Source organism: Pogona vitticeps, chromosome 4, assembly GCF_051106095.1.
Source record: "Pogona vitticeps strain Pit_001003342236 chromosome 4, PviZW2.1, whole genome shotgun sequence".
NCBI classification, from domain to species: Eukaryota; Metazoa; Chordata; class Lepidosauria; order Squamata; family Agamidae; genus Pogona; species Pogona vitticeps.
The window spans coordinates 204,309,035-204,453,213 of record NC_135786.1 but is presented as its reverse complement, the minus strand read 5'-3'; the positions used below and the strand labels follow the sequence as shown (position 1 = coordinate 204,453,213).

The 144,179-nt window shown below is 40.6% G+C and overlaps 1 protein-coding gene and 1 long non-coding RNA gene across 5 annotated transcripts; one reads left to right on the top strand and one right to left on the bottom strand.

Annotated features, from left to right (window-relative positions):
• Positions 1-7,057: 7,057 nt before the first annotated feature.
• On the top strand, positions 7,058-15,155 carry LOC140706956 (uncharacterized). Its single transcript, XR_012086928.2, has 3 exons — positions 7,058-7,474; positions 13,994-14,297; positions 14,810-15,155. It is a non-coding gene; the product is annotated as an uncharacterized LOC140706956 (long non-coding RNA).
• Positions 15,156-34,717: 19,562 nt separating this feature from the next.
• On the bottom strand, positions 34,718-133,548 carry HNF4G (hepatocyte nuclear factor 4 gamma). 4 transcript variants are annotated; one of them, XM_072999050.2, is made up of 11 exons: positions 133,346-133,548; positions 132,593-132,807; positions 73,912-74,083; positions 70,112-70,206; positions 66,116-66,222; positions 65,141-65,299; positions 63,717-63,804; positions 62,912-63,064; positions 61,206-61,442; positions 56,422-56,541; positions 34,718-54,576 (listed from the first exon to the last, which is right to left on the bottom strand). In XM_072999050.2, the coding sequence occupies exons 3-11, from the start codon at positions 74,055-74,057 to the stop codon at positions 54,458-54,460; spliced, it is 1,224 nt and encodes a 407-aa protein (XP_072855151.1). In that variant the 5' UTR covers positions 74,058-74,083; positions 132,593-132,807; positions 133,346-133,548; the 3' UTR covers positions 34,718-54,457. The 4 variants fall into 4 exon arrangements, with proteins under 4 accessions (XP_072855151.1, XP_072855150.1, XP_020643161.2 ...); XM_072999049.2 differs by lacking the exon at positions 132,593-132,807 and having other exon boundaries at positions 133,346-133,531; XM_020787502.3 differs by lacking the exons at positions 132,593-132,807; positions 133,346-133,548 and adding an exon at positions 77,887-84,949.
• Between the last annotated feature and the right edge of the window lie 10,631 nt (positions 133,549-144,179).

The window sequence follows — 144,179 nt, the reverse complement described above, 5'->3', positions numbered from 1 at the left end:
GAGGAGGGGAGTTCTCCATCATCTCTTTCAATGCCACAGCCCACCAAATACGACACAGGATTGTCACCTTAGATAGCAGCACCCACAGCTCTATTTCCATGTGACATAACCATCCAAATGTGCTACAGAATTGGATAATCAGGAGTGCTCGGAATCATGCAACAAAACAGAACAAAACAAAACAAAAACACACACCTGTTGCCCTACTGCTGGGACTACTCTAAAAAGGAGCAGGATTGATTGATTTTAGTTAAAACATGTGTAGACATCATAATTTGATTCAAACCAAATAACACAATGGGAAAGAAATGTAAATTTGGATTCTTCATTGCCACAAGTAGTTGCACTGACATAGCACACTATCAAAGTTCAGGCTGACTGCCAGGAATTGATGAGAAATTTCATTGTTTAAAATAAATGAACAGCAAATACAACACTGATAATAGTATTTGTATTAATATGCTAATATTTGTTTATTTAATATGTTGGGAGGAAATAGGGAAATGATAGCATTAACTGAGGAAAAATTAGAGAAGCAGAATTTAAAAACAGTTTTGAGAAACTGAAGCCTTTAGTAATTAATTGTAAAAGAATTACAGGGACAGATGGATATACTGGGCAGAAATGAGCCAGTGATCTTATATAGAAATCACTTTGTACAAATATGAGACTCTAGCATAGTGTTGGATGGCCTTTTATGCTTGCCAATTCCAGTTCCAATTTCAGAAAGCTTCTCTGAGTTTGGTTTAAAAACATAGGATGGGACCAAGGCAGAGCACTGAGTAGGTGGAACCAAGGCAACCAGGCGAGATGTAGCTGTCAAAAGTGTGAATATTTCCCCACCAAACCTATAACACAATTCAATGCATGCCTTCTCAGAATTAAGCCTCAGTGTAACAGCTTTCCTATCTGCAAACCACAGCCCAATTCTATGAAGAATATTCAAGATAATCTCTTATTTCTGACCCCTTAGGACCAGACTTTAGGGGGCACATCCCGCTCCCAGAGTGGAGTTTTTCCAGCCTCTTCTAATTAGTCTGGTGTGATATTGCAGTATTCCAATACTATGCAGCAATGATATTCCAATTTTATTGCAGTTATCAGTTTCAAAAAAGACAGAGATAGCACTTTGTCCACAAGGCACACATTATTGTTAACATTGCTGCACCACATCTTTGAAGTATCATGTAAGAATAACAATGCCATGAGCATCTAAAGCAGGTGTGGGCATTCTATCTCTTGGCCTCTTTTCAAAAGCCTCATGCAAGCAATCAGCTCAGATCTGGGTTTCTATCCAGGCAGCATAATGGGCAACAGGAAGAGGACAAGAAAAGGGGAGAAGAAAAGAGTAGATGTTCTCATTTTTAGCTCTGCCTTTGCCCACTGATGGCATCGAGCCTTCAGAAGTCCTACAGATTACCCCACATACACATACAAGAGAATATGGTCCTCTGAGAACTCTCCTTATTGAGGGAGTTAGAAACACTTAGCCTGGAGAAAAGAAGACTGAGGGGTAACAGGGTAGCTTTCTTGCCATACTTGATGGGTTGTCCCATGTACAGGTTGTCCCATGGAAGATAGATCGGGTTTATTTTCTTCCAGTCCAGAGGATTAGATCCAAAACAATAAAATCAAATTACAGAAAAGAAAAGAGATTTCAAATAAACTTTAGAAATTCTGACTTCTTGAAGTCAGAACTGTTAGACTAGGAGATGACCATCTCAGAAGTTGATAAAATCTCCTTTATTAGAGCTTTTAAATAAAGATTGGGTGGCCATCTGTCTCCACAGTTTTGGATTTCCTATGCTGGCAAAGGTTAGACTTTGGATATATTTTAATTCTACAATTTTATGATGAGCATTTGGGATAGATTCCTAGGATGACTTCCAAAACCATGCAGGACAAGACACTTGGAAGAAGTAAATGGGCAGCAATGCTACATAACTGAAATACAGAATAGTTAAAGGCACATGGAACTCTCACAGTGAAAATTCAAATGTAAACCCTCCTTCATGTAGCAGGACAAGTTCACATCAGTCTTAGAATTTGTTTAAGGAAACTTCCATCTTCTAGATGCTGTTGAGCAGGTAATGTCCACCATCCCTAAATATTAGCTATACTGATTGGTGCTAGTAGAAGTGGGAGGGCAACTGCAATGAAGCTCACATATTCCCATTGCCTGATTTAAAATAACAAGCAAACTGACATATACATTGGAGGCTGATGTGGCTGTTACTTGGTTAAGAGAGAGCCACCGGTATTGTCAATTATTCATTTTTAGTCAGGAACGTCTTCTTATCAGGTGGTGGTGAGCACTCCAATACTGGAGGCATTCAAGAGAAAATTCTACAACCATCTGTCAGAATTGCTTTGCTTTGGATCCCTGCATTGAGCAGGGGGTTGGACCTAATGGGCTTATACGCCCCTTCCAACTCAATTATTTTATGAGTCTATTATTTTAAACTGTTTTGTTCTCCTAGGGATTGTTAGCCATCATTAATAGCTATTATCCCAAATAAGTGTGCAAGATAAATAAAGGTGCTATACTCAATATGCCAGCAAGTTTGGAAAACTCAGCAGTGACCAGAGGATTGGAAAAGATCGATCTACATCCCAGTCCCAAAGAATGGCAGTGCCAAAGAATGCTCCAACTACGATATGGAGGCAGTGACAGATTTTACTTTCTTGAGCTCCATGATCACTGCAGATGGTGACAGCAGCCCCGAAATTAAAAGACGCCTGCTTCTTGGGAGGAAAAGTGATGACAAACCTTGACAGCATCTTAAAAAGCAGAGACATCACCTTGCTGACAAAGGTCCGCATAGTCAAAGTTATGGTTTTTCCAGTAGCAATGTATGGAAGTGAGAGCTGGACCATAAAGAAGGCTGAACATCAAAGAATTGATGCTTTTGAATTGTGGTGCTGGAGGAGACTCTTGAGAGGCCCCTGGACTGCAAAGAGAACAAACCTATCCATTTTGAAGGAAATCAACCCTGAATGCTCACAGGAAGGACAGATCCTGAAGCTGAGGCTCCAATACTTTGGCTATCTCAAGAGAAGAGAAGACTCCCTGTAAAAGACCCTGATGTTGGGAAAGTGTGAAGGCAAGAGGAGAAGGGGACGACAGAGGGTGAGATGTTTGGACAGTGTCATCAAAGCGACCAACATGACCAACATCAAAGTGACCAAACTCTGGGAGGTAGTGGAAGACAGGAGGGCCTGGCGTGCTCTGGTCTATGGGGTCATGAAGGGTCGGACACCAAATAATCATACATATAGTTGCAAACACCCAAGAACTTCTGCTCCTTAAATTTCAGCCTTGAGATATTTATTATTGTTTTTGTTAAAGTAATCTGGCTTAACAAAAAAAGAGAGGAAGCACTGTGTGATCCAGATAGGAAAAACATGACTTCCTAACCTTCTGCAAAATCAAGCTAAAATTTGTTCCTTCCTAATTGTGAACTGTAATCCAACCTGTAGCTTCATTCTTCTTAAATTTTAAAACAATGTGTACAGTCAAAGGTTGTGGTCTTACCCACAGATAAGCTAATGAGATTTCTGCAGAGTACCTCGGAGCCAGTATCAAGATTTTCCAGATTTCATTGCACCATTGGAGAGGATATTTTCTAGAATGATCACATTTTCCAATATCCCTCTGTTGAAAATTAACGCCAAACCATTACATCACACACCACCATTTCCTCTAAAATATTAAAATGTGCCCATTAAAAAGTACCAGCAAAAATCAGTTCATAGAGATAGAATTTTAAATTACTGATTAATTCAAATCTGTTTGATAAAGTTTAAGGACACTAATTGATATCAGACAACATCTCTAAGGCTACTCTGCTACAAGCAGCACTGAATATATAATCCCACAGTTACTATGAAATGCTATTAACTGAACATAGTCTTAAATGTTCAACATACATTTCAGGCTAAGGCAGACAAATGAGATATTTTTGGAAATTTCCAAATTCAAAATAAAAAATATATATGTGCCTATTTTAAATGCATGGAGTACTTCATTGTATGCTATAATTAACATTTTAAATACATATTGTACATAGCATTTACTTATTAATCCAGTATAGCCATATGATGCATATGTTCTGTTATATGTACAAATATATGTTCTGATTGGTATCATGATTTTAAAATCATTCCCCATACAGGTATGCAAAATAATATTACAAATTCACAAGACGATAGAGGAAGGATGCAGTACTTTTCTTCCTTTTTTAATATTACCTTTCAGATGAGTTTCACTAGGTCAGCATCCGATAAATGAATGGAGTGTATTTGGTTCAGATATACTTTTTTCATTTTTTTTGTCCCAGGGATTACAGTGTTCGAACCACTAACATGCTAAACAATGATGTGGGTAAGTACAACATCCTTACAGTACTGATAAAATATCATGGTTTGAGACGCACTGAATATATAAAAGTTTACTGTATATACTGTACTTTTTTTTACAACCTAAGCTCTTGGTTGGAGATGCAGAAAGTCTACAGGACTGGTGATTTGCCAGTCCCAGCTCTATCCAATTTTTCATGCCATGAGTATTTATGGAAGTGTTAATTCCTTCCCTATGTATTCCATGCACAGAAAGTATGAAGAGCATGAATATTTTCTCTTGATGTAATGTTTACTCAAGTCCAGTTATAAGCATTACGCTGGGTTTCTATATGCATAGGGAATTGCCACTTTATATTGTGATCAGATGCTACCTCCCCCCCCCTTTCAAATGATTTTTGCTAGCATTCTTTCTCTAGCACAATCTTAATAAGGGCAATGTTTCTTAGGTCTTATTTGCTATAATCCATACAGCACAGGATTTTGCAGTGTTTCACAACCCTGCTTAAAAGTTCATCAGTATATTAAACAAGAAATATTAAAAGTACATATAGAGACGCCCTGTTTGTTTAAAAGAAGACCAAATAAAATGTGCTTGCCAGCATGTGTACATGCACACATACATGGGAGGGAGAATGACACACAGAGAGAGAACTGTATGTGTAACAGAAAGTTTTATGTGTTGCTCTTGCACAGTCACAGCAAAAACACTTGCTAAGAGTACTGCTATAATAAAGTAAAAGAGTACAAAGAGAGTGTATTGCCCAAGATTATAACAAAAAGCGATTACTCTCAGCAAAAAGAACAAAAATAATAGACAGAAGGAAGACAACAAGAAGAACAAGAAGAGGAAGGAAAGAACAGTTTGATTTTTAAAATATAATTGTATATTGCAAACCCTGCGCAATACCATTGAAGTTGTTTCATCAGGGCCCATAAAAGAAGTCAGCCTGTTATTTCTGCATATTACCATCTGCCAGATAATAATTTAAAAGAAGTCGACCAATTCATTTATGTAAAAGGGTTTTGGGTGAAGTGGAAGTTAAGGGGGTGCTTGAAGCCTAGTGCTACTTCGCCTTCTAGCTGGCATGCATTTCCAGTCACTCTCTGCATGCAGGTAGGACACATATAAATGATCTTTATGGGCAAAGAAAAGCCATTTCTGGAGATGAAAGCGAACTGTTGTCTTGAGTATACAGCTGAGTAAAATGTGAAATGTGATAGAGAACCCCAAAGCTTAACATACATTTGTCAATCCATAATCCATAGCATGGGAACACTGGGATTTCAGAGCAATGAGCCTGCAGTCTTATTCATACTTACATGTGAGTAGGCTCACTGGACACAATAGTTGAATAAACTGGTATTAGATTTCACTGCATGACTACAGCCGTATCTACATTTTCTTAGATGTATGCCACGTTGAACTGCAAGGGAAATCATACTAAGTAAACTTGTTTCAGCTGTTTGCCCCATTTCTGAATTACTTCAGCAACCATCATTTTATTTAAAAAATCCATTAACTTTTGATGGATATTTCTTCACATTCTGCTTCATATACAAGTATCTCATGTATTTGTATTTATTTCAAACTTTTAAAAAAAATTTCACTTGTAATAATGGTTCTTGGAGGTGGATTCTAGCCCTGATGAGACTTACCTAGAAGTCCCAATAAAATAACAAAAACTCAACCCAGTAAGAACCAATAGGGAAAAAAGAGAATAAACAGCATCTGACCTCAAATATATGATTTTGCCATTTAATAGATAACTGTAATACATGTAATTAAATTTAAGCTGAAAATTAAATGTGTAAAATGTAATCATCTGCATTGTAAAGGCAGCATTGCCTGCAATTTGATTACTTTTTCAACCATCAGTATATTTTTAATTTGCAAATAAAATTCTTTTGTACTGCTCTTCTGACTGACTAGAATAGATGTCATCCTGTGATTTATAGATGTCTTTGTTAATGTTCCCCCAGTGCCACCCACACCCTCTCCTCTATCCCTACCCTGTTCCTTTATTTCTGCTTGTCACTCTCCTTGTTTTAATGTATGTGGCTAATAAAATCAGTTTTATTAGTCACATATTCTACATCCATTCCATCCTATGAAGTAGAGCAGGACTGGGGGTGGGGGGGGTTGAGATAGTCAGCATTGCCACAAAGATACAGTCTTTTTTTCTAAACCAATATAAGGTAAATTTGCCCATACTATTATGAGACCTTCATTTGTAATCAAAAATTAGATAAGGGTTGCATTTACAGAATCAAACTAGGGACCTGTCAAATAATGGGAGTGAGAACAGAAAGGCAAGGAATGTGACAAGGTTTAGAAACTTCTTCTCCTTCATATCATGTATTAGAACTGTTTTGGTAATAAGGCAGGGTTTTCACTTCATTTAAAACTCTCTCACACACATATAGCCACCACACTGTTGATTTTGTTGCAATATTCATTATGCACAGAGGCTGAACATTATTTCTTATTAACAACCAAATCCATAGCAGTTTCCCATTCTGGAAAAATGCTGCTTTTCAGTTTGATAGATACATGTGTACATATACAGATATTCCAGTCTTGCTAACCAAGTTTTTGCCAGCCTATTGCTAAATCCAATATCCGGAAGCTGTAGAGCCATCGCAAGCCGAATCCACGAGAAAGGTTACCATAAAATTTACATTTTCCATAAAATACAAGTAGCCACCATTTTCTATAACCCCACAGCAGCAACGAAATGGTGGCACAGAAGAAAACAACCCTATCAGACACGTTTCATCATTGCTTCTATCCATCGCTATCCTCTTTTCGCCAGCTTTATTATCCTATATCTTTTCTTTACCCCCTGAAGCCCCCTCCCACAACACACTAGCAATATGCTGATTTTAGATGAAAAATAAACTGGTTATCGAGCCCCCCAAAAAACATTTAGTGCCAGTTAGGCCACTTAGGTATTTCCCAGCAAGTGTTTTCTGTTTTAAAGAAAAGGCTACGAAAAGTACAGCATAGTGTTTCTGGCAAACACTGATGAATGTTATGTCTTGGAGAAGGCACAAAAGAAAAGCTGCCTCCCAGAAGTAGAGGACATAAACATGGAGCCGGGATGCAGTATTGGTCAGTATGATTTTTTATACTATGATCGCTGTGTATGGATGCAGATTCATGTCATCAAACCCATTTAAGTTAACAACGATCATTTTCCATTCGTACTGCGTGCATCAGTATTGTTACCTCTTTTTTTAACACTTCAGGCAAATATGGGTATTGGCATATTGGATTTATGTACACATCTCTCTTATAAATAATGCCATTTTATATTTTGATTTTTCAGTATTATTTTCTTGAAGATATTGCATAAGAAAAACAAGATTTGGCATGAAAATATGGAGAAAATATAGACACAAATATACCTTTAGGTATATGAAGTCAGCAGTGTAAAGGTTCATCACTTAAGATTGATAGCAACGGTTACTTAATACACCTGGATGTTAAACTGATTCTGCATTTAACAACTGCAAATCTCCTGGTCATTATTAACAAAAACAATTATATATTGTAGCTACTGCTTTCTCTTGACTGTGCATTACACTGAAAAAGATGAAATTTTAAACAGGATTGACAGGTAGCAGGTATCTACAGGTAGCAATTCATTATTTCTAGGATCAACTAAACAATAAGTCACACTCATTAAGACTGCAAGGTTTTAATTAATCATATTTAATATGGGAAAAGAGGTTACTAGAAGCTGGTTGTTTAAAATAAAAAGATAATGTAACAGAAAAAAAGTTTTCTAATATATCTTGAACCAGATTACATTTGCTTATATTTGCTATTATACATGTGTAAAAAAAACAATGACAAGTCCTTTTTAAACCCTTACATCCTTTTTTTTCCTAATGCCAAGAAAAGTGTATTTAGGTAATGCTGCCACCTATTGTTTAAATGTGATAGCTACACTTGCAGTTCATGTAACTCCTCTTCAGATTCCTGAAATGTCTTTCATCTTTCCTTTAAAAAGTAGGGATGACACTAGCAGGGGAAAAAACATTCTTTACAGTTTTATACCCTTCATAGATTTTTGTTATGAAAACTAAGCTGTACATATTAGTAACAAGAAGTGTAATCTGATGGGTCTAAGTTTCAAGTGTGAAGTGGTAACGTTCAGTCTGAAGGCAAGATGTAAAGTAACAGGTATCAAAAGTGAATATTCCAACACTTAAAGTGTAAACCAACAAAACATACCAAAGATGGAGCAAACAAGGAAAAATTATTCTTGTTGGTAGGTAAGGATAAATAAGACACAAATGTAAATTGTGAACTAACCAACATAATGATAAATTATGAATTACAATAAACTGAACACTCTGAATCTTGAGCGTGGAGAAGAAAACAGTTAAATGAATAAATATTTATGATAATAAATGGGCACAAATTGCAAATTAAAAAGGTGCAGAATACAACATTGGTTATTTACAAGGAAGTCAAACACATGTGTACATTCCTTTCTTCTGCTAGAGCAGGGAACGGAAGATCTTCCAAAGTATTTATGAACCTGCATACAGCAACGTTTCATCTATAACCGCAATATAAGTTTTATCTGGAACCTACTTATTTTTTCTAGAAGCTGACTTGCAGTGAAATATTTTGCTCAATAGTTTTTTTCTATCTCCTTCATAATTAAGGAGGTATAAGAATGTCACTTTGTTCACATTCTTTAACATCTGTTATTGACATGTTCCAATTTCAGAAGAACTGAAAACCTGCAGTACGCAGATCAAAGAGGAGTGTGTGTTAAATTATATTGATTCATAATCTGTTTGGACTTAAAAGCATACAGGTTTCAAATATTATAGAACAAAGTATTGAAAAATTGTATATAAAGTTCTAGCTGTATGAGCATACTATGTTTTCAAGGTTGATCCATGAGTTTAAATAAATAACACTAACTGGTAAAACAGCAGTATTACTTGATTTTAAATCAGCTTGTTTTTGTAGGATACCCCATTAAGTTTTCAGAAACATCACAATAACTTTTTTCCCTGCACATTCGAGGGCACTTTTTAACAAAATTGCTGTTCCTGAAACTTACCTATCAAGCCATTCTTTCAGGGCAATCACACTGCCAGACAGCTACTCTACAGTTCTGATACAAAAATACTAGTTATTGATGAAGTTCAAACTTGTTGGCATTACAAAAGCAATTGATATATTGATGCATTGTCTTTGCCCCTCAATATGGGATCGTTTTCTCTGTTCCGTAATTCCTGTGTTTATGTTTTGATATTGAAATTGATGAGGAAGCAGAAGTTGAAATGGAAGTCTAGAAATGCACAAGCACATATACTTTTATCCTTATGACAGTTAAGCTATAACAGGTTAGCAAGCTATTGTGCTAACATGTCACTTGCAAATCTCCAAACTGTTCAAAACAGATTCTTTTTCATTTTTTGTGCACCACATATGGAAGTAGGTTTGTTCAGATGCAGAGAAAATGTTGACTAAGGTGGGATTTTGTTTTATGTTAGGCAAAATGGGGCTGTGGGATTGTAGGACCCTAGTATTTTTCAGATCGTATTATGTCTTTATATATTTTAAATGTTTGTAGTTTGCCGTTAGTATATGTAACAAATACGTTATTGTAGTACAGACTGATTTGTTTTTTTAAAACCTGATTGGTAGATAATTAGATTGCAACTAATTCAGACAAAGGTCTTAGAATCCCAAAAGATTTATAATAGGAAAAGAAGATATACCTAGTAAAGGCTCCAATGATGTCCAACACTTGTTGGTTTTCAAAAAGCATCAGAGAAATCTCACTTGCTAGGATCATCAACAAACTTCTTTCATCACTGAAGTTATAATTTAGCTTTCAGTTATCCTTGTAACTAAAACTACAGAAGACGCAGCTGAAACAGACATTTAAACCCATTTGTAAGACATAGGCATTCAATTGCTATATTAATTTTGAAAATACAAACATAACCTAAGAAGCCAACAAAACAGACAGCATACTTAAAAATTATAAATTGAAATACAGAGAGCACTAAAGTTGCCATTGAAGGCAAAGCATGGGAGAAATACTCCATTACAGCATATGAGCAATTTCATAATTTTCTAAATTTATCATGCACATGATTCAAATTTGAAAGGCAGAGGACATTATGATTTTAGTAGCTAATCTTCTAATTAGTGCATTTCAATGTAACTCAAGAGGCTTCAAGATAAAGAAATATATGCTCATGTGCAGTAAAAGAACACACTCGTTAACAGAGCCTGTACATTAGCAAAAGTACTGTACATAAACCAAAGAAAGGTATCATTTTAAAAAAATAGAACAGAGGTGAAAAATAATGCCTTTTCCTGCAAGATGCGATATTTTTGAGTACACATACTACATCTGAATGCATTTTGAAATGCAAAGGAAATACGGTTATATAGCTAACATCATCATTACTTTACTACATCATTGCTTTAAATGAGCATCACAAAGCCAATGGAGCCTTTGTCTCCACATTATATTTTCCTGATAATCATTTTCCATTTTTCTCTCCCTTCCATGTCATCATTTTAATGTAAATCTTTTTCTTTTCAATAAAATGAAATGATTAAGTAATCCAGCTTTTTGCATGATTAAAGATGACAGATAAGCTTGGGTGGATAGAAATCAAGTCTCCTTGCAGAATCTCTGCAGCTCCCTTGTCAGAATCCTTCCCGCTTGCTTAGTGCTAATGACGGGGAGGGGCAGAAATTAGCATGTCCACGAAGTGAAGAGGAAGAATAACAGGCTACCAAGGACCCACCTTGCATTATCTACTACCACAGTGCTTCAGTTAAATAGTTCATTTAAATCATTTCTGTAATTACCACCAACTAATTGTTTTGATAGAACAATAACAGATCAGTAGCTATTGCTCTGCAGTGCTGTATCATCCTATACAATGCACTGAAAGAAGCAGTGTGAAAGGATTATTCAGAAGAGGTTTTAAAAATCACCACCGTCTCTTCTATCTAGATGTGATTCAGTTTTAAAAGCAAGCATGTGGTGATGTGAGGAGATCTAACAATATTTACCAATTTTTCTTTCTTTCCAACAGTCCTAAGCAATGTGTGTTCATCCTTTTTTATTTTGACTCAGACAAGTAAAGCAGAAACGAGATGTAACTGTACAGCACATACATATTGCTATAGCCTCTAGACATATGACCCAAAATGATGCTAAGAAGTCTCTCTTTGACCTCCTGCTAACCAGCCTCTTGTGATTAATTCAGCATGTCCTTGGAACTATCTGCTAGAGATTCTTTCTTTCTTTCTTTCTTTCTTTCTTTCTTTCTTTCTTTCTTTCTTTCTTTCTTTCTTTCTTTCTTTCTTTCTTTCTTTCTTTCTCTACAACTTCCTGAAAACCACCTACAGTTTCACTAAGGGATTTTTACCTTTTTTATCAGGGAAAACATTAATTTGCAACCCCCATCCATATTTGTCAAAAAGCACCACCTGTCTATGCCTTTGCCAAATAGGAGCATAAATACCACAACATCCCTTGACCTAAGTTTTGTAGACATCTGTATCATAGTAGCATTGCATTTCCCTTCTTTGACAGATGAAATTACAGTTCTTTGATTTCCTCTCCTTCCCTCCCCCCCTCTTCCCCTTCTTTTCCCCCTTTTCTGATTATGTTCTGGATGGCAAAATTTGGGCCACAAAATGCTAATTTCTAACCTAACACCATGACAGCAATCACAGCCATCACAAGGATGGAATAAAGAGAGCAATCTAACATCCAGGGATATGAATTTCTGATCAGTAGCTGGCAGACTGCCGTGAAAGCTTACAGTAATCCCATTGGACAGCTCGAGTTGATGAAGCCTGGGAACAGGCAGCCTCAATGTAGGTAGTTCACAATTGCAAGCATTTGTCCATAATTTAAAGCTATACGAGAAGTGGAGAGTATTCATCTGAACAACAAGCTGTAATTTAACTAGAGTAACATTTACATAGTTTTTAACCCATTATGTCCTTGTCTCATACGGAAACTTCTTTCTTCTAAGTGTGTGTGCACATGTATATATGCATGTATCTGTGTGTCTGTGTCCTACATATGAATATAACAGATAAACATTTTGAAAGCTCAGTTATCATTCAGAGATATTAAATTTCAGTGTGCAATTTCAAAAGAAACAATATTGTGTTTTAAAGCATAAAGGGCCTTAATCATGAAATATCATGTTTGCATTAGTACTGCATTGGCATCAGTGGGATGTTCTCCTACATAAGCAAATATACAAGCAAATAGGACTTAATTCTAACACCTGTACTTATAAGGAATTGCATTCATTATTGGTTGTGCAGAAGTCAAGTACTCAGATAAATTAAATCCAGAGCTTTTGCAGTTCTGGTGAATATTATAGCAGGATGCATTGCTACTAATTCATTTGGACTGATACAAAGAGGTGGACGGTATAAGCAGTAGCATCAGTCGTTGACTTCTATGGTGAATGCCTCTGAATTTCATCTGATGTAAGCAGCTGACTATTTGAGGGTTGAGCTATAAATGTATGAATCTGTCTTATTCCAAGTCAAACTATTGATGTACGCACTCCATAACGGCCTGCTTACTAATTGGCACTGAGTCTCCAAAATGTCATACTGAGCCATTTTCCATTCCTGCTATAAGGAAGCATTCTGGGAGCTGGAGTTACAAAAGGAACTTTTACACGTTGTGATGGAATCCTTGTAATCAGAAGAAGCATTTCTCTGGGTTGCCTGTATTGGAGGCAAAACAGTGGGTGATGTGGACAATGTCTGTTTCTACAAGTCATTTGCTATGCTGCCAAATTCTGTGACCCAGTCTCAATTCCTATGGCAGCAAAATAACAAAGAGTTTTACAATACTTTTAAGACCAACAGGCTTATTTCAACGTATACCATCATGAACATACACACGTAGTAGATATACATTACATATGATCAGTTGGGCCAGAGTACTGAATGTGGAGTGAGAGCCAATACAAATGCAAAATTATTAGGATTGATAATTACATAAAATTGTCTTTTTTCATTGTGACTATTTCAGTTGTGCCATCCTTCAGTTATTCATTTAGATTTTTGATGTATTTGCTCAATTTTCAAATTAAAAAGTGGTTTTCTGTTTTTAATCAAAAATTGTTCCCTCTTATTGTTTAATTGCATCACTTAATGCAAATATGTGTTTTAAACAAAAATGTATCTTTAACTCAATTTTAATTGCTGTCATTATTTGTGGTTGATATGATCATATGGTTCAAACAACAATAAAGTCAAGTAAACCAGCAACATGTTCTCTCTATAGAACTTCTAATAGGAATAGGATAATATGGTGGGTAGAGATCTTCATTTTTAAGTGAACTGATCTAAATCTCACTTCCCAGATAATAAGCAGCACTACAATACTTGTATCCTTCAGACTGCATACTTCACCAAATATTGTGAAGCAGTGTTGGCTCAAAATGTGTGAATATTTTCTCCAGAATTATGTATATTAGATAAATGTTCTGTACAACCATGCATGTACTGAGGACTACTGTGTACAAAATGTACATGTTATGGAAACCATGTACAGAATTTTCACATAATGTTCTCATTTTAAATTCCATATAGAAGCAGAAATTGGATGAAGAAGACCTGTGTTTGAATTCATGTGAAACTGATGCAGATTGGAAATGAGCTGGTTCATCAACCTCTACATCAAGGAGGGGAACAAAAAGTTGGAAAACATACTAAATGCAATTGGCTATTATGCAGAGGCCAGGATCAAAATAAGTGGAGTAAGAATTTATCATTCTGGGGTCATTCGTGTTGCCACCGACTGACCAACACAGTCAGCTCCAAGTTGGAGTTCCACAAAAGAGTTTTCTGGACTCATTTTGTTTTGAAACCTCTTCATCTAGAGATGTGTGCTGCTGTATCCTTCAGTAGGGGAAGTTGCTAATGGTAGGTCGTTTTCAAGGCCGGTACTTCCTAGAGTCACTATGAGTCAGAAGTGAATTAAGGGCACCTAACAACAACCAAGGAGGTTGTATCATTGAAGTTTCATTTGTTGTTGAGTAAAGCATTTCAGGCAAGAGCAGACCCATGGATTCTATATCAGTTCTAAACAAACATAGATATTGTGGCATCTTTAAGAATGACAGGTTTTATTTGACATACATTTTGCAGAGTTGAGTTTCAGTTATTTTTACTGTTTTATCTTGGAGGATGTTTACTATTCTGGGAAGAAATAAAAGCTGGATCTGCATGGCTTTTCTGTGACTTATTGATGCCCCTTCTATCCTTCTTGAGATATTTTCTATGTAAGGTCTATAATAAGTAGGATAATAGGGATTATACAAATATCTGACTGTTTTTTTTTTTTTGCTTTCTGCTGCATTCAAATTATTTGAACTTTAACCTTCTTCCATCCTGAATATTAAAAAGTTTGCAGATTTGAATAAGTCTTCAGAAACGAATTTAATTTTTTCCCAAACTACACTAATCAAACAGTTACAACTATACCCAACATATAAAGATACATGGTATACTCCTCTGTATACATTAGGTATTGAGAGTAGAACCTATTAAAGAGATAGAGAGATGTGGTGTCGTGGATAGAGTATTGAACTAGAACAGTAGATTCAAATTCTTCCTCAGTCATGAACACCCACTGAAGTGTACACCACACCTTGAATATCTTACGGGCCTTGCAAACCCTCCCAAGGTCACCACAAGTGACTTGACAACACATAAGAAAGAAAGAAAGAAAGAAAGAAAGAAAGAAAGAAAGAAAGAAAGAGAGAAAGAAAGAAAGAAAGAAAGAAAGAAAGAAAGAAAGAAAGAAAGAAAGAAAGAAAGAAAGAAAGAAAGAAAGAAAGAAAGAAAGAAAGAAAGAAAGAAAGAAAGAAAAAGAAAAGGAGATAAAAACTCCACTGCGGCACTGTCATGAATTAATGCAAAGGGATTTAAACCCAGACTTTTAAAACTTAAAATACCAAAGCCCTTATCCTGGACAGATGACTTGTAAGTTTTGTTTGTTTGTTTTTTGTTTCATTTGTGTGTCTTCTTTTTCCCCCCATTCTCTTTTCCCTCATCCTCTTAAAAGCTTGGGTTCTTTCATCCTGAATTTAACACAACTGTAAATTCGGGCAAGATTTTGCTGATCATAATTTTTCTTATCAAAGGCAAAGTGAAACAAAATGCTGCTTCATCCCCAAAGTTTTCACATGTCCAGATCTTGTCATTGGCACTTTAAAGGCGCTTCTATATTGACACAATCTCTACATTGAAATGGTATCCATCTTAAAGAAGAAAGACGAAAAGAAGCCTTTAGTCACAAGGTATGCTTTGGAAAGGAAGGAAGCCTTGCTTCACATATCAGCTATATGTATTTAAAAATTTAAACAGTTTTTAAAAGAATGCTTATTATTCACTCATTATTCAGGCATGTTTTAGATAACCTGGTAGAATTGCAGAATACAAACTTTTCTTTTTTGCAAGACCCCTGAGAAGTCTCTAAACAGACATACCATGAATTTGTCATTTTATCTTACATTCCTGAGGTCTCAGGCAGTTCCTATTAAGGGCAAAGTAAACTGCGCATTACTTATGTAATGACTTGTCCTGTTCTATGTTTTTGTTAGCAATGTTTTATTGAAAGATTAAGTGTTATTTTCCATTACAGTCTTCAAAATCCCTCTGCCTTTCCCCTTGTATTTCTCCAACATTCCTGTCATGAAAACAAGAGCATCCAAGAGCAGGATGAACTCAGACTTTTAAAAAGGGGGGGGGGGTGAGGGAGAGATACAAACAGAAAGAGAGATAAAGCGGATGAAAAAGTGCAGGAAAATGGCAACATTTTAAACAGGAGATACAATTTACTGTTTGCATAATTAAAGATAGGGAAATGTGACTAGTGTGCAGCTTATATAGTCTGAAGAATTTCAGTAGTAATGCTTCTCCTGGATGGTAATACTTCCACACTTATAATACTTCCACACCTGCCTACTGTTCCATTTTTTGGGCCAGTGAAATGCACCTTGAGTTTTGCCGGTTTTTATTTCAAAATTCCTAAGCTTGCTTGCTTTTGAAAGAGGAAAGTTTTATTTCATGTAGAAATGATTTTCCTTTTACCTTTGTACAAATATAGCTATGAGGCAAAACTTGGGACCACATTACTGCCCAGTTGTTTTGCAAGATAAATCCGGTCAATATTTAACTTTTTTCTTTTCTTTTCTTTTCCTTTTCTTTCTTATTTGTTTTATTATTGGATGTGTTACCACTGTTTGTAATATTCTTATGTTCTGTTTTAAATTTTTATTGGAAGCCGCCCAGAGTGGTCGACCAGACCAGATGGGCGGGATATAAATCAAATAAATAAATAAATAAATAAATAAATAAATAAATAAATAAATAAATAAATCTGCTACAACATTCCAGTGTGATTAGTCAATGAGTGAAGCCACTGACAGCTTGATTAACTAACTCATATATTTGTAATACAAAGTGGCCTATCCTTTTCCATTTTCTGAGTAAATGTTGCAACTTTGAGAGAGCCTAGCTTGTTTGCTGATATCTAATGCCTGCTGATTCACAGAGCTGCTTGCTAAGAGTGCATAGAACGCAGTGAAGTCATAAGAATGAATACAGGGAGATGCAACAACAACAAACGGTAGAGAATTACTGTGTAACTTGGATTTCTGAAAAGAATATAGTGATAAATAAATGATTATGACCTTTTGGAACAACTGCCTCCACATTTAATTTTCTTGTGAGTATGTTGTATGGCATTATCCAGAGATATATTCTAGTAAGTAAGTGGGTTTTACTTCCACATAAATGTGCAGAGGAGATTTGTACACCTGTATTTGTTAGACAAGCTGACTGGATAGCTTAGTGGTTTAGGTATCTGGTTGTGGAGCCAGAAGTGGGGAGTTTGATTCTCCACTGTGTCTCCTAGGAGATGAGCCAGCCCAGTTCCAAGGCTCCCAGAGAAGATGGGAATGATAAACCATTTCTAAGTATTCTCTACCTGGAAAACTCAGAAAAGGGTCATCATAAGTCAGAATTGGCTTAACGGTACACAGTGATGATGATTTATTAGAAAGCCATTCCTCACTGCAGTGTAGCCCATACCAGTGAAACCAAAGAGCAACTACTCTGCATAGGGATGCAGAAAATATGTTGAGAAGAACTAGGAACAGGTAGAAGTAAGCAAAAGTGAAATGGAAGTGTGTGATGATAAGCAGGCAAAACGTTCTGCCACATTGGATTGTCACTTGTGAAATATACTTTTTTTCCCCCTAACACAAGAGAATATCCGCCAAAATTGTGGGTAGAAAGAGCGGCATGCTAATCTGGTGCAGCAAAAATCGAAGCAATGTGAAGAGTTCTGTAGCATACGTATTAGAGAGGAGCTTTCATAGACTGCAGCCTCAAATTGCTGGTTTGAGTGTTATGGAAAAAATGTGTGTGTGTGTTTTAGTTGGAAATAATATGCTCACTTTCTGGGGAATAAATCCCTTTGGATGTAGTGAAATTTCTGAGTAGATGTAAACAGAGCCACACTGTGAGTCTGTTTCCGGAGTAGTCATGAATTTTACTTGGCTCTACATGTGTTCCGCATGTGAAACCCGCAAGGTGAAATTCAATAGAGAAACCTCTATACAAAAATGATAGGATTATTCTGGAAAGATTTTGGATAGATTCCTTATTATTTTTCTTTTGTTTAGTATATGACAGAATGAAGTTAACAGGAAACACAAGCTCATCATGAATATCAACAATCCAATAATGCCAACGAATATCACTAGATATTATTCTGCCAGTTTGACATTGTTGCTTAATTAGGGTTTTTTAAATAAAGTACAATGGTGCAGATGTGTTTCCTCAAATGGGACATATAACACTTTGTGGTGTGATCATGTAAGGCATTTTACATTCCCAGAAAGTGCTGTACAAATTTTAAGTGTGTCATTCTTTTCTCAGGCTTTCCTTAATGAAATACACAAAGATTCAAAGATCCTTACACTCAAAATTCTGCAGTTTAATATGTTATTCATTACCAGTTATTTTTTCATCTAACCAGATCTTTGGCCACATTATTTTGACAACATCATTATGTAGCTCAGCTAGGATTGTCTGCAGACAAACACTAGCTCTATGGGTTGGAAACAGAGATGAGCACAGCCGCCTAGAGTCGGACACGACTGGACAAATTGTCAAAGGGAACCTTTATCTTTTTTACCTATACCCCCTTTTAATTCACATCTGTCCCTATTTTCATCTGTGAAATGTCGGAGAGAAGAACAACATGTGCGCCTTCCCCAAATTCCTTCACATCAGAAGATTATGAGTGTGGTGTGGTGTTTCTCATTCATGACAGTGAAGCATTTTGAAAAAGGAGGATCCACCAACTGCTGGGAAATGATTTTATCCTGTTGTCCCTAAAGTTTAAGGAGTAATGGAGCTACTGATGATATTTAGCCTCAGGACCACTTCACACATATATTATTTCCTTTTGTCAGAAGACGGCAAAGTGGAGAAATAAAAGAGAGGCACAAATAGTGTGTATGGATTGTTATTATTGTACAGTTATTTCTTTCTACAACCCTAGGTGCTTTGCCAAAACATTAATAATATGTATATCATAAAGGTATTATAAGATGCAAAAGAGAAATTAATATCCCAGTCTCTCACAAGTGATATTCTCAAACTTATGCATTTCACCATGTATCCCTGTAATAGAAGCTGTGGGCCATGATGCCCTTAGGGTGGGGACTTTGGGGCAGTGCCCCACTCCACAGAATGAACAAGAAGACCCAAACACAGTCAATTCTGGCTGGACCCCATTTTAAAGCAAATAATAGAACCATGAAGTTTGGAAGGGAGATTATATGTATTGCTATGTAAAGAATGCTACAGATAAAATCCTTACCCTCTGGACAACTGTTAGTGAGTAGCACTACTTGGTCAGCTGCACCAAGTATTGGGTGCTGTGAAAGTAACCTGACAACAGCATTGGGCAGAGGAGCTTGACCAAGAAGGCCTTGAAGGACCACAAAAATAATTATGTTCCATCAAATAAATTCTGACTTATGGTGACCCTTTTCAAGATTTTCCATGTAGAGAGTACTCAGACATTCCCTTCTTCTGGCGGTAACCTGGGAGCTGGCTCAAGGCCACACGGGCTGGCTGTTCTGGGACACACAGTGTTGAATTGAACTTCCAGCCTCTGGTTCCGTAAACAGATACTTAACTCATCGAGCTATCCAGCAGCTGAATACAGTCAGCATGAGTCAGAACTGACTTATGAAGTTAAACTTCAGCTATCACTACTGAGCTAAAGCCAAAGGCAAAATGAGGTTGACCAGACTTCAGTATAGAAAATTGCAGCCAGGGTCGCAGCCATAGCAATCAGCCATAGCATGGGATTGTAGGCAGCAATGAGGGGGTATAAAACCCACTTTATATCTTTCAAACACATTTCTCATGACTAGACAGAAAATTTAAAAGGTCCTTAGGCGCCAACAGGCTTAGATGGTCAGAAGGCGTTAAGAACTTCCAGGATGAAAGTTAGATTAAGGACACAGCATTTTTGAGTCATTAAAAATCCAAACCAAAAGAAATGAAAAGGATAAATATTCAGGTTTTCAGAATAAGTAAAGTTCATTGATCAGGATCCAGCCAAGTACAGATAGAGACTGGGCACATTATGTTTTATTTCAGCATTAATGACTCAAAAAGCACTGTTATGGAGCTGCAGTCATGGCAACAAAAGACATAGATGTAGTCATTATAAACTTGATTCCACACTCAGACCAGGTAATGTTTATTCGACTAAAGAAACATCCCACAGATATCAATATCATAAAAATATATGTCCCAACTGCTGATTAAGAGGAAGAAAGCATGAAAAAAACTATGAAGAATTCAACCTGTTATAAATCATCCCAAGAAGAAGAAGAAGAGGAAGAGGAGGAGGAGGAAGAAGAATCTACATTTCATAATGAGGGATGAAAAAGGAATGATACAATTTTATGGAGAAGAAGAATTTGCACCAACACTACACTCCAGGTACCCCAAGGAGATTTTATACATGGAAATCCCCATGAGATTTACAATAAAATAAAGAACAAAATAATTAGGTGAATGATGTGAAGAACAAAATAGGTAACATCCTTGTTAGAGCCATTTGTCGTTAATAGAAGACCTAGGAGAGCTGGGTTCCTGTTCAGTCATGAAAGCTTATTGGCGATGACAGTGGTAAATCACTCTTTGAACATCTCGTGCACCTGAAAAACTCTATTAGGGGTTCCACAGGTCAGAAGTGATTTCATGGCATGTACCAAGAAAAATCAAGGGATCAAAAAGAGTGTCAAATCAGTGATGACCTATCATATATCTAATAAAAAACTGATCATAATCCTGTGATTGTAGTAGTGTGCCTCAAATGAAAGAACGTGTTAAAAAATAAATAAAAAAGAAGCAGCATAGAAATTAAACAACTAAATGCTGCAAGAGTGCACTGTGTTGTTAAGGAAGGGAATCAAAATTATGGTTTACTCAGAAAACGCCCACATAAATACTACTCTCAAAGTGACAGTAGTATTGACAGACGTGACCGAAAACAATGTCAAAAGCGGAGATGTAAATGAAAAAAAGAAAAAAGAAAGAAATTGATGACAGAGGAAATTATTTGAAAATATTCAGAATAAAATCGGGAAGAAGAAAAAAGGTGACCCAAACCTTGGTTCCTTCAGCAGATGAAGAACTTACTGGCTGAAGAATTTGGGAGACCAATTTGGATTCAAGATGTCATCAATCAGAGATGCTGCATCCAAATTTAGGATAGCAATAATGACATCAAAGAGGCAAGAAAAAAAATCATTGTCTCTTCCCTTCATGCATTTATGTAGCATTCACTATTACTAGGAAGCAGCGACCAAAGCCCCAGATAAATATATATGTAAACCAAGTGTGAAGAAAGAAATGCGAATGATTTAGAAAAGGGCTCACTTTAACACAAAATAGCCTGTCAGAACTTAGTGTACCACAGACAATAAGATGCTAGAACTGGTAATGAGATAAGCCCAGTGTTTGATTGAGTGTCATGATGACATGCCCATTTATGTAGTCCATCAGGTGCACCTGGCTTACCATTACAGAAGGTTTGGAGAAGTTAACTTCCTGGGATTTGGGATCTTGCTATCTGAAGGTTCCTGAGAGCTGTAGTCCAAGAGAGGCAACTCTTCAAGCTCTGAAAAAGCTATTTCTGTGAGAGACCCTCTGATATCTTTTGTCTGAGACTTGGGAAGAGCCAAAACATGTGGTGGTAAGCTTGATTAACTTGATCAGTGACAGCTTGTGCACAGGCTGGAACTTGAAGGAGACATAGTGTGCAGTGTTTGACAAGCTAGAAGATATTGCTTCATTTCTACCAACAACTTTCACACTTCATTTATTATTCAAATAGGAAAAAAATTACAAACATTTTGAAAGATGGATTATATCCTTATTATCCAAGAACAAAGCATGAGGCAAGCTGAAAACTGGTGCTAAGATATGCAGAGAACTTGAGTCAGAGGTGCAAAATCCTCTGAATGTTTCCTCCTTCTTCAATACAGTGGTGCCCCGCATGACAATGATAATCCATCCTGTGAAAATCGCTGTTTAGCGAAATCATCGTCATGTGAAAACCCTTTCCCCATTGGAATGCATTGAAACCCAGTTTAATGTGTTCCAATGGGGAAAATACCTCATAGTCCTGCGAAGATCGCCCATCGGGAAGCCATTTTGCAAGAGCCAATCAGCTGTTAAAATGAGTGCCCTGCGAAGCATGGGTCCAGAAAACACAGGGCAGCCATTTTGCAAAACCGAAAAAAATCATTGTCTTGCAAACAAATGGTTCGCGAAGCACGGACCTAATCGACGTCCAGTGAAAATACCCCATTGGAATGACTGTTTTGTAAATCACTATAGCAATCGCAAAAAAATCATCATAATACGGATTTGTCGTTCAGCGGGCTCATTGTTTAGCGAGGGACCACTGTATAAAGATATTTGCTAACTCACAATAGCTAAAATCCTGCTGCCTTGGGCTATCACATTAAGTCCAATCATGGAAGCGACATTAGCTCTTCAATAAGATGGCCATCAGACTTCCCTGCATCCACTCTGGGAATAAACCATTGTGCATGTGGTCATATGCACACCCACATGATGAAGAGAAAACCAGAAGGGGAAGCTGCTTGCATTATTTCACTCTCACACACTGTTTCCTCCAAACAGAAATTTGCTCATTATTTCCAGCACCTACAGTGACACAAATAGGAATATGAATTGGTTGAAAGTGTTAACAGCCAGTTGGCTGGTTCATAGAGAAAATGAAGGACGCATAGCAACTGATGCATAGTTGCTGGGTGCAATGCATTTAGGAGGCCTAACAGACGGTTAGGTGACAGCATTACCAGGAGCTAGGGATCTTCTGCCATTGGGAATTCTTCCCCTGGTTAGATGGATTGTCAAGAGATACCTGCACAGAACAGAGAGCTAATACATAGACAGGGCAAAATCCATCTGAAGGTAAGCCCCATGCACAGGGACAATCATATGAAGAGTATCCTTGATTTGCAGGCTTCTGATCATACAGCTGGTTATGCCACAACTGTTTGTGCAACCATAGAAAGAGCTGGCACACAGTAGACAGCCAGGGAAGCTGCTCGGACCATTTTCACATTTACATTTACATACTCATGTAAGCAAACAGGATTTGATTGCAGCAACGGATCAGGCAACACATAGTTTAAGGAATTCATAGCCAGAGCCTGAAAATGTTTCTTGGACTGCAACTCCAGGTAGCATGGCCAAAGTACAGTTTTTCTTCGCCATGGTAAAGCCTTCTAAAAGTTAGTGCCTTTGGCCTGTTTTGTGTCAGAGCTGTATTTCAAACTCTTGGGTGCCTCTGGACACGTCACCAAGTAGTAGAGTGGTGAGTGGTGAGTTTCTGGATGTCAGCACCAGCTAAGAGAGCTCCTGTCTCTTTGAGAGGTTCAAACAACTTTTCAACACTTGGCTGGTACAACGTAGCAGCCCATTTTGGCAGTGAGCCACAGAAAGTACTCTGCTGCATTGTCAAAGTAGATTCAAAATACTCTGAAGCTCACATAGCTAAAGCAATCGCCCTGTGCTATAAATGCGTATCAGCCATGCTGTGCAAAGGATTCTGCAGTAAAACAGTGTCCTCCTACTCTACACTAAGCAGAGAAAACCCATCTATCTGCAGTTCCATTGAAATAAGAGCAAGCACATTTTGGAAAAAAAACAACAGTTTTCTAATATTGTCAGATGTGATTGTATATTCTTTTAAACAAAATACAAGCAGGTCATGGATTAAATTCCTATCAATTACAAACTTTTTTTTTCCTGGGTGCCCATTTTCTCCAGATTTCTTGGTTGGGGGTAGGTGGGTCCCGATAAGGAGAGATTTTCCTTTAAAGAAAAATGGTTTATACAGTTCACTTCCTGCCATAATCAAGGCCTTTCTAACTTGATGTCTGAAGGTTCTGCTTCAGTGAATAATTCAGTAGGTTAGTGAAACTGTAGCAGCAAAGAAAGTGCTAATCTTAGATGGAAGCTGTGAGGGATATTAAGAAACAATTGCAAAAAGTGACATATTTAATAGAGAAAGATTACTCTGTGCTACATCCATTTAATTTGAAATGAATAAATTTTGCCAGTATTTTATGAGATGCAGTCTGCAAATTATGTGAAACTTCATAGTGTCACTGAAGTCTACGGAAAAGAATCAAAGGTGTCCTCCCCCTTTTCCACTCTTTTCTACCATTTTACCAGCATTGTGATTTTGGAGGACTTTTCTGCCTTTTGAAGGAAAAAAAATTTCTATGGAAGAGAAGGGCCATTTACTGCAGGACTTTATTAATTTGAATTAAGAGGAAGAAGGGGTAGGAAAAAGTGAGAGCACAAAAAAAGATAAATAACAAGCCACAATGAAGGAATCTTATTTCATGAGACTTTTTGAAATGACTGAATTCCTCCTGGACTTTGACTGAGTGAGGCTGGAGAGATTCTCAATCTTTTGAGGGAAATTTAGCTGATCTTGCCAAGGCAAGTCTGGAAGTGTGAGAGAACAACACAAGTGTGAAAAATGATAAAGGACACGTTTGGGTTCTAATCAATAACAAGATTCTTTAAAAACAGTCTAGTCCTGATGGAAATCATTTGTTTTACTGTTCATGAATAAGCACAAGTGAAACAAATGGCACTAGGACAAAGGAGGCCAATCTTGGAAAATTATTTAGTGACAGAATTAGGAATAATTTTATTTTCTTCTGATGAGGCACTGAACCTTATAAAACCAAACAAATGCTTCCTTTTTCATAAATCTCATTTTCTCCCTGCCCCCACTGTATGTGTATACATACATGCCTGTGTGTGGCAAAGTGGTTTAAAGCTGTGGTTTTCAACCTTTGGCCTTCCAGAGGTTTTGGACCAACTCTGAAAAGCCCTAGCCAGCATAGCGAATGGTGAGGAATTTGGAGATTTAAAGATCAAAACATGTGGAGGGTCAAACGATGAGAAGCACAAGTACTGAACACTCACACCAGGTATATTCTTCTCTTCTCATGATGCAGCCAAAGTATATTTTGTCTTTTTTTTTTCCCTTCGGGAGAGGATTCAGATTTGATTTAATCTAGGATTCATTCATTAGTCTTTCTAATGGTCCATAGTAACTGTAAAGCCCCTCTTTTCCAACATCTCATTTTCAATGGGCCCCCTTTTCCCCCCTGTCAGTTTTCTTCACTGTCTAGCTCTCACACTCATACACCGTAATCAGGAATAGCACAGTATCAGGGAGCTTAGCATCGGCCTCTAGTGACATATATTTGCTCTTGTGGATCATTTCTAGCATGTACAAACTTAATGCAAACATACGCTCTTTCATCTAATGATCTGTGTCCCCCTTTGGTTGATCCTTGATCTCTGTGTCCTCCTTTTTCTGATGAATTTATTATTATTATTATTATTATTATTATTATTATTATTATTATTATTATTATTATTATTATTATTATTATTATTATTATTATTATTATTATTATTATTATTTATTCAGTCTGCAGCCTGCTCTCATTAGTAAAACAGGAAAATAAAAGCACTAGAAGCAATTGCAAGTAACCATTATCAGCGGCCATCCTAGTCAAGGCTTCCAAATTCTAGTTCTTCGGCATACAAATTGTGTATTTGTACAGATATGCTGTGCCACCATTTTCTGTATATACTGTACCTCCTGTTGCAGTGACCACCATGGTATTCATTCTGAACATAGCTCTTTATTTTGGTTGCGCCACCCAGTACTATATCTTATTGTTCACTTTCCCACTTCTATTATGTTTTTACATTCAGATGCACATGCACTTAAATCTCTCTAAAGCTAATAGTAAAAATCTATGTGCACCTTGGGATGAATATATTATGTATAGAGTACCCATGACAATCACATTTTAAGCTGCTTGTATGGCCTACACCAGGCTTATTGGTAAGGCAGTTAGTTACAGCGTGTGATACTCAGGTTCACAAACAGATTGCTTCCCCCTCCCCTGGCTTGTCATTCTTTATGGGACTTAGGTGAGCCTTGTGAGATTTTACACCTATTTCAAATGCACTTTCTGCTTTGAGTATGTCAGCAACAGCTTCCAAGCCTTTGTGCCTTCTTTAAGTGTAAATGAAGCTGAACCTCCAGTAAAAAGAAACAAAATTGAGCAAGTATGTTCCAAAACAGAAGACACTTATTCCACATCGGAAACTTGCCTGAGAAGTCATTGTCACATTGGGCATGATGCCCTGAAGGAAACATGCCAATTTTAGGATCCACCAAGCCAATCGCAAACTATAGGCCATGCAAGATATTGCCAGCCACCTACCCAGGATTCAAGGAAACCTCATGTTCTCTTTTGCCCCTTCCTTGGGGATAGCGATAGAGAAAACATTTTCCCAGTGCTTGGCAGTGCACCAAATATGACTGGTACACAATCATTTGCTAGTGGGGGCAGGACAGCAGCAAGGGTGAAGGACTAACTGAACCAGGTCAGAAATCCGGCAGTTCTGGTGAATAACTAATACAGTATTGGGGATGTGAGGATTACCTGCAGAAATATCAGAAGAAAAATGTGAGTTTGTTTCGGGGTCATGAAGCCATCTTTTCACATCCAGCTCAGACAAATGAAATGTGATTTTTCACCATTGATAGAGCTTTAAGTATTTCCATAAATGGGTCTACATCTCCCATCTATATCTCTGTGATGCTTGGTAATTCTGGTCTCTCTCTCTCTCTCTCCCTTTCATTTGTTGTGTATGTTTCTTTTGTTGTGTATGTTTCTAACACTTTTGGTGTTAAGTACATCACTAATATTTCCTGTGTCTGCAACTGTCATGCCATTATTATTGTTGCTGTTGTTGCTGTTGCTGCTGCTGCTGTTTTACTCCGTAGTGCTACATAAGAGTTTATAATACAATATACAAGGGAACTTCGTCCCTCAGCAAGTTGGGTACTCTTTTTCCTGACCTCGGATAGATAGGCTGAGTCCACCTTGAACCGATTACCTGAACCTGTCAGTATTGAACTCAGGTCATGAACAAAGGCTTGATTGCTAAGCCTCTCAAAAAATGTATCTCATCTGCCAAATCCTCTAAAGCAGACCTCGGAGATTTGAACTCTGACTCCCAGAATCCCTGGTCAAGCTCTGCTCTAAATGTACTTCTATGTGCATGTCTTTTCTGGTTGACCCTTCTCATTTCTCATTGCTTCTTCATTTGTCCTTGACCTTGCCATTCATATTGACCATGGAAAAAACTGATTGAGAGGTTGGTGGCTGACCAGCTGCAGGTGTTCTTGGATGATACCAATAGTCTGAATCTATTTCAATCAGGGTTCAGGTCACATCATGGGACTGAGACAGTTCTGGATATCCTGCTAGATTACCTGTTATGGGAGGTTGACCGGGGAAGTGTGATCCTGTTGGTTCTCCTGGATCTCTCAGCTGCCTTTGATACCATCTACCATGGTATCCTCCTGGACTGATTGTTGGGAGTGGGAAATGGAGGTCTAACATTATGCTGGCTTTGTTCCTTCCTGGATGGCCAGTGCCAGAGACTCCAGTTTGGGGAAGCTGTTTCATCGCAGTGGATACTACAATGTGCTATTTAACATCCATGTGAGGTTTCTGGGGAGGTCATTCAGTGATTTGGAGTTTGTTGTCATCAGTACACTGAGGACACACTACTCTCTCTCTCTCTCCTTTTCCTCTAGAGCACTGGTTCTTAACCTTGGGTTACTCAGGAGTTTTGGACCGCAACTCCCAGAAGCCTTCACCACCAACTGTGCTGGCTGGGGTTTCTGGGAGTTGCAGTTCAAAAACATCCGAGTAACAAAGGTTAAGAACCACTGCTCTAGAGCATTGTCTGGCTGTGATTATGAACTGGATGAAAGCAAGTAGGCTGAAATTGAATCCTGACAAGATGGAGATCCTGCTGCTGGGAGGGGATCCTGATCAGTTAGGGTGTTGGTTGCCTGATCTTGATGGGGTCACACTTGCCCTGAAGGTTCAGGCCCATAATCTGGGTGTACTTTTGGACCCAGCCCTCTCAATGGAGAAACAAATCTTGGCCATAGCCAAATATGAGGCAGACTGTGTATCTGTGCTTCCTTCTTGACAGGAAGTCCCTAATAACACTGCGTTATGAGTTTGTAATCTCAAAGATTGACTATTGCAATACTCTATGTGAAGCTGCACTTGAAGGTGGTTCAGAAGCTGCAGCAAGTGCAAAATAGGGCAGGCAGGTTGGTCACTGATACATCAAAATTTGACCATATTTCATCCATCCTAGCCCACCTGCACTGGCTGCCAATATGCTTCCAGGCCAAATTTAAGGTACTGATGATAACTTATAAAGCCCTTTCTGGTTTAGGACCTCGCTACCTGTCAGAGTGTCTCGTCCTCATATCATCCTCCTGTCCCATCTGCACTTCTCAATCCTTGATAGTGGCAACTCCAAGAGAGGCCTGGAAGTCATCAACCAAAGGCCAGGCCTTCTTGGTAGTGGCTGCCCCACCCTGGAATTCCCTCCCTGTGGAAGTGCAGTTGGCCCTCACCTTCCTGAGCTTCTGAAAGCAAGTGAAAACCTGGCTTTTTACTCAGGCGCAAACCTCATTAATTTTCTAATATTAAATTGATTGATTGATTGATTGATTGATTGATTGATTGATTGATTGATTGATTGATTGATTGATTTGATTTGATTTGATTTGATTTGATTTGATTTGATTTGATTTGATTTGATTTTTATCCCACCCATCTAGACCAAGGGTCTACTCTGGGCAGTTTAAACATTTAAAGACAGTAAAAAACAAAAAACAAAAAGTCCAAGATGGCGAAGTTTAAATAATTAAAATATGGCAGTTAAGATACGGCAGGAGGGAAAGCCTGCCCAAATAGCCAGGTTTTAAGTTTATCTCTGAAGATACCCAGAGAGGGAGCCAGGCAGATATCCACTGGCAAGTTGTTCCAAAGGCGAGGGGTCACTGCCGAGAAGGCCCGGTTCCTCGTTCTTTCCTTCCAGACCTCCCTTGGCGTTAGGCCCCTCAGTCGCCTGGCCTGGCTGGAATGAGTGACTCTGGCAGAACTGGATGGGAGAAGGCACTCGGCCAGATATCAAGGTCCTAAACCATTTAGGGCTTTATATGTCATTGTAAGAACTTTGAAGTCAACACGGAAATGGATGGGCAGCCAATGCAAGGCAGACAACATGGGGGAAATATGTTGGTACCTTTTCACCCCTATCAGAAGTCTGCTTCAGTCTCAAAGGCAGCCCCACGTAGAATGCATTACAGTAGTCTAATCTTGAGACTACGAGCACATGGATCAATGTAGTGAGTGCCCCCACATCAAGATAGGAATGCAGCTGGGCAATCCACCAAATTTTTAAAAATTGTGGTGTAGTATTTTTTGTTATTTCCTGGAAGCTGCCCAGATTACTGGCATGTCCACTAAATAGGCGGAGTACAAGTTTAAATAAACAAATAAAGAAATAAAAATAACTTCAACTATGTTACAAAGGAAGATTTACACAATACAACAAAGATTGAGCAGTGGCAATGATTGCAGTTTGTCTGTTGGTTTTTTGTCATTTGTTTTTATCCCACTGCTCCTCTAAAGAGGACAAGGTGGATTAAGATGATTCCACCACTGCTTACCACTCTGCAAAATAGGTTAGGGTTGTTTCATCTACTAATCCTGCAGGGTAGATTAAATTTAGTGGCATGTGGAAAGGTCCCAGTGATCTGGATGGTTGAGCAGGTATTGTACCTGTTTTTCTTGGATTGTAATCCAGCATTTTGTCCATTGTCCCGTTTTGTCAAAACCTTCTCAAAAGTATCAACTCAGTCCAGGATATTCTGTGGCATTTTACACCCAACAGGACTCTTATTTACAGTCAACCCACATCCTCTGACTTGGGTAGTCCCAAGGTTCTCCCTCTTCAGATGAGGAGAGGGAGTCGATATATTTCAAAATGATTACACACAGATAGAAAAAGCAGGAAATGACCTCACGATTCATCCCACCCATGTTGGGGACTCACTGGTTATTTACCTCTAACAAAACATTCCATTTTCAGGGATGAATCACTATTGGTACTGTCTCTACAGATACAAAGCAGGGGGCAGGGGGACTTCATACAGACTAGCACTACTTGGATACAGCCCAGAACCCACTGCCAACTGGAACTGTGGAAGAAAGAAGAAAAATGCCACCATGACAGAAAATCCTGCTGTTTGAAATTATCTGATGACTGAAGGGTCACTATTAATGTTTGTCGCTCAGTCACAGGCATATAGAAAGTCAAGGACGGCTTGGAAGGGACTGATCACATGTATAGGAAACTGGAGTGTGTATGTGTTTGAGTGAGAGAGAAACAAAGAGAAAACATCAAGCCTTTTAAGTCATTTTAATAGGGACCTTTTCTTTTGCTAGCACAGTTCTTTTGAATAACCTCAGCTGCCTCCAGCCAAACTATGGCTACATTAGAGTTAGCAGTTAGTCAATGCACTCTTCAATTAATACTCTCTGCCCACTCAATTGTTATTAAATAAATATCCACATACAGAATATTGGGCTCTATTCTGCTGAAAGATATGCAGCGCTGATGACAGTGCAGCCCCCCAGCCAAATGTATAAATGTATGTAGTGTTTTGGCATAGGTATATAGGGGATTTGATCAGAAAGCTTCCAGGCACATGTCTATATCTTTAGATTGCTGTCAAATTTCAGGCATAAAGACAAAGCACTTTTCATTGAAAGAGAAGCTTCATAGTCAAAAGATCTAAGCTATTAGAAAGATTTATAAATGAAATCAAAAGACTTCATTTGAACCAAAAAACAAATTGGAAACAAATGCTTTGTCCAATCACTGGTATAAAAGTCTTTTGCCAATACACAGATGTGAACAGTAAACTCATGCAGTGCAAATGGGTTCTGAGTAGGCTTTAATGTTACCCAAGAATCACATGCTGATCAATTCATTCAAAGAAGCCCAATATTGGTCCATAGGAAGCTGCAATTCATATCATTTCTCTCTCACACCCAATACAGTGGTGCCTCGCTTGATGACATTAATTCGTTCCAGCAAAATTGCTGTAGAGTGAAAATGTCGTCCAGCGAAATAAAAAAAGCCCATTGAAATGCATCGAAAACCGTTTAATGCGTTCCAATGGGCTGAATACCTGCTTATCTGGCGAAGATCCTCCATATGGTGGCCATTTTCGGGCTCCTGTTAAATTCCTCCTAAAACCATCGGGGAGCCATTTTGAGCAGCCGGCAACCATTTTGAAAACCCGACGATCAGCTGTTTTGATCGTTGTAATGTGAAGAATCGGTTCCCGAAGCAGGGAACCGATCGTCGCAAAGCGAAAAAACCCCACTAAAACATCATTTTGCAATCACAATTGCAATCACAAAAACATCGTTGTGAAGCAGATTCGTCGTTATACGGGGTAATCGTTAAGCGGGGCACAACTGTACTTTCTGCTCCATCTGGCTTTATTTCTCCAGAATCTCTTTCCCCATCCACTCGTCTAAGATGCCAAGAATTGAAGCCTGGGCTCTACCAGTGAGTTATGGTCCCTCCTCTTAAGGATATTGGGATTTGTGACTGGAAAATTGAACACAATGCAGAAAGAAAGATACTACCCGTACACCTATGGGTGAGACAGAGTCTGTCCACATGGCAATCATCCTGCTGTTCTGTTTGGTTCACTAATGGGTTAGGTTGGTCCGCTTTTTCCCCAGTGTCCATACATAGACATCTCTAGAATGGGTCATTTTGCCCCAACCCACACTTTTTTGAACGCCTGTCAGGCATTTCTACTATTTGAGTATGGGTTGAAGGGCTTCAGTTTAGTGCATTCACAGCAAGTGTAGTCACTTGGAATGGAATAAACTAGTATTCCATGAGGTACTGGCAAATAATGAACAAAGTAAGGTAATACAGCACCAGTCCCATTCACTTCATGAACACCAATCCCCAAAAATCTGATAATTACTGAAAAGTTTTCTGCAAACATTTCAAGTGATAAATATAAAATGAGAAGAGGCTAGGCTAACCTCATGGAGAGCAAAAACAACATACCTTTTCATATGAATGAATGCTGAAGAATGTCTCCTACCAGGACAAGACTCTGACTTAACATCTGGAAGTCATTTAACAGATTTCAAAGCAAAGAAGGAAAATCAAAAAATCATCAAGTAAAATGGAGCTACCTGGATATAGAACACATTTTCTGTGACTATGGAGAAATTCAATCAATGCTTCATTTATGTCTATACAATTTATGCCCCAAGAGATGTTTTTAAAAAAAGATATAGTAAACAGCCATGATAATGCTATTGAAGTAGCCTGGTTCTGGCCGAGTATACTTCAATTACCTTAACATTTTAAAAGTGTTTGCATTCCATTTGTATGTTATATATGTCCATAATTTTTAGTTCTGCAACTCTCAGACACCAATAAAGAAGAAAGAAGGGCCAGTCTAAAAAGAGATTCAACTGTCTAATCTCTGAAACTGCAGAAAACAAGCTTCCACCATCTTCCATGTGATACCAATTCCAATATTTGAAGACGTCAATAATAAAACTTTTCAGTCATTGTTTTCTTCAAGCTAACGTTGTGCGAATTTTGTTACATTCTTATAAAAACCAAACTGAAATGAAATTACTAATCATCTCTAAATTTTCCTGCCATTTTGGAACAAAGAAGCTTAGGATCACAAGCAAGGAAGGTTGTGCCAGATCTAGTCATTGATCTGGCCAAATAGGCCATTACAGCACTAGGCTTAGCTATCGCTAGTAATTTTGGAAGCTGGGACTCTGCTGTCCATTGAGCTTGGGACATGTGAGATTGGTGTATGTAGGGAAAGGGTGGAGGAACGAGGAGAAACATCTGGGTCTTCACATGCGATGTGTGTGTGTGTGTTTAGTCGTTTAGTCGTGTCCGACTCTTCGTGACCCCATGGACCAGAGCACGCCAGGCCCTCCTGTCTTCTACTGCCTCCCGGAGTTGTGTCAGGTTCATGTTGGTTGCTTCGCAGACACTGTCCAGCCATCTCATCCTCGGTCGTCCCCTTCTCCTCTTGCCGTCACACCTTCCTAACATCAGGGTTTTTTCCAAGGACTTCCAAGGACTGCTATCACATGCGATAGCAATACTGATTCTGTGATGAGCACCACCACCACCCAATTTATGTTTCATTCTTCCCAAAGAGAACCAGCGGAGGGCAGAATATATTCCCACAGCATGTACTGACAGGTGCATTTGTGACCCACCAGCACCAAATATCTAGGCCCTATTGAATTTGGCCTAAAGTTTAATAGGGTCTAAATATTTGAAGCTGGTAGATGACAAACCACCTCACCATAAGTCAGAATTGACTTGATGGCACTTTTCTTTCTTTCTTTCTTTCTTTCTTTCTTTCTTTCTTTCTTTCTTTCTTTCTTTCTTTCTTTCTTTCTGCAGGCAGGCAGGCAGGCAGGCAGGCAGGCAGGCAGGCAGGCAGGCAGGCAGGCAGGCAGGCAGGCAGGCAGGCAGGCAGGCAGGCAGGCAGGCAGGCAGGCAGGCAGGCAGGCACCCTGGTACAAACCCAGTCACTCTACCCTGGTTATACCTGAGTAGGTTATTAGCTGCCTTTGGGGCTCTATAGAAAGATGGCAACAATGCAGCCGCTTTGATTATGAAACATTCCTACCTTTAATTTAGTGCTTATCCCCTTGAACTGGGAAATGAGGGAAAGCAATCTTCTGGTGGCTCCTTTTATGGCTGAGCAGCGGTGGGAGTCTAGGCCAACAGAGCAGCCCCTGGAGAGAAGAGAAATATTCTCAAAGGAAACAAAATATGTTACGCAGAAAGCCATGTCTGCCTCCTGTCTCTCTTTTTGGATACCCAATTGCTTACCTGCTGTGTTTTTGCACACAGGAGGAGAACCACATTTTCCATTTGGGCATATTTCTCAACAATGTACTGTGGCTTTCTGAGATTGTATGTATGTCTCCTATCCTAGATTTTGGTCATGTCCCCATCCACACAAAAGCATGACATTAAAATTCACATTTCATGTGTATGAGGAAATATCTATGTGCATACACAAATGCATGCAGCCTATACAAATACCATGTGATCACCCTTTCAAAACACACACACACACACACACACACACACACACACACACACACACACACACAAATGTACAATCAAATGGCAGATTTGGAAGCAAATTTAAAACTCTGGTTAACAAGACATTCACTGAAGCCTGCTGAACCTTTATAAAACACAAATTAACAGGAGTGCATCTGAATTGTTAAAATGAATATTGCCTTTCAAATTGCTTCCTGGCCATTTCCTTATTATCATAAATACAAGAAACCTATTGTTACAGCTCCACCTAGTGGACAGACAAATAGATTGCAAGAGGAAAAAGAAAGGAGTTGTAACATCAAGGAAGCAAGACCTAAGCATGGAGGTGGGGTGGGAGCACCAGAACAGGAACAAAACAAAAAGACCTGCCCTTCATCTCCAAGTGCTGGGGGTTAAAAAACACCCTCTAATCTCTCCCTATTGTAGGGTATCTGAATTATACTCTCCAGTTTTCCCCTCTGTACAAACCATGTGTTGGTCTTTTTTGAACCATATGTCAATGGTACCTTTAAGAGCTGTGTATACTTACGTGGGGTGTGAGACTGCAATAATCAATACACTCTGACGCATTTCCAAAATTAAGCAAGCTATAGTACAAGGGAGGTGGATAAGGGACTAATACACAATTCAGAACAACAAGAAGCTAAGGCACAGTCTGCACGTCTATTGAAAAACCACAATCCTATATGCACTTAAATCCTATATGCACTAAAATTTATGGTGTACAATAAGACTTGCTGGAGATTAAACATTCACTACACATTACACAGCAAAATGAGGTTCATAATGTGCTCTTAATCTAAAGTACAGTTCACAAGGCACCTCAAAGGAGCTCGGATAAAAAAGGTTTCAAATATATTTATTCCTTTTTCTGCTTCACTTTGTCATTTCCCTCCTATCTTTAATGCTGTTATTTTTTCAAAGGGCAATCATGTGGTTCTTTTGTTGCAGAAACAACAGATACCTGATTTACCTTAAAGTCTAAAAATTATGTAGCATGTAGGTATTGTACACTGAAGTCTAGCGTGTTAGACTCAAACACTTTAAAATAAGAATCAAACCAGCATGGACAACTTGTTATCCTCCAAATGTTGCTAAATACAACTCCCAGTAGCTTCAGCAAGTCAATGGTGAGGTATGATGGGAACTAGAAACATTTGGAAAGTAACATATGGCTCACCTCTGTATTTAGCAAGAAATACTTTCTTCTAGTTGTTGTTGTTGTTGCTGTTGCTGTTATTGGAGCCCACTTCTTTATTCATCACCAATATCTTTTAAATTTGAACTTGGAATACAAAAAAATCAACATTTAACAATCTGGGAGATGATGATTGGTAAAATAGAGGCCTTTGCTTGAATTTTAATGGCAGCCATAAACACTCCAGTATCATGAGAACACTGCATGGTACAACCATGCATTACATTTGATAGATTATTCTACTTTAGCACTGTCCTCACTGATTAAGGGCAAACACTCAAGTTCACCTTTAGATGTTGATTAAGACAGGGTTATGCACCGTTCCTATTCACGTTGGCCACTACGGACAAACGCTAGCTCTACGGCTTGGAAAACGCCGGACATAATTGGATTAAATGTCAAGGCGAACCTTTACCTTATGCACTGTTCACTGTTCAGTAACATTGAGTTCCCTCCCTCCCCCCCTCAAATGAAAGAGGACACAGATTTACATTACATTTCATATGCTACTTTATATGTACAGATGTAACATTATAAACAGTTGTTATAATTTAAAAAGAGTTGCAAAGTGCATCTCACTCACGTCCAATGCACAGTAATGTCAGGGCTGGTTAGGAGCTTTTTATACCTTACCCCACAACCCTGAATTCCTTGGGAAAGGCCCCACCCCACCCCACTTCCAGTTTGGCAGAAGTAGGGTGGCCACCTAAGGAGGAAAGAAACCACCAAAGCAGAAGGCAAAAGAAGATATATTTGTATAAAAGTGCATATGCTAATTTTTATAGAGAGGCACAAAATCAGAAATGATTTTTTTAATCATCTAAACAGAATTACAATGGATGCCACTCATACAAGGAAAACTTGAAGAAGTCATGAGCGCCTCTTGCCAAATCTGTCCAGGTGGTCCGAACTGCACACGGGCAATTTCAAATCCACTCACCCCTCCTTTTATCTTTAAATCAGACTTGGAGTGGACAGAGCCCACCAAATGGAGGGTAGCCTTCAAAAAGATATTGGTCTCTTTAAAACAGTGGCTTTGAAACCTTGAGGCCCCAGATATTCTTGGATTACAACTCCCAAAAATCCTGGCCAGCACAGCTAGTAGTGAAAGCTTCTGGGTGTTTTACTCCAAGAACATCTGGGCACCCAAAGTTCGGAATCAGTGCTTTAAAAGGAAGACTGTCCTCCTTTAAAAATGAGATGTGGCACTGGCCAACTAGCTCAGTTTAATTTGTGCTTACTCTATGGCCCACCACTGAAACAGCTTCATGAGCAAAACTCAATTCTGTTTCCACTTACGGGGGTATAGAAGCAGCTTGCTATATTGAAGCTGCAAAATATTAGTTTTCAGTATCTAAAGTTAGCTGGCAGCGGAGATGCCTGACTAAAGAAAGAGAGAGAACTGCATGACAGGAAGATGGAACTTCAGAAGGAAAGTTGGCCCATTAAGGAGCCTGGAAGGATAGCAGCGATTACTGTTTACTCAGTAAGAAATATAAACTTCCAGGATTTCTAGCTTCCCACCATTTATATGTTAGGGCTACACTGATACTTTCATGTAAGCAAGAGATTGGACTAATTGCAGAGACCCAGATTCAAAGATTTGGACATGTGACATTCATTGGATGATCTTTGGACGTCACAGTTTCATTGTAAAGAAAAAAAGAAAAAATGGCAGAAAACTATTTTTATGTAGCCAGGATTCCTTGAAGAAAAGACTAGATACCAACATGATAGATAATGCGTAAGACTCAAATCTGGAAAAGAAAAACAACAGCAACCATTTTTCATTCCTGTCCATCTCTACGTGAATACTTTAACCATGTGTTTAACAATCCCATAGGGATTAATGGGTCTTAAAACCGCTTCATTTGCACCCGGATCGTGCCTATAAAATACAAACTACTAACGTAATAGCATCCCATAAAAATATGCACACTCTGATAATTCAGTTCCATTGCTATTGATACAGAGCAATAAATTACACTGTGTTCATGCACAGACACACAATAGATCTGTCAAAAATATTTCTAGAAATCAGCAAATCTGTAGTTTTCAGTTTGAAAACTGCCACTTTTCCTTTGCCTGTCTCATCTCTCTTGGAAGGGGAAAAAACATCCTAAATATAAATAGAGCGTTTGCCGTTGTCTTTCTACTAAAGCTTTTAAATTTAAGAAATAATAGATGCTTGTCTAGACAACCTTAAAATTGTTTTAGTTACTGATGTATGGATGACTGATAAATGTCATCTTTTTCTGCCTGCAGTGCATTTTGCATCTAGTCTACTGACATTTGTCTATAGCTGACCTGATTCTGCATTTTTTTGTTTGCATGAAGCATTTACATTTTTACCACTGAGAAGCTCCGGGATTCTGTGTGCAGAAATAAATGTTTTACAGCTCTTTTCCTTTTCTTCCTTTCCTCCTTGTGTAGTCATGCTAACAGGAAAGTCTGCAAATAATTAACGCTCTCGGTTTGCATTTCAGGTGAAATCACAATTAATTCCCTTGCTTTAGGTTCGCTTGTCCTTTGACAGATAAAATGAGATGGAAAAGCATGAAAATAATGAGCCAATTTCACCAAACTATACTTGCTTGTGCAAGGAATGCAGATGTGTTTATTGTTTACCACTGATTACTGTAAAAGTGTGCTCTAGTGTACAAGCAGTACAAGAACCTATATTTCTACAAAGAGGCTTAGAAAGCAGCGAAGGAACAAGATTAGGAGTGCTGATCTCGAAATAACCCTAGCAGCGCTTGGGACTCTTGTTGCCAGCACACTACAGGTACGTAACATTTGATCTCCGTGTTAGATTATGCAGTTAGCACATCATTAGAAATTGAGCTCCCTGCAGTGCTAAAAGACAGCTCATTATTCTAGCACAAACTTGCCTCACTTTACATTTTGCAAATCAAAGTATGATTACACTAGGAAAAAAAACTACATTTGAATTGATCTTAGCATGTTTAAAATTTATTTTTTTTAAATAGATTTAAAACACGACTACACAATGCACATGGAAGTGTGGACTGTTTTGACAGGGAATTGTGTTATTTTGATTGGAAGCATGGTACAGTGGTGCCTCGCACAGTGAGATTAATCAGTTCCGGATTAACCCTTGCTGTGTGAAACATCGCTGTACGGAAAGAAAAAAGCCATTGGAATGCATTAAACTTAGTTTAATGCGTTCCAATTGGCTGATTTACTCACCGTACAGCGATGTTCCTCTATGGCCGGCAGCCATTTTTGCTCCCTCCCCTCGCTTAATGAGGGTGCGAAAACGCTGCGCGTGGCCATTTTGGGGCTTCCAGCGGCCATTTTGAATCCGCGGAACAGCTGATCGGCGGGTCGCAAAGCGAAGGTCGGTAAGCGAACTGTTTACTGATCTTCGCTCTGCGATTTTCGCCCATTGGGGCTGTCGCTCTGCAATCGCATTAGCGATCGAAAAAACGTCCCTGTAGAGCGAATTCATTGCTCTACGTGGCGCTCATTGTGCGAGGCACCACTGTATTTTACTTTCCACCTGAGGGTTGTTTATTTTAACTCAGATTTTTAAATTGATTTAATTTGTATTGATTCGACATTTGTGAATGCCTCTGTTGGTGTAAATTGTATCTGTGGTGTTTGCCAGTCACTGGTGTGCTGTCCATGCTCCCTCTCCTCGGTGTATGTGTGTGCATCTCCTTCTTTTGCAAGCCTAGTCAATAATGTCTCCATCTGCGTGTGTGTTGGGCTGCAGGGAAACCTCTGTTTTATTTTTTCTTTCTTTCTGTCATTTTGCTCTAGTGCTGTGTCAGATTGCAAGAAATAATTTTTAAAAATAGTAAAAACAACACTACAGCAGGAGCAGCTAAAGCCTCAAATGCAATGATTCTAAAAGCCCATGTTGCCCCATGCAACACAGCTTAAAAACAGATTAAAAGTTTTCTCAAGAAGACACACACACTGACACAAAAACCATGAGTAACATGTGATTTTAAATTCACTTAAGTTGACTTTAATTTCGAAACCCCAAGATATCACCCAATTTATTTCATTAGTGTAACCGTGCCCACAGCTTATTCCCTCCCACACACACACACACACACACACGACTGGTGATTAGGAGGTAAATACAGTCTTCATTTTCTAGTTTGATTATGGTTTGAAGGAATTGTGTGTATGGCGGCAAGACATCTGGTTACAGGAAAACACATGATTTGATCCTTATTCTTCCTTGTGACTTACAGAGAGGAAATCTCATTCTGAATAAAGGTTTGCCAATCAGAAAGAAAAACAACAGCTAGTGGTGTACTTTTTCTCCCCTTAGACTCTGGGACCAGTTAGCAGACAATCAAGGTTAAGGATCAGAGATGATCATGAAATGAACCATGAAGCAAAGAAACCCCACAAATTCGGCTATTTCATGGTTCATTTTAAGGCGTTTCAGGGAAACGTGCCTGCCCAGAATGAAACAAAATGCTGAACTATTATTGGTATTGGCAACTTGTACACTTTGTTTTGGGGTGCATTGTTCCTGGCCAGACAGCCTGGTGCCACCCAATCAGTTCCCTAGGCAACTCTGGGGTGGACCTAGAGACAACTTTTTGTAGGATTGATTGTCAGGTCTGGCAGCAACCACAGAGCTCCAAGTCCACTCTCTGGGAGTAAATTGTGATAGGAGCCACACCCTGGGCAGCTCAGCTGGTGGTCTCCCTTTTGCAGCAGCCACCGTAAGAAGAAGATGCTTAGCTAGCTAGTCCATTCATACTGCCCCCTTTCTGTTCCCTCCCCAGTTCACTTCATGATGAGCAACACCCTAACTTAAGTTACAAAAAAAAGCACTTTCCTGGGGGACCTGTTTTGGGGTACTATAACTCAGACATCCTAAATCTAATCTTTGCCAGACTTGGACAGGGTGAGGTGGGAGAGTCAACTAAAGACTCACAGTGAATTTGTCATCTAACTTGCACAGGAGCTGTTCTACCACTCCTGGAAACCCCAAAATCACACGAACCACAAAATGGTTCATTTCGTCAGAAAGTTTATGAAAGTTAGTGGTTTGTGAATAATGATCAAGAATTAGTGAATAGTTAACACAAACCACTTTCCTGGTTTATGCCCTAAGGATGGGTGTGGATCTCCATGATTCTCATAGCAGGTTATAGTGAACAGTCAATAATTTTAAAAATGGTAAGGGCAGATCAGTACAACAGCATTGCATTCACAATGAAGCAATAAAGAGAGGCTGTACATACCAAACAGAGAAACATAAAACCACCAGAGGGATTTCAAAGATCATCTCATCTCATCATCTCATCCAACCCTCTGCCCATGAAGAAACTTGAATACTCATGGGAGACCATTCACTTAAACGTCTCTGCCTTGAATTGCTGGATAGCTCAGAAATGTAGGCATCTGGCCATGGAGTCATACATGTGGAGTTCAGTTCTCCAATGTCGGTCCCTGACAAGGGCTGGACTATAGGGTTTCTTCCAAATCTGCAGTTCTAAGATCACCTTCTTTTTCACTGCCCAACATTTAATATCATGAGCACACTCCTTTTGATTGTAATCAAAATCCTTTTCTTTTTCCTTTTCATTTTGAACCCACAGTTAAGTTGCAACCCTGTAGCACCATGCTTCCCATCCTGGGGGTTGCAACCCTCAAGGGGGTCATAAATTGTTTTCTGGGGGTTATGGGTCACCTTATGTTTGTTTAGCCCTTATCAAATAACTTCTTCCTTTTTGAAGTAGGATATTAAAGTTAGTGTGTATGTGTACTTATGAGAAACAGGCTCTTCAAGGGGAGAAAGAAGCATCTACTTTCTGAGATGGGATGACTTTACCCCATTAAAAATACCTTTTCCTACAAACATAGTGGGAGGTCACAGGTTACATTAAAGGGGTTGTGATTCAAAATAGGTTGGGAATCACTGCTGTAGAACAAGAGAGGAGAAGTGCCATCACGATATGTGAGAGCCCTCCAAATACTTGAGGAATATCAGCCCTTAATTGTCCCCTGGTCAGGCATTAACAAAGCAAATCTCTTCAACCTTTATCTCTAGAACCTGGATTCCAGGTTTTTCACAACTTCTGTCAACCTCCTTTAAAAGTTCCAGTTAGTACTCAAAATTATGTCTGACGAAGTTCTAGATCAGTGGTGTCCAACCTTGGCCCTCCAGATGTTCTTGGACTTCAACTCCCAGAAATCCTAGCCGACAGATGTGCTGGTGAAGGCTTCTGGGAGCTGTAGTCTAAGAACATCTGGAGGGCCAAGGTTGGACACCACTGTTCTAGATAGTGGTACAATTACTTCCCATGATCTGGATACACTGTAGATGTTATCTTGAAATGAATTAACCTTTCTGGACAATGACATGACATCATTCCCTGGGCAAATGTGGTTTAGATGTCCAATAGGTATCGGCAGAGAAAGAGAAGGAAATTACCAATGAACACTTATTTGCAGCCTATTAAGGCAGCTCCTGCTTCAGATTTTCAGGAGTCAGCAGAGCCAGAGGCATGGTTACAGCGGAAAATGCCTTAACACACTGCAATCAAGTGTTGATTGGCAATTTCATCCTCTCTCCCTCCCTCTTTTAAAATTAGTCTCCCAACCAACCTAGTGTAACTTTGTTCTAGAGCTGACAGGAAGGAAGGAAGGAAGGAAGGAAGGAAGGAAGGAAGGAAGGAAGGAAGGAAGGAAGGAAGGAAGGAAAATGGTTTGGAGACAAGGGGTTCCCAGTTATAGGGAAGTTATACCTCTGTGTATAACCTTTTGCTCTCTCCCCACCCTGCCAACTACCAGGACCCCTGCACATGCCCCTATTGCTGTTCTACATCAGCACAAGTGTTCTCACCATGAATGCATTCACTTCCTCCCCCCTCAAAAATATCGGGGAGAACCCCCAGTGGATTAGGAGGGGGAAAGTCCAGACTAATTCCCATTAATTTGCATGTGGTGTAGTCAATGAAAAACTATGGAACTCTGTCTCAGTTTGGAGCAATTTCTGCACTGTTTGCTAATATAGTCACCCCTTTAGTCTGTTTCAGTAGCAGCAGTTACAATAACAAAAACAAAACAAAATAAGACCATTGTGGCACCTTTAAGACTGACCAGGTATTTCAGCACTAGTTTTTGCAGATTACAATCTGCTTGTTTGGACACATGGGAAAGAAACAGACTGTAATCCATAAATGTTTATACTGAAATAAATATGTTAGTCCTAAAGGTGCCACAATACTTTTGCATTTGTTATAATTTCATTGAGCATGGCAAATATAGTAAATTGTTTTTCAAACACTGTAATGAGCAAGGGCAATGAATTATTTAAAACGCTCCAATAAGAATGAATTTCTTTTAAACATTCTGGGACTCTCTCAAGGAATCTGAGGATGACCTGTGATTTCTAGTTTGATCCCCTTAGATCCGACTTTGCTATATTAGGAGCTGTTGATTCCTGGAAAAAATTTTGTGAAGATTTTATTTTCTCCAGCTGTAGCAGAGCCTGTTGCAGTACAGCAGTGAATATAATCCATGTTAACATCTTTGCACAGAAGAAAATGTAAACTGGGATTGTTTAGATTATAAGGCCTATGATGGATTAATTTGTGACAGGAGTCTGAAAAAGAAGATTGTGACAAGGAGATTAGCTAACAAGGTACAGAAAAGAACAGCTTCTTGCTTTACAAACACACCAGCCTTTTATTTTATTTTATTTTTTGAACCTATTTCTTGCATAATGGATGAAGGGAGCGCTGGGTACATCATATATTTAAATTAACCAAAGATGCTTTAAAGATGGCACACAAGTGGCTTGTTTTGAAAATGAAGATCCACACGGTACAACAGAAGGAACAAAGTGAGTTAGAAAAAGAAAAGGCGATAGCAAGAAATAAAGAATAATGAATATAATGCATTTATTTAATATTGGGGTCTAGTCTCCTGAGAAGTCTGACAAGCATCAAAGATAACCCCACTGTGCTGAATCACTGGAACAGAGTCTTTGAAATATAATCTGAGAAATATGTTCTCCTTTGGCTGCAAGAGCAAAAATATTTATCTACAATGCTAAGTTTTCTTTCTTTATGATGGACTGATCAAATTAAACTTCTTTCTTGGTGCCAGACAAAGACAAGAATTAGAACTGTTATTTCTGAGGAACTTTGCCTTGATTCTGAAAATATTTCCAGCTTTTTACTGACATAGTGTGTACAGCATGCATTGTCCAGGGGGTGGGGATGTATTTAAACAGGTGTACATTTGCCTGGTGAGCAAGGTGGGGGTGAGGAGAGGACCATGCATAGAAAGGAAAGAAAAAGACTTGAATCCTCCACGAGGTATCCCTCTTTCCAGGGCTGTTATGAGAGAAGTCGGCTTTGTACTGACTGAAAGAGTCCTTAAGTCCTAAAAGAACTGATTTCATTCAGAAAACCTCTGCCCATATGCTGTGATAAACTTAATTCATATCGCCAATTGTTTAGTCAAATCTGGCCAGAAGATTCATATGTTTTATATTGTTTTCTGTTTAGGACCATATTCTACACCTCCTCACTGTTTGACCTTGCCTAGGCTTTGAGATATTGTTTTCGCTTGACTTGTATACTATCCCATAATGCTAAAGCACTCTCTGGGTGGTTTACAACATACGTGTGCAAACAGCACTTTGCCTCCCAGAGACCTAGGTACTCATTTTACCAAACTCAGAAGGATGGTCAACCTTGAGCCAGCTACCTGAATCTGTCTGGAATGAACTCAAGCAATGAGCACAGGCTTGATGGCACTACTGTCAAGATTCTGCAATTAACCACTTCACTACAGGGTCCCACCACCTCCCAAGCACCTGTGGGGAGCATACAAGGGAGGGCCTTCCATCATGGCTGTTCCAAAATTGTGGAATTCTTTGCTAACAGAGTCTAAGCTGATCTCCTCTCTCTGGTCAAGGAGACCTGTATCAGCAGTTGGCATTGGGAGGGGGGGCATTCTCTGGAGGTTTGGGGCAACTGACTAGCTGGTTTTAACATAGCTTTGCTTTATTTGTGAAAATGTTTTAAACAAGCACAGAGCCTAAAGCCCTGCAGATATACTGCTCTGTGTGGTTTTCATCTTTCAATTGGTGGTCACCTTCTTTAAAGCAGTGGGGTTTCCACTTGCATAAGGGGATAAAAAACACTTCCTTGCACAAAAAAACAAGAAAAAACAACCTAGATGCAACAGGCAGTGGTACACATGGTAACAACAAAGAGGACTCTGCCTCAGCAGTGTTTTTATACTATAACCATTGAATTGTGTTTTAGCATTATAACTTTCTGTTTTGTATGTAGTTATAATTTTATCTACTTTTACCTCTACCATTTTTTTTTTTTAATTGTGATGTTTCTTGAGTGCCAGTCCTGGGAGAAAAATGGGACAGTAATTATAATAATAGGATGTCTATACTCAGCATAAGACCTACAGCAACACAATATTTTGTCTCCTTGCTTCCCAAACCAATATGCTGACCTGTTTCTTGGGGTCAGAGTGTATGAGGAAATTGAGTGTGGCTTAATTAAAATAAACTTCATCTAGTTATGTAGGGGATAAAATGGTTCCATCAGAAACCTACAGAGCGGATTGGCTTCAAGTAGACCAACCCTGTAGACCACCTCTTATTTGTTAGCTTAAATTAGCTGTCTCAATACATTCACCCAGAGACTCTGATAATAAGAATAAATGTTTCTGTTTACTTACAGTTCTTTATAGATTTTTTTTTAAAAAAAACCTAATATCATATTGGGTAAAAATGTTAACTGCTTACATTAATGAGTTTAACTAATTAACTAGCTTCATTACTGTCTAACTGACTAGTTACATAGCTGACGGAACGCGTCTGTCTTCAGACTCCATAACTAACACTGACAAAACCTTGAACGGAAAAAAAAACTGTGGGAAAAAGAATCTGAGGCGGAGAGGGAACAACTGGCTGTTTTTGGGTTGACTGACATTCACCCCAGTCCAGAAAAAATCTCTCCCAGCCAAAACCTCTCAAAAGCGTCATATGCAGGTTTGTAATATATCCAACACCCTTGTGATACAGTTCTGTAAAACACTGTATACATTAATGAACATGTTAGAAAAGGTGTGCACACAAATTAGTGCTTTTTTGAAAATAGAGTACAAATGTGCATGACAGTGCAAAACGTTGCTTGCAAAAAGTGTGTAATAGGTACAAATGCACTGTGTACTAGGCAAAATGGGGCCCAAAGTCTGCACCCTTTTAAACTCTAAAACTTTAAAAAAGAATTCACCCACTGATGTAGCAATAGAATAGAGTAGATTTAAAATTAGAAAAATGAGAAACTGAGAAAAAACAAAATTGACAGATTCATCCATCCTGCCTTTGAGCCCTTTGCTATACTGTGTAATATTCTCCAGATGTGTCTGAAGGAGTGAGAATGGAATCTGACAGTGTAATTCCAAAGCTGACTAAGCCATCATCCTTCATTCAAGGCAGCATTGCTCCACTGAAGTCTACAATCCATTCCCATGTGAGCCACATTCACAATGAATGAAATGGTGGGTTCTTCTATTTCTGCATTTGGCAATTGTGGCATATTAACTTCATTTAATGAACACTTGTGGCTGTTTTTCATATCAGTGAGGATTAGTGATGCTGTTGGAACTCTAAATTAGTCTACTTGTAAGTCAAATCTGGCATGTTCATAATTCTTGAATAACAAGCCCCAGCTTAGATTCAATGAATTTTTAAAACATTTTGTACTTCACACTGAGTTACTTTATATTCAATTAATAAAAAGCCCTTTGGGTTTAACATGCTATGTTATGGGTTTGCCATGTTCATCCAAGCTCCAAAATGCTAACAAATGTTAAAGGGCACATCATCTAGAGATAGTTTTTTAGGCTATAGTGATATCGCCTAAAAAGATGTGAATTTCACACTTCCCACTTGGCAAGAAACTGAGGGATAAAAAGTCTCTCCCTCACTTGGAAAGATTTCTCTGCGCAATTTTTTTTCTTCCCTGAGAAATCTGGCAGGATTTCTCAGATGTGTCAGGGATTTTTTTTTTCTGGAGGAAATAATTATTCTGATTTCTGAAATGTTGTCTTTCCCTTGAAGCAGGCATTGAACTCCATGGAATGTGACCATTTCTTGTACAGAACAAAGAAAAGAAAAGAAAAAGAATGACGGGAGAAATAAGACCAAAGATCTTATTGAGGAAGCCAGGAAATCCTGCTGGTACAGAGGGAAAACATAGCAAGAAGTCTCATTTTGGTGAGATTTGGAAATTCACTGAGAACAAGACACAGACTTTACTTTCTTGGGTCCATGATCACTGCAGATGGTGACAGCAGCTACCTAATTAAAAGATGCCTGCTTCTTGGGTGGAAAGCAATGACAAACCTAGCATCGTAAAAAGCAGAGACATCACCTTGCCGACAAAGGTCCACATACTCAAAGCTATGTTTTTTCCAGTAGTGATATATGGAAGTGAGAGCTGGACCATAAAGAAGGCTGACCGCCGAAGAATTGATGCTTTTGAATGGTGGTGCTGGAGGAGACTCTTGAGAGTCCCCTGGACTGCAAGGAGAACAAACAGATGCATTCTGAAGGAAATCAACCCTGAATGCTCACTGGAAGGACAGATCCTGAAGCTGAGGCTCCAATACTTTGGCCATCTCATGAGAAGAGAAGACTCCCTGGGAAAGCCCCCGATGTTGGGAAAGTGTGAAGGCAAGAGGAGAAGGGGACGACAGAGGATGAGATGGTTGGACAGTGTCATCAAAGCTACCAACATGAATTTGACCATGAAACACTTGTGAAATTTGCACAGGTTTTAATACTTTGCTCAAACTACTTTATCATTATTATTAGTTTTATTTATATTTATTTCTCCCAGCAAGGGACCCAAAGCAGCTCACAACATTAACATTAACATAATTTAAAAACATAAGTTAAATATTAAGAGATAAATTAAAGAATATATAATTTAAAATACAATTAAAAGATTAAAACATGAAAACATTAAGAAGATTTTAAAAATCTGCTAAAATGGGGTTCAGGGATTCAGTTATACATGCTACATTAATGGAGGAGGAATGGGAGGATCTGATCTGGGACCCACATGTGATGATGAGAAACATTTGGAGGCTTGATACAGGGTTAAGGAGGGGTAAGAGATCTCCATCATCATCATTTAAAAAAAAATTCTTGCAGGTTATAAATACCAAAAACAAGAGTATCAAACCTCCCACCCTCATGTGAATGGGTGACTCGCCCAAGGAATAAAGAATACGATTGTGTCTTAGGTTAATCACATTTTGTTCCTATCAAAGTCAATGAATCTTGAAGCGTAACTAACTTTTTGCTTTAATTGCAGGAAAACTGAAATGCACTTGACTATGTCTCCATCCAGGGGACATGGTGGTGCTGTGGGTTAAACCGCAGAAGCCTCTGTGCTGCAAGGTCAGAAGACCTGCAGTCGTAAGATTGAATCCATGCGTCGGAGTGAGCTCCCGTCACTTTGTCCCAGCTCCTGCCAACCTAGCGGTTCAAAAGCATGCAAAATGCAAAATGCAAGTAGATAAGTAAGTACCACCATAGTGGGAAGGTAATGGCATTCCATGTCTAGTCACACTGGCCATGTGACCATGGAAGATTGTCTTTGGACAAACGCTAGCTCTATGGGTTGGAAACGGAGATGAGCACCACCCCCTAGAGTCGTACATGACTGGACAAAATTGTCAAGGGGAACCTTTATGTCTCCATCCAGCCCAGTATAATCAATAGATCTCAAAAGGAGGTGACATTGCTTAGATTGTTCTATTAATATTTACAGATGTTTTCTTAAAGCAGTAGATCCCCAGTTTCTTCTTTTTTGTTTTACTTGCTGCCATCCATATCGCTCATTTAAAATTAACTTGCTTTATGGTTTTCTCTACCTCTCATGAAGTCCTTCTGTGCTAATATAATGACATTATGTGCCAATTACTGAAACATGCAAGTTGTTCATTGGTCTTGAAGTTCTCCTTTCTTATATTTGCTAACTCTATACGAGTATACCTTTCCATAGAACTTTTCTGAGAACATTAACATAGCATCTCTGTTAATGAATCATGCAAAGGAACGTGGCATAAAAAAGAAAACAATCCTGAAAAGTACTTTTAAATATTTCTGCCTTTCACAGGTTCTCATTGTTTTACTCCATCTGTAAATTTACTACTGGCAGAAAACAGTAGTGACTTGAAATGGCTACTAACGAATGTTAAAGAGTAAAGTGCAGAAGCATAGCTGAACACCAAAGAGACAAGATGAAGACTACTGAACAATTACATAATGTGTTTATGATCAAGAAATCGAAATGGTTCATGATTTTCTATACCTTGATTCACTCAAAATGGAATTTCCCATAGAAAGAAATCAGAAGACTGGGACCGAGACTAGAAAAGAACTGTTTTAATACTGTAAGCCACTTGGATGTGGCATTGGACTAGAGTTTTATGGGTATGAAGGACTCCCAGAAAGATACATAAATGAGTTCTAGGCCAAATCAAGCCTGATCTTACACTAGTTCCTCACCATCAGCACTACTATTTAGGGCTGATGGGGTTTACTCTCCAGCAACATCTGTAACTGTAGATTCTAGCCTCAAGATTTCTATTGATGAACTCTCTGGCAGCTGTCTGAGCTATCATCTCAATGAACTGGACACAAATTCAAAAGGAGATGAGCATAGACATTTATCATGTAGCTGCTGCAGAATCTCATTTGTGCTGCTCATGATTTCCATTCTCCATGCATCTGCTAGAAGTAGAAATGAAATACAAAGTTTTAAGATGTGGAAATATTAAACAGCATAATAAAACTTGACTCCAGTTTTGATCAAAATCCATGTGTGTTGAATTTATCTAGGCAGAAACTTTTTTGATCTACGCCACCTTTCTCTTACAAAAATAATTTTTCAGCTCATATATTTATGCACTTGTTTGACATCAAAGTTATTTTTGAATTTCCAGAGATGTTGAATCTGCTTCTCTCTTTCTGAGTGCACTTTAAATATGTAGATTTCTTCCCAAAATGTAGAAGTTCAAGCTGTGGCCCCTGGCTATGCAGCTGAGTGCTTCAAAAATGCAATTATCCAGAGTGCTGCATGGCTACCATTTTAATATTCCTTGTAATCTTATTTTTATTCAGGTGCATAAGCAGAGTGTAATATGGATAGTTAGATATTCACAGATAATGTGACTATTCTAATTAAACTATATAAGGTCAAATAAACGTTATGGGATCTGTTCTCATGTTCATATATACCTCTTATAATAAAAAGATTCTCCTTTTATATAAATATCTAGGATGGACTTTATTATGGGGGGGAGTGGTGGTAACTCTCACCCCTCCTTTTGGTATCTTAGAATAATTCACTGCAATTTGTAGAGCTTGTATTTATAATTTCATTTATTTTAAATATCTTTTAGCCAAAAACTTTGATAATGACCTTGGGCTAAATTGAGTTACAGGAGACCCATTGAGAATGGGGTAGTGGTAACTTCACAGGAGCAGATGTTTGTCATGACAATTGTCATGGCTAAAAACCAACACTCCCTTCCCCCTGCAGTAAATAAGGAGGATCAAAAAATGCAAGCCACTGGATTGATTTATTTCAACAAATGAGGAGCAGGTCTTTCATAAAATTAATGGCTATTAATTGCCAATTAAAGACCAAAAGGTAAAGGTAAAGGTTCCCCTTGACAATTTTTTGTCCAGTCGTGTTCAATTCTAGGGGGCGGTGCTCATCCCCGTTTCCAAGCCATAGAGCCAGCGTTTTTGTCCGAAGACAATCTTCCGTGGTCATATGGCCAGTGCGACTTAGACATGGAACGCTGTTACCTTCCCACCGAGGTGGTCCCTATTTATCTACTTGTATTTTGCATGCTTTCGAACCGCTAGGTTGGCGGGAGCTGGGACAAGCGACAGGCACTCACTCCGTCACGTGGATTCGATCTTACGACTGCTTGGTCTTCTGACCCTGCAGCACAGGCTTCTGAGGTTTAGCCCGCAGCGCCACCACGTCCCTTAATTAAAGACCAAACCACTGTCAAATACATGCCACAGCATACTGTTTATGGGGAAATCTTTCTCTTCAGCTACTGTGTGGATTGAAGTTAATCCCAGAATGAACAGGGAAGCATTGGTAAATTGGCAGATGATGTCATAGTCCCCAATACTTTGAGAGTCCAAGTTTTGATCCTGTGACACAATACACCACTGCACACTGAATACATGGGACTGATGTAAGTACTGATTTGCCAAAATGAAATTGATGGAACTGTTCATTGGAGTTTGCTGAATATTTTTAAGAAAACAACTAAGATGAAGTCTTTCTTAGCGATGATCAAGACAATAAAAGAAAACAATTCCATTGACTTCTTTTTTTCTTCCTCTGAAGCAAAAACAGAGGCTTTACTCTAAGCACTGTTCTTAAGTTTAAAACACAAGGCAGACATTGATCCAAGGAACTGGAGCTGAAAAATAGGCATTGACCCATGCATGGAAATAGAAAATGTAGTTCTGAGGCTCCATAAACTCTTTTGTGAGTGAAAATGGATGACTTTTTCTCAATGTGCCGAGGACACAACATAAGTGAAGCTGCATTCCCTAATTCACATAATAAGGTCTTGAAAGGCTCTTTTGCCATCTTGTACAAGAGCTTGTGCAAATAGAGTTCACAGAATTTGGAGTCACTTTCCACTCAGCCTCCTTCTACCAAATTGAGCAACAAAAATTGCCCTTCTGTGAACAGAAGAGCATCTCGGGAGTCCCAACAACCATTAGTTTCAAATAATCCTTGCTGCCAAAAGGGTCCCTTAAAAAAAGAAAGAAAAGCTAAATGGACAATTTATTTGGAACTCAGAACAATAAAAACATTGGGAGGTTTTTTAAAAATTATTTGCCCATCTACAGATACAATCAATGTGGAAAATATTAACTATGGCCTTCATCATGAGCAATGTAATGATGGGAGGAGGAGAAGGCAATTTCCTTGTCTTAAAATAGCCCTTGCTATATATTTTTTAAAATCACTTCCCTGTTGTCTTATTATTTCACCTTTAAGGCATTTTTTAAAAAACCTCCCAATGTTTTTATTGTTCTGAGTTCTCTAGAGAGTAGGAAGAAGTTAAAAAAGGCATTTTTTGCTTCAGTAAATCATTGTGCAAGGAAGATGGGGAATAACATTGTTCTTTATTTGTGTTCCATTACTAGTACTAGTCGTCCACTAAGGAAAGATTTCTTGCCAAAAACATAGCGCCCGGGTCTGGCATTGGTTAATTTCCATGGGTTCCCGATTACAGCATGCCTCTTTCCTACAGCTGAACCCAGCATGTTTACTTCTTCTTCAGCACAGAAAATTCAGTCTGGTAAGTCCATTGCAGGGTTTGCTTGAATAAGTTTCTTTTTTTGGACTCCAAGTCCCCCACAGAACACTATCTGGAAGTTTCTGGGAGCTGTAAATATAATTGTATGCCATCAAGTGATGTCTGACTTATGGTGGTCCTTTTTGGGGATTTCTAGGTAAACATGGATTGCTGCCTTGTCGTGGTGAAGCGGCTTGAGTAATTCAGAGAAGCTATGGGCTATGCCATGCAGGGACACTTAAGACAGAAAGGTCATAGTGGAGAGTTCTGACTAATAAATGTGATCCACCTGGAGCAGGAACTGGCAAGCCACTCCCAAAGGCTCTAAGCTGTACCAACCTCTAGAGATCTGATATAGTTAGTTCCCTCCCAGGGAGAAAACAGCAGGGGAATTTAAGAAGCAACACCTCCTCCAATGTGAGCAAGCAGGACTCAGGATTTCATGCTAGATTCACTAGGAAACCTCTTCCTCTTAGTAGTCTCTAAATCTTTTTTTTTATTTAAAAGCTTTTTTAAAAGACTATTGACTTCCTGCACTGTTCTTACTGTCATCCTCAAAGCACATTTTTGTGTCTTAGAAATGCTAAGGACCTCAGTGACTGAGGTAAGGAAGTGGAATGCAAGGAATTCAGCCTAATTAAAGCTCTAGTTGATGTAGTTAGAGCTGTGATGCGGAGCTCATCTGAATTCAATATGTTTTAACATTTCCTGCTTATGGGTATGACAGCTAATTTAAAAAACAACATTGCTGTTTATATTATGCAAAGAGAAAAAAAGTCACTTCAAGGCCCATTGAACATTCATATGTTTTCAATATCTGTTTATTGAGCATTGATGAAAAACAGTCAATCTGAAAGCTTTTGCAGCAACCGTTTCATGGCTACTCAAGCCTACATCCATATATTGCATCATCGTTCAAAACGTTCGGCACAATAGGCTGTTTCAACAAGCCAGTCATTTTGATTTGGTACAATTAGACATACAAAAATAATTTTACACTTAGAAAATAAATCAGATTCTTAATAAATTACAATATACCTCTTATTTCACAAGAAATAGCAGTTTGTATAAAAGAGAGAATGATTTTAAGTGTTCCAAAAAGGGGGTAAGTGTTTCAGTACTGCTATCTAGAAGAGCTGGCAGTCTCAAAAGCCATTCTATCATAAATCTTAGAATTATGTACAGTATTAAGCACCATAAACTACACTCCTTTACCTCCTCACTGGACTATTCAGGTAACACAGAGATCGAAATCCTGTTGCTTGGTGTAGTATACCACACTAGAGTAGGCCCAGTGAATCAAGAAGAATTTTGTGAGTAAACTCCTCTGTAAATTCCACTGATTGAAATAGGCCAGCTCTGACTGTGATTTGCTTTAGCACAGGAAATTGCAATTAGAGTAGGTCCATGTGAATGTTAGGAAAGTGTGAAGGAAAGAGGAGAAGGGGAAGACAGAGGACAAGACGGTTGGATAGTGTCATCGAAGCTACCAAGATGAATTTGACCCAACTCTGGGAGGCAGTGGAAGACAGGAGGGCCTGGCATGCTCTGGTCCATGGGGTCACGAAGAGTTGGACACAACTAAACGACTAAACAACAACATGTGAATCAATGGAACTTAATGAATTGATTCACTAAATACTCACTGATTCAACAGGCCTTCTCTAGTGCAATTTACTAGACCCAATCCAAAGTATCCAGGATGTGGTTCATTGTTCCTCTACCACTATCTCCTATACTGTCCTTGAATGGAAGGTCAGAGTTGCAGAACCTTGGAGAGTTCGAAGTGACAACTGTTTCACAAAATCCCAAAGTAAAAAATCTCAGCCAGGATTATAACTCTTGCCTGATGAACTAAATAAACTAGTTTCCTAACTTGGAGCTCATCATTCCATCTGCTCTGCTGGCTCATAGCCTATGCTGATCAAAAATTCTCTGAGAAACATCTTCCCGTAGGGTTGGCTAGCATTCTTTTAGCATTCAGCAGAAGTCATAATCTGCTGTTACTGTTATTTTGGTCACTTAAAATGCTTTGGATCACATATCCAACAGCACAAGCAGATTGCAAGAAAATAATCTTACAAAAAAAGTATGGGGAGAACAAGCATAAATCTCCTACTCTTTTTATGTTTGAAATGAATGAGACATGCTTCCACATAGGTCACAATCTTGTGTACACTTGCCTATTTGTCATAAAGAATCCTGGGGGCAAGATTTCTGAGTAAACATGTGCAAGGTTTCACAATACAATATAAACACACACCCCGTATAGATGCATTCAGAAAGCATTTTGGCTTTCACCCTCCATTGTGTACTCAAGAAAATGAGACACCTGCCTTGATTAACTGTTAAAACCACTCACTTCACTGTTTCATTACTTTTACATTTCAGCTTGCAATTTTATTAAAATCAGGCTGTGCATTCGGCTACAAATATTACTTAAGATTTTTAAGATGACAAATGGCATAAACAGACAATAAATTAAACTTCCTCAATTATGATTCAAAGGCATTGCAAAAGAGAAACAGCTTTTTACTTATTCACCACAAATTCTTTTTGAATTCAGTCTTTAAAAAATAGTAGCAACAGTGATGCAATTAAAAAACAAACACCAACTATACCCATCTCCAAAAGGAGCAGTGCTCATCTCTCTGAATAGGGTCAAAGTTCTCTGTCCTGAGTTTTCCAGTGTCTTAATGTTTTCACCATTTTCAAAGAGGAAGAAGAAGAAGGGGTCAATATCACAATGGCTTTTGTTTTGGAAGAGATGGCTGTGAAATAACCGTAACTTGGTTTGTAGATATTTTGTATTCTGAGCCAGAGCCTTGTGGAGGAGATGGTAGTGGAGTTTCAGGAGTTGCTGGAAGATAATGTTTCGGGGGTGGGGGAGAGAGAGAGAGAGAGAGAGAGAGAGATGAACCAATAATCCAGCCAAACTGGTGCCATCAATACAATGTGAAATTTTCATGTGGTATGTTATGATCCAGTGGTTACAATACTGCACTTCGGTTTGGGACACCTGGATCTAAGTCACTGCCATCTCACTGCAAAATCTTCATTGAACTGGGTTCCCTAAGGTGCCAGTTGGCACTCAGTGTTGTGTAGTGGATAGAGGGATGGACTAGGACTCTGGAAACCACAGTTCAAATCCCTGCTTAACCATGGAAATTCACTGGAGGAGTGAAATAGGCAAAACCACTCTTTAATTATCTCACTTACCTTGAAAGCCCTATCAAAGTCGCTATAAGTCAGTTAGGAGTTGCCAGCATAGAACAATAATCAGCTGCCAGCTATGCACCGAAGAGCAAGATTGCCTTTGTTCCTTCTACCCTTTATCTGAAAGTAACTCCTCACCAGTCCAAGTAACAGGGCACTCAGCAGCTACTCACTAGGATCGAGTCTAAAAACAGGGATGAGCTGGGTTATGCTCTGTCATTAGCATTTTCAAATACAAATTGCCAACCATGTTGATGATGGCTTGACAATGTAAAGGATATCTGCATTTGTCAAAGGCCTGAATTTATAAAAAGTAATCAGATGGCCACTTTAAACAAGCTACTGTTCTGAAACCTGCCTCAGATTAAAAAAGCACCACATCTGGAGGCTGCAAAGAATAACTGACTTTCAGGGGGTCCCTGAGGAGAATTAGGGGGCTTAGATGGCTGGGACAATAAAAATTGTCTTGGAAGACCTCATGCACTCCCTGAGCTATCTTTCTCTTGAACTAGGCTACCTGGTATTTTGGCATAAAAAGGTTCACAATGGAATCTCCCCAAAGAGCTGAAATTATTCAAAAATATAGTTGGAATGAGGGACTGAATGTTATCTTTGGAAAGTTATCATTCACTTGAAGAATTCTTCTGTTCATACTGACATTTTTCTCCCATGAGAAGGGTCCGGAAAAGTCGTTGGATCACCCCAATTTGTCCCTTTTTGATTAATGACATCCCTCTTCCTGCCTCCTTCCCTGCCTTTTCCTGTGGCCCTCATTCAGTGGGCCATGGCAACTTTCCTTTTGTTGTTGTTAAATAAAGTGACATAGTGAAACAGCAATGCATCTATATAGCATGGCATAAAACCACCAATGTATCTCATTTATTCACAATAGCACTGCATCAATAGGAAAATAAATTTTAAAAATTTAAAATTTTAGAGGAGATGGAAATAGAGGAGGTAGGTTTCTCTGTTATCCATTTCAGTGCCACAGCCTACCAAATACATAACAAGATTGTCACCTCAGATAACACCATCCACAGCTCTACTTTAGTGTGGGCTAACCATCCCCACTGGCTACAGAATGGGCTAATTAGGAACGCTCTGAATCATGCCAAAAAAAAGTGTAGCCCTCCTGCTGTGCCAAAAAGGAATGGGAGAGCTCAAAATAGGGCAAGATGGATCTCTCTAGGTCAAAACATGTGTACCTGCCATAAACCAAGCAGCACCAAAAGTGATCCAAACAGCACTATTCTACCAGTGCAGATGTGTCCTTATATACACTTGTAAAGAACAAGTTCCCTTTTGTGCAGTGTGTGTTTGTGTATAACTTTGACACAGTTCTGTGTCAATAATGAAATCTTGTACAGGTAGGAAAGTATGGGATATACACAACCTTGATGATGCTGAAAAATAGGAGACAAAAAAACTGATTGACCTCCATCTACTTAAAACACCACAGAGAAGGAAAAATGAAATGCAATGAACTTACAAATCTGTTCTGAATGTACAGGAACAGTCACAGAACTTATAAGCAAAGTCTGCCCAGTAAGTGGATCTTGAGCTAAGTGAGGATGTACTGGATGGAGATTAGAAGCATCATTAGATGTCCCTGCAAAAAGACCCCACCCCCAGACATGCATCAATTCAAATAAACATAGATCTTAAAGGGAAAACATGCATTTTCTTGTGAAAAGGAGCTATAAGATGCTTAAGTATCTCTTTTCTCAGCCCAAGCAAGGATGGATGCACATTCAATGTCAACACAAAGTCATAAATCCTTAAAACATTGTTGTTCATATATTTCATTCACCAGGATACTCGACTCCAATGTTTCAGCAGAATTAAAAGCTTAGAGATCCCCTTTATCCAAGGAAGCTTTTTGGAGCCACCAGAAAGAATAGGGAATCATTTAAACCTAGAATCTCCCTATCCTACCACCACCAATTTCTGGCTTTAAATTGTTTCTCAGCCTATTTTGAGGCTCCCAAAGGCTTCTTAGAATGAACAGGATCCCTAGGGATACTTGGAACATGGCCAGAAATGGAATAGGAAGTTTTTAATTTCCCTCCCAAAAGGCTGCACCATAACCACAGCTGACATCATCAGAGTTCCACAGCTTAACCTGCAGCAAATGGATTCCAACCAATGGTTCATTAGAAGTTCCAATGCCTAACTATGGGGCTGGAGAGTTTAATAAACTTTTATTAAAAATATTATTTCAGCTGAGTCTACTTATGTCATTCTTCGTTGTTTCGTTTTGTAATGTATGAGAATGTATAGTAAAAAGTAACATTTTGGTGAAATACAGTGGTGCCTCGCATAACGAGCGCACCGTTTAACGACGAATCCGCATAGCGATCTATTTTTTGGGATCGCTAATGCGATCGCATTGTGATGTTTTAATAGCCTAAGCATCGCATTGCGATGATCGGTAAGCGTTTCACTTACCGATCTTCGCATTGCGATGTTTGCGGAACAGCTGATCGGCGGTTCCAAAATGGCCACCGGGTGCCCAAAATGGCCGCCGGAACCATTTTCGCACAATTTCCTTGCTTACCGAGGCGGCAAAAATGGCAGCGCTATGGAGGATCTTCGCATAATGGTGAGTTTTCGCCCCATAGGAACACATTAAACAAAGTTTAATGCGTTTCTATGGGGTTCCCCCCCCCCGCATTGTGATATTTCCGGATAGTGACAATTAATCCAGAATGGATTAACGTCGCTATGCGGGGCACTACTGTATAGAAATTATAATGATGATGACCTTTACCTAGATGAATACTGTATTTTTCCATTTATAAGATGCCCACATTTATAAGACACACACACCACTTTTCAAATCCCAAAATTAAGAAAACTAAACTTTGAGTGTTCAGCCTCTGGGCTCAGAATGCTCGGAAATTAGAAGTCTGTGTTGAATCTGAGCCTACAGGCTCTGCCTCCAATGAGGTGTGTTTCAATTGGTTTGTTCAGCATCAGTTGAGGTCAGATCCATAAGGCTGATGACTGGAGGAAACTAAGTCTCCTGATTGTAGGAAGCTAAGTCTCATGATAGAAGGAAGCCTGTTTACAGAGGCAAGGTATGGGCTGTTTTGTTCTCCCCTCGGCTTACTTCAGTGTATAAGACGCCCCTCAATTTTTAGTGTAATGATTTTAGGAAAAAGTGTCTTATACACAGAAAAATATGGTAGTTTAACTGGGCCTTAGTAGTCTAAAATAGTTATCCTTTTGAAAGGATACTATCCATTAGTGAAAAAAAAAGTAAGTACAGTACATTAAGTACAATATCATTGCTTTTCCTTCGTTGATTTTAGATATTATAGTGGATTATAATATCTAAAACACTACTTGCCTGTGTAGAATTTCATTGCTAGGTTATATGCACCATATTATCTATATCCACTGTGCCCTTCAAGAATTTCTTCCAAGAGGGATTAGGCCTAGTAAACTGTTTGCTCTGACTCTGGAATAGGGATGAATGAGGTTTTTGTTTTGGGGGGGGGGGTTACAATAAGAATTGACCAACTTACATACCTTCTGCATATTTGTGATGGAAAGCAAACCCGTTCACCCAGGGCCAGAGTGTTGAATGGTTAACTCTTAATCACCTGGGTTTGTATCCTGCTTGTGGTGCTGACTGCCACCTCTGTTTTCCAAGAGACTACTCAGCGTTAACATCTATATGACATGTGTGTATAACACTGCTACCTCAATCTAAAGAATAGATGTTTGTATTAATTTCCTTAGGGCACATAGGGGATGATTTTATTCCAGTTTGTTTTTCAAACAATTCCTGAAATATTCAGGCTTCATGTTCTGGATGGAAAGACAATGAAGCTTATTCAAATGCAGGTGATAGTGAAACTGACCAGTTTTCCCACACCTAATCTAGAGACCTCTTCCTTTCACTTCCTACAATTGGTGCCTTCTAATTTCTTTTTTCTTGTGACAGGCTGTGCAAGTTGTGCTTGTTTCTTCTGTTCACATGCAGCCATCAAAACTAGTTTTTCCTTTTCCTCTGTCCAGCCATCTCCAGGGTTTGAGTGATAGGGGAATTGAATAGGCTTGGAAATCTATTGATGTACAACCCACCTGGCTGCCAAACTATCTTCATACCTAGGTAGTGGTCTAGATGTTGATTACCCCTAAACTAATTGTACTATGGGAATTTAACATTTATGCCAAGGCAACTCATGGCTTGTATTGCAACTATGGTCCTGTCTAAATTAATATCTGACCAGGCTGGACATATGCCAGATGTGTCTTTTGCTGATCAGGCTGAAGGTGATCTGTGGGTTGAAGGATTCAGAGCAGGCCCACTTTCATGGAATGATCACTAACTAATAGGGTTTAGATTGGCAGGGGCACATAACCTCTGCAGAGTTAAGAGGCCTATTAAATGATCTTCCTTCAGAGGTGAATGGATCTAGAAGGATTCCTGGATGCCTGGACTGATATTCCAGATGCTTGAGCTGACAAACGTCCTGTTGATCTGATTGATATGGGAAATACAGTGGGGTCTTGACTTAAGAACGGCTTGAGTTAAGAACATTTTGACTTAAGAACCACTCTCATAGGAAAATATTGACTTGACTTACATACTTAGATTTGAGTTAAGAACTGAAAAAAACCACGTGGGAGGCAGGGAAAGTGCAAAATGTGAACTTTCACTTAACTTTTGGCCAGTGAAAAGGGTGCCTGTCTGCTTCCTCACTCCTCCCAGCGTTTAGAGAGTAGATTGGGAGACAGTCTTCAGACTGCCTGGTACTGTACTGCCTGGACTGTATTTTCCCTGCCTTCCCTGAACTTTTCTTGACCTAAGAAAAAAGAAACAAAATATCCCCCTCTAGTGGTCGAAGGCAGAATAGCAGCTTCCCATTAGTTTCTATGGACGGAAAAGAGCAGATACGGATCAAATGGTTTTCAATGCATTCCTATGGGAAATGCGGATTTGACCTGAGAACTTTTTGACTTGAGAACCGCCTTCCAATACGGATTAAGTTCTCAAGTCAAGACCCCACTGTAGAGAGATTGCCTGGGGAATTGACATGAACACCCCTACATTGGTTTTCCTGCACATAGGTATGGGCTCCCCACCTTTTCTGATGAGATCAGGACAATAAAGCACTTGGTAAATGAATAGAGGAGTAGTGGAGAGAGCTTTGGAATGATTCTAATCAAATAATGCTTAAGGCCCATTTTGGGGCTTCTTTCCCTCTGACTGTGAATCACAATTTGTACACTGGAAACCATAAAAAAATAAAGCAGCTTACAAAATGCAGTGTGACACACTGAAACAGAATAATACCTCCAGGCTGGTAAATGGACTTCTGCTCTTAAGTATAGTCACAAAAATAAATTCCCCCCAGTTCTACTGTTTGCATCTTCAGTCAGATGCAATGGCCTAAATAAAAAATATACATGCAAGGTTCATCTGCATTACACAATTACTGTATTTTGTGTGTGTGTGTCTAAGACACCCTGATGTGTAAGACGACCCAAACATTTCTAACCCCAAATTAGAAAATGTGATTGCTGCTTTCCCCACCACTTCCTAAGCCCAGGGCTTAACAAAAGGAAGTGGAGAGCAGGGATAAAGGGCTGCAGGATCACTTTGATCCCTGCTTTCCCCACCGCTTCCTAAGCCCCACGGGGCTTAGCAAAAGGAGGGGGAAAGCAGCGATCAAAGCGATCCTGCAGCCCTTTGATCCCTGCTCTCCTGTCCTTTTGCTAAGCCCCACAGGGCTTAGCAAGTGGAGAGGGAAAGCAGGGATCAAAGCACGGCAAGATCGCTTTGATCCCTCCCCCCCACTTGTTTTTGTTCTCTCCTCATCTTACTTCTGTTTATAAGATGGCCCTCAATTTTTAGTCTAAAGATTTTAGACAAAAGTATCATCTTATACATGGAAAATATGGTATATCAGTGTGTTAAATCTTTAATTGACATGATTTCATTCAAAGAATCATGGGGTATGTAGTCCAGCGAGGTGCTTAGAATTCTCCACTGGACAGTTCTAGTTCAGACCCCTGATGGAGCCATAACAGTAAACTGTAGTTATAACAGTTTGCATCTAGAATGCATTTTCTTCCACTGTTCCAACTTGCCCCAAATGGTATACTCCAAGTGGAAGCAGGTCTTTAGCATCTTGAGTTAATTCAGAAGGGAATCTTTACATGGGTGATAAACTAGCATCATTTAATTCTGTGCTCACCCATCCAAATAAAACTGAAACATATTCAAATGCATGGCAGTCTTATAAAACCAGTACCTACCTCCTAGTAACATTTCCTGAAGTAAGTTGTCAATTTTAACCATTCCAAATAGTTTCACAAATTGTATTTGCTCAATCATTTGCCAGGTGATACTCTGGAGAGTAGGAAGAAGTAACAAAAGTTCACCAAAGCGTCCCCTGGAATCATATTGGCGGTCATTTATGTAATCCTCTAAACTGATTTGAACTTGAAACCGCATGTTCCTGATCTTCATTGGGTTACTCAGTCCTTTTGCATCTTTGAGGGAGAGAAGAAAGAAAAAAAAGAAATGTTATTCAAGTTACAACACATAAGAAGGAAAATGATTACCCTTCCCATCTCCTGTAACTGCTCATGAGGGATCTGAGAAGATAAGGTATTTAGGGAAGTGTTGGAGCCTTTGCCTTCAAGCAATAGCCACTCTGCAGTAGTTATGCAATAGCCAGAAAACTGAACACTTCACATGCTCAGAAGCATGTTTCTATATAATTTGAGATCCTCGAGCACTCATCTCTGGTGCAAAAACCGATTATAGGTTTAAGCCCTGGCACAAACTGAGGCCTCACCATTTCTGAGGCAGAATTTCATAAAGCAAAAGTCTCATAAAAACATCAGCTTCTTATTCTTATTTTTCTTGCTGCTTATTCATTACATTTTCAGATAGAGATCTATTTCTTTTAAAACACCCACAAGCAAAAACAATTTAAACAATAAATATCAGGTGCTCATATTCTTCTACCAAAGCCATGGGAGTAGATCACCATTTTAAACTGGAATAAAAAATATTAAATTCCCATGTCCAGATAGGCCTTACTCATGATAACATTCTCTATCTGGAGGGCCACAGTCGAAACTTGTCATTATTCTCCAAGTTTCTCTTAGAAGGAAGCCTTGGATGTTGATCTCAGAGTATGATTTCAGGTTCATGATGGGTGAGGGCTTCTGTCCAGTACTGAGCAATTTAGAGTTAGGCCGTGGAATGTTTAACACATGGAACCTAAAGAACTGTGACTGAAAAGAAGATAAAGAAGAAATGCTGAACCTTCAGAGTGTATCTTCTAATGCAGTGGTTCTCAAACTGAGGTCCCCAGATGTTCTTGGGCTGCAATTCTCAGATGTCTTGACCACTTGCTTTCCTGGCCAGGATTTCTATGAGTTGCAGTCGAAGAACATCTGGGGACCCAGGTTTCAGAACCACTGTTCTAGAGCTCCTGACTAGAATGAAACCAAGACAGGAGGTACAGTGAGAACTCTTGTTACTGACATGAGTCAGTCAACCAAGTCAGGAACCCAACATTTGACATCTCTCATGGCTGTAAAGAAGGGATGAACAACTGTAGCTCTCCAGATGTTTTCAGCTTACAACTTTGTGACTTGCAGTCCAAAATATGTAGTGAGCTGCAAGATGTCCACTTCTGTTGTAAAAACACATTATGTGTCTCCTCTCTGCCAATTACAGAAGGGACCATTTGACTCTGCTTTAACTTCACTTCAAAATACAAAATATTGCTTTTTTTCTGTCCCACTAGAAGGAATACTTAAAACAGCATTGACACAAGAAAACTGTCTGCTTTTCACGAGGCGTGCAAATTATGTCATTTCTAAATGTCCATAAGAAAACCAAAGTCCTCAAGTTCAACATGGTCCTGCTTATACAAAGATTCTGATTAACTTTTTGCACTGCTGCTACTATATTTTGAGAAGAATGGGGACATTCTGAAATATACCTGGGTCAAAGAAGACAATAGCTTTTAGACAGGCATATTCATTATCATCAATTTGAATTTCCTGAAATGGGCGTATTATCTCATCCAGAATCCGGTTTGCTACTCGGCTGATCTCAATTTCAGAGCTGTTGCGGTGGATTACAAAATCGTTACCTTGAAAAACAAAATAAAATAGTATTACTAACAATATAATCTATGTAGCCTAGTAATAATATCTGCGGGGAGTGAGCATTATAATCTCATTTTAAGTGAGGTTGTTCCTGATCAAGGATAAGATAAGGAAGGAGATACCCAGCAGCAAATTCAACACAAGTGCCTTCCTGAAGACTCCACAAGTAGCAATCAACCCTCACTTCCATCTTGCCATCCTGGAACAATGGGTGGTTATGCTCTCTTTCTTTCAAGAGAAATGTGGGAAACCTTAGGTCCTCCCACTGTTTCAGCTTCCAGGTCCCATCAAGCTTACTAAATAATAATTGATTATGAGAATTGGTCTAAAACACCCAGAAGACCAAAGATTCCCCAACACTCTCCTTTAGGGGTGGCACTTCCTGATTTTGAGGAGCACAGCCTTCCCTCTCAGCCCCACACAATATAACCCAGCCCATTCAGGAGGTTCCTGCGTTCCTCTCTGTCATATTTTCAGAGGGCTGGGTTGGTCATTGAGAAAGAAAGTGGGCAAGTCTGTCATGCAGACATAACTCTGGATCCCAGCCCTATGTTCCTTCAGCTACAATTCTATGCACACTTGCTCCTGAATAAACATGGGTAGGTTTGTGCTCTTAAAATGTAAACATGACCTCACCTAAAAGAATTACGTCTTTGTAAACCATAGAGCGTTTTGCTGCTCCAAGCAACAGATGTTCTCCAGCATGGGCTCTCAACAGAGCAACCTTGGAAAAAAAGTCAGAGTAATAATAACATCAATAAAGCAAGTACTTCATGCAGTACACTATAGTATTTTGAAAGTACTCTTAGCTTTGGCCACTATGTATAGACACAAACACCCTCCAACAGTAAGAAATATGTCTGAAGACAAGATATTTCTGCTTCTGAAGTACAATGAGAACTTGACTTTAATGACAGCAACAATGCTAACAACAAACAAGATCATGTTGGGAACCTGAAGATCTGAAGAAAAAAGCCTTGAGATCTTCTCGTCCTTGTACTTGAATGTAGTTTCATTGCTCTGATGTCATTATTGTCAGTGTCCAACTGGTCTTGGAATAGTTTCTACCATTTTCTTCATAGGGTTAAGATTATTTCTTTGTCACTTATCACCCTTTTACATAACTTTCTATGACTAATAATAGGCATGCTGGAAAAGTCATGAAATGCCATTATTGGGGATGGGAAATCTTCCCTAGAGTAAAACTTCCAACAGCCTGGTGCCAATAAGACAGCTTGGATAGAGTAGTGCTTAGGGTCTTCTCCTGGAACTTGGGAGATCCACGTTCTAATCTCTGCTGAGCCACAAAATTCACATGGTGCCTTTGACCCAGTCACTTTCATTCAGTTTAACCAAAGTAATTGGGTTGCTGTGAAGATATATTGGGAGGAAAAGACCATGTAGGCCACCTTGAAATGCTAGAGAAAAAGTAAGATAAATTGTAACTAAGGAATAAATTAATAGCAGCAGGTCTTTTAATCTAAGGGCTCTATCACAGGGATGGTGGAGTTGTTGCAAGACCAATGGCAAAGAAATAGATATTTTTAAGCTTTTTTATTTAATTGCACCAGTCATAGACCATGGTGAGATCAAAGAAATACATAACTCTACTTTCCTATGTACTGGACTCCAAATAGCTCCTGTCCTCCATTCATACACACATACAGTTGTCAATTAATAATGAAAAAAGAAGCTCCAAGATTTCTTTCATTATTTCACTACATTATCAAAGAAATGTCTGGTTTGGTCCTAAAGTGATGGTGACCATAGAACGCTAAAATGGTTCCCCTTTCTTCAGCTTCCTTGGAATCCTCCACTTTCTGTGAATGTTAGCAAGTGTGCTTACATTGTGGAACATCATCCACAATGATGTTGCCTTGCTCTGGAGTCAATTCTCCTGAATCTCCTTTCCAACAATGCAATGATCCCAAGATCAGCTCTCCCATAACCTAGGCTTGAAGGTCCATATTTGGGTTTAACACAATACAACTGAAAAAGGAATGTCATGAACTGCAGTCATCAAATCATGATGGAGCCTTTCCCAATTCATTATGGCATACCTGGTCATCCAGCCGTAGTTCACAAAAAGCTGGAATATATTTTGCCCACTCTACAAGGACCAAGAGCTGCTGCTTCATAGATTCACAGACATCACTAATACTGGCAACTTTCTTAACATTGATGTCAGTAGTACCAGCACTGGGGCTTGAAACGGGGAGCTGTTTAATTGGAGAAAATTGTTGACAAAAATATGAGTGTGGTCTTAATAAAATTATAGTTATGTTTTCCAAATGACTTTGTTTCTACAGACTCCAAAATTATACCCCACCGTAACAGCAAAAGGTGGATGTGAATATGAAGTATGTGTGTATAGTATCACTCACAAAGTGATCAGAAATAGGTTTCTCTAATGGCTCTCCATCATACTCAGCCCAAGCTTTGCTTTCATAGCTGCAGCAAATGTAGACCTAAGCTTTCACAAGGCTCCTTACAAAATGCATCTCATGAGGTTAGTGGCTAATCGTGTAAGAAACACTCATAAAATTTTCCATCCTCAATGAAAAAGGTTGCCTTGATAAACTGAAAATGGTCAGGTGGAAAATGATCAGATGCTGAGAGATTTTTCACTCCTACACAAGAGGAAAAGAATCTCTCTCCCCCACCCCCATCCTGGCATAATAATCCTTGATCTTTGTTTTGTGCAAAATACAATTTTTTTCAGGAAAAATGCCAATAAGCTAGAAATCACCAAAAGTCATAATCTTGAGCTTCAGAGAGGAAAAAGTGTTGACACTTTTCTTTCTTACATGCAAGAACAAATTTTACATCCCTGCTGGTGACCTTACCCATAATATCCAGTCAACTATTCCAAACATGAAAGTTTTATACATTACAATAAAGAAAAGTGAGCAATTAAAAAAAACATCAGATAATCTCTCTCTCCCTCTTCAGTATTACAAACATAAGAATAGACGTGTTTATAAGCAAAAGACAATTCAAAAGGTGAAGGTGCTTCTTTTTAAGCATTGCTATACCTGACGAGAAAGCACTTCAGCCTGGGACAACGTGTTAATAGAAGGGATGTTACTGCTTTCAGATGTGCTCCGTCTTGTACTTATCCTGTCTCGTTCATTTTGCACAGCTGGAGAAAGAGAAGAGATTTCTAATTTACATGCATGCCATATTACTGAATGGCTTTTCAACTTGTGCATAAGGAAGTGTATGAAAGACACACTAAGCCTGTTCAGTTGTTCAGATGTGTACATGAATGGGATGCATGCGACAGCACCACTCCTAAGCTCTTCATGATGGTGGAGAAGGTCTGATAAGAAGCTGTTTACTGAGCTCAAGCTAATCCCATTAAGGAGCTCAATGTGTTTGGAAGCCCTGCCTTATCATTGTTTCAAATCATGTGTACACCATTTGCATGAGAACATTTTTTTCCAGATCTTCACAGAAAAGGTGAAATCATGGGATCACCCAATGCTACTATAGATCCAGCCCAGTGTTTTTTAGTACAAGATAAGCTATAAGGATGAAACAATGAGAGAGACGTTATGATTTCAAAGCAAATAACTTGGTACAGAACTGATCACATAAGAGCTTTAGGAAAGAGAATGGCAATAAGGTGTCCCTTTAAAGACAAAAATGAATGAAGAAAATAAAACTACCCATCAGCTTTCCTTGATTTATTTTTATATCCAAGGTCAAATCAAGGAGATAGAAGCATAGTTTTGATCAACATATTCATAAAATCATAGCACAGAATCAGAATTATGAAGTTGGAAGGGACCTATAAGGCCATCGCGTCCAGTGTCCTGCTCAGTGCAGGAATACAAATCAAAGAATATCTGCCAAGTGGCTGCCTAAATTTCTCTTGAATGCCTCAAGTGTTGGAACTCTCAACACTTCTTGAGGCCGTTGGTTCCACTGCCATACTGTTCTAACAGTAAGGAAATTTTTCCTGATATTCAACCAAAATCTGGCTTCTTGCCTATACCTGTACCTATCTATAGATAACTTGAGTTTATTGTTGCGTGTCCTGCACTCTGAGATGACCAAGAAGAGATCCTGCCCATTCTCTGAATGACAGCCTTTCATGTATTTGAAAAGCACTATCATATCTTCCCTCATTCTTCTTTTCTCAAGGCTAAACACGCCCAGTTCTTTCATCTTTCTTCATAGGGCTTAGTTTCCAGCCCCCTGATCATCCTTGTTACCCTCCTCGGAACTTGTTCCAATTTGTTGGCATCCTTCTCGAAGTGTGGTGTCCAGAAGTGGACACAGAAGTTCAAGTGAGTCTCAACCAGTGCTGAATAGAGGGGAACGAGTACCTTGTGGGATTTGGAGACTATACTACTGTTAATGCATCCTAAAATAGCATTTGCCTTTTTTTGTAGCTACATACCACTGTTGACTCATATTCAGCTTATCATCTATGAAGATTCCAAGGTCTTTCTCGCTCATAGTATTGCTAAGCCAGGTATCTCCCATCTTGTAACTGTGTGTTTGGTTTCTTTTTCCTAGGTGCAGTACTTCACACTTATCCTTATTAAATTTCATGCTGTTGTTTGCAAACCTGCTCAAGCCTATGCAGATCATTTTGAATTTTGCTTCTGTCTTCCAGAGAATTAGCTCTTCCACCCAATTTTGTGTTATCTGCAAATCTGATTAGCATTCCCTGCACTCCCTGATCCAGGTCATTAATAAAAATATTGAATTGTTATTCCTTTAGTCCACGCAAAACCTTACAACCTTTTATAAGAGGAGCAGTTTTATTTTCAATGATCTGTTTGTTATTTTTAAGAAAGCAATCTGCATCCAAGGAGTTCAGTGCCAGCACCAACACTTCAATAAAATAAAAAAAATGTGTTCTGTGCACTATATACTGTTCTGCAGTTTATATGAAGAATGAATGTACTTTATGGTGAAGGCACATGAGATTCTTAGCCAAGGACATTCAATGATGAGCCTTTTATTAAGGTCATAATAAGAAATGTCATGCCGTGATGAACACTAAATGATAAATGATCATGTAGATGTGAATCAAGAAGGATGCTTGAATGTTTTAATCTGGGGAAACAATTTTTTTTCATTCTTTAACTCAGCAACTAAACAACAAAATGTGGTTAACTCTAAATATAAAATTATACCTGGAAAACTGACACGTAACTGCTTCGATCATCTATCATAAATGGCAGAACAGCATCAAAAATATTTTAGAACAATTTTTGGCACATAATTCGTTTTAAAACTTTATTGCCAAAATGTCTGGGAATTTTTTTAATGTACCTATGCCTATACCTGCATCTATCCATACATACACAAATGTTATGAGCCCATAGTGAAAATAGATTTCAGTCTTTGGCACAGAGAGTGTATAAAGTAGGAAGCCAAGCAAGAACATCAAAGAAAGGATTAGAGGACCACTGGTCTTCTTCCTCAAGGTTAGGAAGCGTTAATAAGTAAAAACCCCTATATGTCTGGAGGGGTTTCAAAGGTTAGCTTTCAGCTGGGATACACATAAGTAGTCGCTAGATCCCTACCATTCTTCCATTTTCAACTGCCACTTCAGAGGCTGCTTTTCATTCTTACACTCTGACTAGACTGTTGGCGAATTAAGATTTGCAAGATGCAACTACATGTCAAATCTAGTTTGGCCTCAGAGTCAAGAGCAGTAAGTACTGCAGGCTTTGTTTCCTGAACAACACTGTTACAAGAGCAATGAAGTTTTTTTTTTCCCCTCATTGGGGTAAATAACCCTGGGGTTGACTCTACCATTAGGTTGACTGGGGCATCAGCCATAAGGAAAGGTAATTCAAACCCACTTGTGTCTTCATATATCTGCCCTTCTATCAACATGGGCCTGCTCTATGTTCAGTTTCTTGGACATACTAGAATGTGGAAGGTAACTGTTCTGTTGATCAATGCATCCATCTGTATAAAAAAAAGTTCCCAAAAAACTTTTCCACGGAAATCAATGAGCAAAATATCTGACAATAAAAGACAAAAGCACTAATAAAATGGAGAGAATCAGTGTGGTGTGTTGGATAGGATGATGGACTAGGACTCAGGAGACTTGGGATCTATTCCCCACTTGGCCATGAAAATTTACTGGGAAGGGGTGGCATAGGTAAAACCACTCCTTAAATATCTCACATACCTTGAAAATTCTATTAGGATAAGTCAAATATAACTTGGCAGTACATAAGACACACGGCAATAAAATGAGATCATTTGCAGCAACACCGTGATATCGTATTATTTCTGTGCCTGCCTTACAGATGAGGAACTGAAGGCTGGAAAATGTAATGGCTCCAAGGTCACTTGCACAGTTAATAGATTAACTAGTTTCAACTCTGGTTTCAGGACGTAAACAGACATTATACATAGCTCATGATTAGATAATGGAAGTCCTTAACTGCTACAAGAAGAGTAGGAGCTTTACTCACCTCACCTAATTTGAAAACTACCTTCCTTTTTGTGTGTGTCTGACATATACATGGGATTCTTTTTAAGTGTGATTTCACAAGCTTTCTACACTAGTGGTCCCCAACCTTGGGCCTCCAGATGTTCTTGGACTTCAACTTCCAGAAATCCTGGCTAGCAGAGGTGGTGGTGAAGGCTTCTGGGAGTTGTAGTCCAAGAACATCTGGAGGCCCAAGGTTGGGGACCACTGTTCTACACCATCTCTTTCTACCCGTGCATGCCTAAATCCCGCACACATTGGGAGCACACCAACATGAACAGAGTTACGTACTTTTGCCAAGCATAGCTACAGATATATTTTCTACTGTATGGAACTAGCAGCAGAATTCATGATTTGTTTTGCCTTGAAGTGATCCCACTTCACACTAGCAAAGAATAATGTGAGCAAGGTAACTTCTTATTAGAGACATATTTCTATTCCTTTAAAAATATCTTTCTCAGTAGACTCAGCAGTTTCATTACTTATTTGTTTATAGATTTTACTTCCTATTAACTGATATAAAGTGTTTTTTCCTGTGAACAAGAGGTTTTTAAAAAGTTACCTTCTTTCTTCATCCCAGCTCGAAAGCACTTTTTTAAACGACAGTATCTGCATTGATTTCTCTTGTCCTTATCAACAATGCATTGCCGGCTAAATCTGTTGGACAGAATCGAGGATAAATATATTAGAGTGCAAGTAAAGAAGGATCCTGATTAGCACAAGCGAAACAATTAATGGGCACTGTCAAAACAATGTCCCCAACGATCAACCTTCACTAGTATTTTTTCCTTAATCAGCCTCGAAACATTTCTCTTTGCCATTCTTCTAAAAGAAATAATTCCTTTTGATGGGCAAGTAGCATCCCATTAGGTTATTCATCATCTTGTGAAGGGAAAGCATATGCATTTTTTGGTCTCACTTCAGCAAATGCTTAGGATAGCTCTTCCTACAGCTTGTGCCTCTCAGTGATGTTTTGTATGAAAAGGAGTAGGAGATAATGGGGGTGGGGGGGAAGCTGGGCTAGAAAATGAATACCAAGACCTTTTAATAAAGTAGTAGGCATCCCATTATTCTCAACCGGCATGTCCAAGACAGAATACCAGGGTGGGGAATACTGTATTAAATAAAGAACCCATGAGATGCTTCCAGGAAACCTTCAGAGGGGTCATCCTGCTCTACTGTTGATGCCTTCCATTTAGAATTCCGAGGTGTGCTGGCTTTCTTTAGACAGGGATGCCTTTAGATAGGGATGAATTAGTAAGGTGATATAATAGTTGTTCAAAGAAACATTTTTTAGAACAGACAAACAATTTTTCTAAGCTAAAACTAGCGCCTGCAATAGAACTAGGAAAGGATTCCAAGCCTACATTAAGGCCTGCTCTGTTATTAGAAAGTGTAAATCAGCCACCTCAGGGCGCAGCAAGTAGGTATCATGCAAATTAAGCAACTTATTGTTTTGTTTTTATTAATGTTGTATTTTATCCCTCATGTAAGCAGGCCAGAAAATGCATTTGTAGGGTTTTTTCCCCCCCTCACATACCAAAATAACCTATGGTGCTACCCTTGACTTGCTAGGAACATACTACTCAATATTCTATCACAGGCAGCAAAATGCCTTGAGAGATTCATTCATCCATTCATTTTTATATCACGCATCTGATCAGTGGTCACTTTGAGCAGTTCACAACACAATAAAGCATCAACATAGTACTGTATAACAAAGTTCTCCAAATTAAACTGATTTCAATTAAATAAAGGGATATGAACAGTTAAAAATCAAAAACAGTTTAAAATAGACCGGATATAGCTCTGAATGCTTCTCACACTACATAAATATAAATTCATTCATCTGTGGGGGTTTTTAAATGTATGCATTATTCCTGCACACACACCTCAAACCCTCAGATTCTCAATATTTAAATACACTACATTATGCATTTGTAGGGTTCCGATACTACCATATTGTTCTGCTAGTGAAACCGCATGGAAAAAAAGTGTTGGAAATCGCTTTCAAATAAAGAAAAAGAAAGATAAGAGGATGTTTGTGCCTTCTTAATGGGATGATATTGTTATTTCGAGTACAACTCCTAGAATGCCCATGGCCATGCCAGCAAGGGGATGCTGTGAGATGCAACTGAAAAAAAGTAACTTTTCTAGGCTCTAGTTAGAGTGTGGCTTTGGCTACAGTGCTGCTGCTGTAGTTAAAATAGATGGCTCCTGCTAGGCAGCTACATTCCTCCATATTTCATCCACAATGGCTTAAAAGCTGGCATTCATAGATATATACAAACATCCCACCAATTTCAGTAGAAATGTCAATAAGTATCGATAAATTTGGGCCAGAAAGTCTCGAGCCAACAGAAGACTCTCTTGAAAGAGACCTGAGTCAAGTGATAGTAATAGCAGGAGAGAGAGTACCTTTTAACCTCAGCAACAGGCTTAGGCAACCTTCTTGAGAAGTGAGAAGGAGATAAAAGAAAATGCCAGAGGGCACCTTGTAGCACAGATCTAGTAGTACTTGAGAATATATACTGTATATATATATCAGATGTACGTGGACTAAAAATAAAGCAAGGGACAAGAAGTTAGTGAGGATGCTCACGGTGAATGTTGCTTGCAGAGCAACAGCCAAAGATCAAAATTTACATTTGTTGTCATTTGCAAATGAAATTATTTGGTCTAGGAGTATAAATGGCTAGCAAGGAGAAACAATTCAATTTTTAATGTGCTGTCTGCTGACTGCTATTCAGCCAGGCGTTCGACAATGGAAGGTTGCAAAGATGAAGAGACACGAGACATGAGCAAAGGGACCCAGCTCCTTGCCTATGGCACTGACTTCCCATCAGTGCTGGCTGCAGGGCAGACAACCACACAGAAGGCTTAACAGGGCAGTTTTGCCAAAATGAGAAGCAGAGTACAACTTCACTACATAGATATAGCTGTTCAATACAACTTTGACTGTCCAGCAGAATGTTGGGATTTGTAGTTTGTTGAGGTATATCAAATTATCTCCTGTAGTACAGGGGTAGATCTCACCTTAAGTTCTCCAGAAAAGGATTTTTGTTACCTGACTACAAACCCCGGGATTCCATGAGATGCAGCCATGGCAGTTAAAAGTGGTATATAGCTATGTAGTGCAGGGATGTTTTCAGACCCAAAGACCCCACTGGAGTTCCAGGTTTTGCCCTTCCCCGGGTATAGGGATCTGTAGCCTCTTGAGATAGGTCATAACCTCCTGCCAAGGTTGGCCCAAAACATCTTGTTGCTTGGAGAAAAAGATATGGTGCTCCACCATTTTAGGTACAGAAAAAAACCAGGCTGGCAATTGAATCTTCCTACAACACTGGCATTGGGAGAGGGTTCCCCATTATTTTGAGAGGGGTGCAAAGTGGCCGTGTGATTCACACACAGCTCTGTCCTCAGATTGAAGGGGACCATCAGAAGACCTGGAGGAACAACCAGGAGCTGGCAGTGCTGCCTCTCACACGTATGTTTCTTATTTTTATTATGCATTGTCTTTGTTTTAGTTTTAAACCTAAGAATGAAGCTATGACTTTTATAAAATAGTGGGACTAGTCTGGAAGTATCAATTTAAGTGTCTGATAGGAACTCAACTTTTCATCTCCAGAACCAGTTTTGAGAGAGGTATGCCTAGAAGTCAGAGGAGCAACTATCTGCCTTTGGTTATAAATGGTGCTCAGTCACACAAATCATTAAGCATGTATGAAGCCCAGACTCCAAAATCCACCCTGCAAAGATACCTAGTAACACAGGAACTGCCATAGAACACAGCACAATATTTGTCTATTTTGCTCCCTGATTAGTTGTAGCAGGGTTCTGCCAATTCTGATTGGCTGCAACAGGAATCAAATAACCTACCGCATTGGATCAGGGACTTTCTGTATGTGAAACAGATGAACTACCTTCACAATTATCACATGATACCTGTCTTCTAGAGATGGAGAAATTTGTCAGTTTTGATCGCTTTCAGTTTCTCATCTTTATGAAATGCAGTTCATTCTGGATTTTGAGAATTTTTCCAATCCTCCAGCTCATCTGAAACTTTGAGAATTTCTGCAAAACTTCACATGACAATTGTTATGCCTTTGGGCGTGCTGTATGCTCCTTTTTATCTCGACAGTGCCATTGCAAGATTCAAAAAAGTGCAAATGTCAAAGAATAACCGAATGTTGAGTTCTGTGAGTGGTTTAAAAACGGGACACTCTGCACCTCCTTCTGTCTCTACTTCCTTCATAATATATGAAGTTCTGGAACTCATACTTGGTTTACCCAAAGAAGGACAGGATAGAAACATTTCCAAAAAATGAGCATGGCATTCCTTCATTTAGATGTGACTCATACCTGCAGGTATAAACATGATTCTTTCGTATGCTACGTCGGAAGAATCCCTTGCATCCATCACAACTGGAAGCCCCATAATGTTTGCCAGTGGCTCTGTCTCCACATATTGCACAAAGACCACCAATCCCACTGTCAGGCGTGTTCATATTGAGCGGCTCTGCTGAGCAACTGTCTGAGGAAGGATAAGAACAAGATGCACAATTAGGGGTAAAACTGGGGAAGGGCATGCAACCCTGTGAGTAAATTACACCATCCTGGAGACTACACTGGCCTTCCCTTTTAATTAGCATTTCCTATTTAAAGATGGCAGAAAACATGGCATGCACAATTACCTCCCATAAACATATCATGCCCATCTGTCAGAATTTATGATGCTCAGAACAATGAATGCTTTCCCCCCCTCTAAACTCCAAGAGTGGCAACAGAAGTTAGAGCACTAACACAATTGCCCAGCTCTGCATGTGCATCTAACCATTTAAATATCCTTGTTAGTTTAAATAATTGAGAGATGCTGCCATAAGGCAACATTTTCTAGGAGGCTGGTAAAATCCCTGTGCATTAATTTTCAAATGATTCACAGTGGCTGCCAGACATGGCGGGTTCAGCTGGAGGTAGCCTTTGGATGATAACTCCCAAATTCCCCCAGACTCAGCATGGTAATGTGCCATCCAGTTGAAACCAACGTACAGCAACCCTAGTAGGGCTCTCAAAGTAAGTGAGATAAAGAGTGGTTCTCCTTAAATATCTCACTTTGATTGGATTAATCCTTTGATTTGTATTACTGCATTGAGGAGGGTGTTGGACTTGATGGCCATATGTATGCCCCATCCAACCTCATGATTCTATGATTCTACCTGTTCCACCACCTCCCCAAGTGAGTTTCCATGGCCAAATGGGATTTCAACTCAGCTGTCCATAATTCTTATTTATAAATCTATCCAGGATACCACACTGTGTATTGCACACCACCGCTGGTCAATCTGAAAAGATATGAACAGCATAAACTCTGCCAGTCAGCACTGGTTGTGTTTTGTATCTGGATTCAGCCTCCCCAGGCAGATGACTACCAAATTAAAAGGCACAGACTCTATCAGCTCTTTAGTAAATTGTTGTGATTTTGAGCCACCAAAGGTCACCATGTGCAGTCTTGGGCTACTGAGTGTTAAACGTGAAGTGTTTTCCTCTCCCTCCCCCCTCCATTTGTTTAATATTCTGAGATTAAACCTTACTAGACCAATACAAGCAAAGCTAAGGGTCAAATTAGTGCAACATAGCATTCCCTGTGATCTACCTGCTTTCTGTCTCTTCCCGCATGCCTACCACAGCAAACTTATACGTTAAACCTGTGTATCTTATCAATGACCAACCACAAAACAGAGCAAGCTAAATGCAAGATAACACAACTGAGAAAAACTGCATGCTTCAACAAACAGATATTATTCATCTCTTGAGAGAGCACCTACATAAATGCCAAACATACAATCTATTTTGACCTTGCATCTCTGTGATCTGAAACTTCCCTAAACTCCACAACCAGAAATTACTTAATTTTATATTTTTAATAAATTGTCACACCCCAGTATTTATTTATTGGACTTATATACTGCCCCATAGCGCTACAAGCACTCTCCGGGCGGTTTACAATTTAATTATACAGGCTACACATTGCCCCCCCCAGCAAGCTGGGTACTCATTTTACCGACCTCGGAAGGATGGAAGGCTGAGTCAACCTTGAGCCGGCTACCTGGGATTTGAACCCCAGGACTTGAGCACAGTTTTAGCTGCAGTACAGCATTTTAACCACTGTGCCACGAGGCTCATTTATATTGTTGTAAATGATATATTTACTGGTGTCATTCACACAATTTGGTAGAAGGGTTCTGACTGTTCTCAGATTATTTTTGAAAGGAAAATAGTTTCATTATCTAGTCCCTCAGACCAAGAACTGGTATGGTGAGTGTAGGAGAAGCAGCATTCAGTGCAATACCACCCTTCCATCAGTTTGGAAAGCCAAGTATTGCCAAGTGATTGACCTCACATTGTCAAGATTTTCTCCACTATGTCAGGAGTAAAGATCCCCTGCTTTCTATTTGATATGCAAAAATGTTTGTTCGTGCTTCTTTGTGCAACTGCATTCTTGATATTACTACTGTTGTTGTTCCTAAAATAGAACTGTTCATAAGAAAAAATAGTGTTAACACACATGACAACCGGCTCACTTAGGAAGAGTGACATAAATATCATAGGCAGTAAATGCTAGCATAGGTGTGGGATCAGTGGTAGGAGCCCCACTGGCTCTTCCTCAGAAGCCACCCAGCCTCCCCTACTGAACAGACAGAGGTGTGTGCCACTTGTCAAACTGGCATGCTCTCCCTAAGCTAGCCTGGTGCCTTCAAGGATGGTTGTCAGGCAGAGGTTCAACCTTTCCTATCTTACATCTTGCCAGTCACTCTGGCCAGCACAGTAGACAGAAAAAGACTGTAGGGTTTATGTTTGCAGAATTCTACTATTATATTGATCATTTACAAAATGTTTAAGGGCATAAAACGTTGCAGTAGTACTGGTGAGAGTAAAAAATGGACAAGAACCACATTCTACTTAGTTGAAAAATATCACTGAGTATAAATTTTACTGCTGCAGCAATATATTTTTAAACTGTAGTACTAGCTTGTAGAGACACAAGAAAAAAAATACTAATTTTCATATCATGAAAACCCTCTGTCCCATCTACATCTGTAAGTACGTGCACTCTCTGAGAACCCCAGCTGTCAGTAAAGTGCTCATGTACAGATAGTTAAAGATTGTTTCCTTCATACTTGACTCCATTTTTCTACTTCAACAAATATTCTTTGCAGAGACGGTACTAACCCAACCAAAGTTAAAAAGTTACTCTAATCAAATTGGAAGATGTTCTCTCTGCTAAACATTAGCTTTTAAAGAGCCGTTATAATTAACAACTCCCTCCAGTTCATATATTGGCAGGTTACTCTGGAAATATTACTGCATATTAAAAATATCAGTTGAAAAGACATCAGGGCACCTCTCAGTGTAGTTAATTATTTTTCCTTCTGCACAGTTGCGTCTTAACTGTCATTTTAAATATTATCTGCAAAAATACCCTTCATTCCCAACCTGTCTGTGGTAGTTATTTATTTTACAATAAATAAAATAAATGCAGAATATTCTTCTTTATTTGATTAACTGACCACTGTCAGCCTTGTAATGTTAACTTTATTACTTAGAACTGGCATTTTATTTTCTGCACCATAAAAATGTTGCAATGCTATTTTTTACATTTTACTATTAAAATCACACACACATGCACACATAGACACAGACACACACACACACGGGGAGGGGAAGAGAGATTTAGTGAACCAAGGACTAATCCACACTATATATACAGCCTTAATCAGCATTACAATTACTTAGATCAAAACATTCATAACTAGTTTCCTGCAATTTCTAATGCCTCGTTTTTAGTTTTCTAGGGCTAAGCTTTCTGATCCTTGTACTGAACATATTTCTGCCACACTTTCAGCACACCTCTGTTGTTATATGTTTTTCCCGTACTTAAGGCATAGTCTCTGCCATATACACCTTTCCCATTCATCTAAAGTTCCCATTTCTTCCACTTTTAGCCATCAGAATATGAACAGAGTATCAACATACTCACTCCCATATAGCAGCATTTAAACATAGTTTACCCATCGAAGCTGTCAAGTAAAACAATCACATGATCCACTGGCATATTAGATCCTCTAATGTTACCTGTAATGTTTATACTTTTGTCAACACAGATTTAGTTATGAACTGTAAAGGAAAAGAACACAAACCAGAGATAGAGTCTTCAAATGTTCACTATACTATTATTAGCGAAACATTGGTTAAAGCTTCGCAGTGTTAATTTCTTTCTTTGTCCACTCATAAATTCAGTTTTGTTTTTAAAAAAAATCTGAGAAGATTCAAGCTCACCATTGCCATTATAAAAGTCCTGCATTATCTCAAACTCCAGACCAGTATAACTTGGATCAAGGATTTCAGTGTAGTTCGCCATATCCATGTCCAGAACTGGCTCTGAGATCCTCATCGTTGACTGTGACTCAAGAAAGTGACTCCTTCTCTAATGCAGAACATGCAATCAGATCTTCTTGGGTCTTCTCCCCCACCCCCAGCCCGGCAATAGTTGACTGATAATCCAAGTGTTAACTGTAACTGTGTCACTTATGTATTGCAATGGGAGGAGTTACCAAACTAATTCAGCCTGCTGTATTCCACCTGTTTCTCTCCCCCCCCCTTTTATGAGGCATCATTAGCAATTTCTTGTAATAATCATGCACGTTGTATCTCAAGGAAAAAGAAATTAAAGTAGGAATTCTAACTTCCTTTCCTGCTTTGGAATCTGAATGTGCTTCAAACTAAAACATACCAGTTTATTTATTTCCAAATGAAAATATGTTACCGATGATTAATAATAAGCTGTTGTCCCAGACCCTAAATAGATAGAAACTCCAAGTGAATTCTCTACAGGCAGAGGGACTTTTTCCCCATAAGTATGATATTTGCATGTAGGAGGTGCAAAAAAAATCTCTGAAAAGATTCAGACTCACAACGGCCATTATACAAGTCCTGATTATCTCAAACACCAAACCAGAATAACTTGGATCAAGGACATCACAAAAAGAATGACAGAGAGTGAGATCACAAAGAAAAATAGGTCACATTTTGGATCATATGTGGAGTGGTCCAGTGCCATCTATTTCCCAGCAATCACGCAACATAAAAGGGAATGCTCTCCAGTAGAGATGAGCATGAAACTGAAAAATGGTGGACTGTGATGGTCTGGGATTCATAATTAGCCACAAACGACCACAAACCAACCAGAGAACTGAACTGGGTCCAGTAAAACAGGATTCCTGAACTGGGTCATGAAACAAACCACAAACCAGCCCGATTTGTCAGTTTTTCTGGTTCATGGTTTGGTTCGTGCCCATCTCTACTCTCCAGGCCAACCCTAATCCATGCCCAAGCTGAACCTTCTACATCTTGGGGCTGGGCTGGAGTGATTCCCTGCAAATAGAAATATCACTTTAGGGGAGATTATTCCTCTTAAATCAGCCTTTACAGTCATCTGATCTTCCCAAACCTTTCCTGTTACCTAGATCTGAAATCAATAATGCTGCAACCGCACAAACTTGGTGATTGAATCAATGGTTTTGCAACAAGAAAAGTAACAAAGGTAAAATACACCCTCGTTTTATTCCTGAATATTTTATTTCTTTGTCCTTACTTCTTATTGTGACTCATGAATGCCAGATTTAACAGGGGGGATCCACAAGTGTGCTGTTTTCCTTCATTAATGTCTCTGGCTATTCACTCTGCCCAAAGATCACCTCAGAAATACCCCATTTGGTTTGGTTTGACACATTTGCCCAATGACAGTGCACATGTTTATGAGTGTGCATATTGGTTTGCTTCAGGTGCATGCACTCCACAGAAATACACAAGCTGGTGAGGAATTAAGAAGTTCTTCTAGCCTCTGATGAGGGCTGTTGCTTCATGTCCTATGAACATTTACCAATAGGCTATCAAGTGCAATAATTGAAGTAATTCATTACTGGGCAATGTACTGTTTGCATGATACTGATCTCTTAAAGAGCTGTAAAACTGTGACTCTGTATGTCTCATTAATAGTTAACATGATAGCCTGACCCTTGTTCAAATTGGAAAGTGTCTTAGATATCTGGAACTGTTGATCAAGCACAAAGCACCGTCCAAGATCTCACAAATACTACATTTAGGTAACCACATTTTTCACCTGCCTTCACCACTGTGAGTTAGCTGCTGCCACCAGTGAGTGGGACATGCAGGGGCCCCATAAAGTTGTGGAGATGTGCAGTCACACAACACCAATACTGGGAGAAAATGTCAGAGCAATTTGATTTTCTGGGTAACATTTCTGCCTCGGTTGTTTTTATAGGAAAGGAAGTAAGATTTCAGTTGGCTAGTAATCAGATTTGGCCCTTGCAGACGTTGAGAGAAGAGGTCATGGTGACTCTGGGATTCTGGGAGTTGCAGTCCAATAGATGAAAGGGTTAAGATAAAGGAGGAGAGTTCACTTGGTTACTAATCTCCTAGATCAGTGGTTCCCAACCTTGATCCCCAGACATTACTGGACTACCACTCCCAGAAGATGTTGCTGCACAGCTAGTGATGAAAGCTTTCTGGGAGCTGCAGTCCAAGAATATTTGGGCACCCAAGGTTGAGAACCACTATCCTAGATGATAAATCCATAGATTCAAGAATCAGTAAGATTCTTGATTACAGAGTAGCTTTTATAATGAATCTCCTCTCACCTGGAACCCTACCCTGTGGAAATTAGTTCTTAACATATATGTATCAGTTAAATCTGTGCTAAGTACTTATAAGACTTTCTAAAAATGAGTCCAAGTATCTAGGATACTAGAAAAGTTTCTCTGAAGAAGAATGGTTGGTTATAGATGGCTTCAGCAGGTCATCAGACTCATTCTTCAGTAACTTTCCCTGCTCCGCAAATTCCATAATCAAAACTTGAATTGAGGATCGACAAATAGGCAGGGCTGCGGATACACATGCTTAAATTTTTATTGTTTTCTTCTCAGTCACTGCATATTTTGACCTCTTTCAAGTTGAGCAAAGGATTCTTTGAACTTTATGGGAGTGATACTGTGTATTTCTACTTTAATAATACAGGTTAACTTCTAGCAATTCTAAAAGTGTCTAGTAATGCAGGAAAAATAATTTTGGATTGCCCATCCTACTAGAAACTTGGAAACAGCTGTAGTATACATTGGGTTACACATAAAAAACATATTTAAATATCCATTCCTGGCACCTTACACTGACTATACACTTAAAGCTTTCATCTACTAGTTTGTGGAGATGCTGTGATAAATCAGACACATTCCATCACATATGCCAGAAATAAGATACTGCTGCTACTTTTTGGACTGTAATATTTCAAGAAGTGTCTAGGATCACCACACAGAATATTACTGTCAAGCCTAGATTAGCTGTTAAGAGCTATGTAGTTTTTCTTTTTAGATGAGTTACAGAACTTTTCTTATAAAGATTTAATTATTTCCCTTTTTTAGCACAGAAAGCAGGGGAGTAACCATATATAATCTTGCAGTCACAAGGTATACGGTGCAATCCTTATGGAAAAGATAATTCAGGAGCTGAAGTTGACATGGCAGTTAAGTAAATCAAAATTTCCTATTTTACTTTCAAGCATGCTCTTTTATGCTGTTTTTGAGAAATGATTCAAGAAGGTGTGTCTTGAGACAAAGACAGATATAGGTGCAGGGAGGGAGGCAGGGTGGGAGGGAGATGCTTCATAGGATGGTGATGATGACTGCATGCACATGCTAGTGAAAATCATAATGTTCATTCTCCATTCTCCTTTTTACATCTCTATATAGAGAGAATTTACATCAGATTTGGATAGATCCCAAATCTCAGACTGAATCTAGCTGTTTTGGGGAGATTCAGGGTTCATCTGAAGGACAGGAATGTTCCTCCAAATCGTTCCGAAGAAAATTGGGGTCCTCTAGAAATTTCTTTGGTTTGGTTACAAAGAAAGAAATCACATCTATGCAAAACTTGCAGCATTTATCAAGCTGAAAACCCTGAAGTTATAAAAAAAATATTAAGCCTTTCTTTCCTAGAGCCACATCAACTGTGGTCACATTGCCTCCCAGAATCACAGTCGAAGTGCTGCACCCTCCAACTGCTAAAAAGCTGAACCACTGTCATTTCCATCATAGTAAAAATCACAGCAATTCTGCTAGGAAATGAGATGTTCATCCTACTGGGATAGTTATTCTACTGGGACTTTGGCTGAAATGTACTTCCAGCATTAGGGAACCTTTATGGGTACAGAAATAGTCCAAGGCATACATGGAGCCCATGACCTATGTGTTCCTCATACGAATTGCTCCTTTCACAACACACCCTGAGGGCAAGTGAATCTTTCTGGGGAAAATTCTTGAACTATATAAGCATCTTTATAGCTCTCAGCATCTCAGGGCCAAACTGTATGAAACACAAGGTTCACAATTTTCCCTCCAGAGCTGCATTCTTCCAAGCTGCTATTTCTGCAGAATCAGCTTCCACGTGAAAGCTGCTGCTTGCCTCTGAATCATCAAACAAAAAACACCTAGCCTACAACTTGCAGAATAGCAGAAACCTTGTGTTGGAACAATTAGTTCCACTTCTAATTGCAAGGTGAGGATGTCTCATATAGCGCCAAACATAGTCCCAACCTGTGCCAGCAGGCAACACTTGACTGGAAATTCCATCTATAGGTTGCAGAAAAGAAGACAACATAACTTGTCTAGTAGTGACCCAATGCCCATCAAAATATCCATACAGTATATCCGTGGTTTAGTTAGGCAGTCGCTTGATTTGATTTTTGCATAGCATGATCAGTATTTCTTTCCAAATAAAACACATTGTTTTAATGGGCAAAACCAAGCATCACAAAAGCAGATGATATTAATCCTTCCCTACTGCAACCCATCTTTTTGGCTTATACATCAGGATGACTGTAGCAGCCAACTTTCTTAACATGCCACAAAACAGAAGAGTATTATGATTACTAGGACGTCAACCAAGCTGTCAAGAGTTATAGCTTGCATTAAATGTTTATGCCAAAAGTGTCATGAATAAGGAAATAATTCTAGCATTGTTTTCAGGCAGTGGGTATACACTTCTCCAGACTTTATTAACTTCCCTCCCCTGTTTTCTTGAAATAACAAGGAAAGCAAATCTTCCTTTGAAAGACTCACAGCTCCTAAGCAAAACCTTTTGCGTTGCTTTACCAAATGGGCTGGGGTCTCTCAGGATCTCAGAATAAAAGCTTCATTTGACTCAAGGCCCCATGGGAACAGCAGCAGAAGAGAAATGAAACAAAGATGGCTTCAGAGGATATTTTCTTTTTTTAAAAAAAATTACAGTCATAGGTTGCTTTATCCATTTAAGACTTCCAATTTTAACAAATTCAGGCCCCAGATCCACAATTTAAAAAGAACGATCTAAACCAAATTCCATTATTCTTTGGAAATGTTGTGCCATGTGTAGCATTTGTTCAAAAATGGAATAATTCTGTGACTTAGAATTGCATTCATCATACAGACCCTCTTACTGATACAACAACCCCAGAGCTGGTAGGCTGGAAAGGACATTTTGGGAGTTGTATTCCAAAAAAAGGACCATTTACAATCCTTGAGCAGCACTAAAGGTTTCAAAAGTAGAGGTCCAGTTTGCTGATTACAATGCCCTAAATCTTTTTTAACATTTAAAGAGTGAATATCACTGCTGGTACAGACAGGCCAACTTACACCTTGGTCATTATATTCATCCTGGTATGAAACAAACAGAATGGGGTGCAGTGTTGTCTGCTTTTGTGCCAGTTGGTTTTGCCCATTAAAATAATACATATGGAAATGTTGATGGGTGTTGGACCACTAATCGGCAGGTCATGTTCCTTCCCTTGTGTAATCCAGAGATGATATTTCCAACCAATTACAGACTGCTCTTTATGGGTACGGCCTGTGGTGAGACTATATAACAGAGCACCTTTGCAATCAGAAGGGGAACTAGACTGTTCCAACACAAGGGTTCTGCCATTCGGCAAGTTGTAAACTAACATACTTTTGTTTGTGGACTGATCATTGGGAGACATAGCAAATTGGACCTCTGAAGGAACAATGTTTTATTATCTTTTTAATTATGATGTATTACGGTATTTCATGCCGTGTGCCCCTTGGATTCTCCAAGAAGGTAAGATATTTTGTGGTATTCTCAGCAAGAAAAGAGAAAAAGAATGATTTGTGCATGAATTAGACAAGATTGCCCAGAACAATGCTTTAATGCAAATAAAGTTTTCATAGAGGTGACATAATTTGCACAAAAAGCTGAGGGCGGCTGCATTCTTGCATGGATACATGAGGATAAGAATAAAGGAAGTTGTGTTTACTTCTTTTAAACATGAAGCCAGTCATTCTGTGGCTTCTCGTTTGGTGTGTGCTCTCCACTCCTCATTGGGAGTAGATGATTTTGTGCAGAGGCTTCTACAGACCTTGATGAATGAAAATACAGCACTCCTTCTCTTGCTCTTGTATGGAAGGAAAGAATCTCATGGGGCTTGAAAGTTTCTCATTCAGATTACTTGCAGAGACTGCCAAATCAATGAGAAGGAAGAGGTATGCCACAGGTAAGAAGCCTCCCTCTCATATCTCCACATATTACTTCCCAGCAGTGGGAAACAGAGGTTAGTCAACTTTGATACTTGGGCAGGAGTATCTGGTATATTGAGGGACGTGGTGGCATTGTGGGCTAACGTGCAGAAGCCTTTGTGTGCTTCAGGTTCAGAAGACCAGCAGTCGTAAGATCGAATCCACGTGACGGATTGAGCTCCCATCACTTTGTCCCAGCTCCTCGCCAACCTAGCAGTTCGAAAGCATGTAAATGCGAGTAGATAAATAGGTACCACCTCGGTGGGAAGGTAAACAGCGTTCCTTGTATAGCCGTGCTGGCCACGTGACAACGGAAACTGTCTTCGGACAAACGCTGGCTGTACAGCTTGGAAACGGGGATGAGCACAGCCCCCTAGAGTCGAACACAACTGACTAAAATGTCAAGGGGAACCTTTACTTATCTGGTACATGACTGTCTTTAAAATCTTAATCTTAATTCCACATTTATTAGCTATGCACAAAGGTAGCCCTAAACACATTGCTTTGGATCCAGACTTAGTCATGGTTAGATTACCTCCACTGAAATCGCCAACACTTGTCACAATAAATGTAACTCTGAATGATCTGAATGGTTCTGCTCTGACTGAAACGGGAACACAGTTATAATTGAGTTGCACTGCTGCATAGCAACCAAGAAAGGACCACTGGGCACAAAGAACTGCTCACCATAATGACAACGGGATATGAGTTAAGAGGATAGGGATAGAAAGTGTGTGCAAATATGTGTCATCAAGTCAGAATGACTTATAGTGATACTAATAGAGTTACCAAGGTAATTTAGAAATTTAAAAAATAGTTTTACCAGTTCTAACTCAACCACCATGTAAATTTCCATGGCCAAGTGGTGGAGTGACCAGTTGCAGCCCCTGCAAGCCAGGCTGGCTGTGACAAGGGTTGAGAGGTGAAGAGGCAATGGCAGATTGAAAGGGGGGGGAGAGATGAAGAAATGGTGGTGTAGGAGAAAAACGTCTCTGCCAGGTCTCCTCATCTTAGCTGCACACCTTCTTAGAAAGGATGGCTGAGGAGGCAGTTCCCTTCCTGAGGAAAAACTCACCCTCTCCAATAAAATCCAATTTTAACCCACCTTGGTTACCTCCCCATTACGGACTGTTGGGAGGTGGCGGGAAGTGGATTTAACAAATACTCAGCCAAGAACTTTGAAGCTGGTTGCCCATGTGTAAGTACAACCATCACATTAAATGTTAGATTAGCATTATATTCTGAAAAATCTATTTTAATGTGTTTTCTTTACCCTGTTAAAATACCTTTTTATGCAAATGGAGCAGGGGGTTGCAGGTTACTTGTGTGTGTGTGTGTGTTTAGTCGTTTAGTCGTGTCCGACTCTTCGTGACCCCATGGACCAGAGCACGCCAGGCCCTCCTGTCTTCTACTGCCTCCCGGAGTTGTGTCAGGTTCATGTTGGTTGCTTCGCAGACACTGTCCAGCCATCTCATCCTCGGTCGTCCCCTTCTCCTCTTGCCATCACACCTTCCTAACATCAAGGTTTTTTCCAAGGACTCTTTTCTTCTCATGAGATGGCCAAAGTACTGGAGCCTCAGCTTCAGGATCTGTCCTTCAAGTGAGCATTCAGGGTTGATTTCCTTTAGAACTGATAGGTTTGTTCTCCTTGCAGTCCAGGGGATTCTCAAGAGCCTCCTCCAGCACCACAATTCAAAGGCATCAATTCTTCGGCGGTCTGCTTTCTTTATGGTCCAGCTCTCACTTCCATACATCACGACAGGAAAAACCATAGCTTTGACTATTCGGACTTTTGTTGGCAAGGTGATGTCTCTGCTTTTCAAGATGCTGTCCAGATTTGTCATCGCTTTCCTCCCAAGAAGAAGGTGCCTTTTAATTTCAGGGCTGCTGTCTCCATCTGCAGTGATCATGGAGCCCAGGAAGATAAAATTTGACACTGCCTCCATATCTTCCCCTTCTATTTCCCAGGAGGTGATGGGACCAGTGGCCATGATCTTAGTTTTTTTGATGTTGAGTTTCAGACCGTTTTTTGCACTCTCCTCTTTCACTCTCATTACAAGGTTCTTTAATTCCTCCTCACTTTCTGCCATCAGAGTGGTATCATCTACATATCGGAGGTTGTTGATATTTCTTCCGGCAATCTTAATTCCGGCTTGGGTTTCTTCCAGTCCAGCCTTCCGCATGATGTATTCTGCATATAAGTTAAATAAGCTGGGGGACAATATACAGCCTTGCCGTACTCCTTTCCCAATTTTGAACCACTCAGTTGTTCCATGACCAGTTCTAACTGTTGCTTCCTGTCCCACATATAGGTTTCTCAGGAGACAGATAAAGTGGTCAGGCACTCCCATTTCTTTAAGAACTTGCCATAGTTTGCTGTGGTCCACACAGTCAAAGGCTTTCGCATAGTCAATGAAGCAGAAGTAGATATTTTTCTGGAACTCTCTGGCTTTCTCCATAATCCAGCGCAAGTTAGCAATTTGGTCTCGAGTTCCTCTGCCTCTTCGGAATCCAGCTTGTACTTCTGGGAGTTCTCGGTCCACATACTGCTGAAGCCTACCTTGTAGGATTTTGAGCATAACCTTGCTAGCGTGCGAAATGAGTGCAATTGTACGGTAGTTGGAGCATTCTTTGGCACTGCCTTTCTTTGGGATTGGGATGTAGACTGATCTTTTCCAATCCTCTGGCCACTGTTGAGTTTTCCAAACTTGCTGGCATATTGAATGTAGCACCTTAACAGCATCATCTTTCAAGATTTTAAATAGTTCAACTGGAATGCCATCACCTCCACTGGCCTTGTTGTTAGCCAGGCTTTCTAAGGCCCACTTGACTTCGCTCTCCAGGATGTCTGGCTCAAGGTCAGCAACTACATTGTCTGGGTTGTCCGGGATATCCACATCTTTCTGATATAATTCCTCTGTGTATTCTTGCCACCTCTTCTTGACGTCTTCTCCTTCTGTTAGGTCCCTCCCATTTTTGTCTTTTATCATGTTCATCTTTGCGCAAAATGTTCCTCTAATATCTCCAATTTTCCTGAACAGATCTCTGGTCTTTCCTTTTCTGTTATCTTCCTCTATTTCTTTGCATTGTTCATTTAAGAAGGCCCTCTTGTCTCTCCTTGCTATTCTTTGGAAGTCTGAATTCAAGTTTCTGTAACTTTCCCTATCTCCCTTGCATTTTGCTTCCCTTCTCCTCTCTGCTATTTCTAAGGCCTCGTTGGACAGCCACTTTGCTTTCTTGCATTTCCTTTTCTTTGGGATGGTTTTCGTTGCTGCCTCCTGGACAATGTTACGAGCCTCTATCCAAAGTTCTTCAGGCACTCTGTCCACCAAATCTAGTTCCTTAAATCTGTTCTTTACTTCCACTGTGTATTCATAAGGGATTTGGTTTAGATTATACCTGAGTGGCCCAGTGGTTTTTCCTAATCTCTTCAGTCTAAGCTTGAATTTTGCTATGAGAAGCTGATGATCAGAGCCGCAGTCAGCTCCAGGTCTTGTTTTTGCTGACTGTATAGAGCTTCTCCATCTTTGGCTGCAGAGAATATAATCAATCTGATTTCGATATTGCCCATCTGGTGATTTCCATGTATAGAGTCGCCTCTTGTGTTGTTGGAAAAGAGTGTTTGTGATGACCAGCTTATTCTCTTGACAAAACTCTATTAGCCTTTGTCCTGCTTCGTTCTGAACTCCAAGGCCAAACTTCCCTGTTGTTCCTTTTATCTCTTGGCTCCCTACTTTAGCATTCCAGTCGCCTAGAATGAGAAGAACATCTTTCTTTGGTGTCAGTTCTAGAAGATGTTGTAAATCTTCATAGAATTGTTCAGTTTCAGTCTCCTCAGCAATGCTGGTTGGTGCATAAACTTGGATTATTGTGATGTTGAATGGTCTGCCTTGGATTCGTATTGACATCATTCTATCATTTTTGAGATTGTATCCCATTACAGCTTTTCCCACTCTTTTGTTGACTATGAGGGCTACTCCATTCCTTCTACGGATTCTTGTCCACAATAGTAGATATGATAATCATCTGAGCTGAATTCGCCCATTCCTGTCCATTTTAGTTCGCTGATGCCCAGGATGTCGATGTTTATTCTTGCCATCTCCTGTTTGACCACCTCCAGCTTCCCAATGTTCATAGATCTTACATTCCAGGTTCCTATGCAGTATTTTTCTTTGCAGCATTGGATTTTCCTTTCACTTCCAGGCACGTCCACAGCTGAGCGTCCTTTCGGCTTTGGCCCAACCACTTCATTAGCTCTGGAGCTACTTGTACTTGTCCTCCGCTCTTCCTCAGTAGCATGTTGGACGCCTTCCGACCTGAGGGGCCCATCTTCCAGCGTCATATCTTTTAGCCTTTTGTTTCTGATCATGGGGCGTTCTTGGCAAAGATACTGGAGTGGCTTGCCATTTCCTACTCCAGGTGGATTGCGTTTAGTCGGAACTCTCCACTATGTCCTGTCCGTCTTGGGTGTCCCTGCACGGCATAGCCCATAGTTTCTCTGAGTTACTCAAGCCCCTTCGCCACGACAAGGCAGCAATCCATGAAGAAGTGCAGGTTACTTGGCTATAATCAAAGAGCATATAAAATGGTGGGAAACACTGATTAGAGGGAAGAAAGGAAGAACAACTGTGCTAGTCAATGTGATGTATTTTTAAAGGTTCGGAGCTCATTCCCAGCTGATAAGAGTGCTATCAGAAAATGTTCCTGTGTTATCTGCAATTAGTGTACTAAATTGTCCTGTTTTCTATTAGATGTAATCATTCAGATCAGGATATTAAAAAGAAAACAAGCTCATAAAAATCAGGGTTATTTCTCTAAACATCTTCCTGCAAATCCAACTCAAGGAGCTACTGAGAATTCTTTAGCTGGCATGTTGTGACCTGTACCTGAAAATAGCTATCAAGCCTATCTCCTTTCCTTATACACCCACTGAAAAGACATTTGATCCACATACCTGTTCCTGAACTGCCACATCCTCATCAAGGCCATATCAATCTTGAGCTGTTAACCCTTGCATCACCAATAATCCTTCTTATCTACAGGACTATGTAACACAGAGAGACCTGAGTACTGTGTGTGTAACTCCCCAAGTAGAGGCACCCTTTGTCCAACACATGAGGTGCTCTGAGCCAGAGGGCCAGCCAGCAAGGAGCTAGGCTAATTTCCCCCAATTTAACACCCTTCAGGTGTGTCAGATTACAACTAAGCAGCTGTTGCACTCTGTTTGAACCAGCCAAGTATGTCAGAGAAATCTGTTTCCCCATAAAGAAGCTATGGCTAATCAAAATAAGTGTATGTTTGTGTTACACAGTTGATTTTTTTTAAAAAAAAACTCTTCTGGGACATGACATGTCAGTCATGCTAGCTGGAGGACTCTTTGACTTGTACTCTAAAAACGTTACCTTCCTAACCTTTGTTAACAATTTTAGACGTACAGTGGTGCCTCGCTTAACGAGTGCACCGTTTAACGATTAATCCGCATACCGACGTGGATTTTGCGATCGCTTTTGCGATCGCATTACGATGTTGCCTATGGGGAAAAATCGCTTTGCGATTTTTCCCCATAGGCAACCATTTTCCCCCATCTGACCGGCGGGAGCCTCTGAAGGACCGACTGCTCCCGCCGCTCAGCTGGGGGAAAATGTCGGCAGTGGGCGGTGGCCTCGGAAGGACCCCGAAGCCACCGCCCGAATGCCGACATTTTGCCTTCCCAGCTCTCAAAGGGCCCCTCTCCGACATTGGAGAGAACCCCTTTGAGAGCTCGGAACGCTCTCAGCAGCGGCGGGGGCAGGGTAGGGTGGATCCGGAGGGCTTCCAGGCAAAGCACTGGAAGCCGTCCGGAACACACACACCCTGCCGCCGCCGCCGCTTGAAGTCGCCCCATGCTGCCTATCCCAGTCATGCTAGCATGACTGGGATAGGCGGCGCAGGTCGGCTCCCAGCGGCTGGGGCAGGGTAGGGGGGTCCGGACACCCCCCCACCCTGCCGCCACTGCTGCCGCCGCTTGGATCCGCCCCACGCTGCCTATCCCAGTCATGCTAGCATGACTGGGATAGGCGGCGCAGGTCGGCTCCCGGCGGCTGGGGCAGGGTAGGAGGGTCCGGACACCCCCCACCGTGCCGCCGCCGCTTGGATCCGCCCCGCGCTCAGCCGAGCACGGGGCGGATCCAAGCCCAGGATCGGTAGAAACGCCGGCCGGCTCTTGCGAAAGAGGGAGGTGGAGGTCCCCGCTCTCCGTCGCAAGAGCCGGCCGGCATTTCTACCCAGCTGGGCAGTGGGCTCTTGCAGAGGAGGAAGGTGGCTCCCTCCTTGCAAGAGCCCACCTCCCAGCTGGGTGGAAAGGCTCTTGCTAAGGAGAGTAGGGACCTCCACCTCCCTCCTTCGCAAGAGCCGGGGTGTTTCTACCCAGCTGGGCAGCGGGCTCTTGCAGAGGAGGGAGGTGGCTCTCTCCTTGCAAGAGCCCGCCTCCCAGCTGGGTAGAAAGGCTCTTGCGAAGGAGAGCAGGGACCTCCACCTCCCTCCTTCGCAAGAGGCGGCCGGCGTTTCTACCCAGCTGGGCAGCGGGCTCTTGCAGAGGAGGGAGGTGGCTCCCTCCTTGCAAGAGCCCGCCTCCCAGCTGATCGGCGGTTCCAAAATGGCCACCAGTTTCACGCCCCGCTTACCGAGGGCGTGAAAATGGCGGCGGTATGGAGGAACTTTGCTGAACGGTGAGTACGGAAGCCATTGGAACGCATTAAACTAAGTTTAATGCGTTCCAATGGCTTTTTGCTTTCCGTTTAACGAAGTTTTCACATAGCGAAGGTTAATCCGGAACGGATTAACCTAGCTATGCGAGGCACCACTGTATTACAATAAAAGCAAATGTTATAAATACAGAGTGTTATGCTCACGGTTATACTGATAGTAGTTTTACACCCTTTTAGCTCCATCCTGTGAAATCTTGTGGGGGGCTGTAGTTTGGTTGATGTGCTTGGAAATCTCAGCTAAGGAACTCTTGTGAGACCTTCAAATGGGAGTTTTAAGTGGTACACCAGCAACTGTTAAATTAGCATATTAATTGTGTGAATACCTTATTGATGGTACATTGTCATTGTGAACCCTGTGTGTTATATCCTGAACTGGAACTTCTTGAAGTCACAAAGCAAAGAAAACCAAGCAGAACCATTAATACTATAAAGACTATGCATGTCCACTCAGAAGTAAGTACAGCCATATCCAAGAAACTAAATGCAGATTGCACATCCTAAGTTTAGAAAAGTATTACTAAATACTTCATCCTTCCTGGATGAGCAGAGTCTCATGACAATTATACATGCACTGGTAACATCTCGTATAGATTATTGCAATGCGCTCTACGTGGGGCTGCCTTTGAAGACGGTCTGGCAACTGCAACTGGTCCAGAATCGAGCTGTGCAGCTGGTGAGTGGTGGGGCCGCTAGGGGACATATCAAGCCGATTTTGATTAAATTACATTGATTACCAGTTGCTGCCCAAGCCCAATTCAAAGTGCTTGTTTTGATATATAAAGCCCTAAACAGCTTGGGCCCTGGATATCTGAAGGACCAGCTCCTTCCATATGAGCCTACCCGGCAGTTAAGATATAGACAGGGGGCCCTTTTGAAAGAGCCATCCCTCAAGGAGGTAAGAGACAAAGGGCCTTTTCGGCAGCTGCCCCCAGACTATGGAATGCCCTCCTGACTGAGATTCATCTGGCACCAATGCTGATGACATTTTGGCACCAGGTCAAAACCTTCTTGTTCCAGAAGGCTTTTAATTGAAACAATATCAACTGTGAGTCCTGATGGCAATTTTTAGAGTATTTGTTTTAATTGTTTTTTAATTGTTTTATCTTTTTATTGTATTTTTATTGTATTTTAATTGTTGTAAGCAGAGACCTTTGGGTAGAGTGGGTGGCATATAAATTAAATAAATAATAATTATTAATAATTATCATAATACTCTTTTTTTGTTTTGACTTATATACTGTCCCATAGTGCTAGAGAAATCTCTGGGTGGTCTACAATGGAATTATTCAAGAAACACTTTGCCACCACCACCCCAGCGAGCTGGGTACTCATTTTACCAATCTTGGAGGGATGGAAGGTTGAGTCAACCTTGAGCCTGCTACCTGAATCCCTAGGAATCGAACTCAGGTCATTAGCAGAGGCTTGATTGCAGTACTGCAGTTAACCACTGTGCCACAGGGATCATTAATTCAGGAGAATACTTATTAAAGGGAATTCAAGTATTAGCTGTGAAGACATATTGGTGTGAATATCTGTGAGAGAAACTGCTACTCATGGCTTATTTCCTGAGCAAACATAAGAACATGCTACCACTTGGCATTCATATTTATTTATTTATTTATTTATTTATTTATTTATTTATTTATTTATTTATTTATTTATTTATTTAATTTATATGCCGCCCACACTACCCAAAGGTCTCTGGGCGGCTTACAGCATTTAAAATACAATAAAGATATGTACAATTAAAATACAATTAAAATATATATAAAATTGCCATGAGACCCACAGCTAATATTATTTCAGTTAAAAGCCTTCTGGAACAGGAAGGTTTTGACCTGGCGCCAAAATGTCATCAGTGTCGGCGCCAGACAAATCTCAGTCGGGAGGGCATTCCATAGTCTGGGGGCAGCTGCCGAAAAGGCCCTTTGTCTGCAAGCCATCCCACTTACCTCCTTGAGGGACGGCTCTTTCAAAAGGGTCCCCTGGCTAGATCTTAACTGCCGGGTAGGCTCATATGGAAGGAGGCGGTCCTTCAGGTATCCAGGGCCCAAGCCTAATTCCCCTACCCTATGAACATTTACTCGGAAGTAGGGGTGCTTGTTTTTCTTTGTCTCATTTTCACATTGTGGAGTTATTCTCTTAACCTGTGACACAATGAGATCTCACCTACAGGTCTCAGTGGGAGTTCTCACAACTGCAAAAGTGATTTTGTGCAAAACTAGGGCATTGTCTGTCTTGTTGAGCTGTTTGTTAAAAATGAGAAAGAGCAGAGGGACACTCTCTGCATTTTGACCAATGACCCAATCCTTTCCCCCTTGCTCTGCATAGTCTTTGTTTCTCAAAGGAGATAGACCTCAATCTTGCACCCAGACATTTGGGACAAATTCTGGAAGCTCTGACATGAAAAAAAAAACTGTGAAAACAAAATATTTTGAGAGCATTCTTCATGTGCCTACTTGGAAATCAGCATGATTGTGGTAGCGAGGTACTCCACCATTTTAGATTGTTCTAAGCATCTCATGTATATTGTAAAGACACTAGAAAAATCCTAAGGTATATCGATATTATATTCCCAAAATTCCATATAATGGGGATGCAGCAGAAAAAGGTAGAAAGAGTGTGACTATTTTACCTCAGGCCACCTAAAAGGCTTAAAGGAACATCTGAGCTGGTAATGTCCAGATTCATAGCTCGGTTTTTAGCCAATGTTACTCTACCAGCATTTAGAGTCATAGAATTATAGAATCATAGAATAATTGAGTTGGAAGGGGCCTATAAAGCCATTGAGTCCAATCCCCTGCTCAATGCAGGAATCCAGATCAAAGCAGATCTGATACATGGTTGTTCAGTTTTCTCTTGAATGCCTCCAGCATTGGAGCTCTCACCACCTCCCGAGATAATTGGTTCCATTGTTGTACTGCTCTAACAGTTAAGATGTTTTTCCTAATATTCAACCTAAACCTGGCTTCCTGTAGTTTGAGCCCATTATTACATGTCCTGCACTCTGAAATGATCAAGAACAGCTCCTGCCCCTCCTCTGTGTGACTCCATTTCAAGTATTTGAAAAGTGCTATCATCTCTCCCCTTAGTCTTCTTTTCTCAAGGCTAAACATGCCCAGTTCTTTCAGTCTTTCCTCATAAAGCTGACTTTCCATTTCATTGTCTTTAAGATACAATAATTTATTTACTTACTTATTTATTTTTTACAAATATGAGATACACTCTTCAGTGATCTTGCTATGATTGTGGAAGTCAAACATCCACATTGCTAATGTGAATAAAGGAGTATTTATTCACATTTCTCAGCACTTGTTCAAATGAATCCAGTAAACTTCCAGGCCTTACTCCTATTGCGTTTTTGGAGCAAAAATTAATATAACAGCCTGCCTTATTTTTGGGAAACATGGTAACAGCATCACACAAATATGCATTGTTTCTGAGGGGGTGATCCATAAGTACAGAGAATGCCCACTTTATTTTCTGGATGAAAATACAACCTCACAATTAATGCTGCTGGAGAAAATATATGATGGTTGCAAGCCAACCATCCTCAACAAATGAAGTTATCTTTTTCTTGTATGTCCTCCAAGGAACTCAAGGTGACATTACATGCCTTTTGGCCTCCCCTCTTGTTCTTCCTTCATTTTATCTATGCAACAGATCTGAGGAAAAACAGGCCACAAAAGAATGAACCGCCCAACAAAGGTCACCCAGGAAAATATCATTACAGTGGAAAAATGTTAACCTGCATCTTCATGATTATAACCTGCCAGCCATACCATTGCTATGGTACAAACAGTATTTCCATTATGAATATGAAATTATGCCCCTATGTTATAGATGAGATCTAACAGAGAATTCTCCTTTGCTCTACCTGCTTCTGTCACAACATGCCCACCCTGCTCCCCACATTAAACCTTCTCAAAAAATCTGGGAAACTCTCCTCGTGGGAGTCATGAATCATGTAAAGAAAGATGCAAAAATTTACAGAATATGATTAAATCTATGGACTGCAATCTCTGTCTTAATTTTCTGTTATGTTTATTTAAACAGTATAGTCATAGCATTTTCACTTTCTTGAAAGACATACATATCTAGGATATAGAGTAGTAAATCAGGCAGAGATTTGCTGAGTTATAATTAAATGGCATGCAACTGGTGCAGCTAGTTAAATATTGCTTAAACCAAGTTACTTATTCTTTCATGATTGAAACAAATTGTGGAAGGAGGAGGAAAGAGGAGAGAGTTCAAATGTAAGATATAGCTGCTTTTATACAAGATTTTTTTTATCTGGAGCACAGATAGATCATTAGTAATTGTTAGTAATCCGTCATCAAAAAGACTGGTTTGTGTTTCATTGTAAATATTTTATCTAGATGTTTAGATAACTTTTACACACGTTATCCTCATTTACCTTGAGAGAGCCATAATTCCATATAACTTTTTTTTCCTGATGAGAGCTGCATCTCTTTTTCATTTCTTTTTCCCCAGAAAAGAGATGGAGACTGCTAAAAAGCACAAAGATACAATTCCCACGATATCCTCACATCTTAATCCAAGGTCAGTTCACACATGATGGGATCTCCACATTATTCATTCATGAATAGTCTGGGTTTATACAAAGAAATGACTTTTAAAATATGCTCATTCTGAGTATCCCTAGAATCTCTAGCCTGGGAAATTCTGGGAATTATAGTCCAAAGAAAACCCCCTAACTGTTTGAGGCTCTGTTTTTTCCCTACTATTTGTCTGCAGTTCATCTGGGTGCTTTGACCAAAGGACCTTACCACATTTAACTTCTATTTTTTCTTTTTTTTAAAATTAAGAAATCCATTTACAGTATTTAAAAAAATCCCCCTGCATTTCTTGAAGGTTCCAGTTCCATGATAATGATAGTATATTTTCCAGTCAAAGTACGGTTCAATTTTCCTTTGCTCACTTCACACATATGCAGGACTTTTCCCCCCCAGCATTGAAGGGTGGACTAATGGCTGCATCAGACCATGCATCCTTGCCAGACAGCTGGATATTTTCCCCCCAAGCTGCTGCCCTATCTTTGCAGTCTTTTATATACAATGTACATCATGATGCTAACAACATTCCCATTTCATCACAGCACAGTGATCAATGTTGTTGCCCATGAGATGATCCTCCCAGAGATCGCCCCTAGATTAAAAATATAAGAATACTGTATCTTGAAAATGTATTTAATATCTTCTGCAACACATTTCTTATTTAGAGGAGAGTTTGGGGAAGGTGTGGTTTTTTTTTAAAAAAAAAAACCTATAACTCCTAGATTTCTGCTCATGCTGGCTAGGGGCTTATGGGAACATCCCAAGCTCTGATTAAGAAGTACCCTCCTGCTGTCAATCATATTAGCTACCATGATATTTTGCAGATACCGTACATTTATTTATTTATTTATTTATTTATTTATTTATTTATTTATTTATTTATTTATTTATTTATTTATTTATTTATTTATTTATTAAATTTATACCCCACCCCTCTAGACCATGTCTAGAGTCTGGACACTATTTCAGTACCAAACTAGGACATGCACATCCTTTCTGTATCCCTTGCTTTCTGTTCCCTGGTTCCCCATAGGCTGAGGCTGAGAGCTTTCAGTACAAAAGACAATCCAGCCATGGCTAAAGCAAAAAGAAAAGCAAACAAAACAAAACAACAAGCAGCTCTTGTGAGATAGAAAGAATACGACTCATGCTAGGCACTGCAAAATCAACAGCAGAGATTAAGGGGACTGCAAATCACTTGAAGAATTCCCTCTGCATAGGAAAACATCCTGAGGTTTTTTTTTTACTCCCAAGGTGGGTATTGGGGCAACTTGATTTTCACTCCATTTCTCTTGGGAGGAAAGCAAAAGGCCTCCCTTTTCTGTATCTTTTGTTTCCTACAAGGATCTCTCGCCCCCGCATCTCCACTTGGAATTAATTCAGCTCAAACCAAGATGCTTGTGTGGACTTGGAGATGGAAAAACAACATTTGTGAAACAACAGGCTTGAGTGACCCGGACCACCTTTATTCAAGAGAAAGGCCAGTGACTGAAAAGTTTTCTTTTTAAAAGACTACAATTCTACGAATCCCCAGCAGCTGTGTCATTCCACCTGGGGGATTCTGGGAGTTGTATTCCAAAAAGTTCATGCCTCCAACCTCTGAGAGAAGGTTCAGTTCTGGAACTTGGCCTAATGTGCTGTTGGATGGGGTTTTGTAAAAAAAAAAAGTATCCTGTTCAGAAAATTTTATTACTCACCTGCAAACAAAAGGAGTGAAGTCTACCATCTGAATTAGGTGCATGGAGTGATGAATTTGTTGGAGATCACCACCTGCCCCTTCAGCTTACACTAAAGAAGATGCTTGTCTTTGCATAGGGAGGAATGGGGCAGGGGCCTCCTTGGGTTTCCAAGGCTTTTATTTACGTGCTGTAACCTATGCTTCCTTTAATTATAATCACATATCTTCAAGTCAATTCTTATGGTGACCCTTCTCACAGTTTTCCAGGTAGAGAATACTCAGAAGTGGTTTACCATTCCCTTCTTCTGTGGGCACCCTGAGGCTGTGCAGTTTGCCTAAGGCCACACAGGGTGGCTCTACTTTGCAGGAGGTACAACCTCTGCCTCAAACTCCCAACCTCTGGCTCTGCAGCCAGGTACCTAAACCACTGAGCAATCTTTTAGTCTAAGGATATAAACTGATGTCCTCTGGATTGTTGATGTTGCTTCCTTCCTTCTCACGTTTACTTTTTCACAAATGTGTAATTTTTCTGTACTATCCATGAAGGGCCTGTGCAAAGCCTGAAGAAATGGGATTTTCTTGATTTTTAGTGGTCTAATAAAGGGTATCACAATAATATTAAAGGAAACTTTAAAATGCCTTGTAAATAAGTTGATAGGTCTGCTGCTATATATTAAAAAGAACCTCCCCATCAAAGTGTCTCCATGTCTAATAGCTAGATAACTCTGGTCTGTCTAGTATAGTACTGTATATTGAAATCATCAGGGAGTGAAAAACCATTTCTTTTAAGTCTCTTCATTTAAAAATTTTAAATTTTAGCTAGAAGCCAAGCTGACTCATCAAATTCTTTGTCAAAGGAGCCATGATGGACTGCATTGCTTTTCCAATGAGATGGGGGTGGGCTTGGAAGCCACCACTGAAATAATAATACAGTATTAGTACATGGGCTTGGTTGTGTAATTCTGCTCCTAAGGCTACCTTTTCATGTACATTACTAAAAAGTAGCCCAAAAGTGACAGGTTTCCTGCACTGTACCTTTAGAAGGTATATATCTGAAATAACATGAAGCATGCTGTCTGCTCAGTCTAGAAAAGAGTATATGGCCAATAGTGCCATCAAAAATGTTAATGTGGTAGCATTTAGAATGAGCTTGAAAATTATGTTCAAGGAAAAACAAATTACATTATTGGATTATTCTATTTTAAACCAGTCCTGAGTCCTGAGAAACAGTGTGATGTAGGACACTGGGTTTGAATCCCAGTTTGGCTATGGAAACTTCCTAGGGGGTGACAATGGTACAAACACTCTGCACATAACAAGTCCCTAGAGTTACTGCATATGCTCATGAGTTAGGGAGCATCCCCCTCTACAGATCGTATTGCACTCCCATCATCAGACTAATCAATGAGAGCTATCATACAGCAACACCTGGAAAGTGGCAAATTTTCCAGTCTTGTTTTGTGGGAATGAACTGTCCATATAATCAACAATTTCTGACTGAACATAAAAATGCCACACTAATTTTCTTACCAACTTCCCACACTATTAGTAAATGGTGGGAAGCTATGGAAGTCTCTTAATTTCATGCAAATCTGTTTTGTACAAACAGATCTTGTTAGCAGGGATCTTATTTAAAATGGCACAACAATGTGGGCATGATCCAAACATACAGGTCTGAACCATAAAGAAAGCAAAATATGGAGGGGTGTGTGGCAAAGATCCGTAGGGATGCCCCCTTCAAGATTTGAGTGTTGTGCCATGGAGGAACCAATTACAGCTAGGCTAACAGTTAAAAGGTCCAGTGGTGTAACCAAGAAACGAAACCCAAAATGGGTTTATAAGGATAAGTGCAGGATTGATTACTAATGGTTGAGGTCATCAAAAGAAGACATTAAGCATGTGACAGAGTGGTAGTTTCCCCTCTCCCAATATCTGTAAATAGCTCCCATTTGTTCCTACAGGGAAACAACAGCAGTCTGTGCCGATGAAGCAATAGTACCACCTGCCTTGTGCACTTTCTGATGGTGGATGCCACATGCTGTGGGAAGGAGGGTGGGTGGGTAGGCATACACGTGTGTGTGCTCTTTCAGCCCTTAAAAATGTGGAAAATATATTATGTGGCCCTCATGATGAAAAGTTCGGAGGCCCCTGGTATAGAGTATGCTATCTTCTTGGGGTTTTGGCATGGTGGGGCCTGGAACTAATTCTGGGTCCTACTGTACCTTGTTACTCATTCCATGTTTCAGGACTGAGGTGAAAATCTGGTCTTGCAAATATGCCAGCACAGCAGGAATAACGCTCCAGGCAACAGCAGATTTTTGCTAATTAAAGAGCTTCTGCTTTGATTTCAGGTTCCATGCAACTTTGCGTGCAAGTCACATGTGACCTGAGCAGTATCCTCACACCCCTCACAGAGACATCCCTGTGGAGAGTCTGAAAGCTAAATCAATTGCAACAGTTTTTGTCTAAAGCCAAGGGCAGTCTTTTGTAAAGCTAATGGTATGTATTTGTCTGTTCAATGTTAAGTCATGCAAAACACTTTATTACCACAAAGAGAGCTGGCAATCACAAGGTTATAATGTTTTGCATTATAATATGGATAACAATAAATGCACTTTGTGTACACCTTTGTCCCCAACCCTTTGCTATTGTAAAGACTGCCACTCTTGAGGGAAAATGATGAAGGGGGAGGAGTAACACTGCATCTCTACCCATCAAACTATTTCAGCACTTTGAGAGCTTGGATCCTGCTGCCATTTCATTGTTGCTTCATAGAAGAATACAGAAGCTGTCTTACATTAAGAAGCTGCCCATCCAGGCCAGTATGTCAACAATGACTGGAAATGGCACTGTAGGATCACAGACAGGATTCTTTCCTCACCCTGCATGAAGATCTCTGGTATCTTCTAATGATCACCTATCTGAGGCCTGATACGGTACAGTTTCTGAAATCAGACAAGATTGGGTGTCACGGTGGTACTGCTCTTTGATACATTCCCTGACAGCTCTTATATGCAGTGCGTGCACGCACACACACACACAGGGAGAGAGAGAGAGAGTAGCCCCTGTCTTAGTATCTCACTAAGTAAGACACTGACACCGTATCTCAAAGTAGTGTACATTTTGAGGAAAAAACTATCTGTTTACTCTAACAAGAGCTTGTGTCAATCTGTAGTTAGCAAATTAACTCCCTTGTGTTTCACTACACTTCAAACGAAAGATGGCACAATTTTGTTTGCATGGCATAACTTTGTTTGCATGTCTGCTATATTAGGTACGGAGCAATGAAAGATACAGAGCCAGGAAGGAGAATATTGTAAGAGGAAGGGAAACACTTCTCCATTAATGTGCACATCGACCTTTAGTCCTTGTCCTTCTTTCAAGCCCTGTCTTTACCATCCTGCCCATACCACTCAAACTGTCAGCCCACATAATACCTGCTCAGTCTCCACTGCTCACAATGCCACAAAGCTAATTTCAGTTAAATGTTAGGGAAGGAAAACCTCCAGGAACTAGCAGTTCTGCTGGACAAGTAGCTATGCACAGGTGATGGTGCAATCCTGACCTCCAGAGTTCTTCGAAGGAGATGCTGAGCAAACACGGTCTATTAAAGGAGGTTTCAGTGTGTACGTTCCCGAGAGCAAATCATTTGGAAGGGGTGCCTCTTGGGGTTCCCTTCCTCCTGTGATTTCACTATCATGTATGCAGCCTTCTTCTTTTTAAAAAACTTTGATACCTACCTTTGAAAATGTAGGAACCTCTACCGAAAGGGCAACTCAAGATTCAGAAGAAGTTAGCAACTCTTACGTTCAAAGAAAATCCATTCTACATTTCTAGCTAACTCTTTGTACATTAAAAATGAAAAGAAGCCCTTTGAAAATGTATTTGTAGTTTGTTGTGAAACTAACCCTTGGTGGCAAGTCCTTTAACTATTTATAGAGAGGAGGGCATTGCTAATAACTTACTCCTCCTTTTACATCCCTGTGGTTCAAAGAACCAGTTTGTAGTTGCTTCATAATCAAAAGAAAGCTAAGCCTGTTGAGAAATGTGTCCCACACTCAAAAATTCAGTGACAGAACCTGGCCCCCAAAGTTGAATGAAGTGCCAAGTTCAAATGATAAAGTAGAAGAAAAAAAATTAAAATAAATACTTCAATAAATACTCACATTAAATTTGCCTATTAGCATCAGGTATAGCTAATTTTACTCCAGCACACCCAGAGCAATAAAAGTAGTGTGGCTGTCATAATATAACTATTACACAGTTGTTACATTAAGCAAAAAGTTCCATCAGCATTTTGTACAGCATTTTCTTGGGGTTTACCTCCTGATTCTAAAATATAATTAAAAGTTTTATTGGTATGGTTAAGAGTAGAGATGGGGGTATTCGTATTCATATACAACTATGAATATCCCCGCACAGGTGGAAATAACGAGGTTAGAGCCCCATGGGGCTGGATTGTCCACTCAGGATTTCACCATTGATGCAAGCTCGTTGGACCTTCCTATCGTGCTGTTGTCTGCAATCGATTACCCAGTCCTGGCAGGAGGTGGGATGACAAGCCTCTCTGCTAGATTGGAGAGTGGCTAATCCATTGCAGAGAACAACGCAATAGGAAGCCTCTCCAGAGCGGCAGCGGCAAAAACCCTCGTTATTTCCACCTGTGAAGGGATATTCGTATACAAATACCCCCATATCTAGTGAAGAGCATGACTACTTTTTTTAACCCATCAAGTGGCACATAGCACTGTATTCACAAAGGCTTTCATGGCTGGGATCTAATGGTTGTTGTGGGTTTTTCGGGCTCTTTGGCCATGTTCTGAAGGTTGTTCTTCCTAACATTTCGCCAGTCTCTGTGGTTGGCATCTTCAGAGGACAGGGGTCTGTGCTCTGGTGCAGTTTGTTTGGGAGTTGAATATTTATAACTGTGGGATCAGCTTTTGTCCTTTTCAGGAGATGGGTGATTATGGTGATAAGTGTGTTTTTGTTGTGGGTGTATTGTTGTGATAAGGAGAAGAGATTATCTGTCACTGTGATTGATGGGTGTCGTTAGCTGTTTTGTTTGTTTCTCTCTCTCTCTCTCTCTCTCTCTCTCTCTCTCTCTCTCTCTGTGTGTGTGTGTGTGTGTGTGTGTGTGTGTGTGTGTGTGTGTGTGTGTGTGTGTGTGTGTGTAGTGATCACCGGTACTTGTGGTTGGGTAGAGTTCGTTGACCTTTTTGCAGGCTGTATTTTTCAGTGCTGGGAGCCAAGCTTTGTTGAGTTTTAAACTTTCTTCTTTCTTGTTGAAGTTCTGCTGGTGTTTGTGGATTTCCCTGTGCAGTCTAATGTAATGATTGCTGGTATTGTCCAGTATTTTAGTATTTTGAAATAGAATTTCATATCCAGCTTGATTTAGGGCATGTTCAGCTACTGCCGATTTTTCTGGTTGTTTTAGTCTGCAGTGTCTCTAATGTTCTTTGATTCTGGTGTGGATGCTTCGTTTTGTGGTTTCAATATATACCTGGCCACAACTGCAGGGTATCTGGTATACTCCTGCAGTGGTGAGAGGGTCCCTTCTGTCATTTACTGACCGTAACATTTTTTGTATTTTTGTGGTGGGTTTGAATACTGTTTGTGGGTTGTGTTTTTTCAAAAGTTTCCCCATGCGGTCTGTGACCCCTTTATTGTATGGCAGAAATACTTTATTTGTGGGTGGCTGTTTTTCTTCTTCAGTTTTGTGTTGTTTTCTTGGTTTGATGACTCTTGTGATTTCATTTTCGGAGTAGCCATTTGCCTGTAGGGCCCAATTTAGATGCTTGGTTCGGTGCTGAGAATCTGAGTTCACAGTTCCGATTTGCCCGGTCTACCAGTGTTTTGATTATGCCTCTTTTTTGTCATGGGTGGTGGCTGGAGTTTTTGTGTAGCTACTTGTCTGTGTGGGTGGGTTTTCTGTAGACCTTGTGTCCCAATAGGAGGTCAGTTTTGCATATGACCATGACATCTAAGAATGGGAGTTGGCCCTCTATTTCTTTTTCCATGGTGAATTGTATATTTGGGTGGATGCTGTTGAGATGGTTTAGAAATTCTTCCAATTTTTCTTCACTGTGGTTCCAAATTGCGAAGGTGTCATCCACGTATCGGAACCAGACCGTGGGTGTGAAGGGTGCCAAAACCAAGGCCAATTTTTCAAAATGCTCCATCTAGAAATATGCTGTAACCGGGCTGAGGGGGCTCCTCCATGTGCCCTAGTACCATAAGGAAAACATCAGAAGCAGGTGCTCAGCATTTAAAACTAACTGGCCTACAAAAGTTAAATGTCCTCCTTCCACTGCACAGCTCACTCTGAGATCTGGGTCCCTCTTTAGAGACCTGCAGAAGCATAGTAGTCCCCTGGAAACCTACACCCCACATTGGCTCCTAGCCTTTTCTCTCTCCTTTTTTAAAACATCTACGGGATGTTTATTGGGTTTTTCAATTACTATCCTTCTAGCTAAATTCCAGGAGGGGGACATTATATAACCATTCACTATTAGTTATGCAAGTTAAGGAACAAATGTGACAACTGATTGTCAAATATTTTATAGAAACACCCACCAAGGCACCAGGGGTGGGGAGGAGAGGATTCAAAGAGCAGTTAGTTTCCCCACTGCCCTGCCTTGCTCACTGCTGCTAGAGCCAGCTGGAATGTCATTCAATACAACAGCTGCAAACCCACCACCACCACCTTGGTTCAGACAATCACACTGTCTGAACTAATGCAAAGGCATTTGATTCCCAAACATGAGAAACGCCCAGTTGGGTTTCCCAAGCCTGGCACCTTATCATTCAACTATCCTGACCCTGTGAGATCAGTGTGTACTACATCAATAATGCCAAGACTGAAACATAGAACAACAATGCAACATGCTCAGTTTGCATGGCACAGAAATAAAGCTGCCTAATTTGCATATTATTTGCTCAAAAAATTGGAGGCAGTAAATATGGCAAATCTAGTATTTTTTTAAGACTGAACTTGTAAAGTATCATGACCCTATAAAAATCTCATGAGTGGATTACTCTTCTTTTTTGTACTCTCCCAGAGAAGCGCAATGAATGTAAAACAGGAAACTGAGAATTATTAGGCTATCATTACTCCCTCTTTTTTTTTTTTTTTGGAATATTGTTGCAAATCCATTTTTTTTCTGGATTTATCAAGAAAATATCAAGAAAAGACAAAAAGAACTTTTTTAAAAAAAATCAAGGTAATTAAATACTGCATACTTTTACAGTATACTGTATGAATCTGAAAGCTGGCAAGCTGTGTGGGGTGTGTGTGTGTTTAATGGTTGTTTTAACAACCTGAATCCCAGTGGAGCCCCTAGAATCCTTGGGAGGAGGGATCAAAGTGTTGTGCACTGAGCATAATAAAACCAAGGCTGAACATGTTTTTAAACCCATCTCCCATACCATTGCTTATCCATGCAAGATAAAAGAACCTCTCCATCATCTACAGTTAAAGAAGGCAAGACTCTCTGTGGGAAAGATTTACTTTCTTGCGTATTTCTCCAGCAGCGTCTCTTTCCAGAGCTCTTTTACACCTCAATGAATGGCCATTAGTTGGGCAATAAAATGACATAAAGTGAGGGAAGGGCACTAAAGTAATTATGCCCAAACATGTTTGTTTAGCAGTGCTTCTTAATGGCAGACTTTCGTACCAGGCAATGCCTGTGGCTGAGGAGCACCACGCAGCCAATTTTCCCACACACCCATCTCTGCCCTGCCACTCTAGAGGGACTGGCTTCAAAGAGAACGCTATTCGAATGTAAACATCTCCCAGGCATCTGTCCCTGTGACTGATCTGGGGCTCTCCCTGTGTGAATTTGAGTCATAGGATCAAGCAGTGCTCAAAGCTTGGGAAAGTTACTTTCTTGGTCTACATGTCTCAGAATAACTCCAGCCAGCATGGTCCCTGGAGGAGTATGGAATGTGTAATCCAAAAAAAGTAATTTTTTGTAGCTCAAGATTTTCCATATGCACCCCTCACCTAAGATTTCTCCATGTGCATGGTGGTTTTCCACATGATTCAAATATTGGTTGTCCTAAGATGTCACTATCTTGTTGCATATGGGACTGACACTAATATATGAGCAACATTAACTGTAAGAATTGTATTATATATGTTTATTTTAATGTGTTTTAACCTATGTAAGCCACCCCGAGTAGACGTAATCTAGAGGGGCGGGGTAAAAATTGAAAAATAAATAAATAAAATAAAATAAAGCAACAGTCCCAGTAATGATGAAATAGTGAATGATGATGCGCAGTTTCTTTATAGCATTCCTGTAGAGAGGCACATACAATATGCAGTTGAGATATCATATTCGTCGTCGTTTAGTCGTGTCCAACTCTTCGTGACCCCATGGACCAGAGCACGCCAGGCCCTCCTATCTTCTACTGCCTCCCGGAGTTGTGTCAAATTCATGTTGGTTGCTTCGCAGACACTGTCCAGCCATCTCATCCTCGGTTGTCCCCTTCTCCTCTTGCCATCACACTTTCCCAACATCAGGGTCTTTTCCAGGGAGTCTTTTCTTCTCATTAGATGGCCAAAGTACTGGAACCTCAGCTTCAGGATCTGTCCTTCCAGTGAGCACTCAGGGTTGATTTCCTTTAGAATTGATAGGTTTGTTCTCCTTGCAGTCCAGGGGATTCTCAAGAGTCTCCTCCAGCACCACAATTCAAAGGCATCAATTCTTCGGCGGTCTGCTTTCTTTATGGTCCAGCTCTCGCTTCCATACATCATGACAGGAAAAACCATAGCTTTGACTATTCGGACTTTTGTTGGCAAGGTGATGTCTCTGCTTTTTAAGATGCTGTCAAGATTTGTCATCGCTTTCCTCCCAAGAAGCAGGCGTCTTTTAATTTCGTGGCTGCTGTCTCCATCTGCAGATATCGTATTACTGCTGTGTTAAGGCATGCTTGTCATTGGGAGGCCATCTTTGTTAACAGAATCCTGTGTATCCAATGTGCTACACATCTGGTCTTAGCAATTAGTGAAATCCAAATTGTTATTTGCAATGAGGCTTGGCATTCCTTTCCTCTACCTGCAGTTCTCTCAATCTACTCTAGAGGATCTTCCAAATCCATCTAATCATTGGGTCTGGGAGGGGCATATCACTGTATCAAAGTATTCTATTGGTAAGAACTATAGTATATAGTACTACTAAAACTAATACATAGCACAGGAAGACTTACTTTCCAGTTTTCCCTGCCTTCAGTAGTAAATCCTTCAGAATTAGAAACTGCATAGCTTTTCTCCTCACCCATCAGATGATGAGATACTTTTTCTGCTGGTGTTAACAAGGGTCCTCACATTTGTGGTAACTATTTTTGTATAAATTGTGCAAAACTGCAACATCTGTTGCCTTGGTGAATGGAACGTGTAATGACTAGAAGCACCAGATGGTTGCTTGCATCTTTTTTATCCATCAACCAGGCCATTTTTTTGTTTTGTTGTTGTTGTTTTTTGTTTTTTACTTGCTGTATGTGTGTGCTTAGTTTCACAAACCAGAAAAGACACTGATTTTTCACAGAAAAAAATCTCAGTGGAGAAACGGGCTCCTTTTCTTCTTGCACTGGAGATGAGAACTTTCTCTGGGGAGCAGTATCAGCATCTTGAGATAGCCAAACTCATTGAGAATGAGTCATATTTTAATAATTCTTTGCATATCTGCCTGGCCAGAATATTTCAATAGTAATGGTGACACATTAATTTTTATGTGCGACAGTTTTGGAACTTTTGGAAAGAAAGTTAAAGCTGTTAGAGAAATGAAATATTAGCCATGAGATGAGTTGGCGCCAACTGCAAGACAGTGGCGCCTCGCTTAATGACGTTAATTCATTCCAGCGAAATCGCTGTAGAGTGAAAATGTTGTAAAGCTAAATTAAAAAGCCCATTGAAATGCATTGAAAACCATTCAATGTGTTCCAATGGGCTGAAAACTCACTGTCCAGCGAAGATCCTCTATAGGGGCGGCCATTTTCGGTGCCTGTAGAGCGAAGAATTCATCCAAAAACACAGCAGGGAGCTATTTTGAGCACCCGGTGGCCATTTTGAAAACCCAACGATCAGCTGTTTTGATTATCGTAATACAAAGAATTGGTTCCCGAAGCAGGGAACCGATCTTTGCAAAGCGAAAAAAACCCATTTAAAACATCGTTTTGCAATCGCAATTGCAATCGCAAAAACAATGTTGTAAAGTGGATTCGTCATTATATGGGGCAATTGTTAAGCAGGGCACGATTGTAAATTGATTATTTGAACAAGCAAACTAACAAAACATTACCACCACCACCATCATCATCTTAGAACTGCAGAGCTGGAAGGAACCCAATAGATCATTGAGGCCAGCCCCTCTCAAGGGGGCACAGTGGGGAATTGAATTCCCAACCTCTGGCTCTGCAGTCAGATATCTAATCCACTAAGATACCATTCTATTGCAAACAAGTATTCACTTTGGTTCATGTACATCGTAGCAACCACCATCTTATAAGAAATATTGCTTATTCCTCCTGGCAAAATGCCTCTTCTTTGGGGGGTAATTTCCATATCAGGATTTGAAAATCAATTAGCTGGAAAATGTATGCAATTAAGCAGAAGGCTTTTTAGTGTAGATTTAGCTAATCAAATGTTGCAACCCATACATATTGCACTACTCACACAGCTGGTAACAAGCAAATAGATTATTGTGCCATCTCAGAGATCACTGGAAATGGTGCAGCTAAAAAATCTTGCAAATCAATCAATCAATCTGTCCCACAATTAAATGCTGCCACCATCTGAGGATCAGTTTTGCAGTGTGATCAGAAGATGTATAAATTTAAATCAGGCCTCACAACACTTGGATTAAAAACATCTGTCTTTGAACATATAAAATCAATTCATTAATTCCAATTAAAATATATGTTCATCTTGCCAGACTCTGTCTAGTTGCCCTTTAGAGATGCTGGAGGAAGGATGACAGACGTTTGCACTCCTTAATGAACACAATCTAGCAAGCCTGATAGTAAGGCCATGTTTAGTGCCTTTTTGCCATTTCCTTGGACAATATGATACCGAAGTCCAAATACCAACAAAAAGAAAAAGTATGCTCCTTATTCTAAGTTCTACAGATTCTGTACCAGTTACTGACAAGTGTGGTTTTTAGATATAGGCAGGGCTATAATTTTTTAAAAAAACAATCATAGAACTAGATTTTTCCTTGTTAAACTTATTCAAGAAATACACAACGGAACTGTCAAGGTTGAATGAAATGTAAATATATGTGCAATAAAGTATGTATGAGAACAGCTTTATGAACTCACATGATCTAACAGGAGATACCAAAATATCCATTTAAATAAGTCTCACTGGGAGTAGCACTAACTCCCTAAAGCCAATATAGATGTAACATTGCCCGGACTTACAAGACTACCATCGTGTTGCAGATTTCTGTTTAGAACCACAGGAAAACATGGTGTCAAAGTAGGCTCTAAGGGTGTAAATCTTCTTCATCAAAGAAAATTAAGGTAAGAATGAAAAAAAATTAAAAACATTCTCTGGGCAAAATGACAAGAGTTTCTTACTTCATTGTCAACAGATTCAGTGGAGTGGTGTTTGTGGGGGGAAATGTGTATTGTACATTAAAATTAAGTCATGAAAAAATAAATCATATTTTGTGCAAAATGCAAAGTTCTGCACAAAGTGCAAGGTTTTGTTGGGGGGAGTGCACAAAAATGGCAGCTGCTGTAGGTAAATCAGATTCTGACATAAGAAAAGCACTTTGATTTGGAAGTGAAATATCTCCCAGTGCTGGACAATTTTTTTGAAACTGTGTTTCAACAAGGATGAGAAACAATAACTATTTGTTACCTCTCCAATGCGCTATTCTGTGTATCTGCCCAACGACTTAACCTCAGAAAACATTGTATCTGGCCAGACCTTTGCCTTTACTTTTCTTGTTTTTGTGTTGTTGTTTTTTGTCCTAATAGTTCACCAAAATTTCAAAGCCTTATGATAAAATAATAGTTGCAACTTGCATTTTTATCCTAATCTTTGCAAACAAAGAATTTTTTTATTCAGATAGGCTTTTGGCATTTAAACTGGGTTTCTATCAGGAGCTTTTAAACTGTTTGGGTGTTACTACTTTATTTCAATTAAATGTTTTCCTTGTGCTTTTAATCAGTTGCTATTTTATATTTGCACTTCTGCTTTTATCTGAATCTTGGTATTCTTCACTGCCTCAGGTATCACAGGAAGGAGGGTTATACATTCAATACATAATTAATCTAAATAGGGACCAGGAGTATTTTAAGACTGGAACTCTGTTACTTCAAATGTTTCTTGCCTTCTAGCTTTACTAAGGAAGCTATATTCTTGTTTGAGGAAAAGTCTCTCCTGCAGGTTTATAAGCACGCTAGGTGGGTTTATGGCTACACTAGGCAATATAGCTACTTTTATGGCATGCAGAGCAATAGGTTCTAAGCAAACACTGATAAGCTCACTATTCTGAGAAGTCTCCACCTAAGGTTTCTTGACACTGGAAAGCCCCACAGCCTGATAAGAAGTGAGACCCACAGAACCTTCAAAAACAGAAGAAGAAGGTAGATCATGTCCTTAAACAAATGACTCAAAAGGAGAAGAATGTTGACAACAATGTGCTTTGTACATGCCTTCACTAAACACAGAGTGTCAAGTAGCTCCCTAAGCATTACCCGTATTGCCCCAATCATGCTGTAAATCAGCCAGAATGAACAACACTTTCACTCACAACAAAATTCATTAATTAACTCATGCAACAATGTAAGTACAGTAACTTGCCTTAAGTATCCAGAAAGCTTGAGCAGCAAGCACAGATGATGACAATGACAATGATGATATCTTCAAGTATTGAGTATTATTCATTTCTATGTCATACTTTTCTTGGAGAGCATCACACTTTTTCTCTCTCCAAATATATCCTGCAAAATGGCATTCCATGTTTCCCATTTTACAGATGGAGACTTAAGAGATTATGGGGCAACTACATGCAAGGTGGGACAACTTTCATTCTCTTGTTTTGCAGTACTCCTGTGATGAAGAAAGCATTGACAGGTTCCTCACCATAATCATGAGGAAGTGAAAGAAACTGGGGAGACCCACAGAGACCTCCATAATCAGCTCTATTATCTTCTTGCTGGTCTGTAAAATGAACACTCCCCCATGAAGGGGGCAGGCAAGCATGTCACAGGCTATATCCCTTCAATGATCCTGCCCAAGCTGATTTCATTGTAAACAATGTAGTGTCTGAATCACAGTCCCATTATGGGACTAGAGCACCAGGTAAAACTTCAGTGGGTGGATCCAGGGATACTGGGGGTGCTCAGATCATGTCAAAATTGTGCCCTTCCCCTAGAAAGTACGAGAGAATTTTCTGAAAAAAAATATCCCTCCAGCAAAGAATTAAATAAAATGGGTGGGGTTGGGGTGGTACAGAAGCCCAAGGTGCTAGAAAGGACAGAAATGGCCACGTGGGCTGCATGAATGTAGCCCACAAGTTGCATTTACCCACACTGTGTGTAAAAGGAAATGGAAGAAGGGAAGAAGAAATGTAAAAAATAAGACACAAAGGAGAATGGGGAGGGGGATTAAAGCAGAACAAAGAGGAAGTGGGAAGGAAAATATGTAGTCAAGGAGGAAAAAAAAGCACACAGGGCAGCAAAACCAGGAAGGGGGCAATGAAGAGAAGCTTCAGAATTTGTTCAACCCTAGAAACATTGCAGACAGGAACAATGTTATCTCCAAGAGCTTAGTAAATCAGTCCCAGCAAGCATGCGAGAGCTTTTTAACAAGCTGAAGAAGGCAACAGTCTAGGGTGAGTTTAGTCAAATATTCATCAACTTCTCTAGCTTTGCATTCTAGCCCTCATCCTGCCTGCTTCATTGTGCCACTGCTAAGCAAAAGCACTGGAAGAGGCTTCACAGCGAACATCTTAACCTCTGAGGCCATCTTTATAACCCACAGAGATGGGGCCTCAAATCACGGGACTTGCTGTCAAGTAGGACTTAGGTCATACAGGTGACCCGACTCGGACTAGAGTTTCGGGGCATTTTTTTAATGACTTGGCAGAGTAACCAAGAACTGACAGGGATCTCACGATACCTATAGAAACTTTTGCATGAAATATATTTTGGAAAGCCATCACAAATCACAAATGCAAACTCATACTGCTTTTAGTCATATTCCCCATCATACTACAGACATAGGATATATTATGTATATAATACGTTGTATAATTTTAGATGTACACATCCCTTACTCCATCATGGAATGGGAACAATATTGTGATGAGATTGTTCAAAGACAGAAAAGCTCTGACTCAAGAATAAAGAGCAATAAAAGCTCGTTATGTAAGTACAACCGTGAATAACCTCATGAATGACTGGAAAATTCAGATTGCAGAGAAAAACAATCACAGAAACAAAAAGAAAAAAAGATAAAAGAAAACCATAGAAACAAAACCTCTCTTATGCGTAGGGTTGAAATCCCTGCTGAGCCATAAAAATTGCCAGCTGACTGTAAGCAGGCTAGGAAAGCATATCATTATCACTCAGTCAAACATAGCCCACAGGATAGATCTGAAGGTAAATGAGAATATTAATACACTTGGTACTTTGACAAGTCCCATTTTCAGAGAAGTGTTCAAAACATTGTTGCAGAGTTTTGAATGTCTAGTAAAAATCCTCTTTTTTTGCTAAGCAGAACTACAGAAGTATAGAAATTCACAGAGGAGAATAGCTACAAGTTCTCCAGAGTCCATCCCTTTCTAATTAACTGTCACTTAAAGTTTCAATGACTCACTCTGAGACATTTGTAGGAGAAAGAATAAAAAAATTTCTTTACTTGCAGTTGCTTGAAATTGCAGACTTGAGTATGCTGCTTTCTTTACTGCATATATACTTAACAACCAACTGAAGAGATCAACAGCAATAAACAACTGCAACCAACTGACTAAAGAGAGGGAAAGAACACTCAGCAGAGAGGCAGGACCTTCTTTGAATTCAAAGGCTAGAAGAAATAATTGGTTAGTGCTGGATAGGTAGGCCCAAAAAGTCTCTGCCAGTCACTCAAACCACAGGCAGCATGTGAGGTTGTGAACAAAACTCCAACATGAGACCAATATCATTGTTTCCAGGCAAAAAATTATTTCAAAGACCCAAGAAGAATAAGGGTGATCCATCATCAGACTGCCTAACACTTTTCTTTAATTTAAACTTCTTTTAAAGCAAGGTCCTGCAAAGGTTGATAGTTCTTCAACCCAAGGAAGCTCAGGGTTAAAAAAAATGATGATTTTAAATTTAGCTCAGACTGTTTGTTTCTAGCCTAATTATTTCTAAAGGAGACAGCAGGAATTGTGTAGCCTGCAGAATGTATGCAGCCCATAGGGAAGCCAAGTCCATGATTACACACTCTCAACTCCACCACAACCACGGTTGTCATGGCCACCATGGGGTGATGAGATTCGCGTCTGTTTGGTATTGGATGATCCTGGTTCTGGTTATTGTCTTGAGCAACATCGGTATTGGAGGAAAAAGCTAAGTGAGTTCTCTGGACCACGGTATCATGAATGCATCCCCCGAGAGATGCCATGTCCATGCCCGCCCTTGAGCAGTACTTGGGGCACTTGCCATTGATATGGGAGGCAAAGAGATCTATTGTTGGCTGACCCCATCTGCAGCAGATGTTCTGGAAAACAGTGTCGTTGAGGGCCCACTCGTGCGCACTGGTGGGTAGCCTGCTTAGGCGGTCTGCCAAGTAGTTCTCCACTGATGAAATATGTATAGCCTGAGGGGCAATACAGTGGGTACGACACCACTCCCAAAACTGTATGGTGAGGCAAAGAAGAGGACATGATTGGGTTCCTCCTTGTCTGTTTATGTAGTACATGATTGTGGTATTGTCGGTCACGAGCTGTACTGATTTCCCTGCAATTCTGGGCAGGGAAGCCTGAAATTTATGGCCAACATTTCCAGTTGGTTTATGTGGAGCATTCTTTCGCCCTTCGACCATAGTTCATGTATCTGAAGTTCCTGGCAGTGGGCTCCCCAACCAGAGGGGCTGCCATCTGTCATCACCTGGATTGACAGAGGAGGTGGCCAGAACGGTCTGCCGACCAACAAGTTGTGGAGGCAGGCCCACCACGCGAGTTGATTTGCCACCTGTGGTGGTACTAGGAGCTTTTTTAGAGGGGTGTCCATTGTGGGATCGAATTGTGACAGGAACCAGGATTGAAGTGAACGGAGTTTGAACCTGGCATAGGGAACCACCAACGCTGTGGAAGCCATAAGGCCCAGGAAGTGCTGAACTTTGAGAGCGGTAACGGTACCGCGAGATCGGAAGTGGTGTACTGCCGGATGGATTTTTGCTATTCGGTTGGGTGGTAGGAATGCTTTCGCCTAATGGGCATCCAGTTGTGCTCCTATCTTGTGCTCCACAAGATGTGATGGTACTAAGTGGGATTTTTCTGAATTTATTTGCAGGCCTATATAACTCACAAGTTGTGATGGTACTAGGTGGGATTTTTCTGAATTTATTTGCAGGCCTGAATTAATTTACAAGGGCCATAAAACAAAAAGGCAAAGAAAAGGGGGGGGAATGTTTATGTGGAGTAGACATGGTCTAGAGGGGCGGGGTAAAAATCAAATAAATAAATAAAATAAATAAATAAATGTTGAGGGAAAGGGGGAAACGATAGAACGTGAAAAGGGATAAGCTGGAGGTTCTATCATCAGAAAACAAGTAGAATAATATAAATAATAATATAGGAGAAAATGTAAAAGATAGATTTAGCAAGGCTAAAATCACTTTCCTTAGCGCTCTAGTTTCCTAACATCCTACGCGAACGGCGGAAAAGAGGAAACTGAAAGGAAGGTTGAGGAGGCGGAGCTCATACCCTGTGGGGGGGGAACTAATTGACCTTTTTCCCCCTAGCTCTAGAATCTTCCAAACATCCTGAGCAGGCACAGGAACTAGAATTCATTACCTCAGGACTGGGAGACAGTATGGTGAAGAAGTCACATAAACATGAAATGCAAATAGAGATTACATGTACTGATATTGTCAGTTATCTGCAATTGTTTTCTGGTACACAATTCACTAGAGAAGCAGCAGTATTATTTTCTCTTAGAATTAAAAAGGGGGAAGATTTTTATTATTATTTTAGAAAACACTTATAACAGAAGCATGCTGACAATGAATATGTTTCAAACTAAATCCTGTTCAGTTAAAACACATAAACACCCCCACACACCCACATCCACTCACACACACACACGTCCCTGAAAACCCAGTTATTTTATCTACCTCAACAGCCAAACTATTCTACCTTGTCATTTCAATTTTCACATATTTTCTGTTTGTGTATTAGTTCTATGATTCAACAGAATCTCATCTCTGCAACCCACTGCCATAAGCTACTGTCTGGAACAAAGCTCTTTCTAAAATTCAATCTCAAACAAAATGAAAAGAAAGGGTGGTGGGGGGAGGAAAGAAAGGAAGAAAAGCACAAATGAGAAAGTGGACCACAACCAATCTTGTGACTCCCATTCTCACAGGTTCTGCAAATTTGTTTTGATTTATCAGCAGACCTGAGCTTCAGGAGCATACAGCCATTTCTGCTGCTGCAGAGTTAACAACAAAGGGATTAAACAAAATAAGATCTTCCAAGAAACACTATGGATTGTTGGTGCCAGTTATTGGCACAGCACAGAGCTGTAGGCAGCATGGGAGGAACTGAAATATACAAACCGTTCTTCTTTTCCCTTCAAAAAATATATATAAATAAGTACTTGCGTCTTAGATTTCTTTTGATTTTTTTATATTTTTTAAAGGGTTATTTAAGCAACACCCTCCCTCCCACCTTGGTCTAACTCAGGCATATCTTCTTGGAATGTCTTTGAGGTCTGCAGGCCAGTAAGGAGTTTTCTTCTGCGGCATATTAAGCACTCCTCTATGCTTACTTTGGTAAACAAAGCCAAGGCCTTCCAATGACCAGATCTTACCTGCCTCTGTCTCTCATAAGGTTATGAAGCCCCTTACAGTAAAAGAAAAGAGAAGAAAGACAACCTACGATCAGATTTATCCTTCCCCATTCATGGCTGCAATGGAGACAGATGGGGATGCTCCGTCTTGACAGAGAAGGAGCATTTAAGCTAGCTTTGTCACCATATACTCTTTTATCCCCCTGGATGTGACTTACAGGCACTCCTGTGTAAGAGCAGGAGGCTGACTGGTTGGTTACCTCAAACAGGTTTCTTGGAGCATTTGCTTTGATTGGCCCGAGTCCAATCAGCAACAGTGCACAGCATAACTTTGCTAGGTTAAGTTAGTCTTGGTTAAAAGTGGGACCAAAAGCAGAGGATGCAACTAGTATTTCATTAGAAGCAGCCCCCTCCCCTTGGACCAAAAACATTTGATTGTCCTAATATGAGCCTCCCTCACTTTGCATTTTGCACATTTGTTTGCCTCTGTTTTAGGACTGGAGGTGAATGCTTCCCTTGGCTAATTGTGAAGGGATTGTGAGCCAGGAGGGGAAACACTCAAATAGCAGAATACATGCCTTTTCCGTAATGTATGGCATAAGTCAGAGGGAGAGAAAAGGCTACCCTGGTGAGCAAGTTGAGGTGGCTGGAGGTTGAAGGGAGACAATGGGACATTATTGGGAGTTCTATGTGCAAGTTTAGATACAAATATTCATTGTACTGTGGTCTACTAGAAGGAGTGCCAGATTAGGAGTCACAAAACCTGGGTTCAAATCCCTACTTGACCATGGAACTCACTAGGGCTTGCCAAGAGTCAACCACTCCTGGAATGTCTCTTGAATCTTGAAAACCTTATTGGAGTCACAATATCTTGAAACAACTTGATGACATACAACATTCATTGAACTATTGTTCAAATTCTCACTGGTCCCTTTTTCATGTAAATATAAGTTGTGACTTTTTACCCAACATATCTGTGTGGTATTTCATTCGGGGCAGGGGGCAGGACATACTGTATGCAGAAAGTGATGAGCACCAATTACTAGTATTTCCTCAGGAGAGTACTCTTAGCACGATTCTCAATAACAGCACTAGAAGCTTTGCACTAAATCTGCTGTCAAATACTATGCTGTATTTCAAATGTTCCGTGTTTGTAAAGATGTTCCTGTGTTATAACAGGCTGTACCATGAATTATTTCCTCTACAGGCATTCCTGCACTAGCTCACGTCTCATGCCCAAAAGTGCATAACATCATTTTGAAATTACAGCAATTACTCATATGGATAATATGGGGAGGGGGAATATTTAAATGGGTTTTTAGTTTCTACTAATACAATTTAGCCTCTGTAAATAAGGAAGAAGATATACCATCAAGTCATCCATCAGTTGTTTGCAAACCACCAGGAAAAGCTTTCTGGACCACAATGTGAAAACCTCTGATCTATTTATTCTGTAAATGTAAGTATCTAGAGACCAGCAGGCACATGCACAGTTATCAAGATGCTGTGTGACGGGAAAAATAAAAATAAACATACTAATGACACTGTATAACAGTATGTGGGTAAGGCATTTTACCCTTAAATTACATTACTAATGAGGTATATAAAGTGGCTCTAAATGGATTTAGGTCAAGCTGTAAGGCTGACCTTTAGCAGCTTATCGATTTTCAACAGTGATCTAGAATGTCATATCCCAATAACAGAATTAAATGCTTCTCGTCAGTGGGGGAGATAGGCCACTGACAATCTCATCTCACACATCAGACTTCCATCCAGCAAAGGATAATCTTACTTTCAAATATATGACACATAAGCTCATTCTTCAGACAAATTAGAAAATCCGGAAAGAATACTTCTAGGCTAGTCAGGGATGAAGGGACAACTTCATGAAGGAAACAAACCTGAAAAGAACTCATTCTGGAGAGCTTAGAGATGATGGGCTTGTCTGAAAAACTGGAAACTGGTGGAATCTACTAGGGAAATTTGTAATACAGACTTCTTTTTTTGCACTTGTGTTTTATTTGGTGCTGAATTTCGGCACATAATGCCTTGAAAGCATCTCCTTGGAATCTTCAGTGCAAATACTGCACAGTAACATTAATTACAATCTGAGCTTAGAAAACTCCCTGTTTTGGAATATGCCATCTAGAATTTCTCTGCCAACATGGCCAGTCAGCACTAAAAGATTTAGCAATTGGGAATCTTTGGAGTTGTCGTTCAAAAGCAAAAGAAACTTTTCCAATGCAAATCCAACTCTTGCTAGTGTCATGCACCCCATAACACACATAGCAAGCCCAAAGATTAGGGTTGATATCTGGAATCATGTTTGGATAAATATACTTACAGAGCTTCCAAAATTGGGTATCTGTTTTTATCAGGAGTTATTGGTACTCTGTAAGCACACTCAACCAAATGCAGTTACACAAATCATTTAAGAATTGGGTACTGAACAGGGATGGGATTTTGGGATTTTTGAACCAGAAATCCCATAAGTCTCCATGTCAAACATTCCACCTGACAGACAGGTAGAATGTGGCTCACCAAGGAGAAAGGCCTAAATTGTAAGGCTTTGAGGTCTAGCTAGGCCTAGCTCTGCCCAAACGTCCCATTCCTGCCCCAGTGCTAGCTGGGAGCTTCTTTCTGAACAGGAAGCTAGGAAAAGCCAGGCCTCAAAAATGACTGTTCCATTGCCCTTTTAAAGCCGATCATTCATTCCCTTCCTAGTAGCTGCCTTAGAAATCTAATTGGGACTTTGTTATGGTGGTTGGAAAAAAATGAGGAAATAAAAATAAAACAGAATGTCCTGTTCTGGAGATTGACACTGCTGCCTGCATTATTCAACTTTTACCTGGCCTTGACATTTGCATTACCTCAATGGAGTCTTCACAGAAAATTGGAAAGACATAAGGATTGCCATATATCTGGACAAGGAACATGTCAGAGTGTTACCTAAAGGATACAGGACAAATTAGCCTTGATTTGTTGGAATTTTATTTACAAATTTGCATGCTGTCTGTAGTTTGAGTGACTGGGAGGGACTTTTTTCTGGGATGGGGTGATTGCCTATCTATTCAGCATTAACCAATTGTTCCTTTAAATTCAAAGAGAGCCATGCCTCTCTGCTGAGTGTTCTATCCCTCTCTTGCACCTATTGGTGGCAGTTGTTTGTTGCCCTTCTTGATCTGTTTGGTTTGTTGTATGCACTAAAGAAACAGGTATATACAAGTTTGTAATTTCACAACTGTAAGTAAAGAAACTTTTAAAATATGTTTCTCCTATAAATGTGAGTTATTTAAGTGTCAGTAAATGAGAAAGAGTTGGATTTGGGGCAATTTGAAGCTGTGTTCCTCTGTAGATCTCTGTATTTCTGCTGTATAGCAAAAATAGAATTCTACCCGATTTCCGCAACATCATTTGTGTTCATTCAAGCACAGAGTAGGTTGAGGGGCCTCTGCACATCCCCAATGAACATACATCTCACCAGGACTGAAATAATTTCAGTATATTTCAGTTCGAAGTGCATATTCAGATGTGCTTTTGCTTCCCTGTAAGGCCTTATATGCATTCAGGTGCAGATACTGAGGAAATGTCTTCTGCATGTTCACCTTCACATGTACTGAGGCTGTATTTGCAGGATCTCCTACAGAAGTCCCTCTCTTTTGAGTTAAGAGCATTTCCACCAGTGGTGGGCAACAAACTGCCTCTGGAGAACTGAGAGAATATTTGTGCACTGAAAAACATGACGATTTGAAAAGGCCCATGTATATTCTTATATATACTTTAGCCATTTCACTCTGGATTCTACCTAGTTTCACTTTTCAGTCATTATCAGCTTTGTGGGTGGGTGCAACTACACAGCCTAGTCAATTTCACTTTTTTGCTGTTAGCTACTGATTACTAGTATCCAAGAAGAATAGTCAAGAGTCCTGTAATCCCAAACAAAAGAACAGCTTAGCATAAACTTGAGTTCCACTTGTGGATCTCCAGTCAAGTTTTTAAAATAGCCACAACACACACCTCACTTTTATTCATTGCCTCCATTGCATCAAAGCCTCTGCGAAAAGGAACAAAATTTGACAGATTCAACCACCAAATCAAGATGCAGGCTTTTTGTCTTTGGCATGATTTAATAAAGACATTGCACACATTTTTAACAGGATTTCTGCCTTCTTGTTAAGCAGAATTAAAAACAAATCTTGCTAACAAGGATAATACCAGCTAGTGACTTCAGGTCTTTAAATATGTTTCTGTGTACATGTATAGCTTTCTTCCTTTCTTTCTAGTGTTTATATAGGTACACCAGACTGCCTGCCTGCCTGCCTGCCTGCCTGCCTGCCTGCCTGCCTGCCTGCCTGCCTGCCTACCTACCTACCTACCTACCTACCTACCTACCTACCTACCTACCTACCTACCTACCTACCTGTCAGGATGACCCTTAGAGATTGGGGTAGATGGTATCCCCCTCCCCAAAGGGGAGTAGTGTTAGTATGGGTATCTATGCCATCACTGCTGTTGAGGGAGGTGGGTATATTTAGCCAGTTTCAATGCTGTTTTCCAAGGGGTGTGTGAGGCATGAGACTCTGAGGTTTTCATAACAACAAAAGTTGCATCAGTTTAAACAATTTTTTATTTTCAAATGTCATGAAATTAAAGTAGATGATTTTTTTTCCTAAGTGTTTGTGGTTTTTTTTTTTAACTTAATGGATTCAGAATTTTGTTAAAAGTGGATGGGATAATGGAAAAGAACAAGGAGGCATGAGCATTTTTTTAAAAAATTAAGAGATATCAAAAACATTGGAAACCACTGCCTTAAATGGTGGTGATTACAGAGTTAAGTATAGACCCAAATACAAAGACTGTGGGGTAATTCGATACTCTTTTTCAAATATCTGAAGGTCCCTCATGTGGACAAAGGAGCAAGCCTTCTTTCGGCAGTTATAGAGGAGAGAACATGAAGAGATTCTAATTACAAGAATGGAGACAGAGACTAAACATTAGGAAGAGCTTCTTAGTAGTAAGAACTGTTCAGCAGTGGAATGGATTCCTTCAGAAAATGGTGGACCTCTGCTTCACCTGAGGCTTTTATATCAAGGATGGCAGATCTCTCAAAGCTGCTTTACTGGTGGATTTCTGCATCAGAAGAAAGTTGGACTCCATGACTCTTGGAGTCCCTCATATCTCTACAGTTCTATGCTCTATGATTATTGTTTCTAACAAGCACATTATTTTTCAGGGATTTGTATTGCTTCAAGGCCCTAAAAGACCTTTTTGACCATAGCTAGTAGCAGTGGGACAAAATAAATTTATCTGAACAAAAAGGACAACGCTCAGTCATACCCTTTTCAACATGTTAAAAAGTGTAGTGCGTAACTGCAGCATTTTTTTAACTTTCTCAGGAATCCAGTTTTCTATCTAGACATATAGGTTAAGAAGCCAATTTCCTGTAGATCCCTGAGTTTTCTTTTTTCTTTTCTTTTCTTTTCTTTTCTTTTCTTTTCTTTTCTTTTCTTTTCTTTTCTTTTTCTTTTTCTTTTTCTTTCTTTCTTTTTTTTCATTCCACTCCCTGAAGTCTTTAAATGCGCTTAGAAGGTTTCTAGTTTAGATCAAGTCCAAAATCCAATATCTTAGAAAACACACTAGTTGTTTCTCAAGCTATGTTCTGAAAGATTGATATGACTGAAAGCTTTCATTGGCTGTGTTTTGTAATCTGGTGCAAAATGCACAAGGTGCACACTTCTATAAATTCAATCTCATTTCCTGCCAAGAGAAAGACAATGATTTTTAAATTTTTCTCAAAATCAATGTAATTAGTACAAAATGTTTATGGTACACTTTTCCTTTGAAGCACTGCAAACCTCCACAGCAAGGACAGAAGAGCAGGCTGATTCTCAAGAAAGAAGCAAGCAACCCATGCAGTACTTCACAGTTTTAAGCAAGGGAAAGCTCTTTGTCTTGCTCTCAGCCAGAGGCAAGGAATCCAAAGGCATTTTGAAATTCCTGCTCAGGGAGTCTTATGGCCATGTAGAGAAAACTTAAGTCAAGTAGAACAAGAAATTTACCAATATTTTTTCTATGCTTAGTACCAAACATTCAGAGACAGTGCATCAGAGCAGCCAGGGTCAGAAAAACTGTCTACGAAAAAAAATGTGTGACCATTTGCTAGCTGGTTAGAACAACAACAGCCATAGGCAAAAAATTAGGGATAGATGGCCAGACTACAGCCAAACCTGTATATTAGACACTGGAGGTGAAAGAGCACTCCACCTTCCATGTCAGTTAGAAAAAATTAAGTGCTTAGTCTCTTTGTGTTGCACTCAATGTATATATGAAGCCAGCATATAGCATAGTGTAAACAGATCCAGATTGTGCTCATACATACTGTTGTGTTCCAGCACTGTCAACATTTACCATGGTCTTAACACTATGACAAAAACCACAACATTTTAAACACGAAAGATGTATACATTACATGGATTTTTTTCAACACGTTTTGACTTACATTGAACCTTAATAATGTTAACAAAATATGTCTGATGACCAAGGATTGGTTTACCATTGCTAGAACCCAGTGAATTTCCAGGACTAAGTGGAATTTGAACCCTAGTCTCCTAAATGCTAGTCCAACACTTTCCAGTACACTGTGGCTCTATAAACCTTATTATAATTTAATAATCTAAGATGGATAGTTCAGTGGTTTAGGTTTCTGACTGTGGAGCCATATGTTGGGAGTTCAAGCCTCCTGCAAATAGCCTTGGAGAAGCTGCACAATCCTAGGGTGGCCCCAGAAGAAGGGAAGGGTATACCAATTCTCTGTATCCTCTACCTGGAAAACATTGAAAAAGGACCACCGTAAATCAGAATTTACTTGGCAGCACATGATTATTATTACAGTACTCTAAAGAACAAAATACATGATGCTGGCCAAAACCCTATTGGCTATTTAGGCTGGTGTAACTGTAATGGTGTAAACTGCAGCGGCAAATTGCTGCTAGTTAACCAGTCATCACTTATATTCCTCATTGTGCCTCAATCATAAATAATCAATAGGGTTTTGTCCTATGTTAGGGCTTAGATCAATGTTGTTGTTGCTTTATTATTGTTGTGTGTCTTCAAGTCAGAATGGCCTTATAGTGACCCTAATGGAGTTTTCAAGGTGAGTGAGATATTTAAGAAGTGGTTTTGCCATTTACACAGTAGAAGTGGTAAAACCTGAGAGGAGGTTCAAACCCAGACTTCCTTCTCCATCATTCTATCCACTACACCACAATAGGTATCCTTTACCTCAATAAGGGGGACATGGTGGCACTGTGGGTTAAACTGCAGAAGCCTCTGTGCTGCAAGGTCAGAAGACCAGCAGTCGTAAGATTGAATCCACGCGATGGAGTGAGCTCCCATCGCTTGTCCCAGCTCCTGCCAACCTAGCAGTTCGAAAGCATGTAAATGTGAGTAGATAAATAGGTACCACCACGGTGGGAAGGTAATGGCGTTCCATGTCTAGTCATGCTGGCCACATGACCACAGAAACTGTCTACAGACAAATGTTGGCTCTACTGCTTAGAGAGGGCGATGAGCACCGTGCCCTAGAGTTGGACATGACTGGACTAAATGTCAAGGAGAACCTTTACCTTTAGCTTTACCTCAATATTAGTCCTAACTAAAGTTGCCACTATGTAAGGACCATCAATTTAAACAAGACTATCTAATTAGGATAAACATCATGCTTACCCTACCCAGCACATATAATTTTATGACTGGCAGAAAAAACTGTGAAGCTTTTGACTACATCACAAAGAAGTCTTTCCCACTTATTATATATGTGCATAAGCAGTAAACAGAAGAAGGGGATGGCGTCTGATTGATAAGGGTTGGGGAAGGCGGGGAAAAAGGATCCAGACTTGGAATATAGAATTCTGTCTCCCCATGACAGCTGATTGTTCAAGCACCAGGCCCTAATATTAGGCCCTAATTTCTGTTGCAAGCATTACAACAGAAGAGTCTTTCCCTCTTACTTAAAGAGCAGCGGCCACAGACTTTGGTCTGAAGTTCCTTCCACTCCTGAGGAGTTAGAAAGGGCAGGGAACTAGCCCACAGTATTTTAAAATCTCAAGGGCTGCCATGTCATGTTGTGAAGTAAATCTCATACAATTCATCACCCAAGTTGGAGGAAAATAGTTTGAAGCTCAAAAATAATGAATTCTGTCATTTCCAATAGAAGTGTGAAGGGAGAATTATGAATGAACCTTTTAAAAATACGTGTGTGGAGGGAGATTGCCCTTCTACAAAATGAAAGCAGCACGCTTGTGTTTAAATGGCCCAATCCTGAATCTGAGACCTTTCGCTTTCAATTAACTTAAATTGACAATTGGAAAAGGTTTGAAAATGTAGCTCCATTCTTCCAGTTTGATAGATTTCAGCTTTGACATTATATGTGTTATTCCAACCTGAATTTAACTTTTAAAAAATGGGGAATGTAGAGCGAAAACCCTGATTCAATCACAGCTGTTGAATTGCATTTAAAATACCTCCAAAGTGTCCCAAAATTTAGCACAATTTTTGTTTTTGATTCAGCCTTCCTGTCAATTACTTCAGTCATGCTATTACTGCTGCACCTTACAATGATTAAACAGTCACAGCTCAACCCAATGGATATTTATTCAGAATTAAGTCCTGAAAAGGAGAATAAAACTTACTGCCATTTAGCATGCATCACATTTCCACCTTCATTTTAACAGAACATGCAGCGCAAGTATGGTGAGCGGAAATGTGTGTTCTTTTGCATAAAGTTACAGCATATTGTGTTACCAAGACAATTTTCTGGAAGAATGTAGCCTCATAAAAGACATTATGACATTCACCTTTATGATAAGTTGCATCTATCATCAAAAGAATAGCATTCCTTACCTCCTATTGGGTTCTGCATAAGTGCTGGAATAATGCAGCCATCAAAACAATAAATCAGGCAGCAGCAAGAACTGGTTCCATATAAAAGATACAGGATATGCGACTCTGCTTACATTTCATGCTTAGTGTCACCATAATAAGGAATCTCTTTGCCAGCTTTTCAACTTACTTGAAATGCAAGAGAAGGTTTTTGTACAGTTGGTTGGTTCAGTTAAACCAGGCACAGAAGGAAAATCCATCATCACAGCTTAATAACTGTTTATGTAATCATAAACAAAATTACCATTAACACTACGGAAAAAGTTAAAGTGGGAAGATCAAGAACCCAGGAAATCATGAAGCAAACCTCACATCTTCCTGAACCCTATTTTCTCATTGTTGTTATGTGGCCAAGAGCTTTGTTGACCTCCCAGACCTAAGTCCCACTTCACTAAATGAAGTTTATTTACAAGTAATCATCTCTAATTAGCTTGTAAAAATATTTTTAGATGCCAGAGCTTGGAAGTAACTGGTTACAAGTTACTTGAGATTAATTCAGGCCTGTAATAACAACATTAGGACCATAACATAATGGCAGAAATCCTGTTGGTAAGCACAGTAAATCAGAATGAGGCCCAATGATTCAATGGAAATTACCGAAGAGTTGAACCACCAAACCACCAATGATTCAATGGTCTTACCCAAGTTGCAAAATACTATAATAACCAACAGGATTTCAGATTATAAGTAATAATTTCCAGAGGTGTGCAGATACATGTTTTTTGAACTACTGTTCCCAGAATTCTCCAGACAGCTATAGCTCCTAAGAAATTGTAGGAGTTGCAGTCCAAAAACAGAATTCTTCACAGTTCTAATAATTTCAATCCTTTTGCAATTTAAACACTTCTATAGTTATGGGGTATACCACCTCATTACTTAGGTGTACACCAGAAGCCAGCATCTTGCAGCATTCTGATGTGTTTTTGAAACTTACTAGAAGTAACAACTTTAGTAACTTGTGGATAACACAAAAGTAACAAGTTACTTTTATGAAGTATAACTGTAATGGTAACAATATCCCTCTGAACTGTGATCTTTAACTATTTTTAAAAGTAACTTTCCTGGCTCTAATAATCACCATGATGTTGACAACTATAAGGCTGCAATGTAAATTATGCTACTTTATATCTCTTCTCACTTTTGAATTTACCATCACTATAATAGCCTACAATACAGAAGAAGCTTTGTATTTCCCTGAGCTGAAAGTTGTTTTTACTTTCTTTAGAAACTACATTACCCTGCCTATTCCAACCAATATGCTGGCTGACAGCTGAAAGTATTTTCACAAGACTCAGTATTTTTAACAGGGATGTTTACACATATCATCACACATCTTAACATGTATTTCTCAGTTCCTGACTTGCTGATCAACAGTTATTTGGATGGGTAGATGGAAATAACCATAAACAGAATTAAGCATAGTATGCAAGGTGCTTTACTATATGTGGTCTGCAGGTGGCAGTAATAAGGCCTTTGGCCCAGTTTCCTCATTCAACACCACAAGAACAAGTGGTGTCTGGGTGTATACAAATTTAAAGAAATGGGGTTGGCTGTTATGGGCAATATATTACCTTATATGGCATAAATTGACAAGAAATCCAAAGACTCTTTCTATACATGTTGAAGAATATAATAGATATTGTTGACATACAGATCATTGCCACTCAAATATGTATTGCCAAATTCTAGCAGAATAAAAGTAGTACAAAACTAGTTGACTGCTCTAACCATTTTTCCTTTTCCAAACCAATGTACTGGTGTGTTTGTGTGTGTGCGTGCATGCATGCATACATACATACATATGCACACACAGTTAGACAGAAAGACACAGATGATAGATAGATAGATAGATAGATAGATAGATAGATAGATAGATAGATAGATAGATAGATAGATAGATAGATAGATAGATAGATAGATAGATAGATAGATAGATAGATAGATAGATAGATAGATAGATAGATAGATAGATAGATAGATAGATAGATAGATAGATAGATAGATGATATGTATGTATGTATGTATGTATGTATGTATGTATGTATGTATGTATGTATGTATGTATGTATGTATGTATGTATGTATGTATGTATGTATGTATGTATGTATGTATTAAAAGTTATTCTTTATATTTAGTACCTATGTTCCTAAATTAATAGGGGGGTTTGTATTCATATAGGATATTTATGTGAGTAGAATATGCAAGTGAAATACCACTGATTAATTTGCTACATTTTAGAATTAGGTATCACGTAAAGATTTTAGTTAGTTTGTTTGGTAATTGGGAGGCTTGAAAATAAGTATATATTCTTCTCATTAAAAGAGTAAACAATACAATGCCACCAGGGGGAGCAATGTCAACTATGGTAACATGCCATTTTCTGTTAACATTTTATAATTAATTAAAACTCAATATTTAACTTACTGTTTAATGTGGTGAACTAACATGTTAATCTGAAATAAAGTAGATTAATTTTGGTTCCCTAATTAAAATCTCAACTAATTAGGCTTTTATAGTAACATTTTAAACTTGGACTTTTGGCTGGTTCTTGAGATAATATTGGACACCTGAACACTTCAAGGTGCTCGAAACTGTCATATAGTCTCATCTAGTTTTATTCCTTACAACAATGTTGAAAAGTAAGCCAGGGTTAACTTTGCAGATAGAAGTGTGGAGGCTGCGATTGAACAGTTTGCCTAAGACCATCTTGTGAGTTCACAGCAGAGGACAGATTCAAATAAGGTCTTCATGATTCCTACCCGAGGGTCCAGTCCTATACACACTTCCTTGAGAGTAGGTCCCAGTGAACCCAATGGGATTTACTTCTGAGTAATTGTACACAGAATCACACCACACATCTAGGTTACAGTCCAGCACCCACAGATCTGAAATTAAGCTGTAAGAAAAAATCAACGGAACATATATCTGATTAAATGTGTTGCTGGATTGCACAGTTAGACACATCACTATACTCTTATTTTTAAAAGGTGACACAGCTGTTACTCCCCTCCCCCACATTTAAGATCTACTTTTTACTATCCTTTTAACTTGTGCATTTTCTTCCAAATTGTCAATATCCTTCTTGAACTCAGAAATGAACGCATGCTGTTTCCCAATGAAGAAGACATGTCAGAGTGGAATGGAAGAACTAACATCTATAATCTATAATCTTGTATAATCTATAGTCTTAGAACTGCAGATTTGGAAAGGACTCTACAGATCATCAAGTCCAGCTCCTGCCAAGGAGGCACAGTGAGGAACTGAACTCCCAACCTCTCGCTCCACAGCCAGATGCCTAAACCATTCAGCTATCCAGCAGTTCCCAACTTCCAGAATTTGGAGTGCAATGCTTCTGTTGACAAAACTTAGCATTCCACATTTCCTTTCTCTAGCATTTCCCTTACTCCTTACACATTGCCTAAAACAAGACTCCTAACCTGGAACTTCTTCAGGTGTGTTGGGCAACAAATCCCATTATCCCCAACCAGCCGGGCCACTGGTCAAGAATGGAAGGATTTATAGCCCAACAAAACTGAAGGGTACCCAGCTGGAATCCACAAGGAAAAGCATGACCCGCTTGTTGTGGCCTCAAAAAATAAACAAAACATTTAACCAGATGGAAAGCTCCTCTATATCCCCTCAGAGTTAAACAGGAACGGGATTTATTCTAGGTTGTTGTGATGTCGATCAAACTTGCGGAGGATTGGAGGAAAGAAGAAGAGTGGGTGGCATTTCTCTGCTTCAACTGTGTGAGCCACTAAAATGAAAGGCAGTGTTTGGAACAAGATAACTGCATTGGGATCTTGTCCTACACCTGATTTTTTTAATGTGTATGAGGTGTGCCTCAGGCAGAGCTGCCATGCATCTGTGAGACAGAAAGAAAGAGACAGGGAATTGAGTGCCGGGCAATGAAAACAGCATTTTAAACTGGTTTTTCCTTTTCCTCAAAGCTTCAGCGACAGAGGAATTATGGGAAGTATGGAGCTGGATACAAAAGAGCATTTTAAGCAGTTTTCACCTTAGCTCCCTTTATACACATCAAAAAAATTAGAAGAAGAAAAGAAGAAGAAAAGGAAAAGGAAGAGAAAAAGAGAATGAGATGATCAATAAAATGCTCACAATACTTTCCCCATACCTGGCGCAGCTGAATATTTCATGGTATGTTGTTTTTTTCTTCTCTTGTGTGCTGGTTGCCATGCAAAATCAGTCTTTAAGGCTATAACCCAGTCCAGACTTTCCCAGTGAGGTGGGGACATGGCAAATACTTATGGGACTCACTTCTGAGTCACTATGTATGGCACCTGGGTGGCAATATTTATTTCTAAGACATTGTGGGCTTCAGATTCCAGCCACCTCACTACCTAAAATTGAGGAATGTGAGGTTTTCTTCTCATATAAGTTAGACTTGCATCTGACTTCTAAACACATGCAATTCAAAATAACTCCCACTGATCCTGGAAACAACTATTTGCTTTGACTTATGTTTGATTAGAAGCCCCACCATTGCTTACTGCATTTAACCCAGTGGAGCCCTGCATTAAACAATGTGCTTAGGCACGGCCTGTGTCGGACACTGGTAGATCCGGATAGTGCTAGATTCAGGCACAAGCTATGTAAGTTATAGCATCCCATAAGGGACCTCTCAAGTCCAAACACACACACACACACAAACACCCACTCACATGTACACATGTGAAATGTTATAGAACTGTTAGAATAATACACGTTTTGGTAATTTTATGAATTCTCCATTTAGAACAGGACGAATAAACTCCAGAGATTGCCCCTAGGCCAGCACTGCACCCATGCCAGATTATTTTTCTTTAAAAAGCCTCTTTGTCTTTCTTGGGGGAAAAAACCACCATACAATCAAGTGGGCACAATTTTTTAACAAAAATGACAAAAGGAGGGGCATTTGAGGAGGGCAAAAGGACCCCCTTTAACATGGTGACATTCTTGGAAGCCCTTTTAAATATGGCAGAATTACCTCCCATATCCCCCAAATCATCTCATTCCAGTGGGTATGATTGTATCAGGTTACTTGTATGCTTGCTGCTGACTGTGGAATCACAACACAGGACAACACATCTATCAGTCAGACTTGGACGGGGCAGTTCTTGAAATGGTTCACCCTGCAAAAAAGGCAATGGTCCTTTGACAGGCTTTCAGCTACAGAACTGTCTTTCCTGAGAGAGCACATTTGGGTCACCCTATACCTGTATCCCTGAACAAGTTTTTCAAATTACTACAAAGGGTCTCCAGCAAGAGTAAAGAAGAAACAACAGTACAAGAGGGAGAGTTAGAAGCCTCTGGACCAGGAAGACCAGAAAGTGCAACACCGCTAGGATCTTAGGAAGCTACCTTGTCGCAGCTCAGCCTATTAGTCCAAATTGCTGGACACTGTCTATTCAGACTGGCAGTGGCTATCCCAGGTCTCAATCAGAGGTCTCTTCATTGTCAGCTGCCTGATCCTTTTTGACTGGAGATGCCACAATTGAACCCATGACCTCTACCTTGTAAAGCACATGTATCTTCAAATGCTTGGTCTTGAGCGAGCAGGGAAAGCCTTCGGTCCTTCGGACATGCTGGACTTCAGCTCCCTGAAGCTACAGTCAACATGGCAAACAGGGATCATGGGAGTTGCCCAGGAGCAATGTCTGGAAGGCCCACCCTTGGTTTGGTCTCTCAGGATGCTTGCCAGACCTTCAGAGACATATAGCAAAGCAAGCCTGTCAGCTTTAAGCTCCATTGCTTTCTGCTGTCACCAAACCATACTGACATGCGCAAGTTCTTTTCAGCCTAACCCACCTCACAGGTGAAGACAGAAGGTGAGGAGAGAAGCCATGTACACTGCTTTGACTACCTTGATGATGGAGGCTACATTCCACATATCCATCACCTGTTAATTCTTGGGCTCTGTGCTTCTAACTGTGAACAAAAGAGGGCATTACAGTATTTCAAATGGTGGGTGTTATACATGGACAGACACTGCCCCTCATCCCTAAAGTTCAGTTACCTCAAAATAAGTAGAAAAAGAGAGGTGAACACAAATAATCTGGCAAAGGAAGCCAGTCCTTTAAAGCAAATGAAGCATTTCACCCCAGACTCAGACTCTCCACAGATCACCCACATTTGCTTACTTCCTAGTCAAAGATGGAACTCACACACACACACACCCTGCACTATCCTCCCTTGAGCCCCACTTTCTGGATGTGTAGCACCAGAACTATAACTAGCCATTTTGACCACTGAGGCTTTGCTGCCCTGGTAGATAAATGAGGGTCATTGAAGGTGGACCATGGAAACCGAGCGAGATGAGGAAAGACTGAAAGAAATGGGCATGTTTAGCCTTAAGAAAAGAAGACTAAGGGGAGATACAGTATAATAGCACTTTTCAAACATCTGAAAGGTACTCATACAGAGGAAGGGCAGACTCTGTTCTCAGTCATCCCAGCGTGCAGGGCATGTTATAATGGGCTCAAGCTACAGGAAGCCAGATATAGGCTGAATATCAGGATTCTTAATTGTTAGAGCAGTGTGGCAATGGAAGCAAGTACCTCAGGAAATGCTGAGCGAACACTGGAGGTGTCCAAGAGAAAATTGGACAACCCTCTGTCAGATCTCCTTTGATTTGGATTTCTGCCTTGAGAAAGGGGTTGGACTTGATGGCCTTGTAGGCCCCTTCCAAGTTCATAATGCTATGATTCTATGATGCTAAGATATGAAGAAAGCAGAAGGGAGGAGAGCCTGCATTTGAGTGTATGATGGCCTAATTGTTTCTTCCTTGGCTTACATTTTCTTCTGCCAAGAAAGGAGGGGGGTGAAGCAGTATATGGGCTCTGAGAAAGCAGATTCATGTCTTTCCAGTGGCAAATACTGTACCAATAGGTGGGTTTGCATTCTTCCAGCAGCAAAATTTGGCACCCTCTTCATTTCAACACACTGGATCAAATTAGCCTAATTACAAATATAGCCTAATTACAAATTAGCCTAATTACAGCTCTGGAGGTGGGACAGAGAAAATAAAAGGATGAAAATACATTAATAAATCAGCTGCCCAGCCTTGAAACCAGGCACAGAGGGAAGGAGCTGCTGCAATCTTGTTAATTTGGGGGCAAGGTGTCTACTTCCCTCCAAAGCTGAGTTTGGGAAACTGTTGTCTATTTGAAGGCCTGTCAAAGGGGATGAGAGAGATCCTTTCTGCTTGAGTGTGTGCATTCACACACAGAGAGATACATATACACACACAAACAGACCTATTTCTGTGCATGTAGAAATATCCATTTTTTGCCCTGACACTATCCTGGTTTATTTGCCATGTCTGGTTCTGCACACAATTAGTTAGTTAGTCCCAGCAACCACAATGGTCAGCGGCCATTACTGATCTAGCAATAAAACTCTGGTAGTGAAAGTGGATAATAAAACTTGAGTTGTCATGGCTGGCACCAAACTGGTAGCACTTAAAAACAAGAAAGTATCAAAATGCTTGCAGGGGTCTCAAACTGTGGCCCTCCAGATGTTCTTAGCCTACAGCTCCCAGAAGCCTTCAGCACCACCTCTGCTGGCCAGGATTTCTGGGAGTTGAAGTCCAAGAACATCTAGCTGGAGACATTAAATGTAAATTGTTAAATAACACAAAAGTGTTCTGCAAACTAGACAACACACTTAGCATGGACTTAGAAGTGGTGCTCTTATAAGCGGTGAAAAACATTTGTCATAGCACATACCTTCCTTCACTTTCTTATGTCACATTTCCTGTATGCTTTGTTTCATAATTGGTCAATTGATGATGAATCAGCCTGAAGTCTACTTGCCAGGGCTCACTAATGTTTCTGAGGAAATCACATTATGGAAGGAAAGAAACTTATACCAGAAAATTCATATTTTCCTCATTGGCTAGTTCTGAAGTTAGAAAAGTAAAATGGAAACACAAGCAAGAAGGTAGTGCAATGATGTGCACTGGAAGAGGACATGACTGAACAACAGAAATTTTGAATGTTTTAATCTTGTAGGACATATGGCTACATTTTGTTGATGATTTGCCCCAATATTGGAGTTATGCAGAGGTGTAAATCAACCTACCCGTATGAAATTTCTGGACTGCCAGAACTTTGAAACTATCTTTGGAAAACTATCCATATAGTTTGCCTCCCAGTGTTTTTTACCTGAGATGAAGAAGGAAGATGTTTTTTCAAACCACACCCCCTTGTTAACTATTCACACAGAATCACCAAGAAGCCCAGTGTTTCTAGACAGAAATGCCAGAAACCTCCTCTCTGCCCCACACACCAGAAGGGGAATAAACGAAAGTGCTCCTCCTGATATGTGGAAGGGAAGGCTCTCGCACTTGTTGACTCTTCCCTTCTGCAACTTTAAAAACAAATCAGGATCATATATAAGTTGACAATTACTTAAATATAACTGGGTGGGCAAACAGAGCTAAGACAGACCTGAAGATTTTTGCTGTTTTGTACTGTCCAATTGCTTTTCATTTATGGCGACCTGAGTTGTTGTTGTGTGGCCTATTATTAACAGCCCTAATCAGGTCTTGCATTCTCAATGCTGTGGCTTCCTTTTATTGAGTCACACCATCTCTGACTGGGTCTTCCTCTTTTCCTGGTGCTCTCTACTTTTCCCCAGCATCACTGTCTTTTCCAATGAGCATCTGTAGGGGGGGTGTTGGGGAGCGGGGGGGGGATGAAAAAGGAATCAAGCTTCTTTTAAGGCAAAAGGAAAGTAACGAAACAGGCATCCTATGAAGCTCTTCCAACCAGGTGAGGATGAGGTTAATCATATCAGAGAGGGAACTAAGAAAAGTGTTTTGGGTTTGGTTTTGTTTTGTTTTGTTTAGGACTCCTGGCGTGAGAGAACCAACCGATATCCAAAATAGAGGTAACTTTCTCCACCTCACGACCCACGACCCGCCAGGCAGGCACGTGATCGCCATCCCGGAAGCCATTGCTTTTTCTTTCCCTCTGCTTTTCCAACATTGGCACAAGCTTGGCGTGGCTGGCTGGCTGGCTGGCGACCGGCGGCGCTCCTCCAAGCCAGAGAAGCCGCCGCCTCAACGCTGGCCCGACCGCCTGGGGGGGGGGGGGCGGAAGGGCGGCGCGCGACGGTGACACCCCCGCCGCTGGGTGGGTGGCTGAGGGGGGAGCTCGGTCTCGCCGAGAGGGCGCCGGCCCGGAAAGGAAACCACTTACCTGCCGGCGGGTCGAGACGCTCCTCGGCCCTGCGGCGGGTCAGACTCTCCTCCGCGGCCAGTTGCCCGGCATCTCCACGCCGCTGCCGCCACCTCCCAACCCCTCCCGAGGCTTCTCCTGCGGTCCCTGGCTTCCCCTTGCCCAGCCTGGGCCCTGAACGGGCGGACGGGCAGAGGGGTGGGGTGGGGTGGGGTGGGTGGATAGGTTAACTCAGCTCAATGGCGACGGGGCAAAGAGAACCGGAGCCCCAGCGGCATGAGATCGATTTACTGAACAAACTGAAACGTGGGTGGGGATGTTAAACAGTAACCAAGCGCCGCAAGGAAAACTGAAAGCTGCTGCCGCTGGCGCCGGAGGCGACTTCTACCTACTCTCACCGCATGCTGGCGCCCTAAATTTTTTCCCCTGGCTGTGGATCGACACCAATACCTCCACCGCCCCCACCGCCCCCCCCCCGTAGATTCCTGTCCAGATGGGTGGAGCTTAGCGCTGGGCTACGAAGCGAAAGAGTGCTTCTGAGCTTGTGCAGAGGACAATGCTCTCTGCCACCGGTGAGCTGCCAGCTGTTCTCATGAGCCAGGGACTTCAAATCCTAGGCAAGCGCGATGCTGTTTTTCCCACCCGATCTCGTTTAAAGCTCTGCTTTGTGCAAAGAAGTTACTTCCAAAGGATCGCAGACCTACTGTGTAACCATTGGGGGGGGGGTGGAAGGGAGGGAAAGGGCATCTTCACAGGATGCTGGCATTTCTACGGGCCCTCGTGGCTCCCAGCTGTGCCTATTTACCTGGAAGTGAGTCTCAGTTTAGTTCACTGAGATTTCTTGCCAAGTCTGTAAACCAAGTAATGTTCGGTCTGGATGGTTTCCGTAATTATAAGGAGTTAGTTGCGTTGCCCCACCTGGCTCCCCAATAGATGTGCATAGATAGATGCAGAATGGCAGTCTTCAGACAGACTGAAGTCAACTGGAAGCGCGATCCTATGTATGTTTGCTCAGAAGTTAATAAACACCCACGGAGTTTAGCTGGGTTTCTGAGTAAACCGTGCACGGGATTGTGTCGATCCCAGGCGGAAGATCAGCAAAAAAAGAAAACAAAACCCCCAAATATACGGCAATCCCCTTTTCCTCAACCAAAGTTGGCGAGCGTTTAACAGTGCGAGCAGCTACCTTCCGTTATCCAATAAACGGGATGGTGGTTTACAAGCGCAAGGTAAGTCCAGTTTGTAAGGAAAATAATGCAATCCTGTTGATTAAAGCCAGAATTTAAGAGGCTTGCACCTGAGTAGGGTTGCGCTGTAAATTCCATTGAACTCAGCAACACGTCTGAACAAATTCTCGCTGTAGCCGTTGCTGTTCTTCTTGAGACCCCCACGTGAGGGGCACGGGGGGGGGGCCAGACCGAGCAAACGTCCAGCGCAAGTTTCGGCGGGACGGAGCTAAGCCTGGACTGAAACGCCCTGTTGAGTTCAATGGGAGATGACACCGCTTGCTCTATTAAGGGTGGCTCGGTAACCATTCAAATGAAGGCAAACTCCCGCAAAGAGACCGGCGCGGTTTCACATCAACACTTAGGTGTACAGTATGTACTTTAGCCATGTGGGGCCATCCATATCATAGAATTAAAATAGACATTAAAAGAAACCCAGAAGCCAAATATTTCGGCCTCCCTATATGCCGCCTATGAGCTGCAGAAGTGGAATCCCGATCACATTGGATACTTTGCGAGTCAGCCTCTAAACCGGGGAGGCTCGAAACAACTAGCTGAAGACAGAAAGTAACGCCATTTATCTTTTTTCTATTGAGTCACCGAATAGGAATGGGCTCCGTCTGGTCTGATTGAACATCCTCGTCTAGCTGGAGCTCGTTTGTGCTTGCGTTCTTCACAACAGCTGAGGAGCCACGAGGGACTGTGGCGCTACCGTGGCCTCTTTTTCCTCGGCCTAGAGTCAGTTACCTGCCAAGCCCTTTACATTGTAAAAGAGGAACCGAGCCTTTGCCCCATTAACAGCTGTGCCAATAAATGGGTTCGTTTATTACTAGGAAGTGCCACAAAACCGGCAGCTGGCTGGATAGCTCCGTGCGTTCGGTATCTGGCTGCGGAGCCAGAAGTTAGGAGTTCGATTCCCCATCGTGCCTCCTGTGAATACAGCCAGCCGGTGAGGCCTTGGGCAAGCTTGGAAGAAGGGAAACGGTAAACCACTTCTGAGAATTCTCTACCTGGAGAAGCCAGAGAAGAGGTCGCCATATGTTGGAACTGACTCGAGGCACATATTATTTACCACAAAACCATTGCTACCAACATGGAAATTCAGGCATAACTATAACGCACCGCCCACGAGCTCCCTAGCACCGGAATGGGGTGAGGGGGACACACCACACCTCCATCATAGGGTCTATAGGCACTAGGTAGCCTTGTAGCACTACACATTCTTATCGTAGTATCCAATTTACCCACGGCTCTGGGATTTGGGCCCAGAAGAAGACTAGTGAAAATGCAACAGATGAGAACAGCCACTGAGTACCAGCCTCAGTGGCAGCACCGCACTCCATGTAAAAGATGCGAGCGAGCAGTTTGGCCTAAGGAGGGTTAGGCAGCCACTAAAGCCATCGACGTATCCTCGATCTTATGGGTTTCGGGTTTCCTTCGGTTGCTATTTGTGGAGCCATACCACGAAAGAAAGATTAGCCACCCGCCGAGGGACAAAGAGCGGCCCCAAACACGCGCAAAAACGTATATTTAAAGTTTACTGTTTCTCGACGCGAAAATTCGGGAAACGGGGGCTTGATACCTGCAGGATTTGACTTCCTTTGGAGCAGGGTGTCCTTGAAGCAAGCTTGCGAGTCTTACAGGACTCCTCATCAGTTCTTTGGAACCACCTGCTGGTGCTGTGCAGCATGAGCAATTCGTTAAATCTAATACACACACACACACACACACACACACACACACACACACACACACACACACACACACACACACACACACACACACACACACACACACACACATACACACACACCGCTGTCCACTTTGCTGGATGAAGTAAACAGCTATTTGATCTCCTATGCAGCTGAGTCTGAATGCCAGAGACGATTAACCTGTTCTGTTTTAAAATTAAACCCAGAACAGGCTCTTCCACATTTTGGAAAGATGGACAAAAAGAAGAGAGGCTATTTAAGAAGTCTGGGCTCCTTTCCCTAAAGCTTTGGGTTTAGAACTTCATCGCTGCAATTCAAAGATGTGAAAGGAAAGAAGCAAGAAGGGAGGAAATGCATTTTGATTCCTCTTCTTTCGAGGCCCACCTGTAATCCCTTGATTTCACCCCACTGGTGGGACTAGGGTGGCAATCCAGGGCGCTCTTATTGAGCAGAAATATAAACTGGACCATGTGAGGTTTTCTTCCGAGGAAATACACAAAAGATGGAGGGCTGCAGAAGCAGCGGCTTAAAAGTTGTGCGGACAGGGAGAGGAGGCAGGGATTGTTAACTGCGATCCCAAATGCGCAGAGAAGTGCTGTGCCAAAAAAAGCCAGCTCCATTTTGAAAGAACACTTAGTCCTTCCAGGAATGGTTTATTCGTGGATTTCCTTCTCCCCGTGGGGACGCGCCAAGGAAAGAATCTCTGGGCTCCAAATCCACTAGACTAGATCATTCCTTCGAAGGGATGACGTTTACCGCTAAATCCCGGGGGAATTAATGGACAAAGAAAACCGATTCTCGATTTTCAAGCCAGACGGATCTGATAAATATCCTAGCGCTAGGTGCGCTACCATTGCGCCTTCGAAAGAATAAGGCACTCAGCACATGATCAGAGACCTGTCTCGCCACTCGGCGTCCCAATCCTCGGAACAGCAAGTTCCTTTCCAGGTCAACCGTGAAAAAATCCCGCCGAGTCCAAGGGAACTTGCTCGTAAGTCACAGCGTTCAAAGTCAGAGCATCGTCGTCCCTGGAGATGCTCCCGATTCTCAGGGGGGGGGGGGCGTCCTGTCGAGACAATTCGAAGAAACTGTCTGTGAGGGGGATGCGGCATGCTGAGCAAACAAACAAGCCCCGAACGTTTTAATGAGTTAAAATGTATTAACTTAATTGCGTCCGGGAGCCGAGAGGCGCGTTTTGTCGCTTCCTTCGGAGGTGCGAGAATGTAAAGAGCAAGAAGTTTCAAAAAGTAGGCGATCTGACAAACGCGACAGGTGAAACCTACCTCTTCATCTGTTCAGTTTGTGCCCGACACACAACAGACAAGGTAGCCCTCATTCAGGCACTTTGCACAAATCATGTGACTTTAGTAAGTTTTTAATACAGAAGCTGGGAAACCTTTGGCCCGCCGGAGCTCTAGCTAGGATGACCTAAGAGGCAAAATATAATGGGAACTGCGGTCCACAGCATCTGGAGGGCCAAAACTGTTTCAGCCCAGTTTTACCTAATTTATACATCCTGTTAAGCAACAGGTTTACCTGGGAATTGTCTGTTTAATGGCAGTCCCTCTTAAAGGAAGTCTTTAGGATCCGACGCGAAGATGCACACTCCGATCCTAGGGGCGGAGACAGCTCTCCCAAGGTTTCAAAGACCCCCTTGGCCTGCTTTAGAGAGACTTGGATAGCAGGTTCTTACGCCACGTGCTTGCGTGCGAACGTAGCCGGATCCTGTGCGGTTCAAGGCACAGGATCCCACGCACAACTTCCCTGGAAATTAATCCCATCCCAGAGAACGGGAGCGGGGCTCGTTTATGAATAAAGGGGCTAGAATGCAAGGCGGACCAAAGGTGAACCCGGTTTTGGCATTTTGTAATTCTCAATGTGAGTAATAGCAGTTGCTTTGGGTTTAGAACTCGGGGCTACTCAGCCGGACTCAAACGAAGCTGCGTCCCGAAGGATAGCGAGACAAGCATTTGAAAGGCGATGTTGTCACAGGTTTTTTTTTGGGGGGGGGGGAAATAAGAAACTGAATGGTGATTGTTTCTCCCCCTTAGTGGAGACCGATTGTTTAGTGGTTTCCTCAAGAGAAAGGCAACCGGGTGGAGGGAGGATCGGGCAACTGGACACCATAGACAAGTGACACCCTTCCCCCTTAAAGTAGGTTTTCTTGTCCCAAGGCTGCCTCAAGGGCCACTGCCATCAATGAGGCTTTGCCCACCTGTTCCTACGTTTACTTGGAAGCAGCTCCCATGGATTACAAAGGAATTGCCTTCCAAGTTTCAAGCAACGAATGCTGCTTTCCGACAGCCCAAGCCGTTCTTCCACTCCTTCTTTCGATGGCCCATGAAGTAACGGAATCACCGATTCAGGCTAAGTCGATCCCGAACACCGTTAAGCGAAGATTCAACCCCATTCGTGTCATACCACCGTCATTGTTTAGCCTGTTATTTAGAAATCAAACCTGTAATTTCCGTTCCGCCGCCACCCCATTGACAACGGTGAGCATTCATTTCCACCTGTTGTAGGTACGAATTGTGTTGATGCTCCAGGACGCATTTCTTGCAAACTTTTGCCTGAGCCGGACATGAAAATTCAGTTTTGTGAATGTCCCTTTACAGTTAGTGAACAAATTCGTGAAGCATTTCTTTTCTCCTGTCGATCATTTATAATAATTAATGACTCAGGAACCATTTATAGAGAGAATTCTTCAGAGACGAATCCAGGTTGTCACTTCAGAAATGGGAAACCCAGGGCGGGAGAAGCTGAATGCTCCCTTTTGGGGGGGGGCGTCTCCGCCCGTTAAACTGAGCAGGGCTTCATTCGAAGAAGAGATGTCAGGATCAGGGGGTTGAAATCAACCTCGGCCAGTTTAAATCTACGTCCCTACTTGAATTCACTGTCACTGGCTTCCAGAGAATTTCTGATCAGGATGGAAGATTTAATAGGAAGGACAGTGGAACGGTTCTCTTCCCACTCCCCCCCCCCCAAAAGACCACTTGTGTCAGTCGGCTTAAAGATGGGGACTGTTAGGGCGAAGGGCAGAAGGCTTCGGTGCCTCTGGTAGCTGATCGGATGCCTCAGGGACCGGTGCTTGCCACAGCCCCACAAAAACACGGCCGGGGCGCATCTCTTACAGGCTTAAACAACTCCCCCTTTCATGAATTTCTTCCCCGCAGTAACGAATGGCCCAGAAGAGCTCCCCTCCTTTGCACCCGCGATGCTAGTCCCGGCCGGGAAGCCGTTCTTTGGCAAGAGATACCTGGGTGACCCTTGGAAGCAAGCAGCGGCCGGATGCCGTCGCCCCGGGTGCCCTCCGGGTCGAGGTCCGTGAAAGCCCCTGAAAGGGGGTGGCGTATGGCCTGCCGGAGTATTGGGACTTGTAGTCACTTTCGGACTCTGTTTATACCTCCACTCATCCACCTGCTGAAGAAGGGGCCTACCATCCAGGAATCTTTTGCCAGATAAAAATGTGCTGACCTTAGAGGTGTCACAAGACTCTTTGTTGTTTTTCCTGCAGCAGAATAACGCAGCTGCCCGTGAAAACAAACTTACCTACCTACCTACCTACCTACCTACCTACCTACCTACCTACCTACCTACCTACCTACCTACCTACCTACCTACCTACCTACCTACCCGCCTGCCTGCCTGCCTGCCTACCCAGTCTGGCAGATTTTGGCAGGTAAAACTGTCCAGCCTTCCCAGTGTTACAAGACTCTTTTGTTAAAAGGCCCTTCCTGGTAAGCTCTCTCTTGCTCGCTCTCATTCCCGCCCCCCCCCCCCGGACGCCCTTCCCGCCCGCCCCAGTTCTCTCCTGGGAACAGTCTCCGGGCCACCTGCGGGAAGAGCAAGCCCTTGCCCGCCTGCGCCCGAGACGAGGCTCCGCAGCGTTTTTATGACCCTTTATAGCGGGGCAATAAAGCCACCGAGAGACAGGCGCGATGCAAAACAACGGGAGGCGCCCTGGCAACTATCTGCGGGCGTTGTTCGGGCCGGGGAAAGAACACGACCTTCTCTAGGTCGCGTCGTGGGGCTCGGCTGAGTTTCTTGATGCCTAGAAATCAACGGTGGGAGAAACGACCTGCGGACGGCCAAAATCGAGGCCGGCGATACAAAAGAAAACAAACGTCGGCAACGGTCGTTTCGTTCCCTAACGGGCGTTACTACTCCAAAGTTGTCCTGTAAAATATTCAAAAAAAAGTGGGCGTCCCGTTGACTTCCATGGAACTCGGCTCACAGAAAAACTGCGCGTAGGCAGGATCGCCGCCCTGGCTTCTTTCTCTCAGACGAGGAAGTTAACGGAACACGTTCCCGTCTCATTGTTTTGTAAGATTACGAAGGTCTTTGCCCCTGGCCGGATGGTGTTGTGCCTCTAGTTAAATTGCTCCCTGCTAGAGGAAAGGTTTCTCTGCGATTCTGCGCATACTTAGGCTGCGCTCTGCAGTACATTTACCACGGAGTAAGCTCCGTCGAGTTCCACGGGCCTTACCCCCGGAGCGAGCGGGGTGGGGGGGGGGAGAGAGAGAGAGATGTGACGGCCCTCCTGCGCTGAAATGGCAGACCAGAATCCTGGACTTGTCAGTGGAAGGAAAGATCTCTGAAGCTTCTTACTGCCTCTCCGCTCCCCTACCCCACCCGCTCCAAAAAGTGCTTAGAAATAATACTGATGCCCACCAGCTCATCCAGGAGAGAGCTCTACCCGCCCACCTATCATGCTGCAACTGGCCACCAGCAGTGGGTCACCCGAGGAAGCGCTGTTTGAATATAAGCTGTTTCTGCCTGCTCCCCCACAACTGGAAGAGTATGGGCGAGTCGGATTTATTTATTTATTTATTTATTTATTTATTTATTTATTTATTTATTTATTTATTTATTTATTTATTTATTTATTTATTTATCCCTTCCTTCTTCCACCAGTCATGTTTTTCTAAGGAAAGGGGCAACCGAAAGCCCAACAGTTCTCTGTTCTCCCTCCCCCTGCTTTAAACTGGTCGAAGAGAGACACGGAATTTCGATTTTAGATATCGTATATGGATCCACCGACAGCTGCCTTTGCGCTCTCCCCTGATTTGCTTGTTTTCTACATGCAGGGTGAGACGGTAGTTTCTTATCCTTCCCCGCCCAGCCTTTCGAAACGTTACAACATTTCGCCTGGTATATTCTGTGGTCTATAGAAGGGCTATTGTATTTCCTGCCAATTCAATAAATAACCGACTCCCTTCGGTCCTAGAGGCACCTACTTTTAAGAAAGTGTGTTTGGGAACCAGAGGCTTTCATGGATGGAATCCAGCCCCCCCCCGCCCACCACCGTCAGTCAGATCACTGGAGCTGACTGGCTTCGAGAAAAGGAGATTAACACGTCTCCGGCTTTCACTTGATCTAGTCCTGTCAACATTTACCTTTGGCTAAACATTATCTTCGCGGCTAGTTTATGAACCATCGATCATAGTGTGTGTGTATTTGTCTGCTCCACATTTAGAACAAGTTACTGTTCCAAACCTCTAGAGCTCCCAGTAAATAAGGGGAGTTTTAGTCCAAGTAGTTAACAAATCCAAGCGCAGATCGACCTTTAATATGGCTGCCTCCGGGACCAATCCACCCCAAGTTCCATTCACAAAGGCTTCAAACCTACACTCGTGTCTAACTCAAAAGTAAGTCCCATTGAGCCCAATGTGGCTGTCTCTTGGGATCCTAAGTTCCCTAGGACCAATTGCCGTTTCCAGCGCTACAGGCCAACATTTAAAGGTATCTTTACAAGATTCTTCTATTAGTTTCGGATTATTTGAATAAGGATGGGGGAAGAATCCATCCTTAGGATTCACCTGATTAATTTAGATCCCTTGTTTGTGATGGTAAAATAACGTTCAAGAGATCTTGGCCATCACTGGCCGCTGGCTGGGAGACCGGGGGTGGGAAATCGCCTACAAAAGACGCAAACTGAGGAAACGGTGACCATCGCGAGACGGTCCATCAGCCTCAAAGCTTGACCGCAAGAAAGCAGACACGCACCACTCCCGGCGGAGTAAATGTGTAACAAACAGCCCGGCAGGCGGACATCAAGGGGATTCGGAAACCTAGCTGTGCCATCTAGTGGACGCTTTAGGAAACGACCGGTCGGTTCTCTTCCTCCGCCCTTCAGGAGGTTGCAGTGTTAAGCCGCCTCCGGCATCCGTCGCGAGCTTGCTCGTTGGAGTGGACATCATGTTTGGAAAAGCGGGAGAATCCTCTCAGTCACATTCCTCCAGCCCTTCTTCCCTGATTTCACACTGCGTCTTATGGGCGGTCGAAGAGAAGAGGGGTGGCACCCGCTGAAGCTGCATCCAAACCTTAGCCATCCAGTCTCGCTGAGATCAACGGGGCTTTCCCCCCCCCCCGCAAATGCGCATAGGATTTAAGCTTTGCATCAGGAATGCTTGCACTCACTTTGGATTAAACACGTTTAGGATTGCACTCCTTACACCAACTAACGCAGACGCAGTGCAGCATCTCAAAAATGCCTGTCCAACCAAACTGCAAATTATGTTTTATTTCATTGCATTGCATTTGGTCTTCTTTCCTGCCTCACATTTTGTTTACTGTACAGTGTTCTTTATCAAAGAGATTCATGGAATTCTTTCATTAAAAGCTCTGTTTGTTTAAAAACCACTGCGAAGGCAGCTGTTCACCATGACAGGCAATTTTAGCTGGTGCTTACAATTACAGCAACTCTTCATTTTTAGAAGAGGTAACCCAGTTTGTTTTAGTCTTTAAGGTGTCACACAATGTATTTGTCTTTTTTTATTTGTTGTTTTTGCCTGAACTACTGCTTATGTCAACAGAAGACAGTGTTACATATCTACAGTGCGGTATATAAATAAACCTCTGGCACCAGAGCCTGGGGCAAAAATTACTTATGGGGGTACAACTGGAAAAAAGCTTTAAAAATTAATTACATACAGTTCCACAGCTGTGATCCTGGCATGTATGGAAAGCTGTGGACAAATCTGGATCCCTGGCATCTGTGTCTGGAAATTGCGGCACATCAAAACATACCTATGGCAATATCTATCCAGCTAAATCTAACTTCTTGGGTGGGATGGGTAACATTTGCATGCATACAAATGAATGGTCATATTCCAATAAGCTATGGCTAATTTCCTCTCCAAATCCCTTCTTTTGTGACTGTTCTGCTTGGATGCTGTACAGTAACCTGATGATGGCAATTTTAATTGTATTTTTATTGTATTGAATTTTAATTATTGTAAGCCACCCAGAGACCTCTGGGTAGAGTGGGTGGCATATTAAATAAATAAATAAATAAATAAATAAATAAATAAATAAATAAATAAATAAATAAATAACCATTCTCAAAGCAACATTTGCAATTTACAAGACACAGGAAAAAAACCTGCATGTAGGGAAGAAGGGTGAGCTGAGAGCAAGGGCAGTCTAATTTACTGTGTGCAACAATTATTTATTTATTTGTTCCTTTGGTCATTCGAGTGGAAGAAGCAGATGTTTGGAATAGTACAGCCCAGGGGGAAAAATTACCACCAGCTGACCAGGAATTGTGTGTAGAACAGCCTTAGTCAGGTGTTAGGAAGGGGATATTCCCTTGAGGAGGGAAGCTTGTGGCCCTGTCCCTACTCCCGTGTCACTTCTGCCACTCTTCTCACGTGGATGTATCTGAAGAAGGAAAACTGCAAGCGTGCTGAATGACGGTGGTGGTGGTGATGGTGGTGGAGCCATCAAGGAATTTCTAGGTCCAAAGTAGTTTGGAGGGATTTACCAGTCCCTCCTTCTGATGGTGCTCGGGGCCTAGGCCTCTTCCCCCAGGGCCTCGCAGGTAGCAGGACACTTCCTTCCATTACCTATACACATTCTGGGTCATCTCAATTGACCCTCTTTCCTGGGAGGCATAGTGGAGGTCTGAACTCTCTC

What these genes read in the sequence shown, in the direction of transcription:
- HNF4G (XM_020787502.3), bottom strand. Translation starts at nt 78,001, where the DNA reads ATGAGGATCTCAGAGCCAGTTCTGGACATGGATATGGCGAACTACACT. An exon ending in CTGAAGTGCTTTCTCGTCAG is followed by an intron (nt 65,300 to 66,115) that starts GTATAGCAATGC and finishes CCAATTAAACAG; the next exon opens with CTCCCCGTTTCAAGCCCCAG. An exon ending in AACTACGGCTGGATGACCAG is followed by an intron (nt 63,805 to 65,140) that starts GTATGCCATAAT and finishes TTTTTTTCCAAG; the next exon opens with GTTGCTCTGTTGAGAGCCCA.